The following is a 141388-nucleotide window of genomic DNA, read 5'->3' as shown; positions in this document are numbered from 1 at the left end:
CATTGCCTTCGCATCAGCAGAGCTCAGGGAGGATTCAGACCTGCTTATCAATTCTATCAGAGTCGGGAGGCAGGAGTGAAATTTGATAAGCGTGTGCGTTGCCTGATTAAGATGGAGAGAAGAGCAGCCTCCAGTTTAACTCCCATCTGACCTTTCGAGAGGGAGGCAGCACATTGAAAAATGCCATTTGGAGCTCTTAGAGGTTTTATGCCCCTGCACAGCTCAGAACTGTTTAAGAAGAATGATATTCAGCTTGCTCAGGTCCTGCCAACTCTTCCTTTCACTCCCAGCAGCAGCCGCTGCCTCGGTGGGAGGCTGAGAAGGATTTAGGAAAGGTCAATATTCGAATGTGCAAAACTTACTAAGTCTAACAGGGAGGAGGGAGAGAGGTCCTGGTTGAGCCAGCACTCAACCTAGGCACCCACCTGGGTGGCACGGCAGGCAGAGGAGCCCTGCACTGCCCAACATGGGCTCCAATGAGCCATGCATGTGCAGCTCCATAAATACTTGTCCTCGGCTGGCAGCAAACTGCAGGGAACGGCTGAAACAGGATCCTTGCACGCTGTCCTCAAGATCCTCGCAACTGCGCTCCCTTTCCTGAGGGCCCACAGCTGTCCAGGGTAAGCAGGTTTTACCAGGTGCTCGTGCCAGTCTGAGCAGCCTTAGGAGGGAACAGGAGGTTCCCAGCATGACGGAAATGGGGAAGGATTCCCATCATCTCCAGCTGGGAAGCCATTCCTGGTGCCAATTGCTCATCCTGGCCAGGTGACCTTAGAAGGGCCTCTCCCACCCTGCAGCCCAAGCAAACAAACGTTCTTCAGCAAACTCAGCTCTTAGTCTGAATGTCAGGAAACACCAGCACACATTTGCAGGGCAGCAGCATCTGCAGCTTTTATGGATTTCACAGAAAGAGAAAGAAATTTCATTGGAGCAGAGGAAGGAACCCAGAGCAGAGGAGCTGGTGCAGCCATTGACTTCTGGTGCAAAGCCAGTATGAATATTTCATATCATACAGCATGGAAAGTTTACGCTTTTCTCTCAGGCTTGGTACTGAGGTGATGGATAACTGAGGGGTAGTGTGCTGCAGCAGGAACATATGATACAAATTTGTTCCAGGATTCCTAGCTGTAACTTGATTCACATTCAGAAATCTGACAAGCTGCCGTGGAGGAGAGAAAGTAAGAAAAGCTTCCCATTCCTTGGAACCAGCCAGATGCCGGGATGCTTCCCAGCACAGATGGGTCCTGGTGCCATGTCAGGATGCATGTGCCAGGACAGGAGGGTCACAACCCGGCCAGGCAGGAGGGTCTGCAGGTTGGGCGGGATGAGCCGCTTCTGATCCCACCATAGGCAGCTTGGTCCTGTTCTGGAGCCCCCAAATAAAGCGCAAATGGGCTTTGTATCTGGGTTTCAGTAGGGGCTGAGGCCACACGGGAGATACTCCAGCAAATATGGGAGGAGAAGGTGCGGCCGCAGGCTCCCCGGAGGCTGGGAAGCCCATCCGCATGGATGCAGGGGATGCCCTGCTACTTCCACCGCCCGGAAATATCAGTGGACTCCTCACTCTCTATATACCTTTCAAGAGCTGAAGCGTCATTAAGTTTCCCATTTTGCCGCCGCTTACAATTAGTTTACCTCATTAAGCAAAGCGCTGCCGGGGAAGCCCCGCAGAGGCTGTGGAGGAGCAGGGAGCACTCAGGGCTGCGATCACGGGCCGGGCACCCGGTCCCCACGCACCGTCCCACTGGCCACGAGGGACCGGGGTACCTTGGCTGCTGTTTTAATTAACACCTGCATAATCAGAGTCTGTAAAACAAAACAATGCACTTTAAATAACATAAGTAAAGGCAGCAAAAGTGGAGAAAAAAAAAAAAAAGGTATTTTTGCCTGAATCCTTTGTAGCATAAGTCTAATCTCATCATGAGACCGTATTTCAAGAGAAGGGTCTCTGATTGCTGGGCATGTATGAAGCTCTTATTGCTCCCAGCAATCCAGGCTCTGTTCTCATATCCAACCTCTTTTTCTTTCCTTGCTGCCTGCAATTTACTGTGCATAGCTATGGCAGAACAAAAGACAGTGTCTCCCATTCTCCAGCCTGTGTGCCTGAGGACAGTGTTTAAACCCAGGACAGGCTTCTGGTGCAACTGCCTAATATAACTTCAGCAACTGCAGTTCTCATTTAATCTGATGTAGCCCTTTTCTCTGGAAACCAAGGCACTGTATTTAAATTTGGAAAAAAAAAAATTAATATTAAATATCTAAAATGGAGTAATTTGAACAGTATTAACCCAAGCAAAACTTGCACATTGCCTACGGCAACAGGAAGAGTTAAAACAAGTGGGAGACCTGCACCTCTGCCTCCTGAGGGCTGCTGTACATTAGCACACTAATTTCTTCATTTCCATCAGTGATGCTGGGAATAGGTTCCTGGCTGTGGTACGCTGCCATCTCAGGCTTTAAATCCAGACACCAAGGGGAATAATCCAGAAAAGCCACCAAAGTTGCCAATGTCAGGCTTCAAATCCGGGCACAAAGGGAACACTCAGAAAGAGTTGCTGCAGCATCCGGTGACATTGTTACGCCGTGTCATCCACTAAATCCATGCACCAGCAGAGGATATTTGGGCTTCTAATTGTTTTGATAAGTGCAGGGCATCTCGCCAAGGAGTCAATTGAACAAAACTGCAATAATTAGCTAAGTCCCCTCTGCAGAATTGTGCTCCTTAAGCTTTATTCAGACGTACAAATGGCTGCAGCAAGGATGTATGTGCTAATCCCCTCACACACATGGGTGGGCACATCCTGCCCCGGCTCAGCAGCACCCTGCAGAAGTGCTCCGTGCATCCCAAACACTCTACACTCTTGAAGGCTTTGGAGCAGGAAGCCCTGGAGCCACGGGGTGATGTGGAGCTCAGAGCAGCAGGGCACGGCCCTGAACGTCCCCTCTGCTCTGGGCTCTGCAGCTAATGAAAGGCTCGACTTCACCCCTGTGCCATGACCCCAAGGGCCTGACTCAAACTCCACTGAAGTCCTCAGAAAGAACCTCCTTGTTCTCAGGCTGCTGGTCCAAGGAGCCTCCTGCGAACTGAGGTTAAATATAGGACATTTGGAAGGCCAGGGTTTTTGAAATGCAGGCAGAGCGCTTTATGGCTCTCCAGAGCCTGCACAAGCGACAGTATTGGCTGTTTAAATACATTTCTTCTGCTTTTATCTCTAAACTGAAGGGAAGAGAGCAGCACTGCTTCATGCTCTGGTCAATGCCAGACAGACAGTGCCCTTGCTGGGCAAGGGAGGAGGCTGCAGGGGAGCAAAGGAAGAATTTCAAGTGAAACTGCCTGAAACATCAGGAACGGGCAGATTAGGTTAGCGAGAACATTTGAACTCCTGAAGCCTTCTCCAGAGAGAGAAAGGAGAAATACCAGGCACAAAAATAAACAAAATTAATACAGAACAGAAACAACTAAAGACAGGAGAAACAGCATCCTTGGAGCCTGACAGAGTCCAAGGCTCTTCTCCCCAAAGTAACTGGAAGAGGGAACTCTCCAAATAACACAAATAACTTTTTTAAAGAAAATCAGTGACAGGCAGGCCTATGAAACCCTGGAGAGAGATTCCTAGAGAGCCCCTTCACTACAGCAGCAATGAAGCCCTAGTGCTGAGGTGGAGCTAACACCTGCTTTATGCTACATCCCAGCCTCCCTTTGCTAACAACCAGCCACCCCACAAAACCCCCAGATCCAAACCCAGCACTCAGGCCTAAACTGGCAGCTTTTATCCCATGTTTAATCACCAGCTAATTACACAGGTGCTGCTGATGCCACTTCCTGAGACACAGGTGCTTTGGAAATCAGCATTCCTTGTGCTTAAATACTTGCACTCCTCCCCTCTTATTTCTTTTCTTTGTCTTTTAGTAGGTTTATTTTGCTGCAAATTTTATCTTTTTCCTTGCAAAGTAGGGGATAAGCCTATTCTGATTTACAGTTTTGATTTTTAAATTCTGTTCTTTTCTGAGTCTCCATCGTCTCATTCTCAGCAGTTCTGCAGCAGAAGTGTTTGGCCCTGGAGGAGGCAGCACAGCGATGCGCAGCTCACTTGCAGGTACTGCTACACCCCAGCTCACAATTCTCCTGATGGGAACCTGGGTTTCTGGAGAGCTCTCTTGCACGTGGGTATCTGCAGCTATGCTCTGTAGTCTTTGATTTGAGGAGCTCTGCACTTGTTGGCCATTAAAGTTTATGACTTACATGTCAATAAAACAAAAAGGAGCAAGCAATCTTGGGATGGGAAATGCAGCCTGTGGAGTGTGGCAGGTTGCTTCCCCCTAACACGAAGGGACAGTTAGTCAATGAACAGCGAGTTATACTGAGGAGCTGCATAGAGGGCAGAGCCTGTTTCCCCCTTGGGAGCCAGCTTCCCTGTTGCTCTTTGGGATGGGGTCTGTGGGTTGCATGTGCAGGGAGGGCTGGGGTGGCCGCAGGGCCATTTGGCTCCTACCTGTGTGTTTCTGCTCCTGGAATCACAGAATGCTTCAGGCTGGCAGGGACCAATGGTTCTCCCATGTGCAGACAAGGGAAAGGAAGGATTGTAGCTGCAGCAAAGGGGTGCTCCCATTCCATGCATAATGGGGTCGTTCTCAGGGTGGAATTTTCAACCTCATCTCTTTATTATGAGAAATATGTTCAGAGTCATCTCTTCCCTCCTGATAGTGCATGGTTTGGTAATAAAAACAGGCTCAGTTCTCTTATTCAGAATCTCTCTCCTCTATCTTTGTGTGTGAAGCTCTTCCTACAGTCAAAACACATTTATAGAAAAATTGAAATCAAGATACTGATTCTTCTAATTTATTGTCTCTGCCTTTCTGTAGAAAGATGCTTTGTTTCTTCCAAGGGTAGCTCTGATTATTAGAGATCTGTCTATGTTAATTTTAATGGTGTTCTTACATGGTCTCTAGTGTGACCAAATTATTGATGAATGGTCTGATAGAAAATCGATGTGAGACTGCTGCATTCAAGAGCTGAGATTAATGAATGGGAATTACAGGCGGCATCCCCGCACCTGCTCTGCTTCTGCAGACTCCCCATCCAGCCATTTCACTAACCTTGAACCTAGGGAAACGTGTTAGCTCACCCGTAAAGCCTGGTCTTTGCAAATGCCAGGGAATGAATGTCTTGTTGGCAACTGCTTTCTGTTGGCCAGCAAGGCAGCAGGAACCTTGCTGGCAGGGACCTGCCTGGTGCTCAGGTGCTGTATGAGAGGAACTGCCTTCCCTACAGGAAGGGGGAATGATCAATGGGCAAATAATAATAAATAATAAAATAATAGGTTGTTGATGCATCTGCTGTGGATGTGGGCGCTTATGGAGTATTGATGTCTCTGTTTGTTGGGGCACCATCAGGCTGCGTGAACCCTGTGTGTGTGAGAGGGCAAGATCGGGGTCTGCAGGCTGCTGTGGTCACAGCAGCATTCGGGTGGGCTGTGAAAACTCCTGGGGACAGGGACAGCCCCATTGCCAGGCAGGTGGCATGAGAGGGTTTAGGATTGACTCCGTGGGGCTGAGCTAAGTATGGGCAGTGTCTTGGCACGTCTTTGCCCCAGAATTTGGCTGTGAAGTGCAGATCACTAAAGGTCTAGCAGGCAGAGCAAGACAGCTGGGGCAAGCTGTGGCACTTCATCTGTAATTTTAATGCAACTTGGGGATGCGAGCAGAGCCCTCTATTTACTAATTCACTTGACTGGCAGGCATGTGTTAGCTGGAAAACCGCCGTTTCAATAACCTGTCTGGCTCCGTCATGCAGATGCTTGAAATGGAAACAATTGTGCCTGTCACAGGGCTGTGATAACCTCCAGCGGCAGCGTGTCCCTCTGCGGGAGATAAGGCCACTCTTGATACGCAATACGGAGGGCCACTTGAGCCAGCCCGAGGATTGTCTCTTGTTTGGCTAATTAAGTTTATCACCCTTGTCATCTTCTGCTCAAACCTAGGCAATCCTAAGCCTTGTAGAATTGATTTTAGGGCAGAAGAGGGTTGTATGGTTCTTATAAACCATCTTCAGATACAAATGTGAAGCTCTTGCTCTCTGCTTACTCGCATCACTGTGCTCTAAAATAGGACACGGCGCTTTGACAATTTCTATTTTGGTAGCTCACAATGTATTTTTATTTTCCCTCTCCACTCCCCAGCCTCTTTTTTTCTTTTATCAGAGACAAACAACAGCTGTGCTATTGGCATGGTGCTGAGGATGGAAGCTGGAGGTTAGCAGTGGTGTAAAGATAAGCAATCCCGTGTAAATCACATCCTCCACAACGCTGAGATTAGAAATGGTTGCTTGTCTGCAAATAAATGATGCTTTCTTGCTCTCCCTTTATACCAAAAATGCATTTTTCTTTGGTTTGCTTCATGGTGCACCTATGTTGGGTGCTGGCTGGTGAGCAACCCCGTTACTGTGTTGGGTGACTGGTCAGACCCGCAGGGCTTGGGTGCTGCTGCTGCCGCCAGGCTCAGGCTGCTGCCTGCACCTGCGAGGCCAGGACGACATTTAGGCAGAAAAGCCTGAGTTAAGCAGGCTTAACTGCCCCGCTGCAGGGCCCAGGGCTGCAGCAGGGGCTGGGCTGGAGGTTCCCATCGCATGGAGCGCTGGGCAGTGACCACATGCCCAGCTTCTGGGAAGGCAGAAGGATGATCGATAGCTGATTAATCTAGTGAAGAAATTAATGTATTAAAAGCAGTGACTGATGTCAAATACACTATCTTGCTCATCGATTTTCTTATTTTTAACCTGTGTGTGCCAAAGTTATGAAGCTCAATTCCAGTGTGCAGCTGGTACATTCATCTATTTAATTTCACATGGATATAATTTACTAAGCAATGCATTTGATTGAATAAATGTGGTGCTATTGATTTTGTGGCAGAATTATCTGATTTGATTGGCACTGTGTCCCATTTAATAGAGAAGGCAACCAGTCCAATAAGTAATGCCAGTAATTGGCTAGTTGCTTTTTAAAGAAAGATTACTTCAGTTTAAAGAATTAATGTTTCTCAGTTGCAGTGCAAACTGGATAGATTTCTACGGCAGATGAACGTGAGAACATTCATCCAGCGCAGGAGCAAAACGCTGGTTCCGTAATGCAGCACTTAGTGCTCCTGGCCAGCAGAGCAGGTTCGTCATGGGCATATTAGTGCAAAGCTCAAGCATCAGGTTTGCTAATTCTCCCTCTGAGCAGCTGGAGAAAGGCCCTGTGTGCCGGTGGGTGGAGGAAGAGGCAGCGCAGGCTGCCTGGCACCCCACTGAGTCCCCCGTTCTCTGCACCATCCCACGGTGCCGGCCCCACGGCACCCTGTGCTCTGCAGCGCCCGTTTACCCTCTGGGTCACTCCTGTACTCGCTGCTGCCCACAGGATTAGAGAGAATATTGCAACAGGCACTCGAGTTCTAGATGCTCCGATAGAGCTTCTGGACTCTTAAATCCAGGATAGGTAAGTTTTCTCTTTCCCTGCATTGTACACACGATTGCAATGCCCTGCACGACACAACGGAGCTAGCACGGGCTGACGGCAGCCGTGTCTGGCTGCAGATCGATGGTCTCCCCTAACAGGGCAGGGGCAGCCTTCACCAGCGTGGCTCTGCGCAATTAAGGACCAATTCCTTCCTGTAACGAGGTCTTTCCCAGCCCGAATCCAAGGCAAGTAATTTTATCCAGAGTGACATTTGATACTGGTAAGAGGAAGGATATTTAATTAAATGTTCTACTCAAGGAGCTTGATACCAACAATCATCTGTCAAGTTCATGTATAACTGATAGTAATAGAGGTAGAACAACACATCTACTGACTTTTTTCTTGCCAATGCTTTACTGCTTTGCAATGAGAAGCTAGCATGCATTGCCTGAATGCCATACTTATATGCTGCAAAATACAATCTAGTCATAATGCTGCTGTGACAGCCAAAAGGAGCTCAGATATTAGCAGAAGAAAGTGATTTTTTTATTATTCCATTCTATCACTGGATGGAAATTTCAGGACTTAAATTTACCATCACATCTGAACCTGAATATGGAGGAGGTCATTTACTCCGGTGCACAATAGAAGGGAGTCAGACAAGGTAATGCATAATGGAAATCAAAGCTGAGCTTCCATTTTCAGTGGTGCTGCACATAACGCTACCAGCTGCACTGTCTAAATTACGGGGAGATGCGACTGATGAAGGCAGAACATAATGAGCAGGGAGGACAGACCCTGCTGGAGGGCCTGTGCCACTCAGAGGTGTTTATCAAAAATGTGATACGCTTCTGTGCCTTAACGTTATTTTTCTCACAGGTTGTTGTAGGCCCTGATAAGCGGGACCTGTTAATTTACCTCATGGCAATTACAGCCATGAGCAGAGCTCATTATTCACAAAGACTCTCCCCACTGAAAAGGTTCCACTTAACATTTTAGGGTTTTGTTTCTAGAAGTTTAGAACTTCAAAACCATTTTCAAATGCAGGAGTATTCTGCATTTTCTATTTTACAGGCCTATGGTGCAGCTTTCAAATCATTAACTTAGGGAGCAAAAGTTCCAGGCTGCAGAGTATTTTGCTTTCCTGGATGTGCCTGGGGAGGAGGTCCCTGCTCTGACTGGGGTTCCTCACATGCCATCTGTTCATTCCGTGGGGCTCTTGCACTCGCTGACGCTGCTGGGTTATTGGCATCTTCCTTTCATGTGCTGGAGATACCAAGCTAGAAGGGTTGCTCTTCCCATGCTGAGCAGTGGGGAAAAGAGGAGCTTTGTGTCAGGCTTTGTCAGCCTTTCCCAGCACAGATCCAGCATATGGACTCTTCCGAGCCCACGCTGTGTGAGAACTGGCATTGCAAAAGGCAAAGACGCTGCTTTTTGCTTAATTTGTTGAAATTCTCACCTGCACTGGGGAGACTGGTTTGTGGAGCTCTGTGAAACACAAAGTGCATGAATGGCGGTAATTATCAGTCACAGGATTTTGGTAATACCAGAATTTGTCACTTTTCATCAGCAATTAGAGCAAAACAAACAAATCAGTGCAGTTAATTTAAATAAATTGCCACTAGGAGGGTGATTTACTGAAAACTTTTCTTGCAAATTACCTATCTGCTGTTGCTGCATATCAGAGCAATGATTTTTGTTTCTTGCAAGTAACCGCATTTCTTGCGGATGGCAAGTTCCCCTTGCTGCTCTTGGGCAGGAGCAGGGCCGTTGTTAACGACATGCAAGGCACAAGTTGCTTGGAGTCCTGGTGCTTAAATCAAAGTGAGCTGTTGAGAATAATAAATGAAGGTATGTGAGACATTCAGATTGGAGGCATCTGTTGGAGATCAAGAAGACACATGGTTGTCTAAGTGATTGGCAGAGGTGGATGGGCTGTAAGACTCCAGAAAGGGCAGTTCCCACCTTATCCTGCCCAGGAGGATCAGGAATTCCTCCGGGGGCCTATGAAATGAATCAGTTGTCCCAGTTTGCAGCCTGTGGAAGCCATATGAGCTGCTCTCCCAATGAACAAAATAATCTGGATCGGCACAATTTATAGAGCAAGGAAAGCTGGGGAGACTTTAAAACATATTTGCTCTACCCTGAAGGAATAAATTCTAGTAACTGGGATACCTGCCATATGGTTCCAGCAGATGCACTAGATCTGTGATAGCCCCATGGTATCTTCCTCCGAGTTTGACCTCGCTGAACATCAGAGAGAAGCAGGGTCAAATCTGAAGGACTGGAAAAAGATCCAAGTCTTTACCGTGTTAACCTGCTCTTACTGTTTCGTGGGCAAATCCGCAGCTTCTTAGAGTGACAGGTTTTCCTAGCACGGTGCATGTGCTGAGGCTATAAAAGTAGCAGCAACGTGTATGAAAAGCAGGATCTTTGTTTACCAGATGTCAGCTAATAATAAGAGGTATTATGCCAGCACTGAGACCCATTGTGAAAACCATGTACAAGCTTTTGAGCTCTGCAGGCTGATTTACTGACTGCTTCATACCCACATTGCATGAGCTGGTTTGAATGTAATCTACTAAAAACACCCCAAAGGGACCCATAAACTTTATATAAGGAGCCTTAATTCAAACAGTAAGAGACTCTGAGGACCCATGGAGAATGGCTCAAATGCTGCAGAGGATGGATTCTTTTTTTAATGCATTCTGTTTTCTATTTTGTAATCACAGGAGCTGTCTTCTGTTTATTTTGCAAAACAAAAGCAGTCACCAAACCTCTTCCCAAGACAGCTCTGCCAGGAGCACAGGCCAGGCTGGCCCCATGTCATCCATCCAGTGCTGCAGGCTGCACGGGAATGCACCTGGGCGGCTCTTCCCGGCATCCCCCTCCATCGGGAATTTGCAACGGGAATGGCCAAAGTTAACTGACAGGGAATTTGCTCTCTTGTTGTAGTGGCTGCTTTGTAGGAGCGTGTAAGTAAAATTCCATAGTGGGGAAAAAAAAAAAAAAAAAGCTGCTTGCTGCAATGAAAGCCTTCCTGCTGGGAAGGGCTGCCCTGCTCCGACTGCGGGCACAGGCAGGAGCAGGGCTGGAGCTGGGCGGCCTCGGGGGCTGCAGGGGCCCTGGGGATGGCTCCTCGGCTGCCGGGGAGCGGAGCGGGCAGGGGTGGCACCGCTGTGTGACAGAAGCTGCCCCGGTGGGGACACAGAGGTGGCCCTGGGGCGATGCTCAGCGCGGAGCTGTCCCGCTCCGAGCCCCGTTCCCATCCCGCTCGGAGCCCTGTCCCAGTGTGCCAGCTCCTTGGCGGGAGGCTGTTTGCAGTTGGCCGCCGGGCAGGTGGCGACTTGCACTGCAGGTTATTGAGCTGAGCAGCGGGAACCAAAGCAAAATTATCGCCTTACTCCCGCACGCTAACGAGAAGTGCGTCACCCAGTTGTTTCGGCACAGGAGGAGCTTGGCTTGTGCTTTCTTTGGCTTGGGCAACTATTGCAAGAAATAAAACAGAGAACATGGGCGAGTGATCTCTGTTCTGTCAAATGCTTTCTACCTACATCTTCCTCTCCCTCCTTGCTCCTGTTTGCAGAGGGAGCTTGGCAGCAATTAGAAAATTAAATTTGCTTTATTATCGTGGTCAAGTCCCTCAGGTCACTGCCTGAGCTCTTGGGTACCTCTCCTTCTGAACCCATTGCCTCAGATCTGCCCAGTTTGGAAGGAGCAAAATCTCTGGTCTGCTTTCTCCTCCTTTCTCTTCTCTTGAAAGCAATAATGAGGTATCGATCCACCTTGTTGAGACAATGATGCGTCTGTAATTAGTTCATTAGTTCTTAACTCTTCAAGACTTGGAAGAACGCTCTATTGAATCCTGCTTAATCATGGGAGCTGCTCGCTTCTCAAGAGATTTGCGGGAGGGGAGGGCTGGAGGTGATCCGAGTCCTTGGCCGGGCTGAAATGTGCTGGACTCGGGGTCTATGTGTTCTCCTTGCGCCCCTTGGGGCAGGCACGGCACTGCTGGCAGTCCGAAGGGGCCGGCGAGTGCATCCTTGCTGTGCCTGAGGTCCCAGCTGGGGTGCAGCAGGGCAGGCTGAGCGGAGGGGACGGGCAGGGATTTAGTGCAAGAGGCTCCTTGGAGCGCAGGGCTCCAGACAGGCACATAGTGGAGCAGGACCCAGCCGCCAGCCTGGGGAGGCACCGGGTGCCCACCCGAGCCGGGGCTGCCCCCGCTCCGGTCCCACCTTCACTGCCGCTTCCTCCCGCAGGAACGGATCCTTAATAAACAGTGTCATCTGAAATGTCCTCACCGTGGAGAGTAACTGGAAATGCATTATCACCCCGAATCTGATTTAAATCAGGGCTTGGCTGTCTGTTGACGCTTTGAGATAATTGTTTCAAAGAATCCGACGGTAGAAAATACTTTAAAACAACTTTAAAATCAATAGCTATTTTAATTTGCAACTCACAGCTCGCTTTCTGACAAATAACCCAAAAGGTAGGTGAATAATCCAGCTTCAATTATATTTCTGTACAATATTTATCTTATTTTGTGTTGTGTGCTGCTGAACTAATTCAATTTTCTGCTACCAGCCCATGCTTGTTTTCTTTTCACTTGTAATATATAACTTTATGAAGAGGGACTAAATCTTCTTGCGTGAACAGCACTTTATCCCTGAATGTGAATGCATCTGGAAAAGAAAACAACAACAATACTCTTTGTAAGGCTAAGAATAAAAACCATGTAGCTGGGCAATTTTTCAGTACTGACAAATGATGCACAATGGAGCTAACTAGGAAGGAGTTTGGAAAGAAGAATCCAAATCTCCAGAGCTGGAAAGGGGACCTGCTCCCCTTTGAGCACAGAGCTCCCTCTGGCCCCTTGGCATTCCTGGTGTTCCTCGATATTCCCTCAGCTTTCCCAGATGGACAATTTCTCCAGTTTTTAGTCTGATGCTCAAATACTGAAGTTTCTTTGCTTTTTTGTTCTGAAACTCGTTCTCCTAAGTTGCTGCTGAAACTTCTTATGGTCCTACCGCAATGTTTAATTCCTTCTTCTCCCAGTTGCTGCCTCCGCGGAGATGTAAAGCCAAGCCATGAGCACTAGTTTCAGGCGCCAAAGCAAAATGTCAGTCAGCCCCAGGCTGTGTGGGCACCTGTACTGGTGCCAGTGATCTTAAATTACAAGTGCAACCAGAAAGGCTGGAGAGAAAAGGAGTGTGTGTGGGGGAAGTGAGGGAGAGAGGAGGCTGTTCAAGTAAAGAAGGCTGGGAATTGTTTGCAGCAAACTGGCAGATGTTCATGGTTCATAAGTGCATTCCCAAAAGGACAATGTCAGATGCTTGAAAAAATGAAACGAAGGAAAGATGGAAGAAATGACTCAACATCTGTGTTTTTCTTGGAAACATTTTTCTCTTAGGAACATTAGGGAATTTGACATTTTCACAAGACAGGAGAAGTGGCATTTGTGGCTAACGCCGTCCCAGTGGTGTGGCACAAGGCTGGGGATGCAAAGTTTCTTTTCAGGAATGGACAGAGTTCCTCATCAGAGCAAGAGCCTCGTTGGTGGTGCCTGCATGGATGGCTCTCCGTGAGGGCACTGTGGGCACAGTGATGGCCAGGGCCGTCTGCTAGAGGCTCTGGGCTCCACTGCTGTGCACAGCATCCTCGTGGACGGGGCATCCAACAGGGCTCCGGGTGCTCCAGGTACAGGGGTCCAGGCACGCATTCCCACCATGTCCCAGAGAAATGGTCCATAGGCTGCAGACTCCCCTTTGTAGCGTCTTCACCCCCTGCAATACTTGAGCAAAACACACAGGCTCGTTGCAGCTTCGATCTCTTGGCTCGCTTCATTCATTGCTTGAAAACCAATGGCTTCCCAGTGTCACCTTCACACTGCTGTCCTGAGCAGGGTCCCTGTCTTGCAGACGGCGGCGCAAGGACGTCACCGCTCCAGCAATGCCAGGTTGGGAGAGAAATCGGCGGGCGCATCCAGCCGCCCCCCTTGGCGCGCTCTGCCCTGCGATCTGCTGCCAGCCCTGCTGCTTTGAAGGCTCCCGGGCAAACAGTTTGAGTTAAAGTGTCTGCTGCTTTTTCAGTTTTCCACCAAGCTGCTGCTGCGCTGGTGCAAATGTCAGGTAACAGGCGCCGTGGCAGCTGAGAGCGGAGCAGCAGCGAGGCCGCCGCCTCGCTCACGCTTTGCGCTCGGGAGAGCTGCATCACACTTTCTGCTTTCCCAGCCTGCTTGATGCTAATTTTAGCACCTAAACCTTCTATTTTAGAGCAGAAACACTACTGCTGACGCGTGGTGAGCAACTGTTGCTGCGGGCACCCTCGCAGGCACCCTGCGCACGGTGCCCTCGGGTGTCCCGGCCTCCACAGCCTCCTGGGAAGGGGCAGCAGCTCCTGAAGCTGCAGCTGCCGTTGCCCCCAAGCTGGGTCCAGCTCACACTGCTGCGTGCATGGGGGCTGGGGGAGTTGCACCGATAGCATCAGCTGCGCCTGCTGCATGAGGCTGCTCCCTGCCTCCTGGACCTGATGGATGGAGGCTGCTCCCTGCCTCCAGGATCATGGGCACTGCCAGCCCCACAAGCAGCTGCAGGAGGAAGGGGTCGGGGGCAGCTCCATGCCATGGGTTAGCAGAGGGCAGAGTCAGCTCCTCCAGGAAGATACAAAGTGAGACTTTTTTCATTTTATTTTCAAAGTGATAAACTCTGTAATTAACTGTAGCTTAAAAATCATCAATCTTGTTGTGCAAAAAAAAGGATAATGAACTAATTAACAGGGATTCCTTCTCTCAGTGTGGACAATCAATGTCTTATCTTAATGTAGAGATATCTCTGGAGAGGAAGGAGCAAGGCTGGAAACAATTAAAGAAGGGAAGTAATGAGAAGGAGAGAGTGCTTGTTTCCTTTCCCCCTGAAAGGGCAGGGATGAAGAGGCAGAAACAAACTCTTGTGTTTGAAACTCAATACCTTTGTTTCCCCGTTTTTTATTTCCTAGGAAACATGCAAGCTAGGAGCTACAGTGCCTTAGTGTTCTGCAAGTAACTGCTTGAGACACAACTGAGACAAGGAGGGTGACAAATCCCCTTTGACCACTCCCCCCTGCCCCCCAAGTTGTAAAGAAATGTAAATCTGCCGTTACAGTCTCAACGCCTGGGATAAAAGAGGGAGTTTGCATTTCTGTAAGATTTGAGAATATGTCCTAATCTGTCTCTCACGGATGTATTTACTGCAGTGATTCCCTTTATTTTCTTGTCAGCCTAAATTCAAGCCATTTTTACCCTAAAAGCAAGTCTTCCCTTGTATGTTTAAAATTCAGCTTGAACCTTTCCCAGCTCAATAAGGAGTCACTTGGGTTGTAAGCGGCTGCTCAAGTGATTGCTGCTGGTCCCCTCAAGAATATTAGTGTCTGTTGCTCCCGACGAAGATATCAAGAGTGTTAATATTGTTGTCGTGGTGACTGATGGCTGCTGCGAATGTGGCTGGTCCAAAGCTAAATGACTGCACTTTGGGAATGCTGCAAGGCTTTGAATGGGCTGGGGTGATGCATCCTCCGGGGAGATGGGGGTTTGAGGCATCCACAAATTCCATCACAAGAGAGATCAGGACACTGCAGAGCCGCTGTGTCCCGGATGAGACTGCTAACAGACAATGTCTTTTATCCCACCTGCTGCGCGAAGACCCTGGCAGCGGCCAAGAGGGGGCGAGAGGAGCCTCCTGTCGCTCCTGTAGGACTCTGAGGGTGGTGGGCGATGGCCGGGCAGCACAGGAGGGCCTCTCCTCTCGGCGACCAGTGCTCTGGGACGGAACAAGAGATGTCCGCGCTCCACATCCACACTGGTGGTGTGGACGGGTTCAGGCAGGCTGCTGCTCCAGCTGCCTCCTGGAGACAACAAGCCCAGGTAGGATCCTTTACGTATCGCGTCTAGGCCTGGTCCCTCACCACGGCATCCAGCAGGGCTCATGGAAGCAGCGGGAATAAGCTCTATAAATGCACGTGCCAAGGGCTGGACACGATCTTGGCTTGGGTCTCTCCTGGTGTCTCCGCGGGCTCGTAAGCTGCGTCACACAACGAGAGCCACGAGGGAGCGAGGGGAAGAACTAAATCCAACAGGCGGGAGAATAGGATTGGAGCCTGGGCCAAGAAAGGCCAGTTGCAAACCATATTTTTAATTAAATTGTGCAAGTTTTTAACTGATAAAAACATCTTTACTTGGATTTAATGACATTTAGCTGCTTTAATTGGGATGTCTATATTTGGACTTTGCAGACAGAAACAGATAATAAGGCGACAAAAACAGATCACAGGGGCTTAAAATCCTGGCATTTGCATAACCCAATTGTTCACATTATGAAATAGAAACCCTGTTATCAGCTTGCATAAAACAGCTTGTTTGGGTAGATTGCAAATACAGTGTTTAATTAACCAAGCTTCAGGGACAGTGAATCTTATTGTTATAAGATATGACTCTGTGGAAATAAAGGCATTTTCATTTAAATAAAACAAAAGGGGATGTTTATCGGGATGTTACTTAATTGTCAGCATTGCTAAGGAGTTTTGTTTCTGCTATAATTTATGAACTGGAATTGATCAGCAAGGCAGGGAAGCAGGAGCTTTTGTCCTGTACAATTAAAGTTCTGTCATCTTAAATCCTGTCATTAATGATGCCAGCAGCTAGCAGCGAAGCAGAAAGTCTATCCCGTGAGCAGCCTGGAAATCCTGGGTTATGAATGAAATCCAGTTTTACCCAATTAGCCCCTCAAAGCATCTCTGTCCTGATAACATCTACTCTGGCGCTTCCAGAAAGCCCATTACTATATTATCAAAGTGCTGTGCATTCCCCGGCACAGAGAGCAGACGAGGATAAAGCTGGGCCAGCCCAAGGTTATATGCCATTAATCCATTCTTTGACACCTTCCCTCAGCATTCAAGCAGGAGATCTTTATCTGAAAAGCCAGGAATTGTCCGCAGAGTAAGCTAGATAGAAAATAACCCAGCAGCTGGGTAGGATATGATTAGTTTTTTCTTTCTTTCAGAAAACAGTGCAGGGAATGGAAAACATTTTCTCTTTGGCTGTCTCAGACACAATGAAAACTAAGAGTTTCTGTTTCTAGATGTATTTTGCTGGCGCTTCCAGTGTGCCAAACAACCTTATTTTTCATCGGGGGGAAAGGTCAAGTCCGGCGCGAGCTGCTGGCGGCGGCTCGGGGGCAGCAGGGGTGACTGGGAGCGTCCCCCACGCCCTGCCACCCCGTGCTGTAGGGACAGGGGGCAGAAGGTGAAACCCGGGCAGGCCTCTCCCGCTCGGCTCCCCGCTGCCCGGCCCGGCTCCGGAGCCCTGCTCCTGCTTTCTCGGCACATGCAGCCACGTCCCGCCCTGTGCCCGTGAGCCCAGTGCCCTGTCCCAGCACACAGAGCACGGAGGCCAGCAGTGCTCCGGGTGGCCACTCTGCACAGTTGCTCTGCACGGCTGCCAGCTCCTCGTCCCATGCGAGCTGAGCCCTGCAAAGAGCCCGGAGGTGCCCGAGCCCCGGGCAGCGCTGAGGCTCAGCGCCAGGACCGGCCTGGTGCTGCCGGGCCCTGCCGGGAAACCTCCCCCTGTGCTTGGAGAAGGTGAACCTGCTGCTCCGAGGCACCAAATCCTTTAATCCCTGCAGCCACTTTAACCCTTGGCCTTCTGAGCCTTGCGGAAGGATCTGAAAGCTCCCTGAAATCCCAAAGTATCATAAGGATCATTGTACATCCTTAAATAAACCCCCTTTCTTTTCCTCCCTGCCTTTGTGGGGATTTATGCTCTGTGAAAGGCACAGTTGCTCCTAAGAAAATGGCTTGAGGTTCAAAAACTCCTGGCAGGTTTTTCTGCCTTGTCTCTCGAGGGTTAACAATCCTCCGGCGGGAGCAGAGCAGCCTGTCTATCCACTTCGGTAATTGAAATCAATTTCTCTGCCTTATCTTTAGGAAACCTATATAGTCGAGACACTAATCTGCTGGCTCTGGCATCTTTTAAATGAAAACCTATCTGAAAAAAAAAAAAAAAAAAGAAAAAGGAAGAAAAAAGCCCTTTCTGCTGAGCCCCGGATGAGATACGGCGGCGGGTTCCAGGGCCGTGAATCCCTTCCCAGAGGCTGCGCCCGGAATGGTGGGAACAACTGAGCTCTGCTCCCCTGTTCCGGGACATGGCCGCCCGGGCAGGACAGTGCCCCAGCCTGGCAGGGGACACCACCAAGCCCACAGGCCTGGGCGCCCGCGCAGTGTCCTTCCTCCTCCTCGTCCTCCTCCTCGTCCTCCTCCTCCTCCTCCTCCTCCTCCTCCTCCTCGTAGGCGCCCATAGAGCACCCTCTGCTCGCCGGGTGCTGCCCAGAGGAAGCCATAGGGCGGTTGCGGCACTGTGCGCCCTGTGCAAAGCCCAGCAGCTCTGCCCTGCCCTGTGCAAGGCGCAGCCTCTGCAAACCTCTCCTGCCAAGCAGCGACCAGGAATGAAGTCCGCTGGACTGGAAAAAGGCAACCCGAGCAATGTTCCTGCCTCGTCCTGTTCATTAAGGGCCCAGCCGAGCCAATAGATTTCTAATTTGAAGTCAATCAGGCTTGAAATCCCTGTAGTTTTGGTGGCAATTGTACAGCTGGAGTCATCAATACGGAGCCATCCTTGCCCGAGCTGGGGCAGGGGCTGGGGTGACGCTCGCGCCGCATCCCTTGGGTGGCTGGAGTGGTGGCGCTGACAAAGGAATCACAGCACACTAGAAAGGGAAGAAAAAACCCAGCATGTTCCTCTAGCTGAAAATTGCCCTCACCAAGAGTTCACGATTTGTAGTTTCTTTCAAACTCAGCGCACTTCTTGAGCAAGACAATATAATTAAATGAGGCACGTTAATACCGTGAGATAAGCATCACTGACCACGTTTATGACAGTGTAGAAGGAATGGGCGGGGGAAAAAACTTATCATCTATAAATCAAAGCATTTTTGTGCATAACATTTGGAAACACAAATCTATGAATTGTAATAGAGTGTGACGAAGTCTCATCAACAGAAGTAAATATTAAACCTCCAGTGACAAATAGACACCACGCATCCCATCTGAATGTTTTCTCAACACACCAAATTTAGAGCACTCCCCTGATTCTTATTCTCTTAATAGGGGTAATTTGTTTTAAGCGTTCCTTGCAGCTAAGAAATGACAATTTCTCTTTTAATATTCTGATAGGATGAACAGCAGGTTGTTTTTCATCTGATGGTGCTAATCACCTCCCCTCTGCAGGCAGAGCTCCCTTCGGGTGGGCGAGAAGGCCTGAAGAGATGAGTATGTGCAGCAAAAAGTGCAATGGGTGACAGTGATTTGCCTGGGTGGAGGCAGGGAAGGGAACGGCTACTGCAGTGGTCTGGCTTCCCATCCAGCTACTCATTATGTTGAATTATCATTATATCCCTCTCTGCTCCCTGAGAAGTCAATATAACATGATGAAGTTATCATGGGATGAAGTTTGCTGAATTCATTTGGAGATGGTATTCAAAAATGGGCCTGGGTGAAGCCTGGGAAGACAGCTTTGAGGAAAAGAAGGCTGAGGGTACTTGGCATTATTCATGACAGAGTGGGGAGTTCCTTCCATCATCCCTTGCCCTTCCGGACTGACAAGAAGGTTTTAAATCCTTGGATTGTTAAAAATGTCAAAAAAAAAAAAAAAAAAAAAAAGTTGCAATACTCAATGTCATGGTAATGGGATTCAGAAAGGTTAATACAAAAATAGGCTGCTCTTGTCTCAGACCACTCAGTGCTGTTGAACAGAGAAGCCTGATTCATTCCTCCAGCAGTACAGCACTTCATTAAAGTTTTTAAGGGAAGTCTGACACAGAGACCTTCTTTTTATCAGCAGATGCAATTCCAAAGGAGCAGGAATGCTGTACCTATCGTCAACAAATTACTCTTCTGGAGTACATCTCACCTTGCTTGTCCCAAACACCGTTGACAAACGATGTGTGTCAGAGGGTACCAGGAAACAAGCAGATGCAGTGCCTGTCGTGCAGCAATTGCTCAGCACTTATAGCCCGCGATAACTTGGAAATCTACCTAGACACATCTCCCTAAACGTGTGCAATGTTGCAAACTCCCTTAGTTCTCCATTGCAAAGTCCATTTTGAATGCAGAGCACGTTTCCTGGCTTCACGGCAAACTGCAACCACAAATATATTCCAGGTATGGGTTTCCCCACGTGGGCAGCCTCCTCCTGCTCGCTCCTATGTGTGGAGCCAGACACGACCTCCAGGATCACTGAAATGCCAACCCAGGTGCCTGTTCCAAGAAACTTGGCCACTACCTCAAAAATTATCAACCCATTCATTCGCAGCAACACCATTTGGTAGTAGCTTATCAGCAAGCTTTGAGAAGAACAAAGGGTAGCTTGGAGCTGCACTAATCCATTAGCTCATTCTGCTCATCCTAGGAAAGTCTACCCTGTCACCGGTTCTCTGAGCTACAATTGTTTCTCTATCAATCTCAAGCTATCAAGGGGAGCCCGCATTGCCACAGGGAATAATGGCGAAGGGTGCAGGGAGCAGCAAGGACCACGGGCAGCAATGCCCCCAGCTATTAGTCACTTTGCATTAAAATGCACTGCACTAATTGCTCACCCGAGGAGCAGGCTACAAAATACAAAGGAATTGACATTGGATACAGAGGTGCAGAGACAGAAAGAAGCAGCCAGAAGCAGCTGAGCGTTATTTCATGGCAGTGTGAGTAGAGCAGCAATGCTGTGTCACGGTGGGGGTCTTCCTGCTACCTGCGATTTGGGTGACTGTGCCCTGATCCTTCCGAATGAAGGAAGGTGAACAGGGTTGCCCGGAATTCTTCCTCCGAAGCATCTGCTCTTTTCCTTGCTCATGTCCCATGTCATCTCAGTCATTATCCCTTTCAAATTCCAGGCGCAGCCTTTCCCTTCTGGCCTCCTCGGCAATCTTTATCACTGTCACCCGTCTCAGCTTCTGCAGTGTGAAGAAAGCAGAACCGAACACACCACCCTCGTGACAGCATCATGCCAGTTCTCACGGATGCACAGATTTTAGAGCTAGTGAGGGCAACCAGAGTGTGAGTCTGGCCCCATACCCAGCATGTGTGAAGGATTCACAAGTGTTTAGCTCCTTGTTGAAGCTCAGAAACGCTTCCTCCAGATTTTAGCAGTATTTTCTGCCCGTTCATTGTTTTTGCTCATGGAGCAAAGCTGGGCTCATCTGTGGCTATGTGGTGGTTTTGGTCACGGAGTAAAGCTGGGCTCATCTGTAGCTATGCCGTGGTTTTACCTGTGTCTCAACCCTCCCTGGATGGGAGTTGGCTCCAAACGAATGACCAAGCGCTGGGCGGGCGGAGGGATGAAGGGGGATGAGAGCACAGCTCTTCCTTCAGCATTTCTACCCCTCAGCATTTCAACGGGCCATGTCTAATTACTGGACCTGCAGATATTCCCCCTCATACCAGGGTATTATCAGACCATAACATGTGTGTCAGTCTGCGGAATTAGCAGCTATAATTGGACCTCTTAACAACGTACACAACACATTTTAAATTAAATTGCATTCCATAAATCAGGTTAACCTTTTCAACATTGCTCTAAGAAAATTAATTACTCATATCGAAGCACACGACCTTTTCACAGTGCTTGGGATTAGCTTCCAGGTTTCTTTTATTTTCTCTTCTCTCTGCTCCTCCCTCTTCTCTCCCCCAACCCAGCCTTCTGCTTTTATTTAAAACCAAGCAGTATCAGGACTAAATGCCTTGCTCCAGCTTTCACTCATGGCTTCAACTAAGTGCAACTAATTGCTGCTCGCTTTTCCAACTTCCCTCTTCCGATAAAACCACCTCTTCCCCGCTCCCTCTCTTCCTGGCAGGTGAAACTGAGGCTGCCTCGGTGCCAAGTCTCACTTTTGTAATCTGACTCTGGGCTTGGATTGGTATTGATCGGGAGCACCTGTGAGATGCTGATCCGGGAGGATCTCACCATGTATCACCCCAGCTGGCAGTACTGCCGGCCCGAGCATCACAGGAACGCGACCCAGAGCATCCTTAAAGCTCAGCAAAGAAAGAGGGGGAAAAGCTTGATAGGTGTTTTTAAAAACTCCCGGCACTGTGTAGGGTAGTTGCGAGGGCTCTGTGGAAGGACAGGTCACTAACACTGACACAAAGGGGACAGGTCACACCAGGAGCACCCGGAGAAGTGCATTCCTACTGAAGTTAGGGTTCAGATGGGAAAAACAACTGCAGCAAGCTCTGCAGGGCCCCTTAAAACACCTTCTGGAGAACAGACCCCTGTATTCAATCATGGGGACGAGGGGGGATAAAGCCAAGAGCTTAAAAAAAATCAGGTGCGAGACACAAAACCGACGCAAGCTCCTTATCTCTGCCACCTGATCCCACTTGCTGGTTCTGTCCTTGGAGTTTTATGAGCTTTCTTGCGCCTTCCATCGCAAGTTCAAAAACTGGATTAACAACATCTACAAATAACATAAACTCCAATTCTAACCATGGGAATTAGAGCAGAAAAGGCTTTGTTGCTCCTTTCTATGGGAGGAAAATAAGCCTTGGCGGGATCAGTGTCTGTGTGAGAGCATTTCCATGGCGGTGGCAGCACCCCAAGCCACGTCTGGTGCAGGTGCAGAGCACCTCATGCACATGTTGGCGGCAGCTCCCCATCCCCAGGCGCTCTGGGGCCCCCGGGGATGCGGTGGCCGGGGGTTTCAGCCCGCTTTGGTCAAACCAGGCTTGCAAACACCCCCCTCACCCTTGCAAAGACTGCACAGCCTTGGTTAGGTGGGACAGGACCAAGCTACACAAAGGGGAACATAAAGGCACAAGGCACAAACCTGAGGCACAAGAACCTTGTTTATGACCCACAGCCCCAACCAGGTTGCACCAGAGCCGCAGGCCAGACCAGCAGCCTCATGAGCAGCACCTGGGAGACCCCATGAGCGGCCTCACGAGCAGCACCTGGTCCTGCCCGCAGATGCTATAAGAGCCCTGCCTGCAGCCTAGGGCTCTCTCAATCTGGAGTGGTGTGGGTGCTGTGAGGTGTCTGGTGCAGGGTGAGGGACATGGATCAGGAGTCAGGACTGGGCTGTCCTGAGCAGAGCTGCCTGGAGGGCTGCAGTGAGGAGACTGTGTGCAGGGCTGCCCCTGTCCTGAGGCATGCAGGGGTGTTAATGGCCATGTGCCTGCCGTAGGGTTGCCCTGGCCATGAGGACATGGACCATCTGGACGGCGTGCAGTGTGCCCTGAGGAGAGGACTTCCCAAGGTAGGGCCTTGCGCTGTGCGTGCTTCGTGCTGAGGGGTGGTGGCGTGTGGAACTTGTGGGATATGTGCCTGAAGCCTGTTGGGTTTGGTCATCATGAGCTTGTCCATGAGGTGGTGCCCTGCTTGTGATTGGGGGGTGCCGAGTTTGTGATGCCTGTCCTTGGGGGCCGGGTGCTGTTGGGTTGGTGTCTCTGTTGTGGGTGCCAAGGGTGTGGGTGCTGCAGAGCGGTGTGCGGTGCGGGGCTCCCCGTGGTGAGGGGTGCCCTGCTGCTGTGGCAGGGGTGCCCTCATGGGGCTCCCAGTGGTGGGCGTGGGAATGTGATCTGATCCATGTGCGGAGTAGGGCACCCGGAGCAGCATGCGGTGTCCTGTGGGCTGCTCCTTGGGAAGCGCCGCAGCTGTGTGGGTGAACCCAGTTGTTCCCTTGTGGCTGTACCCCGGTGGGGCAGGGTGTGGGGGTAACTGCTGGCCAAGCCATGCCATGTGTCTGATGTGGGGTGTTGCAGCGAGCCAAACGTGGGAACGTGTGGGCAGTGTGTGCTCACGTCAATGGAAGGTGATGCTGGGTTGGCAAAGCTCATCCCAGTACTGCTTCCCAAGGAACCAGTGCCCCCTTGGTGCAGCTGGATATTGGTGCCATTGGGCCCTGTATGGATTGCGCGGTCTGTGAAACCCTTCTTGGAAGTCAAGAACGTCTGTTCTGCTGTTCCTCCTCAAATAGGATCGTCTATGTAGCTTTACTACGGATTGTATTTCCCAGCTCTCTTCATTTTCTTAAATTAAACTACAAGTTGCTGAAGTCATCATAAGAAACACTGGAGTCAGCTAGATTTTAAAAACAGTTAAAATGATATAAGACCATTTTCTTTCAGAAAACCTTTTAAAATTTAATTATTCTTTTTCTTTTCACTATTTCTGTCCTCTTTCTTTTGATGATGGCATTGTTGAAACCTTCCATTAAACATCCCATAAAACTAACACAGACAAAGAAATCAAGCTTTGAGCAGGATGGGATGGTTTTTCTGACAATATGAGGCATCTTGCTGCCAAGCTGTTGTCCTCCTGAAGTGAGAAATGAATGAAAGAAGGGGTTGCTTGGGGTGGCCCCTCTGCTTTATGGTCAGGCTAATGCCTCATAACTAGCATTGCAGAATGATACCTACTCCTTAAACTGATTCCTAGCGCTTTTGTGGTGGAATATAAAAATCTTAATAATAGTTATTTTAATAGTGCTTAGGTTACAGGCTGTCAGGCCCGAACATGGACTCGAAGGTGAGGGCAGCGGGCACAGGGTGTGTGCAGGCCAGACTGGTACTGACAGACCAGAATCTGCAGCTGGGCGAGGAATTGCCTCCCGTTTTCTAAATGTGCCAAGTGCCTCCCCTCTGCTTCAGATCTTTGTGGTGCTGAACTTCAGATGCTGAAGGCAAAACTAGCTAAAATAAATGTGAAGGATCCTATTGTAAAATTTTCTGGTATTGAACTTAAGCTATATGTTTGCTTTTATTGCTGTGTATGAATGTGCACATTAAAGCAATTGATGATAGTGTGGTAATTGGTTACATAATCCTTGATGAAGATGGCTGTTATCTCCTCAGGATTGCTGCCTGCAGTAAGGGACATTAAAGCAGATTTGTGCTCTTGGTGTTGGGGTAGGAGCTGTGCGGATGTAGTTGGTGCCTTGCCACCCCAGCCTCCTGCCCGTGTGTCAGGAGCCCGGCAGCTCTTCAAAGGCACCTTTCACCAGCCGAAATGCAGGCAAAATTAAAATTTAACTCATTTAATTCAAGCGCAGTGTCTTGCAGCAGTGATCAGAGGATCATCTGGATGCTTTTGCGGAGCACTTACAGGGTGCAGCGTTGTTTGTTTTAGCCTGTTTTCTTTGTGTGCTCTGCTGGGTTTGGTCTTGCCAGGAGACTCCTGTGCTCTGCTGCACGTATGGTTTTACAGAATGGATTTTGGAGGGCGAATACATATGCTCACTGCCTATTTCTTGGCAGCTTGCAGTTTTTGGAAGCTGGTGCCTGATTCTGGTGGTTTTCTGTGCTGATTCTATGAAAACACTTAAGATTTCAGTTATTTTAAAGGCCTTGTATGATCTGCTGTTGGTTCCCTTTTCTGACAAAGCCTTAGTGGAAGCTGATCATCAGCTACCCTGTTTTTCCCGTCTCTTATGGTTATGATGGCTTTTATTCAAACGGGTTTTGACTCTGTCCATCCTTGCCTTGCAGTTGCACCTCTTTGGTACAAGTGAATTTCAAAGATACAGGAAAAATACTTCTAATGTGTTGGATTTGCAAATATGATGCATGCGTGGGTTCGTTCAGGACCGTGATTCCTCTGGCTTGCTCCAAGGACAGCATCAGATGCTTCGATTGCGAGTGGCAGAGCTGTGAAATGCTCTGGTGTCCCAAACTGCAGGGCCCTTCTAGCTGGCGGCTAATGCATAAACCAAACCAGAACCCCCTTTGTCTCCTCGTGGCAGAAGGTGGTGCAGATGACTGAGCAAAGTGTCACCTTAAAAGATAAAATGGTATCAAAAAAGTGCAGATTTGTTTCAAACAGACTTATTTTGCTTTAAAGTTTCATTTGTCTCATTTTGCTTATTCCAGATGTTGCTCCTGTGCCTCATTCATTACAGCAAATCAAATAAACAAATGAAAAATTAAAGCTATTGTTACCCAGCTCTTCCATCAGGGTTTTTTCTGTAGTTCTTTGCATATTTATAATGTTTCTTCAGGCAGCATGTCCAATTAGAACAGATGGCTGATAGGTTACATTGACTTACCTACTCCAGGAAATTGGGCAAGTGTCCATGTCTCCAGCAAATGAACCAACATATAGCAAACTTGGAAAGAAAAATACATCCGAGTCATTGAAAGTTATTTTCAGTTTCTTATGGTGTTTTTCTTCTGGCCTTTTCTCCTGTGCTGTTCATTATCTGTTCTGGAATTCAAATGGCATATTTTAGGTATTAGAAATAACTCTGCTTGCTAGATAGAATTGATGCTTTTTCCTCTATATGCATGAATATTGAGATACAGACAGATCTGAATGGAATTCATTCCTGAAATATTCTGAATGCTAGAATATTTCTTTACCCCCTTTATTTAATTTTTCTGTTTAGAATGAAAGGAGCACATTTAAATAATAAAATGAACCACAATGTGTGTTCTGCTCTATTCACAGAATTTTTCTAATTTCAGTTCTTTCTACAGAGGTTCTATAAATACCTTTACATGAAAATGCCAGAGAAATAGGTCATAGCAAGAATTGCAGTATGTACATTTGATAGAAGTTCTTCCAAAGTTCTGCTTTCTTTCAGATTGCTTCACAAAGCAAATTATGTGGTGCCTAGGCTGGTATTTTCAAATGCACCTGTTTGAGATCTGAAGGAAAAACATGAGTAGGACCTCCCCACACAGCCATAAGTTGAGAACTGATTATTTTTAAGACTTGGGAGTTCAAATTTCTTTTCAAACCTTTTGTTGAGCCTTTAGGTCTCAGCCTCTAGCAGTCTTGGCCAGCACTGGAGGTGCAAATCTCTAAGAGCCAAAATTGCAGGTATTTAACTCTTGCAGGATTTTAACTCCTGGGCAGTCGCAGAGGTGTCTGGGCGGTGGGGGAGCAGCGGAGGCCGGGAGCTGTTGTCAGGCAGCTCAGTGACTGAGACGAGCCACAGAGAGGCTCTCACAGTTCACTGCAGATGTTCCGGCCTTGCTGCAGCCCATCCAGCGAGACAAGGGGCACCCACAGCAAAGTGTCATTCCTGGCAACGAACAAACGAAACTTTGAATGTGCAGTGCTGCAAAGAGGCTGCTGCCTGGCACTGACTTCATTCAGCAGTTAAATTTGGTCATTTGGAGGGTCCTGTGTAGAAGGTGTTGAGATCTCCTTGAGTCTCTGCGTGCAGCCATGGCTGAAGCCTTTTCATTTATGGAAAATCCACTCAAATCTCTCCTTAATAATACTTTGCTCTGTGTATAAATCCCCTTGATGTTGGTGTAAAACAGTGAAAGAAGCTTGCAGGTGGCAGTGTTAATCAGGAGAGGCAGGGGCTGCCGGCTGTGCTGGGCACCTGGGCGCTGCGGAGGCTGCTCCGGTGCTGCTCCGGCTACTCCATGTTCGAGCTGGCCGGCGTGCTCGGGCTGAGATGCACTGGGCTGCTGCCAGCCTTATCTCTGCGTTAGAGGCCCTCAGCTCTGACATGCGAGGGTGGCCAAGGCAGGCTGGGTGCATCACATGCTCAGCAGCACGTGGTACCTTCCCCCAAGGGCTCCTCGTCAGCTGCATGCAATGTGCTGCAGCTCTTAAACACTTGAGAGGCTTTCTGAAGAAATACGTGTGCTGGAAACAACAGGTTTTTTGTAAGAGAAAAGCATTTAAATTCTGCTAAATGTGTGACAAAAAATAAAATTCTAAACTGGCTTTGGCAACAAGCTATGTGGAATTTTTTTTCTGGCTGTGACGCTGAGATTTTTGGATTGCTGTGAACACAGTTGCACTAGAACTCCTGAGGTGGGTAGCATGCACTCATGTGAATCAAAGCACAATTTGTCTGACTATTTCTGCAGAAAGCTCTGGGCTTTTAAAGCTCTTCCAGAACCAGGTGGAACTGGATCTTTCAAGAGACAGGATGTACCAGTACAATTCCAAATTTGATTTTCTTCCCAAAGTGAGTTGGAGAGACTTCAGGTAATCATCTGAGTATGTGGATGCTTGAGTTGAACAGAACTTTCAGCCATGAAGAGCTGCTCAGAAAAGCTCCTTCTGGAAATAGAGTAATACTAAAAGACAATAAAAATAATACACTTCTGAGAACTACCTGGTCAGCTAGCCTTGTCTCTGGAAAAGAAAGAAGGTGTGGATTAGGGCACTTGTAAATGCGAGATCGATTCCTGCAAGGCATCAAATGTTCATCATTGTTAAAGAATAAATCTGGATACAGGCTCAAGTATCTTTCACCTCCTGCAGTCAGTAAGAACTTGATTTCTTGAACGGATAGTTTGCTCCCATTTTAGTTGGAGTGAAGATTCCGGACAGTACCTAAAGGGGGGGGTGAGAGGAATTACTTGCGTTTACTTCATGCAAGGGAAAATGCTGAGCAGTTTGTGTGCAGTGATGCAGAGGGTTGGGGGCAGAGCTGTAATCGGCATTGGGAAGGAGCTGCTCAAGTGCAATCAATATTGCAGGTGCTTTCAGCAGGCTGGGTGACTGGAGTGTGGCTTCTCTGAAGGTGGAACTGGCTACCCTGCTTTGGCTTCTTGGAAAACTTCAGTTTGTTTGCTCATGTATTTTATCTTAAATAAGGGAGTCATGACTATCATACTGATACTTAAGACAAAAGTCCTTGAGTACTTCCATTTAGAGTAAACTATACCGACTCAGGCTAAAGCAGAAATGTCAGCAGTGCAAGCCCTCTTTTCCTCACTCTTGAGATATTAAAGCCTGCAGGGTGGCACTAGCCTGAAACAGAAAACAGATTCGATCCCGGGTGAAGCTCTGTTTTTTCTGGTACACTGGTCTGCAGGAAGAAGTGCTTCCCTTACAGGAGAACAGAATTAGCAGAGCTGCAGGGCAGCCCCAAATGTCTCTGCTCCAGGTGGGCTCTTCACTGAGGAAAAGGCTTTTTGCAAGCAGCAGCAGAGCTGCCCACGGTAGCTGGACAGCCACACTGTGCAGGGGAAGAGGAGGCATTTTGGAGAGTGAACGTGTTCTTCCAACCTGGTAGTCTCCGTGGACCTGGAGAACAGAGCAGTCTCATTGTAAAATATTCATAGGCAGCTGCTCTATAGCATTTATCCCAGTGTTGTTTAAATCTTGAGCTAGTCTATAATTAAAGCATTTATGTTTCAGATGCTTAACAGGGTGTTTTAAATGTTTAGGTCTTGTAAATGATGTTTATTTATGGTTAGCTAATTAAGCTAGAAGAGTTGAATTTGGTCTCAAATATAGACCAAAATGACGATGACGTTCCTTGCAACTTTGGAAGAGGCCAATGCAAGATGAGACCCTCCCTTCCCCTGGGGCAGCTTGGGGCACAGCAGCCATGCAGCAGCTGCCGCCTGGGTGTTCTGGTTGGATCCTTTTGGATGCAAAATGTTGTTGGGAAGTGACATGGCAATTAAAAGCTGCCTATCCCAGGGTCACAGGTGCTACCTTTGGGCTGCTCTGGGTCTTGAGGTGGGGTGGAAATAGCTTTGAGGACTGGGGAGGGAACCTGGTGCAGACTCTCTCTGGGATGTTGCTCAGTTGGAGCTTATTTTCCATGTATGAGCTATCATATTCTTTTGGTAAAAAACAATTATTATCTTGCTGATTTAAGTGTCAACTCCAAGGCTTGGAGTCACTTCCATTTACAAAAACCCTGGCACAACATGCCCACTTGTGCAGCCCCTAGCGCTGTTGTGGTGTAAATATCCCCACTGCAAAGGAGGATCCAGCTGAAAGCTACTGGTACCACCTCTGAGCTGCATTTCATGCTTTTCAATAATGTTTGACTTCATAACACAGTATTTATGTGGATATATTTCTTGTGAGGACGGTGTGACCATCCTGTGCTGGCCTGAGGGAGGCAGGGGCTGCGGTGGGGCTGGGCCCCATGGTGGATATGGGGCTGGGGCTGCTGGAGCTGCTGCAGGTGGGAGCAGCCGTGCAGGCTGAGGGGGCAGGCACGGAGGAGGCTGCTGGGCCTCCTCATGGTGTCTTTTACTGTTTGGAGAGAGATGGGGATGGTTTTGGCGGAAGGAAGTATTTCCTAATTAGTCTTCATTGGCTGAAAAAGCCTGTTTCAGCCATAGCTGTGATTAATGGCCTATAAGGGATTTTTCACATTTGCAATCTGTGGATACAGGCTGGTGGTTGCAGAGGTAAAACTAACATGAACAGTGATTCAGGGCTCTGGTTATTGCTGGGGGAGGGTCTCAACTCATCTCTTGCCATGAAGGTTATATGGCTAATGCAGGAAAAGCCGTGTGCTGGAGGTAGCAAGAGCTGAATGTGTTTGAGATGTGTTCTACCAGTATCTGTTTCTTTTTCTCCTGTTGCTATGTTGCCCCTGAGGAATTAAAACCCTTGCTCGGAGCAGAGCTTTGCTGCCTGGGCAGCTCTTAGGCCCTGTCCCTGTGTTCCCCAGCGCTGCCTCCAGTGCATCTGTACTCGCTGCCCTGACATCACAGGAGACCTGAGGCTGTGGAGACAGCTTGATGTGCTCAGTAGGAATGAGGAGATTTCGGGCTGTGCTGCTTGCATCTCAGTGACGAGCTCTGAGACCATGGGAGGCGTCTCCGAGCTGCTGCTTTCTGCTCTGTCTCATCCCGTTCCACTTGAAGGGGCTGCGCCTTGCTGGTCGTCTGTGTCCGGCAGGACCGCGGGCACCGTCGCCAGCACTCCGGGCTCAGTCCCTGCAGGCGGAACACGAGCACTGCATCGTGGCACTGATGGTTCAGTGCACCTTCTGTGGAAATCCGCTCTCTGTGTGCAAAAGGCTTTTAGAAATCGCACATGGAACTTTATTTTACTGTCTACTGGGCAATTGACAGTAACTTTTGCAATGCAAAACCCTCCAATTAATCAGATTTTGTGATGACTTGTCCCAGAAGAAAAAAAAAAAATGATCAAAGTGTAATTCAATGAACACTTTTCCCAGTAAGGGTCTGTGATGCCCTGTATACATTTTACAGGGGCCAGATGGTTTGTGTGTTTGCCAAATGTCACATTTAAATTCATGGCATCTATGACTGCCTCTAACCAGTACATTTTAGTTAATGTAAATCAAAACACAATCCTAAATTACTTGAACATTTTTTTAAAAAAAAATCAACACTTTAATGTAAATGTTCTCAGTCCGGCTCAAGTAGGGCTTGCTTTTGTTCGCTTTTGGGAGCCATCTGTGCTTTTAAAGCATGACTTTGAAGTAATAAAAATAGCTGCCCAAAGCAGTGGGGCGGGCGAAGCGCTGTGGCTGCGGCGCAAGGGCAGCGTCACCACGGGGACCTGCTGAGTCCCTCCTTCGGCGCCGGGCACTGCCCCGCGGCGGTGGCTCCTCGGGTCAATGTGCGGGGATGTGCAGGGGAACCGTGCCCAGAATGGTGTGGATCCTGGGAAAACCGTCCCTGATGCTGAAATGCGGGGGCTGACTTGCTTCTCGGAGGGAGTCCTTGCCACGGAGCAAGCGCCCCTCTCCAAAGGGATCATCCCCAGCTCTGATGTTCCCGAGGGTGGAAATGGCCAGTAGTGTTGCCTGGGATAAAGGAGTCCCTGTGGGGGATGCTGAGGGGAGTCAGGGTGCCGCTTGGCTCCTGCAGTTCCTGAAACACCATGTTCAAATCTGAACAATTTCATCTGGATCTATGCAAATTTATGGCATAATAGGACATGGAAATATATGTAAATGTTGTCAATTATTATAAAGCAAAGAAGCACATGGATGGAATATTCCATTAAATGTTTTATACAGCATTTTTGAAGTTTCAAAAAAAAAAATCTTAAATACCAGTGAACTGGAATTGAGCTTGGCTGTTCCAAGCCCATTACAGTGGGACATTTCTTTTAAACTGCTTATTAATCTAACCTTACTATATAGATTTCCAAGAGAATACTCTTCACTGTAACATTATACCTTCACAAATCAGGGAAATGTCAACTCTTGATTTACTGACAAAGCAGACAACTGACATAATTTATCTCACTTGAGATCAGTTCATCAAACTTGGGAACATCTCAGCTGCTGTAAAATTCAGGCATTTGATACAATCATGTCTGCTTAAAATGCAAAGGATAACCTACATTTTTAAAATGCTGTAAAAAAGAACAAGAAGTGATGCCAAGATGAAAATTTATGAGGCACGGAGCTGGGATTTGAATTTAGCATTTGCTGCGTAGTGGAGTGTTGTTACTATCTTGTTTGCACAGTTGAAAACTAGTTTTAATAGAAAGATACAGCGGGAGGGATAAGCTTTTAGTATTCAAGCCCAACGCCTGCTCTGACCTGATGTTATATAGGAATTTTTTATGTGCACCCTTGATTTAAAATAACATTGGTTGGTACTTGTGGTCCCTTGTTAGGGAGCCTCTGATTAGAGCTCCACATGTTTCTGCAATTTAAGTGCTTGTTGCATTCCAATGTGGACTTAAACCTGCAAAAATACAGATGAAAGCAAAGTATATAATCTTAAACACCAGCTAGTCTGATAATGCTAAAATGGAACTAGCTCTGCATCTATGTCACTGTGACTAGTATACCCAGGCTATAAATTCTTTTGGTTTAAGGCTTGCCCGTTGTTGGTGCTGACAGAGGCTGGCACAGCGGGTGTTGTGCATGGCTACAGAGAGCTGTGGCAACCACATAACAGAGTAGATAAAATGCAGTGCCCTGGCAGTGCGACCTGCAGGGACTATGTCCTGCAGTTTTATGTTTCTGCAGCATCAGAGATGAGACTTCTAAAATACATTTAAATATGAAGTCTTAGATTTTAAAAACTAATATGCTCTGATTACCTCTAGGTAGCTAGAAAATGGCCAGCTTGGAATGTGGTTTCTCTTTTCCAGCTGAAGGGCTTTGTGTGAGAGCTGAATAACTACAGTGTGAAATGAGTGATTATTTACCGTGGGACCCAACTTTGGGTGCTTTAGTTGTCACAAATGTTCAGGGCAGAATTCTCAGGATGGATGAGGGAAATCATGTTGACATAAAACCTGTTTCAGGGTAACACATTTGAAAAATCCCAACTTGTGGCTCAGTCATTCCCCAGAATATTGTAACAAGAACAAATTAGATGTTTCTTATTTTTTTCTTCAGTTTGTGCCTTGCCTGAAGAGAGCAAGATGGGAATATTTTCTTCTATATGTTTTTGCAGTTCCAATGTCTACTTAATGTGTGCATAGGTTACTCAAAGGACCTAACCTTAACTGAGTAGTGCTTTTTCTCTAACGTGTAGACCCTTGTCTTTAGTCATTCTTGTTTGCAGAACTAAAGCTTTATGATAAATAGCAGGAGTAAAAAAAAATCATGCTCCAGCTGAACCTCAATTATATTTTCAAAAAATATTTATCAGATCTCTTAATGTGTGCTGCAATTTTGTGCTGTCAGCCAAGAGCAGCAGGGCTGGGTGGGAATTTTCCTCTGGGAGAAGGAGGGTGCAATATCAAGGCAGAGCTGCTGGCTTTGGGGGGACCTGCTGCTTCCAGTGCATCTGGCTTGAGGACAGATCAGTGTGTGCAGCAACCTCGCTGCCGTGGCTTTTATTGCCGAAATGGGGGAAGTTGGTAGGAAATTAAGAACTGTTTTCTCTTAAACTGCAGCTTCACTTCCCTAGTTCTAGGTAGGAAAAAAATGAATGCCTCTAATTTCATGAGTCTCTGAATTTATTTTGCTTAATCTTTTTTCTACAGCTATTTACCACATTTATTTAGTCAAAAATCCAACAACTGAATGCATGCAGAATTAAGTTAGATCCTTACGTGCACATTAAGTAAAGATTGAAGGTTCAAATTAAGAATAAATCAACACTTGCAATTGCATTGTAGAATTGTTGATATATAGAAATCCATATGTTTCTAGTTCCCAAAAGTTTGCTCATGTGTAATACTACATATAAGGCTAACATTTATTATTAGAAAAATAAAGCTCTTGAGCTGAGTGGGAATAAAGCATGTGCTAAAGACTGCAGGTGTGAGTGCTTTGAACAGATTCTTTACCAGGTTTTCAAGGGAAATTTAGTTTGATGGTAACTGACAGTTTGCATGTCTGCCTTGTTCTCAAATTATTAAATACTTAAGAGGAGCTTCTGGGTCTGGTGCCTCCCATAGGAGAAGGGGGATTCCACTCTAATCCATCAAATACTGAGGCCTCCAGTTGTTTCTTCTGACATCATTTGTACTTCTGCTATTGACCTAAAATCTGTCTGGGCTGTTTATTGTAAGCATACTGTTTGCTCCTATGCTGATGAAGCAACTGAATATGTATTTCAGTACTTTGCAGAAGGAATTTTGTCAGCTGTAACTTTCTTGTGGTCTGAGTAAATCTCACTGTCTTGGCCTCAGTTTTTCTGTGTGTTTGTGAGCAGAAGCTATAGCACGCTGAAGGGATGAATGATAGGATGCTGCTGAAGGGCTGAGGACAGGCAGGGCACTTTCTTGGATGTGCTCTTCAAAAAAGGTGCCTTTTACAGAAAAGGAGGGACTAAGACAAGTGCTGGAAAAACAAATGGTACCCAGAGAGCAGATTCCCATTTCAGATACATATATAAAGAAGGAAACCATAGCAGTATCATTCAAATGTGACAGCAGTCACTCCAACCTTTGCTATTACGGCACAAAATTACATGTTTTTGCCAGAGAAATAGGAAGGACTGATAAGGAAGACAGCTGGGATTTGCTTTCTTATCTATATTTTACACATGCTCTTTCATTTCCCTCCTGCTCCCCCATTTCCAGGATCCAAGTTGGCTTTTCAGTGTTGGCTCTTAATTTGCATACAATGGGGAGCTTTGTGCTGCACTTCCTAAGCCCCATGGACACCGATGGAAAATGAAATTGTTTAATTCAGCTGCTCCCAAACAGGCGGCATTAAAGATGATCCAGCCTGCGGAGGGTCGTTCCTCATGGAAGTGTGAGCAGAGGGTCCTTGTGTTGACCAGAGGAGCTCTGGTGGGAGGCGGCTTTGGAGCACTCCATGTACTCCATGTACTGCAGTGCTCGTTTTGCTGCAGTAATTGCTCTATCTGCACTTAAAGATCAGGCTCTGGGCAGTTGCGCGCACAGACTGCACATAGATTCCTGCAGTTGTTTCAGCAGCTGGAAGGGAACCAGGCGCTTTGAGTTGGGCCTTGAGACTGCACTGAGAGCTCCAGCCGTGCTTGGCACCCAGCCGCTCTGGCCTCTGGAGCAGCTTGGCACCCTGACCGTAGGAAACCTTCATCCCCAAGCACCCGGTGGGAGCTGCGTGTGGCCCTGCAGCCCGTGGTGCCACCGGGTACTGGCTCCCACGGTGCCGGTGACACTTGTGCTGCGCTGGCCATGTCTGCTCGGGGGCTAATGCTGCGCATGCACTTGTGCCTTGGTCCTAACGAGCACTGTGAAACCCTCCGTGTGCTCCACTGGCAGGAGTTGTGTGCAGCTGTGTGTGCTTGTGAATGAGCAATGCATAATGCATGCTATTACAACAGCGAGGAATTCATCAGCAGTTACGAACAGAAGCACAATCCTGCTCATTACGAGGTAATTGGAAGGACAGGCATGAAGGGCCAGGGGGGACTGAGGTGTTTTGACTTGCAGCCTGGTGTCCTGTTAAATATTTGGCTCTGTGTTAACAGCACTAAGGTGCAGATGTTCCTGCTTCTGTTTGCGTGTTGGGAGGCTCAGGAGCAGGGGGAAAAACAGAGCTGAAAATAGGGAGAGAATGGCCTCTAAGCTTGCGTGACCTCTATCTATAGTTAATGGCAGCTATTTAACTGTTAATCCAAACCCAAAGGATGTGAAAATTAGGTGTATTTTTTTTCTCATGTATGCTCCAGATCTTGGTATTTGCTAAAAGAAAGCAGAACTGGCTCTAGAAGGGTCTTGCAGGTAGCTCCAGTTGAGAAACCGTAGTGAATTTGACTTCTGGCAGCTGCTGAAGCCAGGTAGGGCTAAGCCAAGGCTAGACCTGGTAAAGGAAAGGGCTGCTCGGCCAGTCTCATGGGCCTGGGAGTGCAGGGGCTCCTGTGTGTGCCCTGCGTCCTGCTCTGCTGCTGCCTCCGTGGCTGCTGGGGACGATGCTCTGGCTGCTGTGGAAGCAGCAACATGGTGGCCTCTGCAGGTGGAGACATACCTATCTGCGCAATTTTTAAAACATTTATTATTTATTGTAATGTAATAGATGAAGGAGCAGCCATCGCCAGCCACAGAAATGTTGTTGTGTGGTTCTTCCAAATAGGAATATTGTGCTTGGGTATTGCCCTCAATAGGCTACTTAGAGGGTTGAAAGCAGAATCCTCTAAATGTGTTTTGAAAGTTAGTCCTGTGCAGGTTTGTATGGGTGCTCGGGGACAAGAGCTGGGCTATTGAGGCTGGATGAAATCTTTGGATCACAGTGTACATGAGACACTCAATGAGATTAATTTTTTAAGCTGATTAGAGAATTGTGCTGACTGATAATTGCACATGTGTTATGTGGAGAAAGCTGAGCACCTGTTTGAGCTTGCCCTGCCATCTGCGCTGCCTGTGTCCTGCAGAAAGCACCTAGTGTTTGTGTGACTGTCCCTGAAACAGGGCTCTGGTACAGAGGTCACTTCCAGTGCCCTGACTCTGCAGTTTTCAGGCATTGCAGAGCACTAGCAGACACACATGTGCAGCCGTCAGCTGTTTGTCCTTGCTCCAAGCCTCTCGTGTAAAAGCTCTGGAAATAGCTGACAAGCAAGGATATTAGTGGCCTTGGCCTGCGGAGGCACCTTGCAGGTGCCTCCATATGGAGGGGCTGAAATGTAGGCTGTGTTCATGTGTGCTCATGTGCCCTTTGCATGGTCTGTTCCTGTGTTCTGCACCTGGAACCAAAGGAGCGTTTGACCTGCTCTAAGCAGCTCTTCCCAGTCCTCTGCAATGCGCAAAACAGCTGGCAGAGTGAACAGGAATCAGGACTCCCTGGCCTGGGCTCCAGCAAAACTTTCATGCAGGGGCACTATGTATTTTTTTTAGCAACTTGATTGTATTTCTTCTCAATCAATAATGGGCCATTGCAGTGGAACCCTATATAGCGGGTTGTTTTCTTATTGCTGTTTTTAAGACCAGCTGCTTGAAATTAAAATAGCTCTTAGGCAGAGCTTATATAGAAACAATTAAAAGCCTGGTGTTTGGGAAGGCTTTGCAATTATGAACCCATCATGTTCTGCCACCACAAAGATTTGTGCCTCTGGCATCAGTAGGCAGAGCTGTGTGTGAAGATAAGTACAGGAAAAATATCTTTGATTGTGGTCTGAATTCTAACTTTGATTTGCTGTTTTTTTTATTTGCTATCATTAATTTTGTGTGTTTTGCCCTCTGTGGAGTGGTTTTCAGCTCCCTGAGCTGGGTGCAGGTTAGAGCAGTGCAAGCGAGGGCTGCCTGCTGCTCTGCAGGCAAGTCCTTAACCTCCCTTGGCAGGAGTTTCCAAAGCATTATTGCTATGGGTGAAAATCTTCCTGCATTTTGAGGTAAATCTGCTCAAATTTCCATTAAATGTAGCTTTTTCTCTGCAGACATTACCTTTCAAAATGACAGGACCTGAGCGTAATGAGCTGTGGAGGTCTAGGGGAGTTGGAGCTAAGACATGATATCCAGGTGCAACCCACACCATCCTTCTCAGAAGGGAATTTCAGGCATGGTAAGACCCTGTCCTTACTTGGAAACTTATTTAGTGTTTTTTGAATTGGCTTTTAAGATAAAGTCTCTGGGATATAGAAGCCTCTTGGCCTCCTAAGTAGAGGACTTCTAATAGAGCTCTAGGCAGGAAGTGTGACCACTGATTCTTGGCAAGTTCGTGGCATTCTTGACCTGATGTTCAGCTTTTACCCTTTTGGTAATATTTGCAGAGCAGAGTTTTCAAAGACTATTTCCATTCCAGATCCATCAACTCCAAGACATGTAGGTATTGTAAACGTATATGTGCATGCACATTCTCTAAAAAAGGAACATTTTCTGTATGCTGAAGAAAGCACCCAGTGAAGTGTGCCCCATACAGTGTCAGAACTGCAGCAGTGATATAATTAATGTGTCTTCCCTTCCTCTTATTTAAGAGTGCCACTGCCAAGGTGCACATGCCAAGTGCTTGATTCCATGTGCCTTGCTGGAAGGTTCTGACCCTTGTGCCTGAGGGTGCTATTACTGCTCAATTTGACGGAACACATGCTATTTCACTGAAGAAGCAAAACCATTAAACTTGACAGCACCTTAATTTATTCTATTTTTTCATTTAGCAGAAATTATTTCCTATTTTATTTGCATTTTTATTAGGAGAAGCACAGTGATGGAGTTGCCTAGTCTCTTTAGGCTGCTGTTCATCTGTTCAGACTGTGATGTGTGAATAGCAGCAGGACTATGAATATGCACTGCTTTGTTCATGCCAGAAACTTTAGTGTAAGCTGTTTAATAAATAGAGGCTTCTTGGTGTTAGTGACCTGGACAGGAGCTTGTTAAATCAAGTGTCTTGAAGTGGAACACCCATCCATATATACACCCTGGAAATGACTGCTATATTTTTAAGTTCTTGCCTGGAATATAATATTGTCTGATTCAGAGCATATGTTAGGTGAAGAGGTCATAGGTTGTAGTGAAATGGGATGTTGGGATCACTTGGAAGGTGCTGTATCCTTGAAAAGCAGCAAGCTGTGGCATTGCACAGCTGCATGATCCTGGTGCTTTCAGCAAGCACATGAATTTTTATTTCTACTTCTTGAAGATAGCTTACCTAAAGTTTTCTCTGATGCCTTCTAGTTCCTAATTAGGGTCTCCATTATGAGAAAATGCAGTTCCTTAACCCAGAGTGCTTATCCACATGCACAGGTCAAACTGGGTTTGTTCAGTCCAGAAAAGACTGAAAATGCAGGAAATCTCAAAATGCTTGAAACGTGGGAAGGGGCATACCCCCTGAGAAGCACCTTGGGGAAGGGCTGGGTCTCTGGGGTCTGGCTCCAGGCAGGAGGCTCTTAGGGAAGCTCCACTTGGCTGCGTGCAGGCTGGGCTGTGCTGGGTGCCCTGGTTGAGGGGTGCAGTGCCTGCCGTATGTGGCATGCAAGGGAAGGGGCTGCTCTTCTTTGGCCCTGAGCCCTGTGATCCTGTGAACCATCCAATTTGTTGCCATCGGAGCAGTGCTGTGGAGAATCTGCTCCTTCCCATGCCCAGGGGATGCCTGGACAGCCTCAGACCTGGGGTCTCTGCTGCAATTTATATTCTTTTAGAAAATGCTAAGTGCTTGAAGTATTTTGTCTAAAATGGTAATAACCCCCTCAACAACAATGCAGAATACTTTTTGATAAGATCATTTTAAAAGGTAACTCCTTATAATAATACAATTTATTCTTTATGGCTTGGGGGCAAGCTAAGATCTAAATGAAGCATGTCTTCCATTAGAACCCTACGGAAACAAACTAATAGGCTGAAAAGAAAACCATTTGTAATGTTACTATAATTCACATGATTCATTAAACAGAAATGGAAAATGATAGCACTTTCCCCTGGAAGAAAAAAATCCTTATGGAATTACATGCTGAGATCACTTAGTTGAACTATTTTATTGACTAAGCATCTTGTTGTGCTGATGTGTAGATTATATGTGCCTGCAGCCATTTATTTTTTCATTTGCTAAAATTAGAACTGTTGTTTATTATGGGAATGGTACCATGTATTTTCCCCTCCAGCTGTAGCTGCAGCCGTGGCAGGGGCTCTCTAAGAGATGCTCTGACAATGGGCATTGCTGGAGCAGTCGGATGTATCCCTGGTTTCTGTTTCCCAGGTCACTGTTTGAGGGGAAAAATTGGAGCGGGACTGCAGGGCTATGAGTCAGTAAAAGCACAGAAGTGATGGCTTTTAGCAGCTAAAAATAAATGTATGTGTTTAGCCAAAAGGCAGCGTGCTCCTCCAGCGGCTGGAACTGGGAGGGCTGCTGGAGAGCCAGGAACTCTTGTCTACGTGAGCGCAGGAGCTTTGAGCAGTGCCAGGGTTAGGGAGGGAATGCAGACACCGAGGGCTGTTTCCTTGGTGCTGCGAGGCTCTAGGTGCCCACTTGGTGTCTGGACCTGGCTGCGGGTGCTGGGGCAAGTGGAAGCGACCGAGTGGGAATGAATGGAGTTCAGGGTGCTCTCTATGCTGGAGCGTGCATCCTGTCTTCCCAGAAACCAAGGCTGTGGCTAATTCCTTTCCAAAGCTTTGTCCTTGCCCCCTCCGTGCCATAGTGGAGGGACAGCAGTGCTGAGTACAGCACCCGCAGCCACTGCTGCTTGACGTGGAGAGGGGGACCAGTCCCCAAGGACAGGAGTGCCAAGTGTTTGGGATTGCTGTAAAGTCCAGGTGGAGACCAAGGGCTGTGCCGGCTGTGGGACCTGCCCGGGGGCAGGATTTGGAGCAGGGAGGCCTCTCCAGTGTGCGGTGGAGGCCGGGTAGAGGCTGCCCCGTGGGATGGCTGTGGGCTGCACAGAGGTATCCCTGGGGACAAGGTGCTGGTGCTGCCCTTGAGGCTGTTGGTGTCTCTGTTTTTGAGAAGTTTCTCTTGCCGTGCGTGCTCAGCCTGCTGTGCCAGCCCTGATTAATGTCACAAGGCAGAGAGCACCATTTAAAGGATTTTGGGGAAAACAGCACATGGAGCAAGTTTTAATGCTGATTTTGACAGCCCTCATGTTTGTGGCCTTGACATGCTGCAGGGTAGACTCCCTCTTCCAGTGGCCATTCATCAGAGGCATCTCAGGGCAGAGGAAGATATTAAAAGGCATTTTAAATGAGTTGGGGATGACCTCAGGAGTGATGAATGCGCTTGGGAGCACTAACTCATCTGACAATCCCACATTCATCAGTGCAAAATCAATCTGAAAGATGCAGTGGGCTGCAGCTGCGCTAATGTTGATGGAGGAGGCTGGAATTGACAGAGTATCTTGGCACTTACTATCCTAGCGCAGGGAAACAAAACACTTGGTTTGTAAACATACACATGCATATATTTTCCTTTTATTTCCTGTTTTGTGACATGCTATACAGCAAGAAAAATAGCAGACTGGGGGAGCTAGGTATTTTGCGACAGTCTTATACATCTCTTCATCTGGTAATTCCAGTGGAGCATTTCTTTCCATGCCATGCAGGAGGAAGCTAAACTACAGCAATGAATTGTAACTTTCCTGCCAGTGTCATTTACATTTTGTTTTATTAGACAAAAGTCAAGCAATTAATCAGTTGATTGCTTAATTCAAAATTCAGTCAATTGCAATTTAGGCTTCATCACTAGGCTTTCCACATGATGAAATGTTTGATAAATTTGATTCTTTAGGTTGCTTTGCTTTGGCGGAGGAGGGGGGAAATGGGATAAAAATGAGCCAGAACATCAGCCTTTCTGAAACGGAGTGTGAGCAAAGTTCCCCAGGGCTTGGGACTGCCTAAGCAGGGTTTAGGGAATGTCCCTAGGGCTGAGTGAGCACCCTGAGCTCAGGGCACTTGCATTTCTGCAGAGTTTTAGGTAGATTTAACTCCTAAAAATCAGGTACTTAATTTCCAAATGGCAAAATCCTTCTGGTGCAGGTAACAGGCACAAGCTATAAAATACATTGGAGACCTTCAGCCCTGCAGTAAAAATACAGCTCTTTTGAAAGCCCCTAATCAGAGCACTTCTCTGTGAATTGGAGTGTAAAGGCAGCATCACCAAATCTGTGCTTGCTTTGCACCAGGATGCCGACTTTGCAGTGGAGAATTCTTGCTCAGTGCTCTCCTTAACACAAACCAGTACATCTGCAGTCGCTCCTGCCTTTTCCACTGGAAACCATCAAGGAAACTGTCACTCCTATGGCCCAAACAATCTGCAGCAGCCTTGAAGAGGGTGTCCAAGCTCCTTGGGCATCTCACCTTGGTCACAACCTGCGGCTCTCACTGGGGCAGATGCTCTAAGTGCCCAAGTCCCCTTGGGCACCTATGGAAGGTGCCTGCCCATTGCCCCTGAAATCAGGGCCAGGTGATGCTATGGAGATGGGATCCTGCTCTTGCTTCACAGCATCCTCTGCTAGTGGGAAGCAGGAGAAAAAATGCTGCTTTTACCAGCTAATATTTTATTATTAGTTTGTATTACTTTAAGAAATTCTCTGCAGTGGAATTGCAATCTGGTAAACCTGAAGCCCATGAAATGAGATTTTCAGTTCTGTGAGCTAGCAATAGGTGTGATACATTAAAGCAGATTTACTCCCCACATAAGGGAGATTTTGATGGGAACTCGGATAAATTAACCACAGGCAATCCCGGTGTGGAGCAGGGCACTGTGCGCCTCCTGACCCGGCTGTCCTCGTGCAGTGAGAGGACCCATGTCCTCTCATCTTCTTGTAGTGTTCGAATGACTGCCCCCCAAATGAAGTTATCTGCAGTTTCCTGCTGGGAAGGGGGCAGGGAGGGTCTTGGAGAAGGCTGCGCGAGGCTGGCAGGGTGAAGTGATGGGTATGGGTGCGAGTGGGAGCTGGGAACCAGCCCCGCACGTGGCCAGTGCAGGATGTGCAATGAGGGCCCCGATCACCGCGGGGACAGCGACCGCTCCAGCTCTTCGTGTTTCTGCTCACTGGACGGCGCTTGACTCCCGCTCCGCATATTTACTTCGGAGTTTTTAATGGGATGTAATTGGAAAAGACTTGTACCACATTTGCATATTGATTTGACATTTAAGTATATGATTAAGTAAAAGCTGCTGAGGTCATCACTTGACTAAATTGGCTTAATGAATGTTGATTACACTGTACATGTTAGTTTAGTGAGATGTCTCTATCTGCTGGGTCTGTTAGCACATTCTGTTCAATTATTATTGATTAGGCTGGGGGAAGATGCCAGGTTCCTGAGCCTTGGTGCGGGCAGGCAGGGTCAAGGACGTGTCCCGTGAGCATCCAGCCTGCTGTGACTTTGTCCCTTTCTTTTCTCCAATGGCCAGAATCATCCCCAGCACGAGATGGCTCCAGCTGCTGCTCAGCACCTTGGGGTCTGGTAGGAAGCCACCCAGATGTGTGTGCCTGTATGGAGAACATGAGGTGCTCACCAGGAACCTGGGCAGCTGGGGCAGTTACGGGTGTCCCAGGAGGCTTGGGGCTAATTTACCACCTAGGTCAGAATCAGAGCTGAATTCATGTCCCCTGTGCTCTGGACTAGTCCTCCTTGGGTTGCTTGTTTTGCAACCACTCAAAGCATTAACGTTCTCACCTGAAAACTTGTTTTCTCCTGGAAATGTAGAGTTGTCTTTTCTCAGCAGCTTTAAACCTTTAACTTGCTATATTTACATGAAAGGTGTAACTTCTTATCCCAGGTAGGCAGTGTGAAAGATGGGATATTTTCCTTCTCATTTGCTAATGAGAGTCCATTCATCAGCCCCAGGAATGAGTATTAGTCTTTGTGATGGCAGCAGAAGGGTGATCCAGCTTTCCTGCCTCCCCCTGCTTAGCGGAAGAGAAAGAAATGAGTGCACATTAGACCGAAGCACAATTGCTCATGAATTCACCACATAACTGATTTGAAAAAGTCAGATATTAGGAACCTTAATTAAATTTGACTTGATCTTGTAATTCCAAATGCAAACAGCTCAGGAAAGCAAGTCAGTTTTTGCCTCGCTTCTGTGAGCAGAGCCCGCAATTCCCTGGGATGCTACTGTACAAGATGACATGTGTGTCTAAGTGCTCCTGGATTCTGGGCTGCTGGATGAGACAGTGTAACTGGTGTGGGGAGCCATGGGAAGGCAGAGAAGCTCCAGGGAGCAACAGCAGCTTGTCCTGGGTGCTGAACATGCTGATGAGCTGCAGAAACACAGGGAGGGAAGGATGGAGCCTGGTGTTCGAGCCTGGGCCTCTGCAAGCATCAGCAGCTGGTGTGTGGCTCCAAATGCCCCTGCGTCTGTGCCGAGTGCTCCTGTGCAGCTCGAGGCTCTGGAAAGAGGGGTGACCCGGCCTGAAACCTGCTGAAAGGAGTGGTGTTTCCTCTACTGATTTCAACAGCTTCTGCAATTGGCCTGAATATTTTAAGCCTCCCCTTCAGAAGAGAGTTGAGGATGCTCTCAGCCCCCAGGCATATCAAGCACTTGCTTAGAGTTAAGCTTGTGCCCTTGTGTACTGTCAATCTAGGGCCTAAGTGGCAGATAAGATGCCCTCATGCTGAAGAGAATAATTTATCTACGTGTATTTTCTGCCAGCCTTTATGCAGTGCTTTGCTAAATACATTCGGGGTTGATGAGGCCAGAGCTTTGCTGCTGTCTGACCACGGCCCTTCAGGACTCTGCGTTTTTGGGGTTTGTGGTTGACAAGAGGGGGGGTTCCTCATGCCCACAGGCCCTGTGGTGGCAGAGGGCACCACGAGCCTGTGGGCGCTGCTGCAGAGCAGCTTGCATTGCTGCCTGCACTCAGCGCTGGGAGAGGTGCCATTGGGGAAGCTGCTGCAGAGGGAATTGCGCTTCCATATGGAACATGCTTCACTGGCATATGCCATTAATCCTGCACGCTGAATTATTCAGCAGTTGAGAGTAATGCATGGTGGAACAAAGGCTGGCGCGGTGCCGCTCTGCAGCGGGGTCCCGAGCAGCCCCATGCAGCAAGCGCTGCTGATATTGGCTGCCTGGGAGCCCTGCAGCTCGCGGTGCTGCTGCGCCAGCTCCGGGCTGTGGGAATCGCCTCTGAGGCCACTGCCTGTGCCTGTGTGAGCAGAGCCTTCCAGGAGCTGGCATGGGGGGTGTGAGTAGCTCAGGTGGTGCCCCGTGAGGACAGGAGTGACACCCATGGGACAACTTGAGCAGGGGAGAGGGAGGCCAGACAAGGCAGGGTCTCCTGACAGCCCTTCCTGAGCCCCTTTCAGCACTCAAACTTCCTCCCTGGCTTCTGCACCCAGTTTAAGATATCCGTGTCCTGGGGGTGGGAAGGGCCCTGAGGGGCAGCGGTTTGACAGACCAAGTGACATGTCCTGAGCACTGCCCACCGCAGCAGCAGTCCCAGTGTTAAACCCAGCTGCATTAACATTTAAATAGAGGGTTCCCTGGCAGCCCACTGACCAAACTGTGTGCACAGCTGGGTAATGTTATCCTAGATGGGTAAAAGCTGTAATTTGGATACCTTAGAGGAAAATTGCCATCCATTTATCCTCAAATCACACCCTGAAGAGGTCCTGCTGACAACTGTACCTTCTTAAAATTAGAAATGCTGACTACTTGTGCTGTGCATTTGTCCCTGTGTCCCTCTTTTGTGCTTCCCAACGTGCTTGGAAACGAGCTGCTGGTTTGCAGATGGAAGCTGCTGGGCAGAGCAGTGGTGCTGGTGTGCGATGCTGAGCGCTCGTGCCCATGGTGTGGAAGCACCTTTGCTTCTACCTTCTGTGTGCAGAGCAGCTCTGCCTTGTGTGTAAAGGCAGAGCTTTTACTTGTGTGTAGTGGGCAGCTGGCTCTTGGGCGAGTTCCTCATTTATCTGAGCATTGCAGGACTGAAACATAAGAGCAGGTGCCCTCAAATGAGCATGTTCCTGCCAAGGGTCTGTATTGGTGAAGGTGTCTCCTGCGTGGGGCTTTGCGGAGGTGCCACGTGTGCCCTGGCAGGTTTGCAGTGTGTGGGGCTTGTTCTGCTCATGTGCTGCCTGGCAGCAGCTGCTCCAGGCACCCGAGCGGAAAAGGCCGCTCATCCCTTGAGTTGGCTCCCACCTTCAGCCTGGCTACCACGAGCACCCGCTGTCCCCAGCTGCTCTGGAGACACATGAAGTCGAGCACAGTCAGTGCAGGATCCTGCAGGAGCAGCGGAGCTTTCTGGGGCACTTAAGTCCTGATGCAAAGAGTGTGTTTGAAAGGGTTTAAAGAACAACCCTCTTTACTGCTTTGGCTGCTTTGACATAACAGATCCTATCAGCCACCAACTTCCCTGGCCATCGAGTCATGTGTGCAAAATGGGTGAAAAACCCAGAGAATTTGGCTATGATTTATATCTCACAAAATGAGTTTAAGTCCCAGTGCAACCCATTTAATGAGCATATGAGGCAAAATACATTGCAGCTGAATTGCTGAGTGTGTCTGTTTTTCCCATAGAGCTCATTAAACCTTTTTATGTAACATTGCTGCAGCCACACTCCCCAGATGTGCATCTCAGCCAAGGCTTTCATGTATTTTAATATTTCCTCTTTTTTGTCCTTTCAGTTTTAAAAAAATAACTCTCATTGAACAACTGAAGTAGCTTAAGGGGCAAGTGAAATATCTTTCTTATTTGTTTTTAAGAGAGGATCTAGTGTTTTGCTTTAACAGTGTAAATTCATCCTGGAAAGAAAAGCTCCTGTTTGTTCCCAGCTTCAAGAATCTAAGAAATAGGGAGCATGGTCAAAAGCAAGGCCTGAAATTCCCTGTTGATGAGTAAAGGAGGCCCCAGCTGGTCTGCTGGAAGCAGTTCTGTTTTGGGGCCTGGGGAGCCCATGGTCATAGGTCTCTAAGAGCAGTTTAAGAAGAAATGGGTCAGGTCTCTAGAGGCAGTTTAAGAAGGCCTGGCCTTGGGAAGGGGCCTGCAGCGCTGGGTGCCAGAGCTCCCTCTTGCTCCTGGGTGTGCAGGGGGCTCCTGCTCCAGGGCAGCGCTGGGCACAGCTGGGGAAGCACACGCTGATGAATGATGCAGGTACTTCCATTAAGATAAGCTTGCTGCAGCCTGGGGAGGGAGCACACAGTAATTGACTTGAAACAAATTATTTAAAGCTCGAGAAAGGCACACCAAGTGTCTCTGGATTTTTCTGTCTGTTAAGGAGCCATGGGATTTGGATTTTGAATCTTTTTGCGAACCTTACAGCTATTAGAGGAACTGATTCTTCTGCTACTGATTCTACATATTGTGTTTTCCCTCTGTTCTAATTTTTTTTTCTAGTTCACTTTCTCATGTAAAATCTTTCCTAATGGCTCTCTTTGAATCCTGGAGCTGCTTCCACTGTGTGTGACCCAGAGTCTGTTGGTTATGAGCTTTTCTGCAGTCCCATTTTGCCTCGGTCCCATCACATGAACTTACACAGCAACTTCTTTAAAATCAGGTTTTTAGTTCTTACTACAAACTGATCTGTGTTTTTCTGCCTGGATTCCTGGGTCACCTACACCCTGCAGAGCAAAGCTGAGCTCAGCTCTGCTGTGTCCTGCACTGGACATGGTGAAACGCTGGCTGGAGGACAGCACAGGGGAATTAACAACAGCACAGGCAAGATCAGAGTGAGTTTGAAGAGAAGCCTGGGATCTGACCTGCCTTGTCTTGTTGAGCCAGACGCCAAACTACTGGAAGCCCTTGGTTCACTTGAAATGGGAAGGTCTCTTGGGCTTTGGCCAAGTAATTAGGTTCCAAACTTGAAGTGTCTGCCTTGAAATGAGAATTTAAATGAATTAGCAGGTGCTGAAGGGGCTATTGGAACTTAAAGGATAGGTATAATCCTGGCTTGGCACTTGCAGCTTAATTATGGTCAGCTTTGACAGTAAACAACAACATAAGGAGAGAGCAGAGCCTGGCCTATGCAGCTCGGGGTTTTAAGAATTCTTTTGGAAGAACTAGAAGGCTTCCTAATTAACTTCCCCGACCCGCTAGTGAGCTCGCTGCCTGAGCTGGGCTGCGCTCAAACTTGGGGCTGCTGCCGAGAGCTGGGGGGCCGCGCGGGGCTCCCTGCTCTGATGCCTCTCCCAGCCACATTCCTGGCGTGGGAGCTGCTGGAAGCTGGAGTGTCTCCTGCACCTCAAGGTGTTCGCACAGCGGGAAGGGGCTGAGAGCCTCCCATGTTCTGCAGAGACAAGGCGAGGGCTTAGCTGCTTGTCAAAGCCTTATCTTGTTAGTCAGCTAATTCTGCACCCCTTATTTATCAGCAGTCAAATCTCATTGTTGTATTTTGAGCACCGCACCATTAACTCTGTTATTTGTCCCATTAACGTAGTCCGTCATGTGCTGGGGTTTGCCCGTCGTGAGCACGGCGCTGGTGCGTGGCTTCGAGTGTGGACCGCGAGGGAAGACAGATGTGTCTCTTGCCTGGTTATAAGCTGGAGCTGGCAAAACGGAGTGATTTAATGAAGTTTTGATACAGTTCATCAAATACTGAAATGGGAAGATGCAATATTAATTTAGGAACTCATTATCATTTCAATTGTAGTAGTTTTGAAGAGTGTTAATAAGAGGAGCTTGTGGCAGTTTGGAAAGATGATGCATTATTCTAAAGGTGAAAATATTCTTCAAAATTATGTTTCATTTGATACCTAAACATTGAGCATATTCTTGGTATCACCATGTAATCATTTTTGCCATGTCTACCATGCTAAGAGGATGTCATCACTTCAGCTGTTCCCTATGCTGTGCTGCAGGCTTGTGAAGCGACCAAGCAAGAGGACTTGAGGACACTGGGTTGACAACTTTATTTTTAATCCTAAATTCTTCTGTGGAATCAAGTGACTTCAAACCCCATTAATGACAGCAGGACCTCTGCAATCAAAAGCAGGATGCAAATGTGTCATCTAAGCCGCGCTCCTGCGGTGTCAGGCTGACATTTAGTGCACGTGGTGCTGACCACCATTGCTCTGATGCCTTTAATCCCTCTGCACTGAACTTAGTGCACCTCGGGGAAAATGAATTGCTTCTTGTTCTGCTTAAATAGCAGCATGATTCTCAGCTAAGATCAGAGTCTGTTACAGATGACAGAAGACACAGGGATAATGTCTTGCTTTTGTACCCAGGTGCAATTTAATAGAATAATTGGCGTTTAGCTTCTGAATTGAACATATTTGGAGGCATTATTTGGAGAGCCATTTCTCCAGTACCTGTTGCTGTGTCCCAGACTGGGACCAACCAGTGCACTGAACATTCCTTGCCCAAACCTCAGCTTTTGTGGCCATTTCTAGACTCTGTCCAAAGTTGCTGTTTTCCCTCCTAGGAAGAGTCCAGCTCGGGTTCAGGGGCACTTTGTCCCTTGCTTCCATTTCAATTTTCTTGTGTATTTTCCTGCTCAGAACAGTGACATTGAAGCCTCTGAGTATGCTCTAATGGCCAATTATACAGCGTTCTGCCCTAGGACAAGGTGGCCTAAGGGACAGGCTGCATATTAGCTTTTGATATGTTCTCATTGAATAAAATCTGTAAAAATAAATCCTTGAATTAAACTGGTGGTTTCACAATCATTTAGATCAACAGAGCCCATAGCTGTGTCTCCAGTGCTCACCATGCTCTTGTGCAATGGGGGAAGATAAATAACAGGGTGATATTTTACTCTTCACGTTCTGCCATTGGCAAATGCTTCAGAATGTCCTGTGTGGATTTATGGTGCTGGTGGCTGCCTTCCACGGCAGCCCTGTTAATCATGCAGCCTAATGACTGCAAACAATTCATTGGTCTGATTAGCACCAGCTGAAGTGATTAGACCAATTAATCAGGTGCAGGGTCAGGCTGGGATTGAATGGGGGGTGGAAGCACTTGTATACCTGTTTGTAAACAGGCACTTTCCTCTCTGGACACCGAGTGGCTCCTCTCTGGTTTCCCTGGCTGTTTTTGTGGCTGTGGTGGTTCTTGGAATGCACCACGAAGGATTCAAATGCCTTCTTGAAAGAGGCTTTCTCCCTGGTTTGCTGCCTGTATTGGCTTTCAGCTGTGCCGTTTGTCTGGGAGGACTCCCCCACTGACAAATATTTCACATGGATCAATCTGCAGCAGCTCTAAACAGGCTGGTTGCAGCAGTCGTGTTGGGGTCAGGTTAGTGACCGGTGAGCACTGGAGCCCTGGTTGGTGCCTGCACCTATGGGTCCTCCTGTCCCTGCAGGTTGCAGCTTAAAGCTCTGTGTAGTCTCCCCTTCAAGATCTTAGTTTTTCACAGCTGCCTAGCACAGGAAACCTCTGCAAAGCGATGGCCTGCCAACACCTCCTGTCCCACTTGTCTGCATTTCTCGTGCTCAGGTGTTTATCCATTCCCATGGCCTGGCATCTCCTGCAGGGAAATGCTGTGGCATGCGTGGAAAGCCTGATTTCCCTTAAGTGATGTGTGCGGCTGGCTAAACAGCAAAGGAGCAAAGGGAGAGTGGTGTGAATTACTGAGAGCTGTAGGTCCTTTCCATCCTACGCCCTCCTTAGATGCTGTTTTTTAAATAACCCTCCAGACTGGCAACCTCCCTAGTTTTTCAGTGAGTCCAGATGACCTTGCATGCACCACTCTAGAAACACCCCATTGCACTTGGACAAGAAGAGCTGTGGGGCGCTCTGCCAGAAGCAAAAAGTTTTCTTGCTTCTGTAGTTGCTGCAGCCCCTGAACGGGGAGGCTGCGGCCACGGGGGACCTCAGGGCGAGGGGAGCCTCGTGTGTGTCCCCTGCGTGTGTCAGGCCTGTCAGTCCTGGGGTCCTCTTTTCCCCGAGCTGCAGCCCTGCATGGCTCTGATGGAGACACCCTGAACTGCAGCGTGTCAGAGTTGCGGGACACCAAATACCTGTCCTGTGTAGCTCGCGTTCATCCCATTCACCTGCTGCATTTGCCTGTTCGAGGGCAAGGGCCGCTGGTAATTAGGAGCCCCACGGTGGGCCTGGCAGACCTGGGAGCTTTCAAAGGTTACCGCTCACATGGCTGGTTCCTGCTCCCCTGGACTGGCTCTGCCAGTGGCTGAAAATGTGTGTGATGGGGCTGTGCCCTTTGGAAAAGGTTGAGGCTGCTGCAGGTTTATTGCCCTGCCGGTGTGTAGGGAGGGGACCTGGGGAAACTGGTGGGAAGCGGCGCTGAGTCCTGCTGCCGCCTCTGGAACATGGGGCCGTGCGGCCGGATGGGCCTGGGCCCTGCCCCGTAGCTGCAGAGGTTTGCTTCAGCTCACGCAGTCCCCTCGGGTGCTTGTGCAAAACCCTCCCTGTAGCGTGCTCCTCATAGAAGCTTTTCCCCTCTTACACCAACTTATCTCAGCCTAAACGTGCTTCCTGCTGCCCCAGCTGTGCTGGTGCTTGGCAGGGTTTGGGCAGCACGTGTAGATCTGTGCGACTTTGGTTCGTCCTCCAGATGCTGACGGGCACGCGGGACGTGACCCTTGGCTGTGCGGCTGGCAGGGTGGAGAGCTGGTGTTTTAGGGCGAGCAACTTGAGCGCCCGCATGCGTGCAGGGCTGGGGTGGCCCCGCTCCCCTTCGCGCATGGATGGCGAGTTCTGCACTTGTGGGGCTGCCGCTCTCATCCCTTCTGCGAGGCAGCGAGGTGCTGGGAGCCCGGGAAGCAGCTCAGCTTGAAGGGGCCAGACTGACAGTCTGCCGCCTCGTGCTGAGACAAAGGCTTATCTTGCGGCACGCTTCCACCATTGATATCTCCCTAATATTTTCACTTTTGCAAGTCCGGAGAGCCTCAGTGACGTGGGAGTTGTGAAAGGCTCGAAAGCCCTGACAAGTAGCGGCGAGTGCTGCTTGGCTGCTCTTTGTTCCCCTTTCGCGCGGTGAAGCTGCCGCTCGGCACCGCGCAGGGGAACGGAGCCGCTCGCTGGCAGCTGCTGCCAGAGAAGCTGAACACTGCTCGGATGCGGAGGCCTTTGAAAGGAAGGACGGGCTGGGCTCTGTCCCCCATGTTTGTGCCTCGGGGAGAGCTCCCTGTGCGCGGGAGATCCCGCAGGATCCGTGTGCGCGGCCGTGCTGCACGGCGGCGCTCGGCTCCATTAAATAGCACAGCTGCCCGCACAGCTAAATGAACAAGGCTAATGAACATGTGCGCGAGCTGATGGTTCAGGGGCTAAACTGCCTGTGAGCGAGTGAAACAATTAGGCAGGGAAAGAACCTGAGTGTTTTTTCAAGTGGTAAGGTTGTTGTGAATTACAGGAGGTATTAAAAATGTTGGAGATATATAGATCTAAATGGTTGCATTTGTTTCAGTTCAGTAAAGATGAAGGAACAAAAAGCTTAGTCAAATGTATCATACACTGAAGTTTCACTCTAATTTATCCAGATTGGGGCAAGAATAAATGCATCGGTTTGAGGGATTAGGAATTATTTCTTTTTGTTGGGGAGGAGCCCACCCAGAAGAACAAAGACCTGCAGCAGTTAATGGGGAAGCAAAATAAAGGATACAGCCCTGGCAGAGCAGGCTGGGCACTTGAGCGGAGGGAGAGGAGAGTGAGGCTGCTCGGCAGTATCTCTGGAAGATGGAGGTTCAGGAGCGGCTGCTGCAATTTGAAGCATTTTCCTGTGCATTAGCGCTCCCTCCCAAATGGGCTCGTGTCAGAAGTCCAGCTTTGAAGCTGCCTCTGGCTCGGCTTGAGTGCAGTTTGGGCACCGGTGCCTGTGCATGCGAGGGGAGACGGGAATGCGGGTCGTGGCTTTCTCTTTGCAATGTTTTCTTGGGTTTTAGACCAAAACTCCCATTGCAAGTTGTGTCCCCAGACTTCTCGCTCCAGGAAAAAGCCACATGTTGATTTAAACCTTTTGCCTTCTGGGGTGCTGATCAGGGCTCTCTAGGGTCGGGGACACTTCTCCTGGCACTGGAAGCTCTGGCAGGTGACAACAGCCCAGTTCCCAAAGCCCCCAGTGTCTCCTGGCAGTCCCATCCTGGTGACAAAATCTAAATGTGGCATTCCCAGAGCCACAGGTCTCTACACAAATCTGTCTGGTTTGTGCAACAGCCTCTTTAGTGCATTCCTTTCCATTCATGTCTCGGGATCACTGTGGCATTGATTGAACAGAAGATTCATGGTGGGAAATTAGGCCTCCAGAAGATACAATAATTTAAATAATTGGCAATTTTTGTGTGTATGTGAGAACATGAGAAATACAGCGTGTTCATGCACCGTAAATTCCTCCAGGACCATAGTAGCAGAAGCAGATGAATTCTTATGAAACAAAGATTCTATTTTCATGCAAATGTCCCTCAGTAATAAAGTACCAGGGGAATAAAAATGACAGGGAAATGTATGATGTACAAGCAGAATGGTTTCGGAAGCGGTGTGTTTTCCGTGGAGCCTCCTTTATGCTGCAGCGTGTTGTGCGAGGCAAGATCAGGGTGCACACAAGCAGTGTGATGGGGAAAGCAGCCGATTCTGCTGTTTGCACTGGTTTTAAATAGGATTTCTGCGTAGAAAGGTCTTCCGCAGGCGGGCATGAGACAAGGGAAAGCCTCCAGTGCAGGGGAGTGGGAGCAGCCCTTGTCACAAAGCTCTTTTTAGCTTAAAGCATCAGTGGGAGGAGAGAACAGCCCTGGGAGCGGTTGGAAGGAGGTGCGAAAGCCCCAATTCCGACTGTTTTCCCAGCCCAACCGCTCGCGCTTCCCTTGCGGCCCTGCTTCGTGCGGGAGGGCTGCGCGATCTGCAGCCCGAGGAGCTGCAGAGGCTGCTGCACCTTGCAGGCCCTGGCAAGCTCAGAGGTGCTTAGATCAGGGGCTGCTCTTGCTGCCCTCTGCACCCCAAAAACTCGGACTGCGCATTTGCAAACATCTACGGCCAGGAAGGGGAAAAAACAAGCATCATTTTCCAGGCTACCCGTATCCATGCCTGCCTCCAAAGCAGGATGAAAGTGTGGGGAAACGAGTGCAGAAAGCAGTGTGTCTTGTAAAGAGGAGAATATAGGAACAGCAAACTTGAGGGGTGTCTGGAAACCCTAAGTCTTTAGGCTGTCGTGGAAGTGGATGTGTGCACGCATGCAGATACAATTTGGAGGTACATGCAAAACAAAAAAGCCCATGAAATTACCTTTCAAAGCTGCCAAGTCATTTTGTTCCATTAATATATTTTTGAACCCGAATACTGCATGAAGAGGACATTATCTCAAAGGAAGAAGCAGCCTGTTAATGTATTCTGCCCATAATGTGGTCTCTCGTTCCCTATGCAAAATGCAGACTTTGAGAGGCAAAAAAAGGCAGGTGGACTTATTTAATAAGGGGTTTAAAAACCTGCAAATGAGATGGATTAATTATCTATGAGCTCTTTAAACTTGCACCTCGCTAATGTTATTTCTTTCCTTTCTTTCCAGCTAGTTGTGATAAGACTGTTCTTTTCTAAATGAATTTGTCTTGTCTCTTCAAAGCTGGCTGCTAACGATGCAGGATGCCGAGCGTTCCTCCCTTCCCCTAAACCTCTCCGAGTGGCTGATAAGTGTTTTTTGGAGTTATTTTTGAAAGAAATGGGCAAACCTGTTTTAAGACAGTTTCTCTCCTGTGTCTGAGGCCTTATACTCGTGGTTCTAAGCCTTAGATGAAGGTAAATTAGTCAATGTATAAATTAATTACCAAAAATGACTTAGCCTCTGAGGCTGAAGCAGGCATGGGTGAAGACAAACCTACATGCCAAAATTAAAACCTCAATTAAATTTTGCAAATAATGGATAATTACAGGGCTTTTTTCTTTTTTTTTAACACTCATATTAAATTGTAGGGAATTATTAGATATTTAGCTGACATTTATCCAGATAGCCCACAGCAAGTTAGGTAGCGGTTACATGGTGTAATAAATGTCACCATTTAAAAATTAATTGCTCTGCTATCTAGCTTGCTGTGGGCTGTCTCATTAAATATTAATGGGTGCCTAAAAATATGTTGTGAGATGAAAGGCGTATTTGGATACAGGGTGGCAGGTTATAAAGCACCTGCTGCCTGCGGGGGGAAAGCTGCGTCCGAGCATTGTTGTTCCCAGTCGCGCTGCCGCGGCTCCAGAAGCGCCTTGTGCCACTGTACAGGGCATGGGGAGGCCGGATCGAACCCCCACATGAGGGGTTGTCTTCAAATCCTGAGCGTGACGCTTATCCAGGGCCTTTTTTGAGAGAGAGCATAGGATTTGCTTAGTTAGTTTGGAGAAAATGCCCCTTCCTTTCCTCCAAAGAGGCGGAGAGGTAGAACGTGGCTCATCCGTGCGTGGTTCAAAGCGCCGCTCACCCCGCAAGGAGTGAGCAGATGCGCTGTGAGGTTCTGCTGTGCGCGTGTCCTGTGTCGTTAGCGTACGGGGGAGCTCCAAGCTGCGCAGGAAACATTTGTTTGTGTAAAAATAGGCTGTTGGCAGTTTAAATTGGAAGAAAACACTACTGCTATGAAGAATTTAATGAATTGTTGTGCAACTTTTATAAATATTATCATAGATGCAAAATTCTGTTAGGAAATAAAAACTAGGTTAGTAAATGCAACTGCATCCAGCCATGTGTTGGCACAATGACGTGCTGGGACGGGCGGGTTTCTATAGAGGCAAAGGGAAAAGCCCTTCCTGAGTTAGTTTGCACATTGTCACCAGCACCTGCCCCATCAAAAGACTTTCCCACTGGTCAGAAATGCAGATTAAATCTGGCATTTTACGTCCTGCCCTTCGTGCTTTGGTACCGAGCTAGCTGTGTGCAGCTCCTCGAAGCTCTGCTCCTTCCCTGGGGACTGGAAGGCTGTGCAATAATTACACTTAGTGCTCCCCAGGGAGCCTGCAAAGCTACAGGAATGCTTTCTTAAGAGACATAGCTTTAAACAGGCAAGTCTTACAGCAAATTAAATCAAGCTAGTACCTAATTGCATCTCCAATATATAGTATTTGCCAATGAAGTATCAATCAGCTGCAGTTAATAAAGCAAAGAGGTGATGATTTGCAGTTCCAAAGAGCCTTTTACTTGTGGTGCTCCTGTTAAACCCAGCCTGGGCCTGGTTCTTGCTACCTAAGTCTCTTTAATGCTCCCTGTTCTGCAGCGTGGTCTGAAAGAGCTTTAATCCACACGGTGTCAGGCCTGTCCTGTTTCCACTGAGCAGATGTCAACCCGAGTTTGAGAAAGCAGACCAGACCTCCGTTTTATTGACAGTGTTCCTGCAGCCTTGACTCGGGCATTGGCATGATTGTATTTGGAAAGCTCTCCCTTGATCCTCAGCGGGCTGCTCTGACAGGAAAATCCTCATTCACAGCTGTAATGAAAGCATGTTGTTGATGAAGAGCTGAATTAACGAGGCCTGTGCATTGATCCTTGTTTATAGATGCACATCTTGGGCCTGGGTTCTCTGCTGTCTAACGAGGCTTGAGCTCCCGCTCGCAGCCTCTCTCCTGCCTGCAGGACTCGGTGTCCCCTGCTCTGGCTCTCCAGTGTGTGAGCAAGGCTTAAGCAAGAGCCTAACCCATTGGCATTGTTGCCACTCTTCCAGTTCCCAGACCTCTGCCCCGTCCTGAGCTGTGCTGTGAGCTCGACATCGCTGAAACGGGTGGGTGACCTGAATCTGCAGGGCAAGGAGGGGAGGAAAAGGGGCTGGCACGGAGCGAAGGTGCCTCCTGCTCCGCTGAGGAGCCGGCCGAAGGGCTGGGATGAGCGGGGAGGAGGCCGCAGTGCCCTGGTGCAGGGCGAGGGGCTGCAGCCGCCTGGGCCTTGCTGCATGTCCAGGGGCTGCTCTGGGGCATCATCTGAGGGGACAGGAATGGGACCCATGCGCAGGATCCGTGTTCATCTCCCTCATGCCCATCTCCCTCATGCCCGTCAACAGGCAGGGGAGCGCACAGACCATCCGTACTGACTAATGTGCTGCCTCCGCTGGTGCTGCTGCCTCAAAAGCTTGTCTTATTTAGGGGAAGGATGTAAAGGGAATGATTTCCATTGGCTTCCATTCCATTCCCCACCGGCAGGATCTCATCGGCTCTTTCACACGATGTCCCTTAATCCAGTCACCGTAATTGCAGCATCAGTCAAAAGGGATGATTCTAGGCCTTTCTACCAGAAATAAATGTTTTTCATTCTCAGGATATGCAGCATGACCTTCAACTCTTAATACCCTAAAATAAAGTTCCTCTGAAGTTTCCTATTGATAAGTGAGACTGCAGCATAAAGTATGAGGTTTTCTTGTGATGTGAAGCTTGAGCTTCCTGGTTGTTTATCACCTGAGAAGTACAATCTCTGTTCCCTGATATGTCAGGATATAGACACTATTTATTTGTGTGATGGCTCAGCCTGACTTTTCAATGACTAAAATTTACATCATGGGCTTTCAGTCATACAGGCTCTTAGCTGAAATTCAGGTGCCTTTGATGCCCGTTCATGGGTTAACTGCTTTGAGGAGTCTCAAATTGTTGGTATTGTTAAACAGACAACAAATTTTTCTTTTGATTAGACACTAGGTTAGCACAACTGTCTGGATTCGAGAATTATCTAGGCAGCTTTTGGAGTGAGGCATTTACCCTTGAATATGACAGGTATAAACCATGTTTTCTGTGTCTGTGGGTATTTCAGTCGAGTGATTGATATACTGCTGAATTAGTGCAAGCTTCAGCTGTGTCACTGTGACACAGGGAGCTGGGCCCTGCCAGGGAGATGACCGAGTCCCAGATTTCCAAGGACACTCCTAGGATGGAGCTATCACCGCTAGAAACCTTTGCAATGTGCAGATAGGTGAATTTGGTTTCTAAAGCAAGAGGCATGTAATGTCTGTAGCAAACTCCTTGCAAGGAGAACAGCAGAGCTGAGGGGATGGGGGCGCGGTTGCCTGACTTTGCTTTGGGCTGTGGAAGCAGTTGGCAGCAGGGCTCTGTCCTGCCTGGGCAAGCGTTTGGGCTGGGCTTTGTCAGCAGCTCTGGTGCCTCCCAGTCCCCCTGTACCAGGTGAGACTTGATCCACAGCTGATGGGTTGTGGAAAAGCCCCTACTCGGTCCTCCAGACGTGGAGAGCAAGCAGTGCCACTGCTGCCTGCTTAACATAACACTAATTAACCAAAATCCCCAAGGTTCATCAGCCCGAGGTGCGGAGCATCCGTCCTTGCGGGTGGCTGCCTCTGTTCGCCTCGCGCCGGTGGGCAAAGAGAAGCAAAAGACTCGATAGGAGTTGAACAATAGTCTTTGCACCTGCACAGTGAAAAAGGTAAATAGCAATTACAACTTAAAAAGGAGAGTTTTTATTGTGGCATTTGGAAATGATTTATTTGGAAATAAGACTTTAAAGAAGAAGAAAACTTAACCAAAAGAAATGTATGAAAGATGAGGCAGTGAGTCCACGCAGCGGCTGTAGAGGGGTGACTCAGACTTGAATGGCAGCTGTCAAATGTGCCCCTGAGCCCCAGCTCTTTAATTTGCCTCCAGAGATGAGAAATTCCTTGGTGACATTTAGCCGGGTCTCCCGGAGTGGGAGAGGTGAGGAGCTTCATGGGCCGCCTTTCTGAAGAGCTGTGGCAAGGGATTCAATTCCCCTCTCCCCCAGGGACTGAGGGATCTTCCCAAAATACCAAGGAAAGCAGAGAGCTGTAAGGAGGTCATTAGAAGAATTTAAGGAAGTGGCATTCAGCAGATGTGAGTGACTCGTGGCAGGTGAAATGCTCACCTGCATAAGGGTTTAGGCACACAGATCCCTAGGAAGGCTTTTAGAGAACCTCTTCCTGGAAAAGCGGTGGAGATGTTATCCTTTAACAATACAACACATTCCTCTTAAAATAAGGCCTCTGGAGGAAATAAAGCTTTGAAATTATAATAGGAATTGGAAACGAGTTGGTGCCTTCCGAATAATTGGCAGAAGTTCCCCTAGGGGAGCAACCTCTGGCAGGTTCGGCAGGGCTGGATTTTCTCTGTTCGTGGCTGTGGGACATGTCTAGGGCTGCAGAGCAGCAGGGTCTTCGTGAGGAGCTCTGCTCAGCGCTCTCCATAGGTGCCGTCTCCCAAAGCAGCGGGACTCACTAACCCAGAGGTGCCCATTGGGAGGGGGCGGCTGCATCCAATAGCACTGGGAGACCGAGGGCTAAGGAGCATCTGAGATGGGCACAGAGGGTCAGGATGCTCCCTGAGCGGCCGCAGGGTCTTCCTGCCTCTGCTCCCGCCTTCCCCAGGCCAAATGCGAAACTGGAGCTGTGCGGTGGCATGGGCCGGGGACACAATGGCACCTTCAGCACTCGGGAAGCGCCGGCGGCTGCTGGGAACCGTGAATTAAATTACTGCTAGGAAGCTTGTTTAACCTCGTCATGGGCATGTTTAATTATTTGACAGCTTTTGATAGATAAAGTGGAACATCTAAGTGTCTGTATATTCATAGTGTGTGGTTCAATGAAATGATCTTCAAGCCCTGTAAATGGCTTTGAATGCACTTCTAATAGGAGGCTATATTAGGCATAATAGGACAGGTATAGAGAAAGGGAGAATGCTTCAATTGGCAACTGAAAGGCCTCAGATTCTGCCTGGGCTGACAGTGTGAAAGGGCCTCTTAGAATAACCCATGGAAAATGCAAGAAATGAGTTAAATGTGAACCCGGAGGAAGGTCTTGGCGATTCTGCTTGCAGCAAAAATCTGATCAATCAGGAACACAGAGCGAAACGGCGGTAAAGCCCAACCGCTAAGTAGGTCACCAGCTAACGAGACGGTGACTCACACGGAGACGGGGGATTTAATTTTTAAACACCACATCCCCAGCTTATGTGAAATAAAATACATAGGTTTGGCAGTAGGTCAAATAAGATAAAATATTTTATTTATGGTCTTTCATTCTACTGTTTGCAGTTTTTATTATATTAGCCTATACTGCTATAAAAAGTTATACAACTTCTAATACTTAATCTGATTTTATGAAGCTGATAGATTAAAAACTTCAAGTTCTGTGTCCTCATACTTAAGCAGTGATATATTGTCAGAAAAAGCACAACTGCCATACTCATATATCCTTTAGATTGCATAAAGGGTGTAAGATATGTAACTCAGGTAAAATCCAGATCGATGTTCTCCTGTAAGTGCTATATAAATTGCATATGAACAGTCGATACTGTAATAAATAGCTTTTGCTCTAAGAAAAGTTCTGTATTCACTTGCTCTCCGGTTAAAATCTACCCATGGTTGCAATTAAGATTTCTTTCTTATTGATTAATGAAGAATTAAAACTTACCTTAAAATCAGTTAGAAATGGACTGGTTAATAATATTTTCTTTATAATATTTATAATAATGTCACAAAACTGATGGCACGCAAGGGATATATATGGCACATATAATAATGGCACAAGGGAAATTCATTGTGAATCCATCGAGTCCCGTAGTGCAGCTCGGCCGAGCAGCTGAGCTGCATGTGTGACATGCATGGACAAGCTTCATCCACCAGATCATCCCCTTCTGAAGGACACAACGTGTCCCCAGAATGTCATACACCTGCTGAAGGCAATGGGTCTCTTGGGGTGCTGAAAGGCAGAGTGCAACTCATGGCCAAGGGCGAGATTCCTGTGCTAGACCAGTTCAGCAGCAAGAGGAGCTAGGAGAACATTTTAAACAAAAGCAAAGCCATTCCAGTGAAATAGTGCCCAAAACTTGTGTGTGTGCAGCTCATTGTGCTGGCCTCTTGCAGGTGGAGCTGTCGGTCTGTATCTGCTCTCCATGGGCCGGTGCTCTGTGCAGCCACACAGAGTGGGGTGCAGGGGATAGGGGCCCGTGAGAAGGGTGTATGCAGGATGGGGGCCGTGAGCGTGCAGGAGATAGGGCCTGAGGAGGGTGCGCCGGGCACGGGGAGCTGCAGGTTGCTGTGCGTGCACTGCAGAGGCGGCTGAGCCTGTGTTCATTCCTGGAAGATGCTCTTGCAGCTAAATGCTGCTGTCTATTGATCTAAAATAATGAAATGCATGAGTATTTTTAGAGGTGATGTGAATTTTGGATTAATTAAGAATAAGATTTAGCCTCCTCCTTTAGATGTGAGCTCCTATTAATATGTAATAGTTTTTTATAAATATTAATACACTCATAACACAAGATATATGTGGCACTGTTGGTTTTAATAGATTTTTTTAAGAACATTATAACCGTGAGGATGTTCTCCTCTGTCCTTCTTTAAAAGTTTAAAAAGAAATAATATGGATTTATTCTCCCAGTGTTTATACAAGACTTGAAAAGGGGCCTCCTTTTTAATTACCTTGCCAGCCCATCAGTGAAGGGCTGCAGTGGGAGCACGTGGGAGAGCAGCTGGATGTGGCATCGGATTGAATCCAGTGTAGGGAGCAGCAGGACCCGGAGCAGGGCTGGATGCTGCTGGGACGAGTTCCATTTCCCATGGAGCTCCCAGAGGAGCCTCTCCAGTCCTCCCGGTTTGGCCGGAGATGAGGAATGAAGCAACCCAGGACAGGCTCGCTCTTCTCATATTCTGCGTGCGTTTTGGTCAGTGTTGGGTTAACCTTTGCCAAACTCTTTCATCTGTGGTAATTAGGATGTCCTGCTATTTTTAACATTCCTCATTTCAAAGTTAATCTTCTTCCAGAACAACCCAATTAGAGGCGTAGCACTTCTCACATAGCCCAGAATTGCATAATTGCCTTATTTGATCATTTTATATTTGTAAGGTAAATACCTTATTTTCTTTAAAGGGAGCTATCACGACCTCCCACCTAGTGCATCTCAAGATCTTTCTCATTCCGTGGCTGATTATTAGCAATAAAAGGTAATGTTATTGCGCGGTTGTTTGGAGTTATGTAACGTGCAGGAGCGGGGCCGGGAGCAGCCGTGATGGGCAGAGTGGCCTCGGGACAAGGAAGGGTTAAAATAACCACAAGTGAAGGGGGGGGAGGATGGGAAAGTGAAGCGCATTGGTAAAAATGCTAATGGTTGGCTGGTGGAAATGGCTAATGAACCAGCCCTGGCAGGAGCTGGATAAATGTGCTAAGATGCAGTCATGTAACATTAAAAATATCTATTGCTTTAAAACTTAGTACAGTGAAAAAAATACTGTGTTTTGAAACCTGTAGCAAATTTTCCTGGGAAAGAAAGAAGAACTTGCTTCTATTTTTAAGGAAAATGATTAATATGTGAGTTTGGTATTTACAACACCAGCACTTGAAGTTTTGGTTAATTTCTAATGGGAAGAATGCAGTAGCCAAATAGGTAATGGAAAAGCTTGGCCTTGTAGACAGTGCTCTCAAGCAGGATCCTGCCTAATAAGCGGGAGCAGGGAAAGAGATTGGTGCAAACTCAATCCTTATGGGCTAGAAATAAGATTGAGAAACCCCATCACCTCCATTAGTTATTATTTCATTATGAGGAATGTAATCTTGTCGTTGTAGAAACCTTGGTGCTGACTTGAGGCTAGTGCTGCTCCGTAGGCGGCTCCAGCCCTTCCTCTGGGATGAGCCCCACGCCAGGATGCGGTGCTGGGAGTCAGCACTGCAGGATTGTCCCATGCTCAGAAAACCCAGAGGTTTAAGCAGATTTAAGCGGCCCCCTGCTCTGCCCCGCGTCCTGCCCCACAGCTGCAAAGGGAAATCCTTCCTTCGGGGGCCAAGACGCAGCGCCAGGGACAAAGTGTCCCCTGCAGCGAAGTGTGGAGCAGGGGGCACGGAGGGGCAGCCTGAGCCCAGGGTCCAGCAGGGGCTCGTGCTGCTGCGGGTCCTCGCTCTGCTCCCTGCCCCACGGGACCGCGCGTGCTCCGTGCAGCGATGGGGGCTGCTGCCCACCCATCGCTCCCAACAGCCCCATTCCAACTGAGGCACTGGCAGGTGATGAAGAGCCTGGCAGGTGATGAAGAGCCGGGCAGGGCAGCCTGCCATGGGGAAACTCTGGTGATAGCTGATAACACAGGACGAGCCCACTGGTGCGGGTGGGCGGCTGGCGCTGCCCGAGGGGCCGCCCGGCCGTGAATGTGCGTGGTGGGGACGGCCCCAAGAACATCCATCTCGCAGAGCCGCGAGAGGGTGCAGCGGGGCAGTCACCAGTGAGTTATCCCGGCGCGCCCGACAAATGAAGATGAATTGTGTGACACTGGCTGTTTGTTTATATGCTTTGCACAGCATGCATACGGGTGCGAGCTGGAGGAACGGCGTTAGAGATGACAAACGGAGCTGTGCGTTTTGAGGGGCCTTTCCATAGCGGAGCTTTGGGTGGATGTTGCTGCACGTGGCCAAGGGAATGAGCAAGTGCAGGAAGCTTTGGGTGGAGAATTGGCTGGGCTGGGAGGGCGGCCGGGGCAAACCTGGCCCGAAGCAAGAGCCCGGAGGACAGTGCAGTAACGAGGGTGCTAAATTATGTAGTTCAGATCGGAAAGGAGCAAGTAGGTCTGTGCTCGCTGGCGGAGAGGAAGCCTGGAAAAGCCTCCCAAAGAAGGAGGAGTTTGAAATTAATTGGTGATACTTAAGCGCATTTCCAGCTGGTCACAAGTGGGATGACATGACAGGTCTGTTGCTTTCTAGGGATTGGTGTTTCTTTGCCCTGAATCCACAGCAGTGAGGACTGAAACCGTAACGGGAAGAAATCTGCATTCTCGGAACAAAGCTCTTGCCCTGCCCAAGCCTTTTGTGGGGCCTGCAGCATGTGTCTAATGGAATCGCAAGAGCGGAGGCAGTGTGGGCTGGGGAACATTGTGCATTTGCATTATGTATCTTCAGAGATGCAAATTTATTTTCAAATTAACCCTCAGCTTAGTTGAGTCCCACTGATCTTTTAACAAAGGCATAACCTACTAATCCAAGTCCCACACCGGACTAGCTGCTGTTTGAACAGCTACCTAGATTAGTTTACGTGTTTAAAAGGAAATTTGTATTTATTTGCATCAGGAGTGCAGTTTAAATTGGGGCTGACTTTCTGCCACGTTTGAGAGGTTTCCAGCGAGGGCTAGCGTGAAATCTTAATTCCAAACATGAGCGTCTGGTGCCGCATGTCCATGTGCTCCCGGCTGTGGATCACAGCTGGCAGCTGCCGGGGCGAGGAGTCCTGCGGCTGTCCGGGCACGGAGCGCGACGGGATCACAGGGGATGGGCACGGCCCAGGACGCCGAGAGGCTGCGCCGGATGGCTTCTGTTATCTGCCATCTCTGCGGTGATAAACGCTTATCGCTAAGTAATCCGCAGGCTAATAGGAGCTTTGCGTAGGCGGGTGTGCAATCCGTGACTGTCTGTCAAACCATTTGGCTAATGGAAAGAAAAACCCGGTTATCTCTATTTGGGTTGGATCCCTTTATCTGCCTGTTACTTTAACTCCTTCTCATGGAATCGGGCTAATACAAAATGTCAAAAAAAAAAAAATCAAAAAAAGACGCCCAAACTGAGGGAGCTGGAAAAGCTTCTATTGGCCTCCCTTGGCCTCGTTAAGGAACATGTCTGAATTAGCTGAAAGGTTTTTGTTGGGTGATAGATCCCATGAGCTGGTTCCTTTTGCTTAAAACCCAGAACTGTTTGTTTTGCAATAAGTGCTGTGCACCAGTTCACATGAAGCACAGCACAGAGAAAAACGCATATCATGATTAATGCAGTAGCTTCCCTTGACCCTTTATCTTTCCCCAAACACATGGCAGAACTGCCTTATAATTTCCTATTGTTTTATTTATTAAAATTTTGCTGCTCTTCCCAGCAGTCTTTCCTGTCAAAGAAAGGAACTTGTGTGATCCAAGCAATCCAGCCAAAAACCAGGCCGTTTGCAAATGGCTTCGAGCAGAAGCGTTTGGGGAAGCGTGGCTGGCGGTTATTTACCTGGTGCCCCTTGTTTACCCGGAGCCCCTTATTTACTCAAGCAATGCCAAGGGTCTCCAAGGATGAGCAGCGTTCCCAGGTCCCACGGAAGGGGTTGTTCCGCTTGCTGCTCCCCAAGCACCTTTTCTGGCCGCTTTTGTGGCACAAAGTGGGGCCGTGAGTGTGTTGCTGCTGTCCCCAAGCTGTCACCCACACGGCTGCTGGGCTGTCACTGCTGTAACCAGCCGTGCGCTCCCCCTTCCTGCAGATATTAATTTTTTGTTTATAGAAAAATCAATAAGGTTTGAGTTATCAAAAGCGGTGTGCGCTACTGGGAAAGGCACAAAATCGATGCTGAAATATTGCCTTATTTAATGGCTGCTGTAAATAGCTCTGTTATTCTTTAGTAGAGGTAAATGACAGGAGCGCCCGGGAGGTCAGTGGAGCCGCTCGCAGCCCCGGCCGCCCAGGAGGCCTCGGGGACCTCCCAGCTTGGGACGCGCTGCCGCCCAGGAGGGATTCCCAGCACCGCTGGGACCCGCCGGGCCCTGCGGCTCCTGCTCCCTGCACGGGCTTCCTCCGGCAGCACTCGGAGCAAGCGCCTCTCCTCTTTGCTATGGCTTTAATATTCATGACACATGTAAATTAGGAAAAGGTAATTGCCCCAATTAACACTGAATAGGTTTTTCTCGCACATCTGTGGTAATTTGATGCTTCTGCTTATCGCATAAAAAGTTTCCTGGTGGAGCTGCCTCGCGCGCCGCACGCGGCCTGCCGAGCTGCTGTAATTAAGCTGTGATTAGCCAGCTATAAATATGCCGAATGCGGCCCCGCACACACAGGGCACAGGTAGCCGGCGGTGTGTGGTGGGTCTGGCTGCCAGCAAACCCGGCCTGCCTTTGGTCCCGGTGCTCCGGGGGCCGGCTCCTCCGGTGCTGCCGGGTCTCCAGGGCTGGATTCCCAGGCCGCGCGTTGTGGCTGCTCGGCCACATGGCATCGCGCCCTGGCTGGTGGCTCTGCCTGTGGCGGCTGTTAGCAGTGCCGGGAAGCAGCTCCGGGGCCCTGCAGCCACGTTTCATCCCGTGCATCACGGGCTATAGATTAACATAGAGGCGGAGGGCTGGATGGGTGTGGGTGCCAAGCTGACACTGATGGTTCTTATCGCCTTGGTGCCCTTCCCTCTGGTGCCGCACGGAGCCAGCCTGGAGCGCCTACCTGCCCGGAAGCTCCATCGGGTCCCTGCTCCATCAGATCCCCGCTCCTTAGCCGCTTGCACTGCTGCCTTCCTCCCCTTGCTTCTCCGACGCCGTTTGGGAACATCCCCGTGGGCTCTTGGGCAAGGAGCAGATCCTCCCGCAGCCTCTTCCTTTCCCTCCCGGCTCTGTCCTTGTCCTTTCCGGAGCCCTGGCAGGTTCAAGCTTGGGTTTGGGCTGCTGGGGAGCCACGTGGCAGAGCTGGGGCCGCGGCTGCTGCCCCACGTGGGGTCTCCACGCTGTTGGCTCACATGGGAGCTCCTGGGAGGAGGGCGCCCAGGCTCTCGTGGTGAATGCGACGCCTTAGTCGCTTCCGATGGGGCTTGTGTGGCAATCCTATTTTGTTCCTGTCTGTTCTGCCAGCGCAGCTGAGACCTGCTGCTCCTCTTTGTGCCTCTGCTGTTCCCGGCCAACCCCGCACGGAGAAGTATTGCTTCCAATTTAAAACCAAACTATCTTCATTTGTAGCTGTAAGCAGGCCCATTAGCCGGTCGGGGGAAAGCGGAGAGCAGTTGGCAGATAATTGGAACTGGATCCGCGTGCGGGTCCTGCTGTCACCTGCAGGCTGCGAATCCGCCAGAGGCTCCTCGGCCCCTACCCCAATGGTGAAGGCTCCGCTCGGTGATCCCTGCATGGGGACAGTGCTGGATCCTTGAAACGTTGCTGCTGCGGGCACCACCTGAGCCTGCTGTGCCGTGCTGGGCCATCTGAGCGCCCCTTTCGATAGCGACTCATTAGGCTGTGCGGAGAGGAGGCCGGGGATGGCACCCAGCTGCTTCCCTGTGCCAAGGATGGCATTTTCCAGCCACATCTGCAAAGGGGGACATGTAATTGCATGGTTGTTGTCCTCGGTTGCAGCGAAAAATGTCATTTCCAGTAGGATTTTCTTTGAAAAATGAATGCACCTTTGGATGAGAGGGGATAATTCTAGTGAAAGAACACGATGCATAAAAACCGAAACGTCTCTCTGTGGCTCTGCCAAAATCCTGCTTGTTTTTAGCCCTGTGCAGTTGCTCGACCACCTCCTGCCCACCCTGCTTGGTGGCCCCTTGCTCTGGGCCCTGCTTGGTGGCACTCGCTGCTTGCGGACGCTGCCCGACCGGTGGTTCCCACACAGGCAGATTTGTTTGGCGGATCATCATCTGTTCCCTCTGTGTGCCACTTAAACCGCCTGTTGTTATGCAAATCCGGTAATGTAGTTATGAGTGCTCTCCAGAGATTTCAAATGGCATCTAATCTGGTTAGCGCGTCCGTTCTGCAAGAGACCCGTGTAGCATATTCAGACAAAGATGAAATATTGATGTTTCGTACGTTAGACTAGAGAGAAGCTGCTTTATCCCATTCACCAAATGCTGCAACACTTTTACATGGGTTTCAGGTCAGCAGTTGCGGGGAAGAAGAGCAAACGTGTAAGTGGATAAACGGGAATAAGCACATACGAGGTATTTACGGCTTTTGACAGTACCTGCAACAGAGCTGCTGCAAGCTGCAGGCTCTCCAGCCTGTTGCGGCTGCAAGCTGCCCGTTCTGCAGCTTTGCACGGCCTCGGTCATGGCTCTGCCTTTCCTTGGATGCCGATCAAGGCAATCGGGCACCGTTGCAGCTGCTGCTTTATGGCCCTCCCGCCCGTCGCTGCCGCCCCGTTTGCTGTGCCCTGCTGCCGCTCTACCCTGAGGTCTGCTCAGAGGGCTGCGTTTTGGTGCTCGTTTGCAAATGCAGTTATTTTCTTGTAAACAACTGTTTTCTGGCACTGGCTAAGCTGAAGATAAAAATCCTCTAGGAATGTGCTACTGAGAAAGCCATTTCCTGCTGAAATGAAAAATTACAGAAAAGCCTTTCTGATCAAATGGTGCATTCATTTTGTTAGTTGAAACAAATGTTTCTGACGTTGATAATGCTGCATTAGAATTAGACTAAGGGAAATTAGCTCAAAGTATCTTATTGAAATAGAAAATTTCATTAAAAAGCTGCTATGTTTTGACTCTTTAAAAATAAATTTAAAAGGCAAATGCCTTCAACAAAGAGACGTGAGATTTTCAGTACTTTTCATATAGATGAAATGTTTTTATCAAATTAACCTTTCAACTGAAGACTATAAATACAGTGCAATTCATGGTAATGTGCATATCTGGATTTTCTCTTGCCGTGCAGAGCTCTGGTGCTCCTGGAGGGACAGGACAGGGACAGTAAGGCCTAAGCAGTGGACACCAGGGCTTCCTCAGAGCCCTTTCCAGCTTCTCCGGCCTCCAGCCATGTCCCTCCTTCCCTGCCCGCCTGCCCTTGTGATGCTCCTTGGCAGATGATGGATTTCGGGAGAACATTAGCAATTAGGAGCTGCACTCTCATCAAGGAAAAATAATTAGTGGGAATGCATGCAGTTTACAAAAGCAGTTCAATTAAAGAGAATAACAAGCTTTTTACGGCAACAAAGGAAGGACTAAGTAGACCTCAGTGAGTAAATAAAGCTGTAATCAGGGGGATTAATTTAAAATTGTGGGAAGGCAGGAATTGGATTGATATTCTGGAAGTCTAATGCGCCTTGCGAGGCCAGGAAAGAAAGCTCTGTTTTGAAGGGATGAGGAAGGCTGGTGCACGGCTCCTCTGGGGGTTCCTGTCCTGCCCGGCCGCGTTCGCGGCAGAGCTGGTGCCTGTTCCCCTCCCTGTTGGCTCCAGGCACGCACCGCCAACGGCTTGGGAATTAATTCCAGACTGGACTTTTTTGGCACTTGGATCCTTTTCTCCGGCAGGATTATTAATGATTTTCCTAATTTGAACATACTGTTGACATGAGCCCCATCTGTGAACTCCAGAGTAACTTGCACTCTCGCGCGAAGGCCAGCGAGAAAATAACCGTCCCCAAATAGCAGCGCGCTCCGAGCAGTGCCTGCGGCACGGGTGACGGACCGCAGCGATGGGGCTGTTTCAGCAGGGTCAGAGTCCAACCAGCCACCTTGCAGCAGGGCCAAGTGCTCTATCGCTGCCCTGCGTCCTGCTCGCTCGTGCTGGAGAGAGAACAGTGTTTGCATCAAGGTCCCCAAAGTTTAGATAACCTCCTTCTCCCAAGGGGGTTTTGGGGCAGGATAATGTATAGCCGGTTGCCGGTGTTTGGAATTCCATTTCCTAGAGATGAGGGTTTTATTGCCAGAGCAGCGTTTAAAGACTGCTCTCTATTTTCTTAGCTGGCTGGGAATTTACAGCTTCGAGAAAGAAAAAGAAAAGGATTTTTTTTGATAAGCAATGGGCATGATTTTTATTTATTCGTTTTGATGGAAATGCATACTGTATGAATTAGTCTCACTGGTTATAAGAAATTAGGTACTGGAAATGCCCTGCTTTTTCCTGCAGAGGTGGTTTAGCTGGAGCCTGCCCAGTGTGGCTGCAGGCCGGACTCATGTTCAACTTTTCTTTGCAAACCTGAGGGCAAAAGCATCTTTTTGGCCTCAGGTAGCATCTGTGCAGCTGTAGCACCCGGCGGGCGCGGGAGCCATCCCGGCCGCATGCGCGACACGGCAGCGCTCGGCACCGACTGGACACAGGCACGCATTGCTTTGGTTTGATTTTTTCCTAGAAATTATTTTATTTAAAATTTAAAACCATATTACTTCATACAGCAAACTGTGCACTTTGATATATCACAGTGTCTTAAAAAGGAAAATAATCAGAATTTTTTTCTTTTGTTTTTTTTTGGAAATTTTATTTACATCAGCCTAGAATGATCCGCAAGTAACACAGTTACTATGAAACCAAAATTGTTACAAAATGTTTACAAAAAACTATATTCATAGAAATTCTGCATCTCCACAAAGGAAAATCCCCTGAATGTCACGGAGACCAGTATTTTTCCTTTCTTTCCCATTCTTTTTCTTTTTTTTTTTGGATTTTTTTGTATGTTTTTTTGAGAAACCCGTCAGGAAAGGTGCAGCCAGGCCAGGGTGCTCAGCTGCGCCCCAGCTCCTCAGCACGGCCTCGGCTCCGCTCTCGTGCCCAGTGCTACCTCCTGGAGCTCCTTGGAGGGCAGAGCAGCCCTGGGGTCCCAGCTCTGCTCAGGGACACCTGACGGGACCCATGGGATTGGGGAGTAAAGGGGCTGCCCAGAGAAGCGGCAGCAGCTCTGGCACCCCCGGATAGCCATGAGCTGCTGGGCCTCGTGCCCTGCTCCTTTCGGATGGCACGGACGGCACGCGGGAGGCTTGTAATATCGGCACTCCGGGCCGTGCCGATGCCGGCACTCTGGGCTGTGCTGATACTGGCGCTCGCGGCGTCGATGCCGCGCTCCGAGCCATGCCAATGCTCCAGGCTGTGCCAGTGCTGCTCCGGGCTGCCCGCAGCAGCGCAGGGAGCTCCAGGAGCTGCCATAGGGCACAGAGTGCAGCCGGACCCTCCAGCAACCTCCTGCCCCGGCAGCCGCAGCCTGGCAACGATCGGGGTCTGCGACGAACGTCCCTAGCAGGGTCCCTAGCAGGGCCGCGGGGGTGGCCGGGACTTCGTGGCTGGTCGGCGGGCCGTGCAGGGAGGACGGGCCGCACGCGGGGCCGCTCCTGCCGGCTGGCAGCGGCTCCAGGCCTGGCAGAAAGGGAGCCATGGGACTTGTGCTGTTAATGGTGTTTGTGTAAAAACAAGAAAATTCTACCAAGAAGCGAAATGAATGCGACCTCCCCTGGTATTTTCCTCCCATGCCATTTAAAGCCATTTTGGGGCTTTGTTTGTATCTTTGCCTTGATTGTAAAAATCTGTTTTTACAAGCTTTGAAATTTGTAAGGAAACCCTAAGGTCTGCTCCCCTGGCACTCGCAGGAGATGCTTGGGGGAGCATCAGGGAGCGGGTCCGGCTTTTCCGTTTCGTGCTCTGCATGGGGACCCGTGTCCTGAGCGGCTCTGGATTCCCATGCCTGCTGCGCGGAGCAGCGCGAGCGCAGGAAGCACCGAGGCTGCGTTGCTGCTGTTAGGAATTCCAGGGTTCTGCCAGTCAGGAGCGGGACCGGGAGCCTGAAACTGGAGCTCAGCTTCTCGTTTCCCATTGCAGGAATCTGTAGAAAGGCTCTGTCCTCCACCTGTGCCACTTAAAACCTGTGTGAAAGCTGCAGGGGATATAAGCGAGCTTTATTTTTTCTCAGCAAATTATTAGGAATGTGACGCCCATTGAATTGGCAGCTTTCACCTCTCATTTTTCATGGCTTGTATGAAAAAAGGGCAAATGCCGCATCCTTTCCTTGCATATCATTGCTGGAGTCGGTGTAGGACAAACCCGCTGCTGTGTTTCAGATGGCTGCGTGGCTGCTTGTCGTTATGGAGAGACAAAATAAGGACAAACGGGGCTCCCTGATGGAAGCTCTCTCCCCTTGAGCTAATTTGCTACTTCAGGGAAAGAAACAGGTGGGGAAAGAAAATGTTACCTAGCTGTGAACAGGTTTGTCCCTTTGGGCAAAGGCAGCCGAGGGGAGGCAAACGGGGTCAGCGGCGGGGATGGGGGCGGCCCCGGCTCCGTTGCACCCTGCTCCGCGCGGGGTCTTTGGTAGCTCCTCTGCCGTGCCAGGCCTGTGCGGGGTCCCTGCGCTCCCGCAGGGGGCTGCCTGTGGTGCTGGTTCCCCAGGGCGTTCGGTCCCGCAGGGCCCCATGGCAGCTGCTCGGGGGACGTGCAGCGACGGTGGGCAAACCGCGCGGCCCTGCTTCTCTGCGGACAGGGCGCTTCTCCATCGCTGTGCGGCAGATCCTTGCTCACGTGGACATCCCTTGCTCTGTGCAGGCAATCCTTGCTCCACGCGGGTGATCCTTGCTCTGCACGGCCGATCCTGCCACCCGCGCAGGCATTCTGCCTCGGGGTCTCGTTGCCTCCGCCTGTTTCCAGGATGTAAACCTCAGGCTCGTGCTGCGGGTACGCTTAGACTCCATGAGGCTTATAGGATCAAAGCTTAAAAAAAAACAAAACAAAACAAAAAATAACCCAAAAGCCCCAAGACCCATGTTGCAGTCTATGCTTTGAAGTTCTTGCTTCAATGCCGGTGAATGATGCAGTTGTTTTAAAGGCCTTGTTCTTGAAGTGAACCAAACCAGGCTTGTTTTTCCCTTTTTTTTTTTTTTTTCTGTTTTTTTCTTTAGTTTTCAATCCGTTCTCCCCCGACGCGGAGCGCGGGCAGCAGCGGTTCCTTCCCCAGCGCCCGGCGTGGCTCCCTAGGGGAAGACGGGCGCGAGGCCGGTACCGCAGGCCATGCTGTCCTTGCCGGGCAGGCGGCGGTCGTTGAACGTGTGCATGTTGATGACGGCGTCGGCCTTCACCATGACGGGCGCCGGGGGCTTGTGCTTGACGCGCCGCTGGCAGGTGAGCGCCAGGCGCAGCTCCGAGGCCACGGCGCTGCAGAAGGAGCGCTGCGGGAGAGGAGCCGGCCGCTGCTGCGGGAGCCGTCCTGCCCGCTGGGCACCGCGCTGAGACGGCCTCCGCACAGCGTGCCCCGAGGTGCCGCCTCCCCACAGCTCCCACTGCTTCCCAACAGCCCCGGTCACCTCCCAGCTGCTCCAGTTACCTCCCAGCAGCTCCCACCACCTACCAACAGCTCTGGTCATCTCCCAGCAGCTCCCATCACCTCCTGTTGCCTCCCAGCAGCTCCCACTGCTTCCCAAGAGCTCAGACCTCCCCTAGCAGCTCCCACCACCTTCCCGCAGCTCCCACCGCCTCCCAGCATCTCCCTGCCCTCTGGACTCCCAACAGGGAGCTCGGGAAGCCCGGGCTGGCAGCGCTGCAGGGTGCGCAGGCAGCCGGTACCTGCTCCCGCTCGGCCGTCTTGCGCAGCTTGTAGATGAATTCGACCATGGCCACGAGGACAGAGAGCACGAGGCCTGCGGCCAGCACGATGAAAATGCCGCCGATATTCTGGATGCCCAGGGCACTGGCCTCCTTGCTCTCATCCTCAGGGCAGCCGTTGCCGCGCCACCACTTCTCCTTCATCACGTGCAGCTTGTCCTCCTCCTGCAGCTGCAGGATGGCGATGGTGATCTTGTCCCTGTAGGGCGACCCTGCGGAGACCAGCGCAAGGGTCACCCCAAAGGGTCACCACGGGAAGCGCCCTCGGGAGGGGATGATGGATCGTGTCCCCGTGCCCTGCTCACCCATGGGAGTGCCGATCCCATAGCCCTTGGTGTCGATGAGCCCCCCGATCTGCGTCAGGTTGCAGTTCCTCTGCGTGATGTATTCGATGGTGGTGGACTCCATGAGCAGCGCGTAGTCGGCCGTCAGCGTGCGCTGGATTCCTTCCTCGTTATTTTTCACGAGTGCCGTGGGTTTGCTGCTCATGAAAGCCCACATTTTTTCAAAGGTGGAAATTTTGGATTTCTAGAAAAACAATAACCCCACACCCAAAATAAGAATTAATCTTCTTATTGCTGCAAGAAGCCCAACACCTAATATCTTTGTAGTAAATAAGAAATGTCTGTTTGAGAATAGTTCTCGCGTACAATGAAACTATTACCACTTTGACTGTGGCTTAAATATCTCCCTGCTGGCCTGCCCAGTGCTGTTTGGCACCAGCCTGCCCTAACAGGAGCAGACGATCCCATGGCAGTTCATGTTGTGCCAACACCGAGCAAAAACACGGGACTGCTCCAGAGACCTCATAGTTTAAGCAAAAAATACATCTGCCTCCATAAGGTGCAGCAAGACCCTGCCTTGATGCCCTGCAGAACTTGCTGGAGTGACAGTCCATCCGTAAATCTGCTTCAACTTATTAGTTTCCTACTCAGGCTTTTGTTTATCCTGTGGTGCTTCTGCACAATGAAAGAAGACAGAGAACATTTCGCAGGGCATGTTTTTCTTCTTTGCGCACCCTAGATTATATTTTTGTCTATCCTCCCAGCCTCACAAGGAAACATGTCTCCTCTGAGATATGTGCAACTGCCAAACAAATTTAACATATCCACGTAAACAGAGGCATGGAAATGTTCGAGAAGATTTTGTTACCGCTAAAAATAACCCTGGATATTCTTCCACTATCAGCAGTGTATTGGAAAGAGTGGAACATGTTTTCTGGGTTGCTATTAATATGAATGCTTTTTTCATTTTTCATTAGAAATGTTCATTTTTCATCAGGAAATTTCATTTTTCATTAGGAGTGCGTTGGGTGGGATGCTGCAGAGCCGCGCTGTTTCTTTCCATGATGTGTTGAATACCGAGCTCTGCGCGTGCCGGCCCGGAGATGCCACCCGCGTGGACTCTGGGAGGAACTGGCCCTGTAGCTCCCCAAATCCCGCTGCTTTCCCGACCGAGGGCGGCCCCTCTGCACGCGCTGGCATTGGTGGCAGTGCCAGCCCTGCCGCTCTTGCACATAAACCAAAAAGCAGCCGACCTCAGCTGCAGTTACATCTGCTGCCCTTTATTTGGGTATCGCCTGTACAATGCCATCAGAGTATCTTTATGATTAAAATCACTCTATAATGCATGCTAAATTAACTAAGAGATAGATATAAAATGTAAGATCCCTAATAGTATTTTGTATTTGAAATGCTTTGCCTGTCCTCCTCCGTTTTCTATGTGTTCAGTGGAAGGTGAGCCGCTTTTTGGCAGCTGCCAGGTAGCGATTTCGGTCTGTATTGTGCAGTAACAAGGGCTCTTTCTCTGTCTGTAACGCGGCCGGCTCCAGCTCCTGCCTCAGATATCCGTGGCCTTATTTCTTCTTGGTTGAAATTCACGCTTGCTCTAATCCGCTTGATGAACTTGCTGGGGTGGAGGTGCTGGAGCCAGCACCGTTCGGGAGGCCGGATAATCCCCCGCGCTTGAAAATCCGCCCCGGTGCCTGCGAGGTAGATTTGTGGCATCCATCAAACCTCAAAGAGCAGCAAGAAAAGTAGCCTCCAAAGGGATTATTAAATATCTGTACATTACGGTGGGTAATTGAAATGAGTAACGTACTGGACTTGCCGATAACGACTTGTTTAACATTTATATAGTTCACATGAGAGGCCGAGTTCAGCGGCTCTCCTGGCTCTCGGAGCTCCTTGGTGTTGACACAGAGCTCTTAAACAACATCAGCGTTCCCCCAGTTTAAAGCATACAGCAAAATAAACTGGCAAAAAATCGATAGGCTGCATTTAGTGAAGCTAATAGGACTTGCATGAGCTCTTCAGGCAGCTTGAATTACACGAGACAGGGCTCCTGGAAGGGAAAGGCATTTTTCTCTTCTTGAGTCGCGCTCCTGCCTGTCTGAGCGGGTGTTTGGGAGGCCGGGGTGCCCCGTGCCCGTGCGGCTCCCGCTGCCAGGGCTCTCACAGCACTCTGGGACCTGCTGCCTGCTCCCGGGGGTTTATTCCACTGAGTCTCGTGAGCCGGGATAGCAGCACTCTCGTTGCTTTGGCTGCTTGCTAAAGGTCTGATCGACCTTTACGGATCGGCGCCGTCCTGCGCCCCGTCCTGCCACGGCCCTGGCGCAAGCTAAGGAGCCGCTCGCTCCTGAGGAGCCCCTTGTCCCCGCAGCCTGCAAGTCTGAGCTCCCTTCCCACCTCTCGAGTGCTGCAGCTCCCGTCGCTCCGGGGCTGTTTATATGGGACACTCCAGGGGGGCTGGATGGTGCTGCCTTAGAACGTGCAACTGGATGGAGCAAAAACTTATTAGCCACTGAGATCTGCCCAGTGGAAATTAGTGGCAGAGTACGTGCGTAATGGGCGTTATTTTGCTTCATCTTCATCCTCTCTGATTTTATATGTTCAGTAACTTATGGATCCGGAGATGGCTGTGCCCGCTGCTCACAGCGCTGCGCGGGGTGCTGTGTCCCGCCCTGGAGCCGCTCGGCTCAGGGGACGCTGCCCGAGTTGGAGCTTGGAAGCTGCCTTTAAAACCCGGCATTTCAAGAGCACTCACCCAAATAAATTAATGGAATAGTTTAGAGGAGCCAATGGAAGGCACCTTGCCAAGACACATACGCTTTTTATCAGCAGAATTGGCAAGAAAGTAACTTATGGGCTGGCGGTTTTCAATTCCAGGCTCTGCGAGAAAATTGATTTTCACCAACTGAAGATACTTCCTTGCGAGGATTTAGCGTTTCTGTGTGAGTGGATATCTATGTGCACACATGCCCACACCCATGCTGCAAACTACGTGTTAAGCCTAGTCTTTGTTAGGGAGAGGCAGCATCCTTTGGAAGACCGGAAAGGTTTTTGGCCTGATCCATGATGGGGCTAGGTGCTCTTCTGAAATTAATCCATCTGCACTTGTTCTTGTAACCCAACCTGTGTTCCCGGGGAAAAAGCAGCTTCTCCTGCGCTCTTGTGATTCCCTTTACATGAAGGACAAATGAACAGAGCATCCCCAGGAGTGCACTCGCTGCTCCAGTAATTGAAACGCTTGTCAGGAGGGACATCCCTGGTAATTCATCTCTGGACAACAATAATAATAAAAAAAAAAAAAAAAAAAAAAAAAGGAAAATGCACTGCATAAATAAACTCTACCAAATGCCTCTTAGAAGCCTGAAGAATGGCTCTGATGGAGAATGACATGAAGCAATAAAGATACCGTGTCCTTGATGATGCAGAAAAAGAGATAGTTTTGTTTTAATCCATATAAAACTGTTGCTGGAAAGAGTAGTTAAATTGCGACAGGAACCGTCGGTCTCCCAGTAGCCGTTCTGGGCTGGTGCTGCTTTTGGAGGGTGATCCGGCTGCGCCTGCCCACACCAAGGATGGAATTGCATGTACCAGCTCCATTGTAAGAGCAAGCTAATCAGCGGCAGCCTGCTAGTCCATGCCGCATCTGCATTTCCCAGGATTAATTAAATCAAAACCAAACAAAATCTCCCATGTTTCCTTACCGATCTCTGTTACTGCCCATCAAAACAAGCCTGAGGATTTGGGAAGAGTAATGGCTCTATAGCCAAGTCACAGCCAAGAAAAGTTACAGATCTGCGGAAAAGCACCGCGCTCTTTCTTGTTGTCAGCACCCAGCACGTTGGCTCTTGTTAACGAGCCTTGTCAATTAAACTGTTGCCTGCCTAACGTGGCTCCAATTACAGTGCAACTGCTGACCCGTTGTGCTGCTGCAGCACCAGGCTGCTCTGCAGAGCGGGATGCTCCGTCCCACTGCGCCGGGGCGGCTGCGGCTGGCGCTTCCCGCGGCCCCTTCCAGGGCCTTGTGGAGGAAGGTTTCAAAATTCCAGTTTTGGATTTAGATTCCCCTCCAGGCCTCCTTTTTGCCACCATGGTTGTTCCTTAGATTAATCGCCCTCATTTCTATTCCTTCGTTCTCCTGCCCTTTTTTAACGGGTGTTTTTACAGCTCCGCTGTGGTTTCAAAGGTCTCGCCACGTCTCTCGGTTTCTCCTCCTGTTTGCAGCAATAGGGAGTGCGAAGCCCCCATCGAGTCCCGGGAGCAGGATCGGGTTTGGACCTGGCACCTCGTCCTGGCCTCTGCGATTCCCTGTGCCCCAACCCTCGTGTCCCTGGCACCCGTGTCCCCGGCACTGCCCTTCCCAGTGTGCTCCAGGCACACAGCGGGAAGCCACTCGCTCCTCCTCTCTTCTGCTCCACGTTCCAGTCTCTGCCATCTCTTTGGTTCTGAGTAACTCGGGTAGGTCTGTTCTCCGTTATGTTTGAACATAAGTAACTTTTCCCCTCAAATTATTTCTGCTAATTAAGCTCTAGTTTATAAGGGACGTAATTCTATGTACGTGTAATCCTAGTAGCAATACAAGATCATTCGTTTTAATTATCGGTGCTAACAAATGCCAGACAAGCCCCATATCAAAGGAGACAGATAATGACCAAAGAGTGAATAGAAACAATGGGGGAAAAAAGAATAAAACCGGCAGCCTCTCGGTGTGCAAGGCTTGCCTCTTCCCAGCAGCTCTGAGAGAACACCAGCGTGAGCAAAAAATAATCTGAGTGCCTCGTTGGCGCCTGCTGCTTTTTTAATCGGCGTTATCCAGCGTGGGTTTGGTTTCTTCTTTGAACAGTGCTGCTTAATAAAGCCCAGTGACATTACTGCAAATACCTGAAGGAAAAGAAGGGTATTTTCACCTGTAAAACAACCCCCCAGACCAAGCGCTGGCCGGGAGCGCATGCTGCGGCTGGGCTGGAGCTTGCGTTGCAGCCTGGGGTTGTCCCTGTCCATAGGTGCTGCTGTCCCCTGCATGGGGTGTTGCTGGCACCTGGGGCCCTGTACACGGTGCTGCGCTGTGCTCAGCTTAGCCGAGCCGGTGCTGGGTACAGCAGGCTGCAAACGCAGCACCACTGCAGAGGCTCCCGCCGGGACATGGGGAAGGACTCCGCATGGGAGCGGGGTGTAGGGAAGCGCCCCATGTTGGGCATGGATCCCAGGCTCGGCTCCTTGCCCTGCTTGGCCAGGGAGGCACAAAGCCCGTGCGGCCGCTCACCTTGAAGAAGGTCATGGTAGCTCCGTCCTTCACTGCTCCATACTCTATTTTTGTCTGCTTGGCCAAGTCATCTGCCGAGTCGATGGGGGACTCCATCCTCTCCACCGTCAGGAAGGCGGCGAGGTTGGCCGTGTAGGACGAGATGATAATTAGGGTGAAGAACCACCATATGCCACCAATGATCCGTGTAGATAGCGCCTTGGGCATCAGCTCCGAGCCTGCGGTGGGAGAGGGATGGAAAAGGAAACAGAAACGATCTATATTTTATGTGCATGTGTTCATTATATAGATACACATTCATATATAGAAATATATATTCAAGGACTAGGTTTCACTTTCAAGCTGTAACAGCTACACAGTTAAAGCCAACTGTTTTAGAGGGAAATTATCCAGACATCTTGCACGTAAGGAAATCAAGGTTTTTTTTTTTTTGTAGCATTTGTGGAAAAAGCTTCTCCCTTTATTGCCGACCTTGGGTACGGTGCACAATTTACAGGAAACGTTCAAACTGGAGTAATTAACTAGCTTGCTTTTATGAGATTTAAATAGCAAGCCATTTATGAACTTTTATGAGTGTTTTGTTCTGCCATTTAAAAAGTGCTTTGGTTTTTTATGGATTACTTTTCAAAGGAATGACTCTAGGGATTGTGTTCAAATACACAAGGTTTAAAACAGAAAATCAAACAGTGAGAGAAAGGAACTATCAGGGTCCAGTACTTTGAATAGCGGTTGGAAGCAGGAAAGCAGGAGATGTTGCAGCATAAAAGGTGTAACAGGTCTGGAATGACTTTTACTGAGCAGACATGAAGGGCTAAATGGGCTGTGCTATTTTTGTAATCACCCAAGATACTTTTTCAAGCCAAGAAAGTGCTTTGAGTTTGAAACAACTGCATTCAGAGTATATATCCAACCTGGAATTTGCAACGAAGATTGGTTTTGCAAAGCAATTTTAAACAGCATGGCATCAAAGCATAGCACGGAGTGGAGCTTTTCTCCGGTCCGAGCGCGATGAGGAGGCAGAGCAGCTGTGCTGGATTTGGAGATTTTTCTGTGCTCCTTTCCCATTCCGCCTCTTGCCCTTTGATGCACGGGAAGGTGGGACATCAGGCTGGCTTTGAAAGATTCCTCCTCTTACATGCAGAGGGGAGTTGCAAAGCGTGCAGCTCGTTTCATTTATCAGCATCTAATAAGGGGATGATTCATCCTGCCAAACCGCCTTGCTGGGCCCTGCCGCTGTCTGCGGGGACAGCTGAGGGCTGGGCAGGATGTTGGTGAATCTCCCGGCGGAGCCGGCCGGGAGAGGGGGCTGCCGAGCCTGCGCTCCCCTGTCTGCAGCCGCCGCTACAGGGTGGAATTAGCGTGACAAACGTTTGACATTTTCCGCTTATTGCTGCTCCTGAATTTTCTGTAATTAGATCACAGTTGAATTTATTCTGTGTTCAGAGTTGCTTGCTAGTTCACCCCCTGCTCCTTTCCCAGCAAATCTACTCCGTTCCCTTGGCGTGTCTGGTTCCTGCGCTTTCTATCGCTGGCGTGTCCTACAGCAGTGACCCTTGGGCGAGGGCTGCAGCCTGGCTCCTGGTGGAGCTTGTTTAACACGGAGCGAGCCAGGAAGGAGGCGTTGGGAAGTGTCCTTGGGCAGTGTCCTTGGGCCATGTCCCCAGGCTCCGGGGTGGCCGCGTCACGGTGGCACCTGCCCCATGTCCATGGGACACGCTGATCCCACTCGGTGCTTGATCCCTGACGCCGGGAAGGCACCAAGTAAAGGCAGGTGCCTCAGGAAGGCCGGAGGAGGCTCATTGCCCATTGCCTCGGCTGTCCAGGGCGACCGCAGGCTTTGCGGAGGGGCTTGCTCCCGGCCTCTCTCCGGGACGGAGGCTCTCGAACGAACTGTCAGGAACGAAACCTAGACCTGGAAAGCAACAAGGAAAGATGCGTGCGGGGCGAGGTGGGGAGGCAGGCACCGTACCTTGCTGCATCAGTGCTCCCATGCCGAACCAGAAGCTGTTGAGCAGGGTGAAGTTGTTCTCCACCACGTCAGAGCCCGGGTTGCAGGGGTGCGCGTCGTACCACTCGTAGGGGCTGAACCTGCAGCGGCACACGGACAGCGAGAGCCCGTCAGTCACAGCTGGTACCGTCCCTCGCCCCGGGACGCAACAGCACCGCGATGCAGGAAAACGGACCCTTTCCACTGACCAAGAAGGCATTGCAACCCTAGCTAAGCCAAAGCCCAGAATTTCTGGGCACTCTTCCATAGCGCACAGGGATCCATGCAAGATTCCGCTAGTGAGGAGCGGATATTTCCACCGCTACAGGCACCGTGCACAGCGTCCCGCACAGGCTAGTCCTGGCACCTGGGGTAGCTCTTTTCCCGAGCTCCCAGAGAGCTCTGGAGCTCCTGGGTCAGCCCGAGAGAGCTTTCTGTGATCATCTCTGCCATTGCTGCCCAAGGTAAGGAGGCCTCTAGTGCAGCTTGTTTTGCTGGGATCTGGGGCGGGTGCTTGACAGGAGAGAAGCTAATGGATTTAGAGCCATTTGTTTATGTTTTCTAGGAATCCTAATTTTTGCAGAGACTAAATTAAAAACCTAATTGTCATAATTGCTTTTGAACCAGGCATTAATTATCATCTCTACTTCCTTGTGAAATGCCTGTAGCTCCACAACAGCCCTCTTTTGAAGCCCAGCCCACAGCTGGCACTGGGAGGTGGTTCTCTCATTCTGTGCCAGGCTTCCTGCTATGGCAGGAGCTCTCGTGTCCTCCACATCGCGGGAGTCCTCAGGCAGGCAGATGCACTGGGGGAAAGAGCAGAGCCCCTCCTGCCTCCCGCTGCCTCTTACAGGGAGAAGAATCAGAAGGGGAAACCAAGGGGGAGGAAGAACTGGAGCTTCATGTCTGCCCACTCCTGGGTTTGTGCCGGAGCCGTGTGGAAGGTGGAATTGGGGAGACGAACCGAGCCTGACGTGGGGACACGCGGAGGGCTGCGAGTGAGGAGCTGCACGAGCTGCTGGGCAAGCCGCGGGCAGAGGCCGAGGCCTCGGGGCCCGGAAGGCTGGGCACAAGGCACTTCTGAGCCTGAAGTGCCTCTCCAGAGAAGGCCCTTATGGATGAACAAGGGCTTGTTGTGACCAAAATGCCTGTCAAGGCCGCCGGCGCCCCAGGCACCAGTGGCAGGCCGTGGTTTGAAGATGGAGCTGGGCCGGCAGGTGACGACGCCAGCAAAGCACAGGCTGTCCCGCAACACCCTCTTCATTTGCTGCTTTCCGGGGCTGCCGCAGTGGGGAGCGGAGCCCATCGACATGCAGGAAGGGGCGATCCAAGAGGAGACCATTCAGGATCATCCTTTGGCTGAAGGACAAGCCAAAGGTACAAGCTGAAACCCAGGCAGCTCCATCTCCACGTGAGGAAGAACTTCTGCCCTGTGAGGGTGCCCGAGCCCTGGCACAGGCTGCCCGGGGAGGCTGGGGAGGCTCCTTCCCTGGAGATCTTCAAACTCACCTGGATGTGCCCGGGTGCCCCGTGCTCCGGGTGTCCCTGCAGGAGCAGGTTGGGCTGGATGATCCCTAGAGGTCCCTTCCAACCTCAGCCATCCTGTAATTCTGTGCAATTCTGTGATTCTCCCCAGGTCTGAGCTGTGCCGGTCCTGCGGGAGTCATGAGCACGGGGTGTTTCCATCACGCTGAACGCTGTTAATATAACCTGTATTTTCCTGGGGAAATCTCTTGCTCAGTGGGTAAAGGATCGCTCTTGCACAGCCTTAATTACGCTGAATATTTAAGGGAATATGTGAAGGCAGGAGGAATGGCAGGAGCAAATCACAATAGTTAGAAAATGAAAGAAAAAGAAACTGTAATTGCATTTTTTCAGCAAAAATGTAGCCTGATAGGAAAAAGAAAACTTGCTCCATTACATTGCAACTGCCATGATGTAACTAGGACATCAATTTTGCCACAGAACAGCTCGTTTTATCAGCGTGCAAAAGAGTGAAAGAAGCTGACAACTGGGAGATGAATGCTAGGATAAAAATGGAGGCAGGAAGGAGTGGGCATCGGCATCCTGGTCGGGATGGAGCCGGAGAGGCGGAATTCGCCTCGGCACTTGGCTTCCTGCCGTGTGGCCCTGCCGGGGCTCAGGATGGATCCCCATGGGGATCCCGGGATCCCGTTGCCCATGTCCAGTCTCAGCTGCTCGGTGTCCATGGGCCCCTCTTTCCCCGGCTCTCCCCGGGTTGATCCTGGCGCTTCCTCTCGTGCCTCTGCTCTGCATTCCCTGTGGGACCCGTCATGTTTGGGTTTCAGCTGGTATTGGATCTGGGCTGGCTTCGGTCCTCCTAAGAGCTGGATAAAACGACCCCATAGCAGTGAGGCTGTGTCTGAGCAGCCCAGCACCTTACAGCCTTATGGCCACTGCATGTTGTGGCAGCGGATCCCATCCGACCATGTCCCGCTTGGTCTGGAAAGGACAACTAAAGGCGGAGGGCAGAGAAGCCGCTTGCTGAAGGGTTTCCATTGGAACACGACGTGTGTCCTGCAGAAGGACTGCAACGCCTCGTGCCAGCGGGAACCAAGTGCCTCGTTCTGCCTTTGTGAGGCTTGAGTGGCATCCTCAGAGTAGCCTGGACCCTGCGTCTCATCAAAGGCTTGATGAACTTAATAGCGCGTGCAAATGTATGCAAATGAGGCTACTTTTAAATATAGAGGTTTTAAACACGCTAATTAGATGCGTGTTAATTTCTGTAAACAGCCATGTTGTTAGGAGCACAGCAGTGAGTTCCCTTCCGATCCACAGGGAGCTTCACTTGGGCGGAATTGGGGCTGGGAGCCGGGAATGTGGAGGGTCGAGGAGAGCCGCGTGTCCCAGAGCCGGCCGGGAGCAGCAGGGAGCAAGCGGAGCGCCGACCATGGCGGACGATGCACGGCAGGACAGCGAGGGGCCCGCGACCCTTCACCACGCCAGGGAGGTGCCGGTGCATTGGAAAGGCAACAGACTTGCTGAAGCCATGGAAAGAAAAGCACTTTTCTAATTCCTTTTGCTGCTGAACCAACCCTTAATTTGTGGAAATGCAAAACTGCTCTCCAGCAAAGTAGGGCAAAGGCTCAGGCTAGCAGTGAAGAGCCCCCATTTCCCCCGTGCGTAGCCCACCTTTGGTTTTCACTACAGGGTTTCTTTCACCTCTGCAGCCGCTCTGCGATCTGGATCGTGTGCTCAGCAGCCTGCTGCCCTCTGGCAAAATCTATTTCAGAATCTTTGTTTCCATTTAAAAGGGAGGTGGTTGTGCCGAGGCCTTAAAATAACAGCCCTCGCGCAGAGCAAGCTCCGAGCACGGAGCCCTGTGCCGGAACTGCTGGCCCGGCCTAAGAAAGACCCTGTTCCCAGAGCGGAGCGTCCTGTGTGCGGAGCACGCAAGGGCACCTGGCCAGGCACCTTGTCCTGCCATCCTCATCATCCTCCCAGCAGCCTCCCCGTGAGCCCAGCCCGGAGCACAACCCACCGGGCGGGAGATGCACCCGGTCTCCGACCGCAAACCTGGACGATGCCTGGACGGTGCTCACAGTAGCCTCATTGATTTCAATGCCCGCTGTACAACCTGAGCACAGGAGGGTCTGAACGAGACCCGATTTAGCTCAATACTCGCAGAGCAACACCACGCTTGAGCAAAAAAAGCCATTTGCGCTCTCTGCAAATCACAAAAAGCCGCGAGAAGCTGCTTCACCCCTGGTTTTGATGGTGCCTCTGCAGGCAGGGAAGGAGCAGAGCAGGGGCTGGCAGCCGCGAGCCGCCCCACGCGAGCAGCCCTTGGGTAATGGACCAAGAATAATTTCATTAAGCGGCCGGTTGGAAGCGGCAGTTCCCGCTGGGCGTGAGGTGCCGGCAGCGCTGCGGCAGCCGGCGCCGGCCCCGCGCCCGGCCCTCACCTGGCTATAACGAAGAGCACGCAGCTGACGCCCAGGTAGGCCAGCAGGATGTACATCCAGATGTCGGGAGACAGGGGGTTGAGGAAGGAGAACACGCTGGGGTTGGTCCCGTTGGGCTTGCGGTAGAGAATGCTGACGCCCAGCGTCATGAAGGGCTTGGAGAAGTCGATGGCTTTCTCCCGAACGTGGGTAATGGTGAGCGGGGCGACAGCCAGATCCGCTTTCTGGGCAGCAGCACCGGGCAGGAGCCACGGGGAGAGAGAAGGAAAGAAGGAAAGAAGCAGTTAGGAGTGGGGCATTGGCAGTGACAGGAACCCTCTGCATCCTGTGGGGAGCTGCACCTCGCGCCTGGCACGGGAGCTCCAGGCGGAGTGTTCCCGAGGCAGGAGCCAGGGAACCGGGAGCCTTCCCGTGCAGGCCAGGCCGCTGGAGCAGCCCTGCCATCTGCCCCGGGCGCGTGGCCCATTCCCGCCTCTCACTGGACTCTTCCCCAGGCTTGGGGAGCATCCAAGTGCTGCATGCGCAGCCAGGCGCATACAGAGCGCGCGGCACCCGCAGAGCCGCCGCCAGCCGCACCACTGCCCTGCACCACCCGAGGAGGTCGATGCGTCAGGGCTGCGAGTGGCAGCTGCTCTGCCTGCGCCTCCCAGTCGCCCTTTTGCTGTCCCTGCCCTCTGAGCAAACGCGGGCTCAGAAATGATACTGCTGACGTTGAGCTGAGCTCCCCCGGCTGCAGGTGCTTCACAAACCCGTGCAAGATTTATTTAACATCTGGTTCTGAAAATTAAAATACTAAATTAACCATGGGAGATAATTACCTAGAGATATAGTGGATTTGTCTTTACTTGCAACCTTTAAATCAATATTAGCTGTCTTGCTAGAATATGCTTTACTCGAACAGAAATTAGAGGTTACTGTAGAAACTGGTGAAGATTTGTGGCCTGCGCTGGGGAGGAATGTCAGACTGACCATCTTTCTTTTGACATTAAAAATCTGTGAAGAAAGTCAGTGGAATACTTTTAAATAGAGGAATTTGATTGCCTTTTTTCTTTTCTTTCTTTTTTTTTTCTATAGCAAGAGCTTCTACAAGAGCTTTTATCCGTAGCATATAAAAATAATGGTTCTCTTCTCCTAATAACACAGTTTTAGAGGTCTTAAAGGGAAGAATTTCAAGAATATTCTAACAAGGGCAAAAATATGTATTTTCTTTTAATGTGGTTAAGTTGAGCTGTGGCTGCTTGAATGTTCCCAACCCTTTCTTTGTCACTCTCCAAATGAAAATAGAATTATATTTTTGCATCAGCTTGGTACAGAAAGTGCCCATTTGAATTGCTGGCATTTGTCACAACGTAGAGAAAATAGAAAGACGATTTTCCCAGCGAGATGGTTGGTGCCAGCTGCGGCAAGGGTGACCTTGGTGACGACCGAGGACACTTAGTGCTGACTGTCCGGCTCGAGACGGCGAGTCCTAGCTCGGGAGCAGAGCCTGCGTCTCCTCGTGTCTGTGGGGAGGCAGGGAGCAGCTGCCTGGGCAGCTCAGGCTCCGGGCAAGCTAGAGGAAACCTGGCAATTTTGGCTGGTGGGCGTTAAGGTTGCAGTGCAGAGGTGGCCAAAGGCGGGCAGGACCTGAGCGCCAGCTGATCTTCTCCCTGCCCACGTGTCCTGGCTCTGACTGGGGCCTCCATGAGGCTCCCAAGGGTCTGGCTGCTCGTTTTGCTGAAAAAGTAAATAAATGAACAGTTACGCGGCGGTAACCGCTTCTGTGAAAAATCCTGAGCCAAATGTGCTGCGATGATATAGAGAGCTAAATAACAGGTAGGAATGTATGCTTTAACACTGAAAGCGAAGAGAAAGATCTGCATGGATGCCCAAGGATCCAAATGCTTTTAGCACAGAGATAAAATTTTACCGTGTCATTTCAGGAGCTCCTGCGACGCGACGGCAGCCGCATCCTTGGCAGTAAACGTTGTGCCCGGCCAGGCGCTGCCTGCACTGGGGTGCCCGGGGCCCTATGCGCCACATCTGCCTAAGTGTCTGCTCTAGTGCAGAGATCACTGCTTATTAAAAAGGAGGAATTACAGCAAGTGCCAAGCGCTTTAAGGCTCAGCTCCCACAAAGCCACTGACCCCGGTCCCTGTGCTGGGCTGAGCAGGGCCGGAGCCACAGCGGCTGCAGCGGTGCCAGCACCACGGCGCAGCACGTGCAGCTCCAGCTCCATGCTAAATATTTAGCCAAGAAAACAAGCTGCCTAGGTGCTTATTTTGACAATCTGAGTTAGATATTTATATAAACTAATTACCTGTGTGTTGACTGCTAGGCAGGTAAATAGTGCATGTTTTATTTATGTAGCAGATTGTTTTTGCGTGCTGACGGCGCGGAGCGCTGAGCCTCGTGCCCCTGTGCCTGGCGCTCCTCTGTGTTCCTGCTCCCATGGCCGCATGTCTGGGTGGCACCGCGGCTGTCGGGGTCCTGGTGCCCGTGCGAGCTCCTTGGGGATGCTCCCTGTCTGTGGTGCTGTCAGGATGCGCCCGGCCGCGGTGCAGGCTCCGGGGTAGCGGCCGTGTTTTTGGAGACCTGTCCTGTCCTTGGCATGACCAGTGAGGGCAAAGGCAGAGCGGGCAGGTCCAAGGGGGCTGCGGGGACCAGGGGACCTCAGGCTCTGCTGCCATCCCTGTGTCACTGCGAGTGACAAGCTGGAATCCTGTTAAAGCTGCCAAGACAGAAGTGGAGGCACCTCCAGATGCCTCCCTGCTGTCCTGCCCTGCTGAGCTCCACCAGCCCCTGAGCTGTGGGACTTGTTCCTGCTGCATCCCAAGCTCCTGTTCTGGGCGCACTGGCTTCCAGCTGAATCCTGCACTCACAATAACCATGCCCCGGCACAGGAGCACTAATGGGGATGTGGCGGGGTGGTGCAATATGTAATTCTGCCAGAATTTACTGTCAATAAATGCCCATTTATTGTGAAAGCGTTAAATCAACTAGCATAAATCGTCCCTAAGGATAGATATTACATCTTCTCTATACTTACCAGTTGACAGGGATTTCCATTAGAACCCTATTATTTTTTCTGCCATTCTTCTTCCCACATGAAGTTTCAGACTGAATGGAAATTTGATGTGTCCTGTCTCAGCGCAAGGCAAGTTTTATTTGTGAACAAGTTTGTGCAGAATTTCCAGAACAACTCATTCTGCCGGTTTTATGGGATTCTGCCCACAAACAATAGCAGAGATTTGTGGGAGTTATTTTGCCAGACAGCTTGAATTTATAAATAAGAAGGGCTGGGCTGTAATGCACACAGCAGTTGTACCGGTACCAGGAGTAATTTCTGGGATAAGCAGCAGGAGCGGTTCAGGATCGATGAAGGGAAGAGATGCAGCAGGTGCCAGTTCTGTTTGCTACGGATTCACAGCACGGGAGCTTCCCGGCGTCACCCGTGTGCCCAAAGCTGCCCAAATGCCACAGGGCGGTCAGGGTCTGCTGGGGCCGGCTGTGATGATGAGGGAGGCCTTCCTCCGGTTGCCCCTCTGCCACGCGGACGGGCTGGCGCTGGGAGTTGCTGCTCCGGCTCCATGTTTGCAGGTGGCGATCAGGGCCGGGCCAGCCGCAGGGCTGGGAAGGAGGCTGCCCGACTGCAGGAGGAGCAGTGAGTGCTGCGGGGCTGAGCGGCCCGGGCGCTCCATGGGGCTGGGTAGCCCATGTGCTCCAAGGGACTGAGTGGGGCCGAGGAACCTGTGTGCTCTGTGGGGCTGGGCAACCCATGGGCTCCACCATACCTGCGGTCCTCGCCCAGGCGCACGGAGCTCCCAGGGACACTGCAGTCCCTGAGCCACCCGCTGCGTATGGCACCAGCTCCCACTCGGGACCTGCTCCGCAGTCCCGCTCGGCCTTTGTCCGTCGCCGCTTCCCTGCATCCCAGCTTGCATGGGTCTGTGCCTGGTGCTCCGCCGGCTCCAGCCCTCCTGGCTGGCACTGCCTTGGCCTCCGCTCCCACCGCAGGAAGGTGCTGTCCTGGTGCAGGGCTTGGGAGCAGCCTGCCCGCCGGGCTGTGAGCGCAGCAGCCCCGTCTGCAGCGGCGCAGCTCCAAGCGCTGTGCGCGCCGAGCGCCCAGGCTCTTGCCCGCGCGCCTTGCGGGGCCTCGCTGCTGCGGCTCCATCTGCTCCCAGTGCCGCCTTTTAATGCTTTATATAAACACTGCTATAAAAAGCAATGACAGGGGGATAAAAAAAAAAAAAGATGCCTTTGTGTGGGGTTTGGGCACTAGCTGTAAATCACCGGCAGGCCGGCTCTGAGCCTCACCTGCCGCCACGCTGCCTTCCGACTGCCTGCTGCCGCGAATCCTGCAGCGCCAGGGAGGACCGTGCAGTCCTGCCCGTTGTGTGCGTTCAGGAGCATTTTACCCCAGCCGGGAAATGCTTTAGTGCTGGCTGGCCCTGGATTTAGACTACTCTGTAGTCTCACAGAACGTGCGGTAGCTTTGGGGGTCTGTCTCCAAACAGAGTGTTTAGAGGAGTGAGGGGTCCGGCCGGCGACAGCGGTGCAGCTCCCGGCGAGCCGCAGCGCAGAGCGCGCGCAGCCCCAGTCTCGCTTACGTGCTCGATGAGCTCCTTGATCATGCCGTTCCACTGCCCCTTGTCGTCCTGCGCGCCGTATTTCCCATCCTCCACGAGGCGGATCTCGTAGCTGAAGCCCAAGATGATGGCCAGCTCCTTGAGCAGGTCGATGCAGTAGCCCTCGAAGCGGTCGTTGCCGAACAGGGCCGTGTCCGACTTGCGGAACATGACGAAGGGCTCCTCCTGCGTGGAAGCAGAGAGCCCGTTGCGGGCCGGGCGCCAGGCCACCGCGGAGCCAGGCGCCGGACGCAGGGAGCCCCGGCCTTGGCACCATGATGCGTGTAGAATGAATTAACTTTGCACGCTGCGGCAGCTAATTAGCAACCTTGTTTACCCCACAAAATTTAATTTGGTCTCTTCTGAGCAGCCAACTGTTTTCCATTTGGTAGGATTTCAGGGAGAAAAATAACCATTTCATGCTCTGGAAATGAGGAGTGCTGGGGACAGGAAGAGGGCCAGGCAGGGCAGTTCGGCGGCGCGGCTGCTGCCCGGTGCCAGTGCCGGTGCCGCAGCAGCGGGGAAGAGGCTGCTGGAATAGCAGGAGGAAGGAGCTGGCCTCGGGCCAGCCCAAGCGCGCCCTTGGATTGGGTCGTTCTTCTCTCTTCCCCCTCGAGCCGATGGACGTGAGAGCAGCCGGGGATGGGACAGGGACCCCGTGGCCCCAGGGAGAGGAGCTGAGCGCGCAGGTCGCTGCCACATCCGCCAGGCGCCCGCAGCCCGTGAGCGTCGCTGCCCTTCACGAGGCACTAGCACCGAGCGCAGCCACCCCGCAGCGAAGCCCGAGGGACAAAACATGGAGGGCACAGATGGAAATGGCCAAACGTGGCGGGCGGGCGCAGGGAGGCGGGGAGGCCGCGAGCGGCTCCGGAGGGCTCCGGGCAGCAGTGCCGGCGCCGCCGCATCCAGAGAGGCCGCAGCTTCGCGGCGCTCGCGGCTCAGCCCAGCCCGCTCCCCCTCGGCTCCGCCACGGAATTAGCGCTTCGCTTAGGGCCCGGCTGCATCTGCGGATCTTCATACAAACACCCGGCTCCAGAGCAGCCATAAAGCGCTATTAATTTTGGGAAGCGCAGTAGGGATTACATGCATATTTAACAGCTGAAGCGCTGAACATTAGGACGCCGCTCGCTTCGGTAATGTATCTGCAGGTCTCAGACATTTCCTAGGGGGTAATTCTGAACTCTGTGAACCACTTATTCACGGACTATTTCACAATTTATTACTGAAAATGGCCAGACATCCAATTCACAAGCTCTCTCGGTTTGCTAATCGATTTCTCAGTGAAGGTGCCCTCAATTTCATAACTTCACAGTTCCCATATTGCTTGGGGAGAGTGGCATTGGCTGCTGGGGCAATATTTCTCTTCCAACAAGTCACTGCAATATGTGCAAAAGGGGGGAAAATAACCTCTCAAGCATTTTTCTTAGAGGTTCCTCCTATGGCTTTTCTGCAATCATTTGCACCAATGCAAAGGCACAAGAGGAAGTTGCAAATGCAAATGAAGCTTAGGGTTGTGTATGAAAATGCAGTTATTGCAAAACTTGTGTCTAAGCACATTTCTCAGCCTTGCCGGCAGCAGAAGCACAGGACAGATGTGGTCTTTGTAGCAACCCCACTGCACACAATTAACAGGAGCTGATATCGCTGTTGCACGTTCTGTAATTCACACGTGCTCATAGGTAGGGCGTGAAAAGGCTGCCTGCAGGAAGCCTGTCGAGGGCAGCCGGCTGCCTCCTAGCTCCACCATTCTGCCAGGAACTCGCGTTGTTCTAAAGCGTGGCATTCCGGAGCACCCGCCTTGTTCCAGAGCACCCGCATTGTTCTGGAGCACTCACATTGTTCTGGAGCACCTATGTTGTTCCAGAGCACTCCAGAGCCCCTGTTCCAGAGCTCTGGCACCCTCACACCAAAGAAGCTCTTCCTCACAAGCAGAGGAGCAAGTGAGAAGCAGAGAGGATGGACGTCCCTGCCTTGCAATTCCTGCTGCCAAACCATGCTCTGAACAGAGACACGGCCTTCCAGGAGGTGCATGGTGAGGGTTGGCAGTGTGCCGGGCTGCCAGTTCCTTGCTCTCTCTGCCCTGAGGCTCCCTGCAAATACGCAGTGTAAAAGGGGCAGAAAGCTGACGTGGGCACAAGCACGTTGAGCGCCGGCCGCAAGCGCTGGTGCTGCTTCCCGTGGCCACGCCACAAGCCCGCGCTGCCTAGTGCAGCCATACACAAACTAATGCCACTCGTCATTTGTCATTAGGTTAGATAAGAATTCATTCTCATCTCATGTCTGCTATCAAATCCAATAGCGAGCGCGTGAACAAAACACAGAGTGACAGAGGGAAGCGGAGGGGACCGGCTAAGTAACCGCGGTCTGCTGGATAACAGCATTTCTGCTAGCTAGTTTATGAATTATGTGCCTAAGAGGAGAGAGAAACACAACTGTCACAGCCACACAAAGGGCTCCGGCTGCTTTCGGCAGGGCTGAGGATATTTCTGTGCGAGGGGGAGATGCTGGCGCATCCCACATCCCAGGGCAGAGCATCCCTGGAGCTCTGCGCCCACAGCCCTGCCAGCCTGTCACCAGTCCCGGGATTGGTACCAGCCTGTCACCAGTCCCGAGATTGGTACCGAGATGGAAGGAAAGGCCTGCAGTCTCCTACCAGGACAGTGGTGACGATCAGGGATCGGTTGCTCAGCGAGTCGGTGACGTTAGGCCCTCGTCCCTTGGAAATTTCCGTGATGTTCAAGCCATCTGATGGGCTCCACACTCCGACCTGGAACAAAGCAAGCAAATGAATCAATACCTGCCTCGCTATGAAGCCTCCTCGCTATGGAGCCACTCTCAGCATCCTGCTGCCCTGGGACAAAGGAGCTGTTTCCCTCATCTACAGGAAACAGAGGCAAATCTGGGATTGCCGCCTTGCATCGGCTGGGAGGAAGGTCTGCATTAGCCCTGCAGTTGCTGCTCGCTGCGCACGCATGCATGTACCAGCCAAGCCGTGTGCTCCCTCGGCAGGATACTGGTTGTGCGAGGAGAGCACAACAGCCATGGGCCGGGGCAGAACGAGCAGCTGGCAGGGGGGTTGCGGCGTGTGAGCGGCCAGAATGCGCTGAAAGGGCAACTCTGGGCAAGGGCAAAATAGCGTGGAAGGGGAGACCCCTGCAGCCCGACCCCCGGGGGCCACCGCTGTTTTATTCATGCCGATTTTTAAGATACTCCAACCAGGGAAGTTGGTTTTACTGCATCCCCAAAAAGAGACTTGGTAATGAGGAATGCTGCTTGGCAAAAAAAACCCTCATAAATTCTAAAAGAATTTCTATGAACTATGTGAAAGGCTCTAAATATTTCAGGTAAAACTCAGGCAATCCTCATGTCTCCCTTCCATCATGGAACAGCTGCAAAGTCAGAAGATTATTGCTGTGCATGGAGAAAGAGGAACAGGAATCCAAGAGATCTCTCAAGTGCAGCAGCTGCGTTTCTTTAGGAGAATGAAATACATGGAACATAAAACTGAATAAATCAGTTTTGAATAATGAAAGAAAAGGAAAAATGTGCATGGAGAGGAGTGTGCGAGTCAGATAGTTGGACTACATGTAATTATGTTTAGTTAATACTGTGGTAATCCCTGGAACATCCAGGAGGTAGAAGGATCAGGAGTTCAATCCTAAAGCTCAACAAACATAAGCTATTATACATAATGCAGCATCCGCCTGGGATTTGTTTGTAGTTTGGCATTTTGTTATTGTAGATTAACTATTGACAGCAGCCTGGCATCAACAGAGATTTGACATCGATGCTTTCAAATCCCTCTAGAGTTGACAGGGAGCTTATTTAAAAAATAATAGTGGGACCAGAGCAACCTGTGACCCGAGAGAGAGGCGGCGCCAAGGGGGATCGTGTCGGGGCTCGGCGGCTTCCCGGCCCGTGTGACCGCGCGAGGAGCAGACAGAGCCGGAGCCCACGTGCGGCTCGAGGGACGCGAGCGCCATGGGGAGCGGCACTGCGGTTGTACCAACACGTGGCGGGGTGCAAACCCTTGCACGCGCCCGGTTGTTCTACCCCGTGGCAGCCAAGCTGGCACAGGCACTTTGCTCTCTTCCTGCTCCTGCAGTAAAACCTAAGCAAGGACACCCACGGGTCCTGCCACAAAGTCTGGGCTGCGTTAGCCCATGCCCTTTCCAAAGCTCAGGCAGTTTTTATGGGAAGAATTCACCCCAGGATGGTGCTGGCAGGAGCCACTGCCTCCTTGGGAGATGCCTGTGTTTTGCCAAGCCCCGGGGAAACGGGACTGGGACTCGGGTGGGGATGGGTCTGTTCCCACCCTGGGCCTGCAGGTGCTGGTGGCTGCTCAGGGTCGTTTTGCCTCCGTTCTCCGTGTCCCAGCTAAGTGCCGCGGGCAGCGTCACAGCTGGAAGGAGCCCACGCGCCGTGCTTCAGGGCCCATGAGTCACGGCCCCGGCATGGAAACAGATCTGAGGAATCCCACAAAGGGAATTCGCCTCCGCGCAGCAGGCGCGGGAGCGGCGGGGCCGGCAGGCAGTGCCGAGCGGATCCGCCGCGCCGGGCTGGCGCCAGTGCCATGTGAGACACCAGCTTTGCCTACCTTTTCCAGCCCATCTTCTTTGAGGCTGACGATGTCCAGGTCAAAGTCCGTGCGCAAACCGCTGGTTTTGTTGAAGACGATCCTTCCTGTCAGCCCTTCCCACTGGGCCTGCGCGGGGGGGAAGGCGGCAGCGCTGTTATGGGGGGCACGAATCGCCCCTGCTCGCTACGGTGCAGTGCGCTCTCCCCAACTCCTGGCCCCCCACAAAGCAGCAGTAATGAACGTTCCCATCGCTGTAACGCTGCCCAGAGCAGGGACACCCGGCGCGCTTGTGCCACGAAGCTGTTTGCTAGCAGCACGGCCAGCATGAACGTGCCGGATCTGAGAGTGCCCGGGGCTACCCCTGCTGTGGGCACTGGGGCCAGCTCCCATCCACCCAGGGAGCGATTCCCGTGTGTGCCCACACAGGGAAAGGAGCTCGTCCCGCCTGGGGCTCTGTGGTGCCAGGCAGGGAAACGGTGGCGGGCACTGCAGTGCCAGCGGCACCACGTGCTGAAAAACGGCGGGTTGCCAGTCGTGCTCGTACCTCCTTTATGAAGTTCATGAAGCGGCCGCCGAACCTCCAGGCTTTGTGCCGGTGGCACTGCAGGGAGTTGACGGTCATCTGCGGGGCGCGCTGGTAGCACACGGAGACGATGTGAACGGCATCGTAGAGCAGGGCAGCATCTGTCTAAAATGAAGGGGATCCGCATTGGTGTGGAGGACGGCTCCCTGGCCGCGGGGCTCCGCACAGCAGGATGCAGCCCTGCCACGGGATGGCCCCCGTGCGGCACAGCCAGCCCGTGCCCCTCTGCTCTGTGCCTCTTTAGCCCAAAAGACTGTAATTGTCTTTTAAAAGCCAGCCTGCACAGGTGGCATGTGTGTGGGGTGGCTCTGCAGGGTGTTTCCAATGCATTTGGCAGGCCACGCGTGCAGCGGCTGGCCAGCCAGAGGCTCCCGCCTCCCCGCGCCTGGCAGAGCTGCTCGTACCATCATGACGCCGTCCAGCAGGCCCAGCTCCGCCTTGGGTGCTGCCTGGAGCCGCTCCATGGACCACTTCTCCACGATGGAGGCCACGTGCGGGTTCTCCACGTTGAGGATGCGGAAGCCGGTCAGGTTCACTCCGGAGTAGCGGTATGGCTCTAGGTCTAATGCATAAAGATCCTTCAAAGAGAGAAACCAGTTTCAACATTTTGCCTAGCTTGGCTTTGCCTTTGCTGTGTGTTTATGAGTTTGTGTGGGGCCGGGGCAGGGACGGTGCCTGACAGGGACACGGGGTGACTCCCCTTGCAGCCCTGAGGCGCTGCCTCCCATGCGGGCTGAGCAGCAGGAGCGGCGGCAGCACGGAGGCTGTGGCCAGAGCAGTGGTGCAGCTGTAACACTGAGAGCAGTGGTGCAGGTGTAACAGTGCAGGTGCAGGTGTAACAGTGAGAGTAATGGTGCGGGTGTAACAGCACAGTAAAACAGTGAGCGCAGTTGTACAGGTGTAGCAGTGAATGCAGTGGTGCAGATGTAACGATGAATGCAATGGTACAGGTTTAACGGTGAGTGCAATGGTACAGCTGTAATGGTGAGCGGAATGGCACAGTGTAGCAGTGAGCGCAGCGGCACGGCCACAGCGGCAGCAACGAAGCTGGCCTCGGAGGCCGTGCGTTGGCGCAGGGGGAGGCCCTGCAGCCCTTCTGCCCTGCGCCAGCTGGGGCAGCAGGCGCCAGGGACAGCCCTGGCTTTGCAGGGGCTCCGTCCTGCAGCCCCAGGAGCAGGGAGCCCAGCGGGGCTGTCGCTGCTCGGGCTCTGTCGGCCGCAGCAGCCGCATGCATCAGCCACGGGCAAGCAAGGGCTTCTCCTCTCGGTTGGAAGCTACAAGATAAGGCCTTTCATGTTGCAGGCGGCCTTGCTGCCGAGCAGTGTTGAAGCATTTCATGCCAAGTGTTGATGCACTGTACTCAGTATTGACTAGGGACCTTTTAGAAACATTCAGTATAACATAATAGACTAATTCATTAGCACCCCATGGGTCTAGTACTGTAGACGCTGAAGCACATGCATTGCAAGCTAGGAAAACATCGCCTTAAGGAATGACAGATTAAAATATCTTTCCCAAGATATAACTGTTATTTCAGGAAAGTGGCATTAATTGTGATTGCTTATCTATTAATTTATTATAATTCTTTTTTTTTTCCACCTCCAGGCTGTACCTACACATGAAATGTACTCTGGGCTCAGCTGGGGCTGATTAATAGGAGGTTATCTGGGAAATGCTTAAAGCTGCCTGGAATAGATAATGGCAGCAGGGGTAATTAAAATGTCTTTTGCATTTGAAAAATAAATGTTGCAGTTTTTAAGGGTTAGTTTAGTCTGTTTCTTTCCTGAAGGCAAAAAGATAAATTGGATTTTCAAAATCGCACAGAATTCAGCAGAATACTAGACAATAGCATCCCACATGGAAATAAAAGTGGCACGCCAAAGCCTCGCAACCAAAACACCTCCCAGAGTCGCGGCAGTCGTGGCCCATGTTAGACTGAGGTAGTTTCCAGCTGGGCTCTCCCCATGCAAGCCGGAGCGTGGTGCCCCCAGCAGAGGTGGGTTTCGGGCGACCCGCGTGCGCCAGCCCCGCGTGGAGACGGCCGGAGCCAGGCAGGGCGCCCCGTGTCCCCCCATGCCCCCGGCTCGGATACTCTACCAGCGTGGTGAAGATGAAGTGGTAGTACTCGGTCATCATCCCCATCGCCATGGCCTGCAGGAGACGGGGACAGGAGGTCAGCACAAGGGACCCCAGAGCAGGGCAGCACATCCCACATGGCCAGAGAGGAGCCCGTGGTGCCCGGCAGCGACTCGGGGCGCTCGGCAGCGCTCTAAGCACCTGCCTGGACCCAGCATCACCCGCAGGGCGGTTCCATTGCCCTCTGTGACGCTCCGGCATCGCCGTCGGACCCGCCGCTCTGCGGGAGGACGCACGGCTGCCTGCCTTCATGCTGGCCTAGGGAGCCAGGGAAAAGCTTTAACTGACAGGAAGAGAGCTCTAAGGGCCCTCTGGAAGGATCTGTTTCCCTTGGCTTTCTGTTTGGTTTTGCTGCAATTACTAGGTTCAGAATTGGCTTCGAGGAAGAAAGCGGCAGTTTGAAAAGAAACGGCATGGCAAAAAACATGGGAAAAAGAAAACATCCGGATGCTGTCACTGTAGTGCTACAGCATAGAGGGGTTTGTGGCCAGGAGTCCCCCCGGGCAGGGCTATCCGTGGATGTGGCAGCGCGGGGCCTCTCCGGACCAGCCCCGCGTGCGGGCGCCGCGGCCACGACTCGGGGTCCTGGCACGGGGCCGTGCACAGTGCAGAACCAGTCGCGAGAGGCAGAAGCACAAGCCTCTGATTCACGAGGTGCTGCTGATTCCAGAGCTGACTCATCTCTGGGCGCATAAAGGTCCAGTCTTGCTGTAAGGAGCAAACGCCAACTTCCCAGCCCTTGCAGCCTGCGCGTGGAATACATCTGGGTTTGCAGGGGGATAAATATAAATGATGAGGCTGTTGGATAAGCCCCGGGCAGGCTCTGGAGGAGAGGGGAACTCCGTAAAGCTGAGGCAGGCACAGCGGCACGGTGCAGAGAGCAGCAGGGCGCAGGAGCAGCTGTCGGAGGAAGAGGGGAGCCAGGAACTTGAGAACAGAGGGAAAACGTTAAAGACTGACAGGGAGTGAACGGGCTAGAGAAACCTGGATAATGTGGGAAGGTCTTCTGAGCAGGCCCAGCACTTCTGTAAGAGTTTGCTGAAGTGATTTATTTGTGCAGAAGGGTAAAGGAAGGAATTGTTTGGTACTGCAGTCACTCCGTGAAAGCTGGCCTTGCGGAATAGGTGACCCTGCCGCTTGCAGCCCTTCCTGCCCCAGGCCATGTCAGGGCTCGTGTGTCACGGACAAACACTAACCCAGATGCTCCTCGCGCCTTCGGTAGAGTGTTACATTAAATAACATTATTTTAGTGCAAAAAATAAATGACATTATTTTCCTGAGCAGAACTGCACCATCTAATGCTGCAGAACAGAAATCCGCATGCTGGGTCGTGCAGGAAGCCGTGCTCAGAGATGCAGCCCGAAGGGCTCAGGGAACTCTCTCTCCTCTCGTCCTGCTCTCCTCCATCCCCCCTGGTCTGTGTGCAGCCATGGGCAGAGCAGATGGTGCCAGAAACTGCAATAAACCGTGTGATGAGTGAAGATGAGAGGAATAACGGGCAAGGGTCGGTGCTGCCTCTGCCCGGCGCTTGGAGCTACCCCGAAGCCACTCTGTGGCCGCCTGCGGGTCCGGTCCGTATCCTGCTGAGTGTGCTGGCGTGGTCAGCATTCCCTGCGGGAGCCGCGTCCTCTGCATCCCGTCCTGCGTCCTGCCGATCTCCATGGCCCCGGGCACGGGGAGGCAGCCCCGTTGAGAAGGGCCGGCGGCAGAGCTAGGGCGGACGGGAAGAGGCCGATCCGTGGAAAATCACTGACATCTGGCTTAGAGTCCAAGAACTACACGCAGTGCTGGGGAGCGCTCACAGGACGCCCACGTGCGCTGCGCCCTTCCAGGCATCAGGGCACACGGGCACGGGAGGGAAAGGGATGCTCCAGATCACACGCAGGAAAAGCAGGAGGAGCCACAGGGTCCTGGGCACAGGGACTTCTTGCTACCTCCAGGTTACCGATGAGGGCTGTGTTTTCTGCACAAGTCCAGTAGCATCCTTAAAAAATGCAATTCAGTGACAAGTGCAGGGTTGGATGACAGCGGGTGGGCAGGCTTGGTGCCTACCTGCCTCCTAGCCATGTCGGTGCTCCAGCGGGCACTGCCAAAGCAGTAGGACACCAAGGCACCCGGGTTTGGTGCTTCTCCGTGGTGCTGTTGAGCTGTGCCCCTAATCCTCAGTGTGGTAATTTTTTAGTGCCTAGAGGTGCCACCGTCACCTTCTCCTAAGGTGGCCTCTTGTTTCCAGGTGCTGCCAGGTCTAAACCTGCAGTTACGTGCTGGGCATTTAGTGCAGCTGTGAAGGCCGACACCAAGCGGCAGGGCTGCCCTGTCCCCCTGGGTCCCCGGCTACCCCGGCATCTCCGTGTGTCCCCATGCCCGTCCCCATGCCCGTCCCGGCCACCTCACCTGCTTGAGGATCTGAGCCGCCATCACGTGGCTGCAGTCGAAGATGATGCGGAACTCGCGGCCCCGCTTCATCTCCTTGAGCAGCGGCCGTGCGTCGTCCGAGTCCAGCGGGAGCTGGCGGATCTTCAGGCGGATGTTGTAGCGAGACGGGGCCATGATGAGCTCCTGCAGCCGGATGAGGCCTGCAGGCAGAGACGAGGCCGCGGCGTTGCGGGCTCTGCCCTTGTGCCCTGCTTGCAGCTGCATCTTCCTCATGTTATTTATGGAATGCCGTGAGATTCCTCCCTCCCGCCAATGACCAGTCTTAAAGATATCAAAGCAAAGCTGTCATCTGTCAATCACTTTAAAAACCCAGCTATTTTGAGAGCAGCTTTCCTTAGGCAGAATGGCTTTTTCTGGCATTTCCCTTCTCCTCCACATCCAGCCAAAACAGACCACAGGTCCCCATGTGACTTAGAGCAGCCCTAATCTCTGACATCCCAGGAATCACGACACATTTTCTTAAGAAAATGCACTACAGGAAGGGACAGAGTGTGCTAACCAGCTGTACAATAAATTAAAATCCACGGTATTTGCCATGCACAAGAGCAAAAGAAAAGAAGCAAAATTTACTTTGAGCTGTGAACAGAATGGTCTGCAATGGCTGCTTAATCAGCACCCAGAAATGTCCTGCTCCCTTAGACCCAATTCCCGTGCAGAGGGTGCAGAGCTCTGCTGGATGCACCGAGTGGGAGCTGCTGGGATCTAGCGTTGTGGGAAGAAACCCAGCAGGAGCCTGGTGCAAGGAGGAGCGGGGACTGCAGCGTGTCCCTGGGCACCGCAGAAGAAACGCATTAGAATATGCCATGAAGGGAACATACTGTGACCCACATTAGCAGAACAGGAGTGTCAGGCTGCATTTTCATCAGCCCTCCCCTGAAGAAAGCGCTCGGTGCTGGGGAATGGGCTCGGACAGGGTCCCCAATGCGCCTTTTGTTAGGGGGCTGTTTTCGGTCTATGGCGCTGTGCAGTGCTCGGCTTCACTTCACTGTTAATGCCCTTTACGTGGAGGTCTCTGTCAGCTCCATTTTATTAGCCAGAATTTGCCACTATTAGCCAGAAAACAAGGGCATTCCCAAACGGCTTTTGCTTTTAGCTGGGAGAGCTGCAACCCGGGCGCAGGGCAGCGGCACCCACCTGTGCTGTCGTCGTAAACCACGGTGGCCGACCGCCATTTGAGATACTGCACCAGGTCCAGGATGGCGTGGCTCAGCGAGGCGTAGTCGGGGTACAGGTTCACGTAGAAGGTGTCCTTATTATCCAGGGGGTGGTGCTTCCATCGCAGCTGGATGTGGGGCACCTCCAGCGCGTTGCAGATGGACTGGACGGCGTTGGTGCAGGAGCCCTGCGAGGGCCCGAAGATGGCGACGACGCCGAGTGCCAGCTGGTCGCAGGCTGCGGAGCGGAGCAGGGCGGCCAGGCCGTCAGCGGGGAGGCCACGGGGCCGCGGCGGCGCCGCGCGCGATCACCTCTTACCTTTCTTGGTGGCCTCGAAGCTGTCATGGAAGTGAATCCTCTGGATGTCGTAGGTGAGCGTGGTGTTGGGCAGCAGCGTCCTGTTCCTGTTGATGATGTTGGCGGAGAACCGGAACGCTTGCTCCTCAGCGCTCATGAGCTGCGCGTTGGGGCCATCCGCGTACTCGAAGATGCCTCCTGAAAGACAGGGCCAGGATGGGCGGCATTAAGCCTTGCCGGGCTGCGTTAAGCCTGGCCGGGTTAAGCCTTGCCAGGCTACGCTTTGACACGTGCCGGCCGTGCCCGGCCCTCCCGGACCTTGTGGCATGCGCCGAGGCCGCTCGCCATCCCTAGTGCCGCTTCCAAAGACCTTCCTCAGGTTGTGTTACCCGAGCTCTGAATAAGCCCAGCACAGGCGCCTCAATTCGCCTCCCCTGCAGCCTCTTTGCTCAGGAACGCAGGTCGTCAGCGCCGTGGCACCTCGTGGGGCAGCGCGCTCGCATCACGTTGTGTCGCCATCCTTGGCTCCGTGTCTCTGAGTCGTGTCCTCTGTTCCCCATGGCGGCCTTGCTAATTGAAGTGACTCAGTGCATGCGTAAATTATGTAATTGTCTATTCTTGCTGTCGAGACGCGGGAACAATCTTGTGCTACTAGCAGAACCACGGGAAGACACGCACACCTTGTTTTGTCTTATTAGAAAGCAACCCCAAATTAATTGATGAGTGAGATAAGCAAGTGCAATTGGTAACAGATGGTCTCTGGGTTCATTAGCAGAAAGAAAATCTTCCTCTTCAATTTAAGGTAGCCCTAAAATGCTTTGTTATAGACACCAGATGTCTCGTCAGCGCTGCCGCGTTCAGGCAGCTGCAGGAACCAACCGCGTCGCTCTGCCCGCGTCCGCGACGGGCTCGGAGGGATCAGGGTGGGACAGGGCAGGGGATGTTCCCGCTTTCCGCTGCGGCTCCCGCACCCCGGCCAGTCTCTTCCCTCCTCTTGTCTTGCAAACTTTGTGCCTCGCCGGCCCCAGCCGCAAAGGGAGTGTGTCATTAATATACACCCATAAACATCCAAAGGAAAAACCCAGCCAAAATCCAAGTAAGCATTTGAATTATTCACGGCGTGTCTGCTAGAGAAAAGGTATTACTAGTGATAACATGGGTTAGATGGGGAGAGAAAGGCGCTGAATGCTCATTCTGCAGGTGCTGCTCAGTGCCTTGTCATCTTCCACAAATCACCTGTCACCAGGTTTTCACTCTAGAATGCTTAAAAAAGTAGGCAGGAGCCCAGCACAATTGTCCCAGTGCCTGGTCCTCCCTGGATTGTGCCCGAATGCTCAGTTATTGATCAGCACAAGGAAAATTATCCCTCATAAAGGTTGGCACCACAGTCTGAATGCCTTGGAGCAGGGAAAGTTCCCGTAGAAATTACGCCAGAAACCAGGAGCAGACACCAAATGTGCGTGAGCTTCGCCCTTGTCCTTGTGCTGCACAGGACACTTGGGAAAGGAGCTCTGTTCCCAGCAGCCTGCTGGAAAACCTGCGCTCAAGGCGCATGGATGTGTCCGGAACCGCTTGTGTCTCCGGTAGGAAGGACGGGATGAGCATTGGGGACAGGATGGGCATTGGGGACAGGATGGGGTTGGTGCCAAGCACGCTGCCATCGCAGCCCCTGTCCGGGCACAGCAGGTCTCTCTGGAGAGAGGAAGACTCTCCGTGAGGAAAAGGGCCGCGCGACGGCCCTCGGCAGCGCCGCCAGCCCCGCTCTTGGCGCGGCCGCGCTCCTTCAGCGCCTTTGTTGCCATCATTAGTTAAAGAGCCTAATAACTGGCTTGAAACAACTGATTAATGCATAATCTCCATCATGATTACATGCCATAGCTGGCATTAATTTGAAAAGCCGGCTAATTATGAAAATAATTGTTGCAGCTTTTCCATTTTAGCAAAATGGAGACTGTGGGCTGGGCCGTGGCGAGGAGGAGGGGGCGGCAGGTACCTGTCCAGGACAGGAGCGCAGGAGAGCAGCGGGAGCCATCGATGCACAGCGAGGGCCACGGCCAAAGGGGTTCCCACACTGGGAGAACCCACAGGCACCCACGAGCACCTGTGAGCACCCATGAGCATCCATGAGCACATGGCAGCACTGCGCGTACCCAGGAGCACCCACGAGCACTCATGAGCACCTAGAAGCACCCACTCACCTGTGAGCACCTGCGAGCACCCATGTACACCTGGGAGCACCCACACACCATCATGAGCACCCATGAGCACTCACACAGCCCTGGGAGCACCCGGAGCACCGGTCCCCAGCCCACCCCCGTTCCTCTTTGCCGAGCCTGGCTCTGCTGGCAACAACCTTACCAGCAGTTCGCTCTTATAAAAATATAGGAAGTCAATGGGCAATAAAAAGTCAACAGTGAAACGGTCCCTGCTTTTATATCCCGTCTATAAACAAGCTTTAACCGAGACACTAAAGCGTGGCCCTGGAGCCCAGGTGCTGGCGCGTGCTGCACGAGAGGCTGCAGGACAGGATCAGGATGGGGAGACGCTGCCGGCGCAGGCGGCAGGATGGGACACTAAGTCACCGAGTGTTAGCAGTCAAAAACAATGTTTCCTCAATTACTATGTTGCTTTAGAGCGAGCTAATTGCTCTCCAGAGAATGTCAATCAGCAAATGAGAGGAAAGCGCACTCACTGGAGCAGGCTCACATCTTACTATTTTATATTTTTATCATCATTGGAGCTGCTGTGGAAGTGGGGATTTTTCAAAATTCAAAATGCAAATCTAGAGCAAATCTGAAAGGACTCTGAGGTCTCAAATCAGAGAGGCGATAGCGGCCCCGGCGTGCGGTGGGAGGAAGGGGACGCGGGAGCCTCATGCCCTGCCAGAGCAGCCGTCAGGTCGGACGGGACCCAGCGAAGAGCAAAGGCGCCAGGCGGAGGAGAGCAGCCGCCTGCAGCCCGGGACAGCTCTGCTCCCTGGTGCTCAGGAAAGACCCGAGCGGGGCCGGCTCCTGGGCTCCGGTCCTGGCTGCGCTCCCAGCCCTGCTCCTCTCCCGTGCAATCCGCCCCTTTGCAGCTTTGCAGAGCGCTGAGTTAAGCCGCTCAAGGTATTTTAAATTTTGTTTTCTCCTCCCTTCCCCTGTTTAACAAAACAAACAGCTTCGTTCACGGGAGGAAATTTTCAGCAGCACTTGGGTTGTGATCTCCTGTCTTCTACTCCTTGCAAAATCACGGAGTTATTTAGCTTTGAAGAACAAACCATTTCTGATAACACTTTCCTCTCCCCCGCTGACAGTGTTGTTAACACATTTAGACAGCTTTCTGACAGTCACTTTCCATGTGACATCCTGGCAGAAGCGCTGGTTGTGAAATAGCTTGTTCAGAGGCTGGAGCCGGCCAGGGTTCCCCCGCGACTCCCGCGCCGGCCCCCTGGGCACCGGTGCCCAAAATTCCATGTCCTTTACGGATGGGTTTTATTGTTTGCTGGGACGGAAGGTTAAGCTGTAGGTTGATCCACTCCAGAGTGTGCGTTCCCAAGAGACAGTGTCTCTTCTTTTTCCATTTTGACATTAAATATGCAAAATCTTATTTCATTTGCACTGTATCAGGTACTTCATGTCACAAGGGGTGACACTCTTCTCTATGTGTAAGCTGTTTAACAGATGAGCAGTCAAGTGGCAAAGAAATACATTATTAATGTTTCTGGTTAAATTAACTGATTAAAAACACCGTAGGTAAAATGTCCGTATCAGCACTTTGCTCGCAGTAAATGAGAAATTAATGGAATAAGGCGGCTTGCTTTTTAATGAAAAGTAGATAGGGATGGTCTGAAAGGGCAGGGCGGCTTCACAGGAGAGTGCGACTGTGGCACATGTCGGGTTCAGCCGAGCATCCCACCTCCTCAGAGCAGGGATGGGGCAGGATACACCGGGAACTCCCCACGGGACCTGGGCCGGGCCCCGTGTCCGGCTGTCCCATGTGCGGCTGTGCCGAGTGCAGCTGTGCCGTGTCTGGCTGTGCCCTTGTCCGGCTGTGCTGTGTTCGGCTGTGCCGAGTGCGGCTGTGCCCTGTGCCCAGCTGTGCCGTGTTCGGCTGTGCCCATGTGCAGCTGTGCCCGTGTGCGGCTGTGCCCTTGTCCAGCTGTGCCGTGTTCGGCTGTGCCGAGTGTGGCTGTGCCCCGTGTCTGACTGTGCCGTGTTCGGCTGTGCCATGTCTCCGCACTCGCCCACCCGTCCGGGGCCGCTGGCAGCTCCTGGAGAGCTCAGCTCCGCACGGGGTCTCCGCGCTCCGGAGCAGCCGCTGCCATCCTGCCGGCCCCGGAGCCGAGCGGGAGCCGCGGCCGCCGCGCAGCCCCGACCGGGGAGCCCATCAAAGCGCTAAGCTGAGATCAAAGGCCGTCAGCACTGCTACAACAGAAATAAATTAAGTTAGCAACAGATTTGTTAATGATATTTACATTTCTAATTTGCATAATACATGATTAAAATGTAATGGGCATTTTTACTTTTTAAGCAGCCTCAATTAATTAAAAAAAAAGCCGCATCATAATCTCCTAGGAGCCGATTCCCATCAAGATAAGGGCGACGAAAATGCCAAGAAACTCGGTTTGCAAAGCAGCAGATCATTCTGCAGCTGGGCTCCCTGCAAGGCACCAGGGCACTGAGCCTTGGCCACTGGTGACGGACTGGGACACCCGAGGACAAACTGTGCCGGCAGGCCCGGTGGTGCCAGGGGCATCCGAGTCTGCCGCTGGTGCCGGGATGGCTCCCCTGGGCTCCCGCACAGCCTTTAAGGGGACTGGTTTCTCTGGGAAAAGCCACCCTGCAAACTTTGCTGTGTGCGCTGGGGTTGCTTTTAGAGGGAACTACCCCAATGCCGACCCTTCCTGTGATTAATTAGCAGGACAGGTCTCCTCTGGCCTGGTTGCCGCAGCAGGGCCGGCACGTGGGGTTGCCTCCTGCCTCTGCTTTAGGGCAGCTCCGCTCGGGCACAGAGCCACGTTTGCTGACGTTCCCGGCCTGGCCAGGCCGCTTCCGCGGTGCTCGGTGCCGCTTGGCCCTTCATCCCGCCAAGCGCCGGGGCGGGTGGCAGCCGCCGCGCCAAGCCCTGCTGCAGATTGTATCCTGGCTCTGGAAGCCCAGCAAGCTTGTCCCGGTTATCCCTGATAGCAGAATAAATGAGGCACGCTCGCATGTCGCTTTGAAAGTCATGGTTGGGGCTGTAAGCACATTTTCAGCTGTAACGCGTGGGAGAACAAACTGTTTGCAAGCTTAAAATTACTAAGGATCTATAATACAGGTTTTAGGCAACGCAGCTGTAAGTACTCCATTTTTCCATGGCGTTTCTTGGGCCTGCAGCATAATCTGGTGTCCATGATGTCCATCTGGCGCGTGCTGTAGGTGACCTGGGAGGCAGGGAAAGAAGGACCTGAGCGCCCCGGATCGGGGCAGCCTGGCCCGGCTCTCCTGCCCTTTCCATCGGTTCCATTCCCACGCGCCTGTTGCCTGCCATTTTGCAGGGAAAACCCACTGTAATTAGGCAAGAGAAGCTGTACTGAAATGAAGCCTCAAATAGAAAATCAACTCAAGTTAAATTAAAATTAGTGTGTGTTAATTAAATTCTACTTAATTATTCATTGCTAAGCCCCAGCTAATAAGTGTTGATATCCACCTGGCATACAGCATATAATACTAGACTTAAGAAATCTAAATTAAATCCTATCCTTCATTGACAATGTAACCAAATACCGGCAGCAACTGATTGTTTCTCATTCTTGTGTTGGTGCCTCCAAAAATCAGGACTCTAAGTGAGATGAGGCATTGAATAACAAATGCAATTCTGCAAATATTATGACATATTGTTTGTCATCTGCCCTAAATATTTAACAATTCTGTTTTATGAGATTCTTGTGCCACATGCTGTGAATTTGCTCCTGATAGATGCTGAATTTTCAAACTGGCTCTGTGCTGTGATTGACAAAATGGATTCCTTGACGGAGCTGGCAGTCCCAAAGCCTGTCAGGGTCCTGTCTGTTCGTGTCTGGTCTCCAATTTCCCCTCTTTTTCAGCAAAAAGCAAAGAGAGAAAGGAAAAATAAAATAAAAAAAACAAAACCCAGAGTCCTGTGGAAAATTAGTCTGTGCATTGGCCATGCGGTCCCCGCAGGAGCCCCAGGCAGGGGACAGGGACCTCCCTGTACTGACTGACACGTGCAGTGGTGGAAGGATGGGTCTGGCAAAGGTTTTTTAGGATCTTTCTGAGGATCAACATTTTTTATGAATGGTTATTTTCCCTTCCTTTATTTTGTACATTTCTTAATTGCCAGCTCTGGACATCCAGCGTAATTGCAGCTCAGAGATTTGGGGACCTAAAAGCAGCACTTTATTCTGGGAAGCAAAGAGAAAAAGGGGAAGATGAAAGGTGCTCTCAGATGCTCTGAGAAATGCTTTCATTTTCCTCCTGTCATCTCTGCTCCCCATTTACCAACAGCTACAGAGAGCACAGGGAGCGCGACGGGACGTGCTGGGAACTGCCCAGTGCCGGCCCTGAAAACATGGGCAGGATTTTTAAATTCCCCTAAATGATCAAATCCAGCTATTAAAATTCTTTTCCATTGCTTAGAAGATGATGATGCCCATGAACAGGCAGCTGCAAGCTGCATTTTTGGCAGTGGTTGCGGGGGACCCGGCCGCGGTGGCGGGTCTTGTGACCTCACGGCCTGCGGCTCCTGTCACTTCTGTCCCCTCCGCGTGAGTCAGGGGTGGCCGGTGGGAACCGCGACGGCCGCCGGGAGCCGCTGCCTTGCGCTGATCCAACTGCCACGTTGACAGAACTGAATCGGTCTGAGGATGAATTGAACCAAATCTGGGCTAATGGGGCTGAATATTCATTATTGTGACTAAACAGACTAAGTGAATCACGAATTAAAGTGGGTAAATTATCAGTTTGGTAGCTCAGAAAAAGGGGAAATTTCAAGAACATTCCAATTATAGAGGAGGTGGAATTGGAAAACTTCATTAATAGATTCAAATCCAATTAAAAGCGAGCGTTAGTCATTGTGTAGCACTTCACACCTTTATCCTAAGTGACGGATTTCACTGCACCGCTTTTGTGCTCGGCAATGACCTAAGCGCTTAATTGTCCCAAAGGAAGCTCTGATGTCTTGTGATAATCCCAGGTTTCTCCCAGTTTATTCGACACCAAGCGATACCCCCGTGCAGTGCTGTGGATGGTGCTCCCAGAGATGGGCACGGAGGCCCCTCACTCGGTGCCGCGGAGCCAGCGAGCAGGGCTCGGAGCTTGGGCTTGGTGGGAACTTCCTTGGTAGGAGACACAGGGAAGATCCGGCTCCTTCCAGCTCCAGCTGCTGCTCCTCTCCTACCCAGACTAGAGCTCCTAGGTAAATAACTGGGGAATCTTCCTCGCACATCCCGTCGCCCAGCCGTGACTCTCCCCTCCTGTGCTCCCTTCCAAGACATCTAACAGCCGTAATCCCCTCCACGCGGTAGTAATAGAGTGCTCACGTCTACAGTAAACACGAGTTAATTTGGGTGGATTCAAGCTCTGTGTTCAGATTTAGGGATTTGGGAGGTACTTCCTAGAGCGTTCACGTTGAACAAACACATTTTTATTAATGCTTTCAAATGGAGATGAAAATGATGCACAACCACAGCGAGCCGGCAGGCTCCAAGAAGCCCAAATCCCACCGGTCCAACCTCTGCCCCCTCTCTTTTCTGTGGCAGCGCCTTAATGCAATAATGATATTGCGCTCCCTCTCCAAGATGAGCATGGAAACCTTCACTGGATTAGCATGCTGACCTGCCTGCTCCTGCTGAGACTTGGAGCTCGCAGGAGCTCGTCTGAACTTAATTCATTAACACACCGCTAAAACAAGGCAGTAGGTGTGAGACGTAGCCCCGTTCTTTCCCTTTCCCAGGTTTTCTTTCTTACTGCCATTTTTTTAAGCAAAGCCCAAATGCCAATAGGAGAATCTTTCCACGTTTAATATCGGAGAACCTATGCCCAAAATTTCATTGGAAACAGCGGGGCCAATTAACTCCCAGTTTTCCTGTGACCTTTGAATCCTGCGCCGAGATACAGTTTGTAGAAGATGACTAAGCCAATATTGGAGGATGAAGGTGGTTTCTTCAGCTCAGCCGCCAGAAAGTCTTTCCTTGAGCAAACAGAGCAAATGCCTGCGGAAAGGTCAGCAATGCGCGGCCCACGCTAAGCGCTCCGGGTTGCGGAGCAGCGCGTGCCAAGGCCGCGCGCAGCCGGGACCGCGGCTGCACATCCCGCCTGGCATGGGACGTACTGGGAATCCGGGAGCCGGCAGCCTCGCTCCCTGCACAACCTGGCACCAAATTATGGTGCCTCAGGGACACTTGCCCCAGCTGTGAAGTGCAAGTGCAGTTGTTCTACAGAGGGATCCAAGATGAAGCCACGCAAGGCTGGAGGGAAGAAAAGAACATTATTGGGATGCACAGGAATAAGGATTTGAGGAAATTCACCTAGGAAAGGACTGGAAAAGACGCGGTATCTGTATAACCAGGAAGCAACTAAAAGTAGGCACCAAAGGGAAAACATAAAACTGGAAATTGGGTAATAAATTTATGCCCTCATCAAAGAAGAGACAGTTCTGTTGGAAATAAAAATAGCATCCTAAAACACAATAAAGTGGAATTTACAGTCCAATTAAGAATTCATGACTTGGTGGGGGGAAAAATCCCTCAACTGCTTTTCTCCCCTCAAGTAGAGAGCGATGGGGATGCAGCCATGGGGAGCCATCCAAGGTGTCCGGGGCGAAGACCCCGCAGCAGTGGCCGGGTCACAGGCTGGGCCAGCACCCTCCAAACGAGCCTTCCTTGGCCCCCCGCCGGAGCCCCGGACCCATGCCAGGCTCTCCGCATTGTTGGTGCAAAACCCAGGCCTGTTCTGCTGAAACAAAGCATTTCAGAGCGGGCTTTCGAGGCATCTCGTTGCAGACATCTCTTCCTGGAGCTCTTCAAAAGAAAAACCTCCTTTCTTGGTATCTCACTGAGGTCACTCGGCTGCATCATAGCCAGACTGCGTGGCTCCTAACAGCATCTTCAATTAACCCCAGCATCTAATGAGAATGCATAATCACTGGTAAGCACGTCCTGCCGACGCACGGGATTGACAGGAGATGCAGGCTTCAAATGCGGAGCCTTCGGAAAGCCGCCGATTTGCTGCCGCCTTGGCACCCGGCAGCAAAAGGCCGATATTTGGGAAACCGCAGCCGGAACATCCCACCCTTGAGAACCTGAGAAGCAAATTTCTGTTGCTATTATTGTTAATTTTTAATAGATTCTTTTGTTCATAGTCTGAATCCATACATCTGCCAATAATATATCAGTCTTTTCCCTGTCTGCAGCACCACAAATCTGTGCAGATCTGTGAGCACTGAGTCTGCTGGTTCCGAGAGGAAGGCTGGGGAACCACTGGGGAACCTGGCCCTTACTTCTCAGCTTGGCTCTCTATTTCCCCTTGTTTTTTTCTACATTAGTACATTTTTATGATTGCATTTATTATTCATTATTTTGAACTGTGCTTCAGACACTCAGAGGGGCAGGTTGCTAGACAAGGTCATGCCCTGCGCGGCGCTGAATCCACGATGCGAGTGCAGGGCAGCAAGCGAGGGGCACGGAAAGGCAGCGCGGGCGCACCAAGAAGCCTTGGGAACCTCCCTTGCATCCCAAGTTGTTCCAGGCCTTCCCATTACCTGTGCATGGAAGTAGTGCAGCATTAGTAAATGCAGGTATTTGGAAACCAATCTGGCAGGTCATTTGTTCTTATAGATGAGCAACACCAAAACACAGACAAAATGCGTTAAGAGCCGTGTGGCACCAAGACAGCTCTTTGATGTGTGTCTTTCTTAATACTTTAGGGGGAGAAGGCTCCTTTTCAATTAATCTGTCCTGATCTATTCCAGCCTCACCGAAGAGACCGGCGCCTCTCTGAGCAGAAAAGCCTTTTTGCTTTCAATACAGTGTGAAAGCTGCACTGTGCTCAGAGCAGCACCAGTAATGCTGTGGTAGGAGAAACACTCAGACGTTTAGCAGTGGCAAATTCTGAGGAGTAAATATATAAGTTTTCCAAGGGGAGAAATTGTTAAGTAATTTTTCTGCTTTCATTTTTTCACTGAAAAATAACAATCTCAAGCCTTTTTTTTTCTTTCTTTTTTTTTTTTTTGGAAAACATTTAGAACAGCAAAACTGTCTGTTGTTTGGGAAAGCGCTTGCTGCAAGCGTCGGGGGAGCTGGTGGGATCTTTATGTAATTCTGGTTTAAACTGAGAAGGCAGCACTCGGGGGGCAGCACGTGTGTAATTCTGCAAGGCGGTGGCTTCTCTAGGGAGGTCTCAGACTTGGACTCACTGAGACTTTTCCTGAGATTTGACCAGAATCCAAGAAATGCCGGGCTCCTCTGTGTGCCGCCAGGTCCCTGCAGCTCCACATCACCAAGCTCTGCGTCCACCCAGTCCCCTCGGATACTCCTTTCTGCCCGGGCTCCCCTTCACACTACAGTTAAAGCCCGACGCTGAGTAATAGGGAAGGCTGCGTCACACGGGTCCAGAATCTCATCAGGGAAGGAGTCGGCTTTATTTGACAACTGTTTTCAATAAAAACGCACTGACAGGCATTAAATTAGTACTATTTTAAATGCCTCATTAATTGACTCTTCTGGCAGCTCTGCCAAGCTTAAATGAACGGTTTGTCCCGCTTTCCTTTTTATAACACTGCTGCCTTCCAGCCTCCTGAACCTCCCTGCTGTTCCGCGTTTCGTTAGAAATTGGCCCTGATTAAGCAGAGCTCTCCCCCGCCTCGGCATCCAAGGGAAGCTCTTCCGGGGGCACTGGGATTTTGGGAGTCTCTCCTAGCAGCAGTGCAGGCTCCCCCTCAGTACCTGATGGCAAGAATTCACTTAGGGCACAAGAAGACGTCGTAGAGATCGCGTAGAGATCAGAGATGTCCATTAAACCTTTCTGAGCATTACTTTTGCATGGCTGATGAAAATTTATATCATATTCTAAATTTTCTACATTGCATAGCTTGTAATTTATCTTGGTTGTTGGCAATTTCTTAATTTTCCATTTCTTTATGTCTTTACTGTTTTGTTTCTGATTTTTAATTTACTGGCTTCAGCTCAGCAGCAATCCAGGACAGGCTCCTAGCCAAAGCTATCTTCTCCTCTGATTTGCCAAAGGAAATGTATTTCCATATTCTAGACGGTTCTCTGGAACTCTGAGTTTTGTGCACGCTTCTCCTTCTAAATTTTCCCTAAGGTCTGGGAGAAAAAGGATTGCTTTCTGAGCACTGGCTCCATGTGCCGCCTGTTGCAAACGTGCTCGTCCCACCCAGACGAGCGTGGTGAGGTCTGCGATAGCACCCGGAGCTGGGGAGGCACCTCGGGGTGTTGGGTGTTCCGTGCCAGATCTTGGAGCTGAGCCCGAATGCCAAGTGCTGCAGGGCAGGGAAGGGGCTCGCCCCTCCTCTGGGACAAGCTCAGAGTGAAAAGATGCTGCTTTGTTATACAGAAACAGTCGTTTCAGAGATTGCAAGTATGGTCGTGAATAGGTTTGCTTTGCTGCACAGAGAGGCGCGGGCTGAGCCCTGTGTTGCACGTTCACCCCAGTTGCAGCCCAGGGTGCTGGGATCGGTGCTCCAGGACTCCCAGACCCGGTCCCGGAGGCGGTTGGGGACCTTGTGCACTGGGAAGCGCCCCCGGAGACCCTGCAGAAGCCTCCACTTGCTCCATATTCCCAGCCTTCCAAGCTCCTCCACTGGTGTCTAGAGCATCTGCTGCTGTTGAGTGGGAGCCGTAGAAGCTGCTCAGCAGCCCTGGCAAACCCCAAGTCCTGGGATCCAAGGCAGCCGTCAGGGGCCCCGAGGTGCCTGTCTGAGCGAGGCTCCATTTGCTCCGCTCTCCACAAGCCTGCTCCGGCGGTGCTGTTCTCAATCACATGCCGCTTCCTGGAATCCGAGGCACAGGTTGAGATTGCAGTATTTTTAAGACATAATGAAAAAGGTAATTTTCCCAGCCTTTCTGCAATCTTCATCGTTGGGGAGGAATTTTGTGCAATTTTCGGTGCTAGCTGTAATCTTGCCTCCCAAGATGATAGCTCGCTGCCGTGCTGCTGGGGGGGCTTTTGGAGCCGCAGGGTCTCCAGCCCCCCACCAAGTGAAGCAAAGAGGCGGCTCCATCGGCGCCATCCCGCCGTGTGCGCCCGCATCCGCAAGCTGAGCGCGTAGAGCAAAGAGATCCGAGGCGAACGCATCTCAAATGCACACATACACGCAGCATATGTCCCGCGAAGGGGACGCTGGCAGTAGCGTCATCTGTCACTCTTCTGCCGAACCGTCACTTCAGGCGAGAACCCCCCGGCGATGGCAGTCGCCGTGTTCCTTTTGGCAGGATTAGCTGCTGTTGGGTGACAGGCAGTGCGCGGTGCCCGGTGCGTTGGCTGAGGAGATGAGGGGGTGCCTGGGGGCAGGGGGCTCCAGCCTGGGGCTGCTCTGCACCTGTGTTGGGGTTGGGGTGCCCGCCCGGCCCTGAGCGCTCACAGGCTTGGGGACCCACAAACACACTGTAAAACTGCATCAATGGTGCGAGGGGTGCGAGGAAAACAAATGAAAATGTCAAAGCTGCTAAGCCTTGGAGAGCTCTCGCCCAGCATGGGCAGAACGGACTCCAGGAGGCTGTTTAAAAATAGGAGCTGGAGGGAAATTGCTTTCGCGGTGGCGACATGCGGGTGTTGATGCCCTGCTGGAGCACTTTGCACTCTGCTTTTCATAGATGACAGAAGGAGGGGGAAATGCTCGTGTGATGCCTAATTATGAACCCGCTCATAAAGCTAGGGCTCAAAATGCAGCCCGCAGGGCACCTGGCCTGGCAAACCCAACGTTTGCAGGATGGAATCATGTTTTGAATCGCTTCGAAAACTCCTATTTCCCTCGTGCCGAAGCCCCAGAGAGGTGGATTCCTCAGCTCCTCTTGCCACAGAGCAATAGAGAAAGTCGTTGAGATGCAGAGACTGCAAAAGAGCTGAGGGCAGGGAGAGGGAGCGGGAAGCGGAGCACACGGATGGGTCCAGAGAGGTGGGAGAAGCCAACGAGAGAAAAAAAAGCTTGGATCATATAAAAAGTCATAACATTCACCTTATAAAACCCACAAACTCCGTGATTTAAAGGGGGGAAAACTACTATTTGTTTCCAAATTTACAGGCAATAATACTTGATTTAGAGTCCTGTCTGCCTCATGTATAGACTGCAGTATAATTTAAAGGACAATAAAGTCTGGGGCCATAATACCATCACCGCAATAAATCAAAGCAGCCACCACCACTCAGAACAGAAATTATTAATCTGTGTTCCAATGATATGCCTGCATATTGCTTATTTTAGCTGTTTATGCAGCAAGCTGAGATAGCACTTTCCCCTCCTATTATTTTATACTTTTGCAATGAAATGCTGTCTTCCCCACTAAGGGGGCATTTATTATCCCGTGTATGTGGGGCAGCCTGGTGCATTGTGCACACCGAGCATCTCGAATCACAACCACTGTCATGCAGTGCGTGCCCATCCGCTCCCTGCTCCGGTACCTGCCCCAGGGCGCCCGGCTTTGCTCGAGGTTCCTCGGCCCTTGCACCGTTTTATTGTCTTTCCTCGATGCTAGAATTGTAAAGACCCTTGTGGGAAAGCTGATGAACACAAGTTAGAGATGATATTGTACTGCGTTTATGTTATTTTTTTCCAAGTAGATGATTTATGTCCCCACTTTCCTCTACCAAATGCTCTGTGATGAATGCCGGGAACACAGGACACGGCATCTGGGTTTTGAGACCAGTAAATCAATGACAGCCCTCGCTAGGACTAGAAATATGGATCCTCCGCACATGCAGCTCTTGCTGGAGCTCAAGGAGAAGCCCCAGAGTGGAAAGCGCTTCCCTTGAGAACCAGTCCTTGATACCCAGATCCTAAACTGTGGCGGGGGCTTTTCCTTGTTTGCTGATCTGATGTTAATGTTTACAGCTTGCAGTTATACAGTTTGCAATTACAGGCCATCAGTAGTGTTGGCAAATTCAAATGAATTTGCAACACAGTAAGATGCAATTTAACTTTTTAAAATGCCATTTTCTAGGGATTTTTAACAATACAAGGGGAGAGGTGGCAGTTTGTCCGATTTTGAGGATGGAACGGACACATTTTTGGGTAAGAGCATACCCAAAGACGTGATGATCCTGGGACGTGTCTGCAGCAGCTCCTCAGCGGGCACCAGCCCCGCTGCTCTCTAGGGACCCCAGCTCCACAGGCACTGAGGAAACCGCCTGGGAGCAGGATTTGTCCCGCAGACAGATGCAATTGTCCCCGTGTGGCTGCTGCCGAACAGGCACATTATCATTTCTTGCTTATTATTTGACTGCTGATAATTTGAGCAATAGCATGATTCACCCCACGTAACAAAAGCAAGACTGAGACTTTTCAATTTTCCTCCCTTGGGACAGAAACTAATTAAGTTCAGTAGCGTGTGATCCCTGTCTGCGGGTGCATGGCGGCTCGCGTGCCCTGCTGCTCCTGAAAAGGTAGCGAGATTAACATGACCGCAAAGAGCTCCCTTCCTTTTTGTAAAGCCACGATTATCCCTGGGGTTTCCTCCTCCTCCAGGCTGCCCCGCTGAGCAGCAAAGGCTCTGCAGGAGTGGGGGGCGGCAGGGGAACCTCTCCCGTGCTGGGGTCCCGCTCCGGGCAGCGCCTGCTCCTTCCTCGGCTTGACCTCCTTCCCTCCCACGGTTGGGAATCTTGGGGCCAGCAGCTCTTAACAAACAGGCGGTTTTGAGCTTTCCGCATCATACACCGAAGGGCCAGGGTGGTTTTGAGCCAGGAGCTAGACTTGCAAAGACTGCCTTGAAAATCACTGGATTTTCAACTTTTAAAAAAATCTTTGTGGACTGTTCTTGCATCTTTACTGAGATTTGGCTATCTACAGTCTAGCTTTCTCTAATAATATGGTCATGGCACCACATATGGCTCTTGAGGGCTTTTCCTGCATTATCAAGGGATTAGCATCATTCTCATTTGCAGAAGTGCTGCTTTCATCTGGAGTGTAACATTAAGATGTTGACAGGAATTTGAACACGCTCCTCAGCACTATTTAAAAATCCATGTTTTTAATAAAGCCCAATTTATTATTAAACAAACAACAGAGGGTTTTTTTTTCACTTGCAGCCTCCCAATTTGTCTGCAAGCCTCATTCTGGCTAAAGCGAAAGGCTGGAAGTTACATTTGTACATAATGACATATTCAGCACTGAAATTGTCCCCAGGAATGTCCCCATCTGCTGCTAGATTTCTCTTTCAGGGTAATTATTAAATATATCCGAAGCTATCTAAATAATAGATGTGTTTTAAAGAAGCAGAAGCAGAATTCAGCACGTGCGCGGTGCTGCGGTGGGATGCACAGGGGTCCCTGCTTTTGCAGGAGGCCAAAGGGATTTGCTGGGTTGTGTGGCAAAATCTGCACCTTGGCTCACGTTGGCAAATGGCACCGAGCTTTGGAAGGGGGAGAAAGGATGGAAGAAGAGCAGTGTTACCCTGCAGCTCTATGAAATGGCTTTGTGGAGGAAGGAGCAAAAAATTATTTTATTTCCTCTGTGAGATCTTTATTGATGCACTTCTAGAAACATGGCCAGTTTTCAAAGATAAAGATTACAAACTCCTAAACTGGTGCTGAGACTAGAGGAAGGTGAAACTTTTGCCTGCAGGAGCAGCCATCATCCCTTCCCGTGCGCAGGAATTGTGCGTGCATCAGGTGAGCTCCTTAGCTCCGTGAGGCTTTGCCCTTAGCTGGGGCTTCCGGAGGCTGCAGTCCTGCAATTACAAAGTGCCAGGACGTGATTTCGCAGAGGAGGCTCCGTCACGCCAGCTAATCAACTCCCTGCTGGAAACGCGGTGTGTTACAACGGCACCAAAACATGTAAAGCTGACCCCATAATTACGCTCCATATTGTTAAATTTTATCTCTTATTACTGGAAGCAAATATATCCCTAATACTGTAAATTGCCACAGAAGTGTTAATGAAACACATTGTGGCTGCAAAGGAGGAAGAAATCCGTTCCTATAAATTGCATTTCCATTTCCTTATTAGCAATGAGAGCCAGAGAGCGGAGCTCACAGGGCGCGCAGCCGGGCTCCGGGCATCGCTGCTGGGTGTGTGTCTCTATTTTAGCAGGTGTCTGCTGCAGAGATGAATGGGAAGCACGTGGTAAGATGGGATCCTTTTGCAGGAAAGTCTCGTACATCTGATCCTCTCCCATTTGATTGCAGCAGAGATAAAAGCTTTGTCTTCTGCGTGCAGGAATATTTCATTCCTCTTCACATCTGTTTTGCCCGATTTATTCCAAATGACAATGGAATTAACATCCGTAATGGCAGGCTGAAATCTCACTTTAACTGCTCTCAAGCATTCCTTCCAAGAGATCCATCTCTGACCCTCTGGATCAGCCCTCCAGTTTCCTCCAAGTGAGTGGCCGAATCACGGCTGTGCTGGCGGCGTGAGCGGAGCGGGGCAAGGCTGGGGGTGCCCTTCTCCAGGGACATTCCGCATGCCAAGACACCGGAGCAGAGCCAGAGAGCACTCCGGAGCAAATGCAGTCGTGCCGAATTATCCCAATACAGATGGACGGAGCAGGGGGGGAACTCGGGAGCAGTGCGGGCTCCACAGGGATGTGCCAGCCAGGGGAGCCAACGGGTGCCCGGGAATCACTGGCACTCCATGCGGGACAGGGACCTCGGGGCTGCGTCTTTGTCATGCTAATGTCCTGGCAGCGCCATCTCAATGACACTCCCAGAAAAATTAAGTATGTTCATTGACACAGGGAAATGTTTTCACCCTCCATGTAACCTTCACAGTTTCTGTACAAAATCTATCAGTCAGTAAACTATTCATCTGCGAATGCTTACCAATTATTATGCTAATGCATTACAATACATTACAGTGAATTCCCTTTAAATGCCAGGAAATGCAGCTGTCTGGCAACCTACCTCGCCTGTTATTATGGAGCTATCAATAAGCAGCATAGCATTTGCAACTGGATTTTGACTGCATTGTCATAACTGTGCAAAAAAAAAAAAAAAAAGTTTTCATTTAATATTATGAAGAACTTCTGGAGCTGAAGGGGTGTGATGGGGTCCCTGTGCAGCGAGCTCCGGAGCAGCACCTGGATGCAAAGCATGGATTGCACAGGTCTGCAGCGCGGCGTGTGCAGGGCTGCACGCGGCCGCTTGCTAAGTCGCATCAGCTTCCTGGGACCGAGCGATACCGCCAGCAAACAGCGGCTGCAAACACAGATACTAGCTGGTATGCAAAATACCGAGTATTAATAGTTCACACTGAGATGATTCCTTTTGCAGATGGCAGGTACTGCTTCCAGATACCAAAAGGCACTATCTTTTTTGTTGCCTGATAGGGGAAATATTCAATATTAGTATGAATTTGGCTGTATTCTTAGTCACTGAAGAAGGATATGATAAAATTTGTTATTTATTATCTAGAATTAATATTTCTTTTTGAAAATAAGAAGTTGCTTAGCCTGGATATGCTGAATTTTGGCACATTTTTACCATGCTAACTATGCTGGGGTTTGCTCTTTGCAGACTGTATGAGTGCTGAGTTTGCTATCCATTGCCTGGGCATGTGTGCAGGCACAGAATGGCAAATTACAGCGTGTTTAGATCCCGCTATGTAGGCTCACCTAAATGAATGCACTTGGGGTTTTCAACATTCCCAATTGCATTACTACCCCAGCGAGCTCGTTTCTTCCTCTGAGCAGGGCACAGAGAGGAGCACGCGGCCGCACAGGGCACGACACAGAGCTTCACCGGGTGTCGCAGTCCCGCAGCCCTGGCCACGCACGGCCACAGTTTGGGGCTTTTTAGCTAGAAAAGCAGATGCAGCCAGAGACATCCATCAAGACTCGCCCAGTTCCCGTATTTGCCTTTTCTCAGAAGCTAATATCCATGAATTTGGTTAGCAGAGTCATAATGTTATAATTATTTCATTTAATACTCTAATTATCCCTCATGATTAATCCTGACCATAACAAAGTGTCTGTGAGTCCGGGAGGCACATTCCGATAGATTTTGCATTAGGAATGTTAATTGGAGTTAACGAGTGCAGTGGCTGGAGGAAGGGGATGCTGGCGAGGAGCACGCAAGCTCTGGCCCCCTGCCTGAGCACGGGATCCTTTCCCCCTGCCACCTCCTCAGAAGGGGGCCGGCGAGCGGGATGCCTGGCCGGGACAGCGTCCTGGGCCCCGCCGGAGCACCCGGAGCCTGCGCGGCTGCCCGGGAAGCTTCACGGGCAGCTGCAGTGGTGATGGCTGGGATAGCAAGCGCGAGAGGCCAGGGACACCAGCTGTGTCCGTGACACAGCTCGCTGCTCCTGCACCGCCTCCTTTGGGGTTGCAAACTCTGTTCTTTGAATGTTTCCCCATGTTCGCTCAGGAGCAGGTGGGGGTGACAACATGGGGCGTGTGACACCTCTCCGTCCCTGCTCCAGAGACAGGCTCTTACCGCTGCTCCGTAATCAGGATGTTTCCCTAAAGACTTCCTTAGAAAGCATTAAGGAAATAACCCCGTTAATACGCAATACGATGTGTCCCCAAAAGGCTCCTGAAGTGTCCCTTCTCCTGAAGCTCCCTTTTCTGCCACAAAGGAAAATCAAAGCGTGGAGCAACAGAAAATGTCCAAATCCTCCCCGTGGGCAATAATGAAATCATAAAGCCGAACTGTAAATTTAAATAATTTACCATAAATATCTAAAACTCTCAAATCATTCTCTACATTAACCGCCTAAGTTTAAAATGATCTTTGCATTCACCATGTCACAGATGGCAACATCAGACAAGAGAGTCCTTGACAAAATCTCGCTGTAATTATTCTTTCCACAGCTGCAGTTATTTTAATGCCTTTTCAGTTAAGCTGAAAGAGACGCACACATTTTATAAATAAGGGCTTTTAACCAGTTTGACAATGAAGCATTTGAAAACGTACAGTGCGAAAACACAAAAAACAAACCACCCCCAAAACTTTCGCTGCGTCCTGAGACCTGGAGGGCGACGAGCAGACCCAAAGCAGGAGGCATCTGGGCTCTCTGGAGCAAAGGTGCAGCAGAATTTTAGCGATTAAAGCCAAAACTACGCGGGCTGCGGTGGCAGGGACAGTCGGTGTCCCCAGGGCCACCGAGGCGAAGGCAGATCGGGGCTTCCCACCGACCTGCCGGGCGTTGCATTTGCAATGCGCCTCTGGAGACCGGGAGCAGGCGCCCGGACAGGGAACCTGCAGATGAGGCCGGGGCCTCCTCTGCCAACTGTTTCTCAGCCTAGGGACTAGTGCATCCGTCCCCACGCCAGGATGCGGTGGCTTCTCCGGTGCTTCCCACCCTGTCTCCGCAGACAGAAACCCTCCTGCTCCCGCTCCAGTCCCGGGACAGCCCTGTGCACAGAACTGCACCAGAAAGGGCCCTGCGGCCCAGGGTTAGCAGCTATTTCCCAAACCATTCCTCAGCAGCTGGGTCACAAAGGCCTTCCCTAGCACCGCATCTCGGCCTCGATGCCCTCATGCGCAGACTCCTTGGGAACAAGGTCTCCCTGGTCTCAAATCGAGGCAGGACGCAGATGCCTTGTTGTGCTGGGAGCCCCGCACGGGGCAGCTCCCCTTCAGTCCCGGCACTGTCCTTATGTGTGCTTGGAGCAGCCAGTGAGCTGGGACAGAGCAAAAAGCACAGCGAGGGGCTCCAGGAAAGCCTTGGGAAGCGGCGCACAGGAACGTGGCAGCGTGGCGCTGGAGCTGCTGGCCCTCGGCACCCTGCAGCGCCTGGCCGCGGGTCCCGCTGGCGGTGCCGTCGCTTTTGAAGCTCAGGACACGCAGCAGTTCTTTTGAGAGAGAAAAGGCACTGAGGCCTCTTTGAGTGAGGTTTCCATCTCCCATCAAGGTGCAGCTCCTTTCCCCTCCCCTCCTTTAAGCTGTCCATGAGTTTAAAAGAAATAGAAATTATAGCAAGTTGGAGCTAATGCTGGAGTGGTGCTGGTGGCGCTGGGAGGTCCTTTTCCCATGTAAGCCAAGCAAAGAAAAATGCAAGAAAGGAGGATCAGCAGGAGCTTTTCCAAAGCACAAAGGCAGCAGCCGCGGTGTCCCGCGCGCGGCTCCGAGCACAACGATTAATGGGTTATTGTGGGGCTCTCGTGTCCGCACTGAAAGGCCTCAGCCCTCCAAGTGCTCCCTGTTGCACAATAACAGCTTGTGGGCAGTTAGCCTCGGAAAACAAATGTGCCCTCTCTTGTACAGCGTCATCGGGCGTCCGTCACTCGTGGCGTGAAGTAACGCTGGGCGCTCGCGGGTGTAATGAGCAGGGCGAGGAATCTCCGTGTGGTCGTGAAGGGGTTGGGATGGGAAATGAAGGAGCGGGTGCACGTGCCACGCTCGCACGTTGCAGGTTTCGTTCTCACTCCGGTCACCTCCCCGGAGCCGCGTCCATCGCGTCCCTGCGTCCCGTCCCTGCTGCACCGAGGGGACGGTGCCGCCTCCTCAGCGCGTGCAGGACGGAGGCGCCTCCCCACCAGCATCCCCACTGAGCCTCTTGTTAGATTTGGCCTGCAAGTGAAATGCTTCTGTAGAGCTGAAATGGGGAAAACGGGATTTTTGTGAGACACACCATGCACTCTGTTAAGGGGCTGCTCATAAATCAGGACTTGCCTCAAATCCTCGGCAAAATCCAATAAGCTGTTGCGCCGCAGATGTGTCCCTCTTGATTTTATCTGCCTACCATGGCAAGCAGGAGCATCGATTCTCTCTAGGAGGAACCACATGGGTCTGCCCCGCCGCACACCAGCCCCGAGCGGCCACCCGAGTGGCCACCGCGGTCACGGAGGGCTCCGTGTCCCCACTGCGTCACCAGTGCAGCTCCCAAGCCATGGGGACCCCGCGTCCCTGGAGCGCTCCATGCGCCCGGGATCTCACAGGAGCACCTGTTTCCACAGGCATTCCAAGGCGCCCAGGAGCTCTGTGGCCGTGGAGGCTCCTCCAGTTGCTCTGTGCCTGTTTGGCAGCGTCAGCAAACGCCTAAGGGCCCTGTTTATAGACCTAAGCACCCGAACAGCTCACAGCCCGGGCGCCGACGTGGAGGCCAGCGATCGCGAGCTTGTTGGAGTCGTCTTCTCAATTAAGTGGCTCAAATAGGGATTTAATTGCGATGTAATAGCACATGCTATTGTTCATTAGTTAAATACCAAGGGATTATTCAGTGTGTTTTTAAGGCTTTACAGTCCCATATTGAGTAAATAGTTGTTAGATTCCAGTACGTAACTGTTAGAATGAACACTGAGCGCGCTCGGGGCTTGGGGAAGGCTTTGAGCTGACTCGGGAGCGAGCAGAGCTCAGCCTCCTTCTATGGGCACGAAACCAGGCACGGGAGAGTGAAGGTCTGTTCAGAGCTGTGCAGGGGGCTATTACTGAGGAGAACGGGAGCTTCAGAGCGAGCATTATTTTTCTAAAAATAGGGCAGTGAAAGCGTGTAAAGGAAGGGCAGCGCTAGCAAATCGCTGTGCTATTGTTCAGCAGCACAATTAGCGGGTTCAGCCAGCGGCACCGGTAACGAAGGCAGCGGCGAGGCAGAGCGCAGAGGCGAGGAGGGAGCCGAGGGCTCGGCAGGGACGAGCGCTGGCCCCGTGTCCCTGTGTCCCTGTGTCCCCACATCCCTGGCCCTCCCAGGAGGGTCTGCCCGATCCAGCTCGTGGGAAACAACAGGTGGAGGCGCCGGTAACCATGGCAATGAATAATTTAGGAATCATTTAACCTTCGTATTAGCCTGATCTGAGCTTCCTGCTGCTCTCTGCAACTCGCGGGTTATTACAGGGAATTAGCAGGGCACCCCGAGACGGAACGCGGGAAATTGCTGCTGCTCCCAAGCGCAAGTGGATCAGCGCTGGGAGAAGGGAGCGGGCACCGGGGCCAGAAGGGCCCTGCAGCAAAGCGGGCAGAGAAGCCACCGGAGGGGCTGTGCTCAAGGCGGGCAGAGCCACGAGGCTGAGCACAACTGTGCTCAGCTGGACGGGAAGACTAAAAACTCTCCAAAATGATGGCCGAAATGGAGTCGCCAGTGGCTCCATTTGGCTGATAAAGAAAACAAGAGATCAGTCACATTCCCTGTACTCTAATGAGAAACTCCTGAAGAGCAGGAGTAAAGGGCTCTGCATAAGCAGCAGCACTTGCAGCAATGCAAAGAAAAGCCGCGCGCAGGCACCTAACCGGGATCCTACGAAATCTGTTATCATCAATGTGTGGGACTTGTCAGCTGCAATGGGAGCGTGGTTAACCCTTTAACATGCCGCCTACTTAGGAAGAATCACGGCGATTATAAATCAGCTGGGATAGCCTCAGCTAGCCATAAAGATGTGTACATGGAAAAGCAAATCAAAGCAGCATGGCCGCGGAGGCAAAATCGTTAGTTCCTCAGTGGGTTTACAAGTAATTTGCTACCAATAAAAATGCAAAAACACATTTTGTTGGGTAATGATCATAAATAATCCTTGGGCAAGAATTCTTTGCAGGACTCCCAAGTCCACCCTCTTCATGGCAAGTTTTATTACCCTGGTTTCTCTGCGTTTCTTTTCAAAATGCAGCTGTCGTAACAATTTACGAATTACAGTCCCGTTGCCGCAAACTTCCATAATTCATATGGAAATAGGCTTTCCCACCAACCCTCGCAAAGCACAAAAAGCCGTGTAGCCACATAGAGTGACCTTAATAATGCAGTCAAAAAATATACATCAGATGCACAGGCCAGCACTAAATATAGCAGGTCACGTGGCGGGGGGAGCCCACGCAGTCGTGGGGAGCGTCGGGCCTGGAACATGCTGGGTGCTCCATTCCCAAGCAAAATTCCCATGCAGCTGCTGAGGAAGCCCGTGAACATGGTCTATTCCTAAAAAAAAATGGAATTATTGGAAAAGAGCTTGCCCAAAAGCTCCGTATCCACGCTGAGGAGAGTGTTAGGGGAGCCCTGCTGGAAGGGGACCTGTTTGATGGGGACCAGGTGACAGGTCCCACGTGCCAGGGTTGAGGGCTTAGCAGGAGTCGCAGGGTGTCTCGTGGTTCAGCTCCGCGCTGCGGTTGTTGCATCAGTCAAAGGGGGGAAGTGCCACATTCCAGGAGTAAGAGGAAAAAGGGGAAATTTAATTAGGCTAGAATTACCTCCAAAAAGTACTAAAATTAAATGTGAATTCATAATGTAAAGATAATGATATGCAAATCAGACTGGGTTTCGGGTTTTAGTGTGCCATTGCTCTTCTTCTAATTGGAAGAAATGGATCCAGCTACTGAAATTGCCACACTTAACATATAAAACCACACTGCAGAAAGGAAAATATTTCATGCGCCTCCTCAAACTTCAAATATCTACCACTGCATTAATGCACAAGAAAATGAAGTAAATAGGGAGATAACTAATTTTTACTGATCAGTTTATAAACAGATGTACATGTGTACAAACCCAGTCTACTGAAATGTCGCTGGGTTTGAAAGTAGCTTCTAAAAGAATGTGGGATTTTTTATATTTAACATTTGTATTGATAGCTTTAATCTTAAATGAAGTTGAGAGCTGTGTAAAGACAAGCTCTGCATCTTAAAAAACATTATTAGCTTCATCTAAGATCATGAAACATTTTCTGAGTAGCCCATTCCCCATGATGCAGATGAATGGGGAATGAAACTAAAGATACGATTCCCATTCAAATATTATGAGCTAAACCTAGATTCCGCCCTGGAGCTAAATGTCCATTTTGAATTTCTTCAAAGTAAAGACGACAAAAACTGATCTTGCAGAAGTAAAAATTTGTAAGAAGAAATGTGCATAAAATGAGGAAGAAAGTGGTTTTCTTTCCTGATAAAAGGCCAACTCGTCTTTAAGCATTTGTAGACCAGAAATTCAAACCAGGAGCCGCCTTTTGAACATCTGCCCGCGCATCGCTGCGAGCTCCCTCGCCTGCCCCCGCTTCCCGCCCCCTCGGAGTTCTCGGCTTCGGATGCGGTGGCTCCAGCGATGAAAATATTGTCTCTGTGCCAGGGTTAGAAAGGAGCAGAATGAAGGCAGGATCTTCTCCCGCAAGACAGAGCAGGGAACGTGTGGAGGCAGCCTGGGAAGTGGCGCGGGAGCCTTGGCACGGCCGCGTAGCGCAGGGTCTGGATGCAGCGCGCGGCACAAAAATGTCTTGACCCGCGGCACAGCCACTTCTTCTCCCCAGTTCAGCTCTAATTAGGCAAGCAGCGTCCTGGATATTCCAATTAGCGGAGGATTCTGCGGCTATTTTGAAATGCTAACAGCAGCGAGGCACTCCAGCATCTCCCTCAGCACGGCGTATGTCCCAGCGCTCCGGGCTGCGCGCCGGGTACGGAGATGCTCTCAGCTCACTCTCCTGGCGGGAAGGGCGTTTGGACCTGGCCTCTTCCTCAGCGGAGCCACCTGGGAGCAGCTGAGGATCCTGGAGCTTAGGAGCCTTGGGCTCTTGCCTCCTCTTGCGCCAGGCCGTGGCCAAGCCGTGGGCAAAGCCCTTGCAGAGCAAACCCCGTTGCACGCGAGGGAGCGCGCGCGCCGCCAAGCCTGTGGGCGCCTGATGAGCCCCAGTGTGGAGCGGGATCTGCTGCAAACGTCTTTCTCCCTGGAGCGACAACCTGGAACGATTATCCACCCAAGATTTATCTCTGCAGCGCCTTGTGTATCCTCTGTGCTTAAAAATGTCTCGCTGCCCTTTGTATTATTGCATTGCCCTTTACATTCATAGCGCATAAACCTCTCAAGTACCGTAAAACTTACAAGGTGTAATATAACATCATGATTTCCTCTTACACGCCATAAACAACCCTCGCTGAAGAAAGAGTGAGAAAGGGAGACTTTATTTAGCCTGACAATGATATGGTGTGATTCAGGATGAAAATATAAATACGAGTACACACACATACACTCCTACACACTTAAAATCACAAGCTGGATTGATTATCTGGCACTGATGGATCACTTTAATGTATTAGGGAGATAAGGAAATTGATTATTCAATACATCATTGTCTGCACTAAGAATCCAGTATTAAAAAAGGAGAAAATATGATAAATCTATCTCACGCCAGCAAAGAAAAGCTTATACTTTTAAGGTTAATCATATTGTGCCTCTTGCCACATGTCCAAAGAAAGAACAACACCCCAATTGCCGTAGTATTAAAGCACCGATTAAAGCACTGGGGGAGCGAAGCTCCCTGCGTCCAGCAGCCTGCGGGGGCCGGACTGGCACCAGCACCAGGGACATCCCAGCACAGCAGGACGTGTCCCATGTAAAACACACACCTCCACGTGGGCGCATGGGGAGCCCGGGGCAGGAGCCTCCCGCGAAGCCAAACACGGAGCTCCGGGACCCTGCAGCCTCAGCCCTTCTCGGGGTGGCGTGTCCAAGGTGAGATGTGAGCAAGGGCTTCACACTCAGCAGCACCTCGGTAGCTAAAGCTTCATTAACATGACAACGGGAGCAGCCCCGGTTCCGCAGACTCGGGACACTCGCATTATTTACTCCGCATGACGGCTGAAAAGCCCTGATTCCAAAGCCACCCTGTCCGTGGGCAGCGGGGACAGAGGGGATGCGTCCTCGGGCGAGCTCCGACCTCCCGGGAAGTGACTCCCCTGAGCCCATGAGGAACATGGGCCAACAGCGTCTGCTGCAGCCAGGATCACATGAGCCAGGTTTTGATGCCCGGCTTCGCCCGGAGCAGCCCATGTGAGCCCCAGGAGCCACTGTGAGCCAAGAGGCTCCTCTCCTGCAATCCGAGGGTGGAATTTAAAATCCCTGCAGGGACTTACTCTGAATCCACCTCAAAACTACGTAGCAAGTCTAACACTTCAGTCCCAATAGACAGTCATAATTCAGCTAAATTTGTGGGTTATAGCAGATTTTATTTACTGTTTCTTCCTGGGAGATAAGTAAGAGATGACAGCCATCTATTCATTAAAGCACGGGAAGCCGCCTACGGCTCGTGTGGCGCTGCCGCCGGGCGCCCGTTGGAGCGGCCTGCGCTCAGGTGCTCCTTGCAGAGCCCTGAGCTCCGGGCACCTCGGAGCACTGCTCTCCTTCCACGTCCTTGCTTCCCTCCGCAGAAGCTGCAGGGATCAACTCGTGCCAACGTAGCAAGGTGGCCGCTTCCCTTGTTGTTTGCCAACACTTGCAATCTGTCCTTAGCAACAGTGGGCGCCGATGTTTGCCGTCGTCCTGCGCTCATCCCGATCGGAGGCATCCCGATCGGAGGCAGCACATGGGGTCCCTTGAGGCGGCTGCCCTGCAGAGGCGCAGGCTGCAGCGGTGCCGTCCAGCACCGCAGGGCCGGCGCTCATGGGTGGCGCGGGCCGCCGGGGCGTTGGGAGCACCCGGCACGGCTGCTCTGGCGCTGGCGGCGCGGGGAGCACGAGCCGCCCAGCCCGGCAGCGCGGCGGGAGGAACAGTGCCCTCTGCTGAGCCCGGGCCCGGTGCGAGTGCCGCTGCGGCCGGGAGCGCTGCGGGCCAGGCCGGCACCGCCGGGCCCAGCTGTAGCCGCAGTTGTTGTTGGGGTTGTTCCACACACCGCTGGAACCCCACGGCGGACTTCCGTGCACGGGAGCACCCAGGCACGGGGAAGCTTGGTGCACAGCAGCAGCAGAGGGTTTGGAGCGCCCGTGTCGCAGGCATTGCTCCGGGGCCGAGCACCATGCCGGGCTGCTTTGCAGGAGCCTCCGCACACACGGGCCGTGCACAGAGTGTCCCACGGGAGTGTGCGGACCCCCACGGCGCATCCCACTGCCCCACTGCAGGCCTGCCCCACCGGCCCCGCTCCCTCCACCGCAACCAACCAGCACTGGCCTCTGTGTCTGCAGATTGCTCTGAATTTCCTGCATGAGGCTCTCAGGAGGCTGCTGAGATCAAATAATTAGAGTCCTCGGCAATAAAGAGGTAATGCTGTTATTCAAATGTATTCCAAACTCATTTAGCACCAAACGATTGACGCTGCCGTGCTCACGTCCTGCTGAACTGCTTGGAACGGGCTGCCCGATACACACAGCGTCTCCCGACAACCAGTAACTTTTATCAGCCCTCGTCACACAAAACACACACGGAGATGCAGAAAAAGCCACAGAGGCATCAGAGCGATTGGAAAGCAGGAGAACCGCCAGCCACAGAGGGCACGGGGCTGGCAGCAGCGCACCCCGTTTTGGGGTGATTCTGCCCCAAAGCTGCTGCCGCCCAGGCGGGCATGGGCAGCGACGGGGCCTGGCGCAGCCCTGCAGCAGGGGCCAGCGCGCACTGAGCGCCTCCGTGTCACCTGCCCCAGCGCCCCCGGCCCCTTCTGCATTCCTCGCAGCCGAGAAAATCACCTGTTTTGTGTTTTTCCAATAGAACTTAGTTTGTCGAATGCAGGAAGGTCATCTCAAAACAAAATCCAAGACGGACATAATAAGCCTCAGACAAGGCAGTCACACAAAGGAGGATAATTATCCACAGGATTTGTTTTCTGTGTCTTTATACCAAATAATCGAAGCTATTTTTTCCACCTCGTCTCCGCTCCAGGCTGCCTCCCTTGTTCGGTGAGATTTGCCGGCCGTGCAGCCAGACGATGCCCTGACCCCTTCCCTTGCAGGCACGGTTCGGAAAGGGCTGCAAGGAGGACAATCCGATAAGCTGCGCGCCAGCCTCTTTGCCGAAGCTTAGCGGGAGCCGATGCTGCGGCACCTGCCGGGGTGTGCGGCACAGCCGCTTCCCGGAATTCCCATATTTGCAGATATTTCACAGATTGCACAGTAATTAAACAGCTGTGGAATTAGTACAGGTACAAACCCCTCCTCAATTTAAAAAAAAAAAATCCAGCAAGGAGGCACAGGTTTTTTTAAACGTGTGTGCGTGGGGATTGTGCTCGTATGTGGAGATGAAATACTGCTATTCTACTTGGGAGAGAAGCAGCGCTTTTGGCTCTTTCTTCGCTATTCTAGATATCTCCCCTGGAGAAGTAAAGCCATGTTTCTGTTAACAGTTCCCCAGGAAATAAAAGGGTAGCTTAGAAAGTTACTTGTCGTCTGCCAGGCTTGGATTTCCGCGTAGGAGCAGCGCTTGTGTCCGTGCTCCGCAGCCCCATTTCCCCGGGCAGCCCCTCGGAGTCTGCGGCCGCACGGGACCCGCGTCCTCCTCCTGCTGCCTGTCACCAGGGGCTGCGGCACTGGCACCGGCACCGGCAGGACCTGGTTTTCACCGGACGGTGCTTGTGGATCTCCTGAGGTTGCGCTAGTTGCTCTGGGTTAGGGTTTGTACCTTGCAAGCAAAAGGGTGAACCCGTCCTTGCTGCTTTTCCTGGGCAAGCAGCAAATCCCTGGGAACATGTACCAAGAAGGGATGTAACAGCACAAGACTTGCTTTACGTGACGTGCTAAACACAAACATCTTTTTTAATTACCTAAAGAAAAATCACAGACTCCTTCCCAGTGCGTTTTCTGTGCAATTACTTTATGTAACATTATTAAAAATTAATTTGCCCCCAAACCTCAGCAGTCGCATGAAGCAGCCTGGGCTCCGGCTGCCGCGCAGCAGCCCTCGGCGCTGCCCATCCCAGTGCTGGCTCCGGAGCAGGTCCCTGCGGAACCTCTCATGTCCCGAGTCAGGGCAGCGCCGCTGCCCAGCACCTCATCCGTGGTCACCGGGGCACCGCAATCCCTGCTCCCGCACAGCATCCCTCCTGCTCCCATACAGCGTCCCCGCTGTATCCACACAGCATCCCCCTGTTCCCGCACAGCATCTCTCTTGCTCCGAGCACCGTGTCTCTGCTGTAGCGGTACTGTCTCCACATCCCCCTCGCACAGACACAACATCCCTCTCGTGTCCCTGTTGGCAGCCGTGCCACCCGGCTCTGGCACCTCTCCTGGTGCTGCTCGCACCGGCACCGTCCGTCTTACACCGACGCCGTCCTCTTGCACAGACACTCTCCCTTCTTGCACCAACAATGTCCCCCTTGCACCGACACATTCCCCCTCGCATGGACAACATCTCCTCTTGCACAGACACTGTCCCCCTCCTGCACAGACGCTGTCCCCCTCTTGCACAGACACTGTCCCCCTCTTGAAGAGACTGTCCCCCTTGCACCGACACTGTCCCCGTCGCACCGACACCATTCCCCTTGCGCGGACCCTGTCCCCTCACACAGACGCTGTCCCCTCTTGCTCCGTCGCTGTCCGGGGCGCAGGCACTCACCGATGCGGATGACATGCGGCATCCCATGCGAGCAGGGGCCCCAGAGGCCGCCGAGCAGGACCGCAGCCCAGTATTCCCAGAGCAGTCGGCGCGGCGCCGGCCAGAGTCGGGTCATCGCTGGCGAGGGCAGCGGCGGCTCTAGGGCCCCCGGGGCAGCCGGGCGGCGCGCAGCGGCCCGCGGGCTACGCGGAGCGGCCGGTCGGCGCCGAGGCCGGACCGCTCATGACACATCTTAGTGGGGGCGCAGCCCGCGCCGCGTCGGGGCGAGCGGAGCCGAGCGGAGCCGGGGCGATCCGGGCCGGGCCGGGCCGGGCCGGGCGATCCGAGCGGAGCGGAGCCGGGCGGCACCTGCGGAGCGCGGCTGCGGTGCTGCCCGCAGGAGCCGCTGTCCCCTCCTACCGCTGGTGCGCGCGGCTCGCGCAAAGCCCCGGAGTGGAGCCCTGCGCTCGCGCTCGCTCGCGCTCACTCGCACTCACACTCACACTCGCTCACTCGCACTCACACTCACACCGCCCCGCACCCAGGGGGGCCGGGGCAGGGCCGTCCCGCGCCGGCGGCCGCGCTCAGACCCGCGGCGGCTGCCGCCGCTGCCGCCGCCGGTCTCGGCGGGGCAGCGGGAGCAGCGCGCACGGGATCCCGGGGGGTCCCGGGCCGCGGCTACGGCGTGGGGGACCCCAAGGGTTCCCGGGCGGCGGCCGCGGTGCAGGGGGGTCCCAGGGCAGCGCGCAGGGGGTCGCAGGGTGGTTCTGCCCCTGCTCCGCAGCTCTGCGCCCCCCCCCAACCGCCTCCACACAGCCCCCGGTGCCCCGCCGCAGTCCCCATAGTAGCCTGGGGACCCTCTGCTCCCCACCATGAACAGGGCACCGCAGCCACCACTGCTACCCCTGGGAGCAGCCTGGGGGTGGAGGATGGCCAGGGACCAGGATCAGGACCAGAATCGGGACCAGGATCAGGGATGGGGACTGGCACCGCTGTTGTTTGTCCCACCAGGGATGGTGGGGCCAGGCGGGAGTACCACAGAGCCCAGGATCAGCTGCTCCGTCAGCTCTCCAGGCTAGGCCGGGGCGAACGCCCGTCTCCTCATTGAAATCATTTGATCTGTTCCCTCATTCCTGCTCTCTCCCATTTTCAAGCCGTCTGCTCGTCACATCGCCCGAAACAGCTCCAGAGCCGGGCTTTAATTTTCTGAAGACACTGCCCCTTGGACCTGCTGGCCCTTGGAGGTGCCCCGTGCTCCAGGACACCCAGCACCATGAAAAGTGTCCTGGGGAGATTGAGGACTTGCCCAGTGGCTGCAGAAACACCAGGCGTGTGCCCCATGCACAGCCCCGGTGAAAATGCTTCCAGGTCGTGATTCACAATGATTCCTGCTCCACAGCGTGTCTGGGGCAGGCAGCGCGATCTCAGGCAGCTCAGGTGGCAGTGATGGAGCCTCCTGGTTGCTCCCAGTTAATCGTCAGGCTCCCACACCGCGCTGCGGCTCGGAGCGGTGCCTGAGCACCGTGTGCTGCCCAGGCTGGGCCCGAGCTCTCGTGTGCATTTGGCATTTTACATGTATGTAAAAATCTCGCTTCTGCCATCCACAAAGTGGTGAATTTTAGTGCAAACCTTCCCAAGGACAAAGGGGGACTGCTTAAAAAAATTCCTAAGAAATGCTGAAGTTATTTCATTAATTTCTAGGGGGAAAGGCTGATTGTCCAGGGACAATTCTGAGCAAAATTCAGGTTTCAGAGAAGCAGATGAGGGATGACCCCACAGAGCAGACATGTCCTAAGCCTCCCTGCAGCTGCATTTCCAAGCCAATGCAGAAAAAGAGGCTTTTTTCTTAATGGTATCTAGATACCATTTTTTCTTAATGGTATCTAAACAGGTTTATTTGAATTAGCTGGCTCCACGTGGATTTTTCTTAGATTTATATGCCCCAAAAGCAGTGCAGGGCCATGGAGGTGAGCGGGGGGCCTGGGCTCACAGCACCCGCATCCTTGTGGCGTGGGAGCAGCGCTGGGCAGCGATTGCGGATTTCTGGGGCTCGGGTGCCCTCTACTGAGACGTCCCCGCTCTCCCTCGGGCTGCACGGCCGGCAGCCCCGCGATACTGCTCCATTAAATGGACTCCTGCAGTTTGCAGGCTCTTGGGAACACGCTCTTCATTCCCTGCCGTTCCCTTGGTCATGATCCCCACCCTTCCCGCAGCTCTGTTCAGGCCACAGCAGCTGTTTTTGGGCGCGGGGTCAAAAATATTTGAGCACTGGCTCCGGCAGTCGGCAGCGGCAGGAGACAGCGCTCATCTTGCCGGTCCCGTTGCCTTCCATTGGCTCCGCAACGGCTCAGAGCGGGGCTGCAGGCAAGGCTGTGCTGGGAAAGCCCTCAAAAGGCATGGGCATCGTGAGCAGCACCCGGAGCCGCTCGCTGGGCTCTGCCGCCCGGGCTGCAGCTCCAGAGCAGGGACGACGCTTGGCTGGGATGGCGCCGCGCGGCCCCTCCTGCGCATCCCCGCGCAGCTCCAGGGCCTCAGCGGCACCGGGGCAGGACGGGCCCTCCCGGGTGCCCACTGAGCTGCCACAACTACCTCTGTCTCATCCCCCAGACAGGGCGATGGGGAACAAAGGAATAAGTGGGACCCGTCCAAATTACTGTCTTCATTGCAAGCATGTTTGTTACCTGGCAAGATGAAGCTGCAGCCATGCGCCTGATCCCCGGCTGCAGCATAAGCGTTTGAACCGGGCTGGGTGGAAATGCACACTCGTATCAAAGAGCCCTTGCATGTATTTTTCATCTTCTTTCTGTAGAGGTAGGAAATCATCTTTTTTTTTCCCTTAGGGAAAAAAATAAAGAAGAAAAAAACCCTCTATCTTTAGGCTTGGTAGGAGAAGCCATTTGCAACTGACGGGTGTAAATTATGCCTGCTTAGTCAGACAAGAAAATTAGAGACTGCAGAATTAGCCTCTGTTGCAATTATCTTTACATGGAACCGGTTTACCAGTCCTATTTGGTACGCTCCTTGGCTTCCTGATGTGCTTTATCGGCAACCTGGTGCCTTCAGAGCGCTCCGGATGGATGCCCGACAAGGAGGGCCCTTTTCCCCTGCGGGAGCCGGAGCAGGAGGTTGGGCAGTGCCTGCTGCAGAGCACAGGGCACCTCACTGCCCACGCGTCTCTGTGCCCCGGCGAGGATTTGGAACTCCAATATTGGAGCCTCAGAACCTTTTCTTTTTTCTTTCTCTCCCTACATGCAAAGGGCAAGAGGAGAGCATGTTATTTCAAATGCTTGGTAGAATCTGACTTGGCCGAAATTATACTGGGGATTAATTTGGGCAGCTGCGTCCCATCTTTTTTTCCAATCCTCTTGCAAACTCAGGCCTATTTCCAACTCATGGTAAATCCCTCCTCTGTTCCAGCGCCCTCGGAGGAAGTTTGAATGCTTCGATACGGAAACTGCTGGCAGATCTGGCCTCAGCTATTTAAAAAGGAAGAAGGAAGGAGGGAAGGAGGGAAGGAGGGAAGGAAGGAAGGGCAGCACTTGCCTTGCAGCGCACACTGTGTGCGAGGAGCTGCCGCAGCGGGGATTTCAGACAGCCTTGTTTGAAGCCGAGACTGGAATCCTTCAAAACTGGTGCTAACAGTGCTAACGCAGACCGTTGCACCACTTAAATACTTGTTATTCATGCCTGCTGGTGCCTGGGCACGAGGTTAATTTGAGTGCTTTTCAGCTTAGCTAGCAATAAACAATTTCATGCTTTATCCCGCTGAAGGAGAATTGTACAGCCTGACGTATTCACGGGTTGAAGGCTGGAGTGTAGGAGGCTTCCTGGGCTGGGAGGAGAGAGCGGACACATTATTGTTTGCTTTTATCTGCTATTTATCTGCTATTGAAAAGGTGTTAAGAAAACAGAGAAAATGGATTTCAAAGGGTAGAAAACTAATTGGTTTGGGGAATCCCATCTGGAAGATCCTCTCTAGTTTTCCCAGTTCTCCAGAGCTGTTCCGGCGATGCTCAGACTGGCCAGGGTACCACAGTGGCTGTTCCCTGTGTCCTGACCTCTGCCCTTGTTTTTATTTTCTTCAAATGTGAAGGAAGAAACAAGAGCTATGTCCAGGAAACATTACAGATTAAAAATAAAATTTAGTTTCATATAGAAATACTTCACGTTAGGGCTTTTTCTAAGTGCAAAAAGAGAACACGGATTGTTTGGCAGAACTGTGTTTCTGGTTTAGAAGCGTTCACCCAGGGGAAAGTAACGTCTTCACAAAATTAGGCTTTCTGCATCATTTTTAATTGGGCCCAAATCTCATTTTCCCAACCCAGAGGCGCTGGGGTGCCGAGCAGGCTGTACCGCCGCTGTCGCTCCGGGCTCACTCTGTGCCGGGAGACGCAATTACCTTCCCCACGGAAGCTGTTTAAAGATCAAGCAAGGAGCAGTTTGAGTAGAGATTAAACACAAAGATGCTCATTTATGAATTAGAAAAAAGGAAAACCCCTCCGAGTAGATTAAAGTCTTACAGAGCTGAGTGATGGCCGAGGCACGGGGCACTTCAGTGGCGCCGCTTGGGTTGCTTGGAGAGCAGATCATCCCCGCGAACGTCCGCCTGTGCCAGCGCCTCCGGGCCCCGCTTTCCCACGGGATTTGGGCTCACTGGCCGGGGCCATGCGCTTGGTGCAAGGGGCAGTGCTGCCCAGGTCCCGCCAGGGCAGTGAGCGGTGTCGGGGACACAGGGGCCTTCAGCCATGTCATTGCTAATTGGCAGCCTTGGTGGGCGCTGTGCTCACCAAAGCGTCGCTTCCCGGGCATTTTTGCTGCTCCGCTGCGCTGGTCGATGTTACCGTGGTGGGAAGAGGGGGCTTAGGGAGCCAGGTGCAGCTCCCCACTCCATAGCAGGTGTCATTCATGTCAGCAGCTCCCTGCTGCTTTTATTGGCTGTACACTTCAATAACGGAGACCTGGGGAGTACAGTGGGATTAATTGCTGGCTTGGAGAATAAACTACTCTCGGAGAAGTCAAGGGTGATCAGCCTCAGCCAGACAGTCATTTCCCAGGGGATGCTGGATGCCAAGGCACCTCTTGCTATAAATTGCTTTGGAGATACTGTATGCCAAGGGTACTTCTTGCTATAAATTGCTTTGGATGTTTGAATATAGACCTCTTATCCATGAGCACGGCACGAGACACCTGTGTCCTCACACTGCCGTCATGCCCTCAATCACTGGGTGAACTTGTCATGGTCCTAGGAAAGACCTGTAGTAACTCAGAACTAAATGCAGGTTGACTACCGTAGTTTTCATCCATGTTTGTGCACCCCTTTTTGCCACTTTCCAGAAGGCTGCTGCCGTGCGGGGCACTCCGAGGTGCGACGTCCACTAGTGCGTCATCCTGAGCAGCACGAGGACACGGATCAGCTATTTCTGCTCTCCAAAACTGCTCAGTGACAAATAGCAGAGTGCTGAGTGCCCGCTGGCGAGGAAGGCACTCAGCTCCCAGTTAAAAGCAGCACAACAAGTCTAATCTCTGGATAGCAGGGAGGTTTGCACTGTCAGCATGGTTTGATCCAGGTTTTCAAGGCAAAATTGAAATCATTCTTCACTGGGCTCAACACATTGATCTCTAGCAAAAGAGCACTTGCAAATAACCTCCCCGAGCAAGTGTCACCCTCCTCCTCCTCCAAACCACCCTCATCCATGAGAGGAGCAATCCCCAAGGATGCTCAAAAAGCAAGAAGGAGCCGGAGCAAAAATGGCTTCAGGGAGTTTTTCTCTCTCGTTCCTGCTTGGCCAGCCCACCATCAAATGCGCACATCACATGCTCCAGATCACAAGCCATTAACGAGGAGAAGCACCGAGGCTCTCAGGTCTCAAAGGAAAAAAATACTAATAAAAAAGAGGTTTTCTTGCTTTTCTGGAACGGCTCATCTTCCCGGGATGCGAGGAAGTATCAGGCTGGGCAGGCTGTGCAGCCGGTGCTAGGGAGTGACCAGCTGTTCAGAGAGCGTCGAGGTCAGCGGGTGCCACAGAGCCACTGAGGAGCCCCCTGCGCTTGTGCAACTGCAGCTCCATCCTGCAAGGACTGCAGCGAACAGACCTAGCGGAAGGCAAGCGGCAGGTGAAAGAGAAGAACATGTGAATTGGAAATAAAATGGAATCATTTTAATGGAGGACTTCAAAAATAGCTGTGTCGTTTTTGCCTACAAAAGAAGTTATTGTGGTGAAATTGCATTATCATCTCGTGCTGGTTTTAAAAATCAAGCCATGCCTCCTAGAAAAAAGTGACTCCAAAAAGCCCTTTGTTTTCCCCTGAAAAAACAATGCTAGAAGGATGCATGTTTTTAATCAATGAGGACTCATAACTAATGGATCAGAAAAGTTTAGGAGCCAGCATCAAATGAAGGCATTAATAACTTGCGTTCAAGTCAATGGAATTGATCAGCAAATTCAGTTTATTTCTGAATGATCATTGTAGAAAAGTGGAAAGCAAACCAATATTTAAAGATGTACCTGCAAGCAATAATACATGATTGCAGGCTTTGGCTAGCTGGATAGCTGGAAAAGGGCTGGATGATATAACAGATCATTCATAATTGTCAACCAAATTGCATAGTTGGTATTGAGCTTCAAAAAATGAACCGTAAGAAGCATTTCTTATTGATTTTGTTTCGTTAGAAACAATATAAGGCTGCCTTAAAGAACTGGGAACAGGTTGCAATTGATTCTCCTTCCCTTTGAACAACTTCCAGTAGAATCCGAGATCTGATTTTAATTTAGGATTTATTAATGCCTTTTCTGCCTCTCCCACTCACCTGTGCCCGGAGCAGCGACTAGGGTGCAGAGGGGCCAGGCTGAGCCTGAGGACAGGTCATGCTGAGCAGGGACAGCTCCCGGAGCTGCCTCTTCCTCTCCTGGAGAGCAGAGGGAAGAAGACCTGGATCCCAGCCTGGAGCTCCGCTGCCCACAGCCGCGCTCCAAAGGCAGCAGCCTCGTGGCAGACAGAGCACGGAATGGGGTGACGGAGCGGGAAACGGGGTGACATTGCACGGAATGGGGTGACACTGTATGGAATAGAGTGGCACTGCATGGAACAAGGTGACACAACATGGAATAGGGCAACACTGCCTAGCGCCCGTGGGTGATTCCCGCTGGGAATCTGGGAAGCGGCCGCGCTGGGACCGCTCTCCAGGCGCTCCATGTGCTGCTGCGCCCAGTGTGTCTGGTTCATTTCCCAGACCTTTGCTCAGACAGATCCATTTGCTCTCGGTGCCTCTCCCACCAGATAACTAAGCCAGCGCCTCATCCATGGAGGAGGCATCACTATCCTTCCTCCCCTGCCACAGGCAAAGCCTCTAAGACCTAATGCTATTTAAGGTCCTTCTTACACGTGCGGGAGAGGTAATCACCCTTCACGGGTGAGGTATTCAGCAGGGATTCAGTTCACATTATTCTGCATTAAAGTGCTTGGGCTCGGGCACTCAGTGCCTGCTTCGGGAGGGAGAGGGCAGGAGGGGGCAGCGCTGCAGCCCACGGGACGTGCACCCATGGGGCCCTGCTCAGGCTTCCTCACTTGGAGCTTTCCTGAAATTATTTCTTCGAGGAAGCGTGAGGGAGCCCTGCAGAAATGCACAGTAATTTTGCAGAACTGATTTATGCAGGTGCTTGTAGAATCGTCCCAGGGACAAATGGCGGGAGCAGAGGGTGGCCGGGAGGCAAGCGGCGCCGCTCTGTGTCTCCGTGCGGCTCGAAGCAGCTTCACCTCGCCATCCCCTTCAGCACCCTCCTTCATTGAGCCCTTCCAAAAAACCCAAGGTCAAGGAATGAAGAATCTCTCCCACTTGGAAATCATGGAAGGTTTTCCGAAAAGTCTTGTTGTGTTTCCCGTTAGATGTTGTGAGGCGGACAGGGCCGACGCGGGCGCTGCTGCGAAGGGGTCACATCCACACAGGGCTCCACGCAGCCCTCGGTGTCACCGAGGTGGCAGGAGGACGAGGGCAGCGCGGAGCTGCCTGCGCTCCAGGCGCTCCCTCATCCTGGCTTTGTTATTCCCAGCCTTGCACTAAGGTAACAGTAAAGACTCAAAACTGCAGAATAATTGCAGGATCAGGATGATTCACAAACGTTTCAAGGCCTGGAGCTGCTGCAAGATGGTCAGATTTACATATATCATCTGGCTGAATAATTCAAGCTAAACAGATTAGCTTGTTATGCACCTGACAGAAATGATCCTTGAATATACGCGGCCTCGTGCCAGGGCAATTACGGGAGGGGAACATCCTCGTTTGCTGACAGTGACATTCAAGTGACAGTGAAAGCTGGAAAGCACCTGGAGGTGAAGCTTTATGGATATTAAAAACAGAAAAAAGGAAAGTCAAGTTGTCAGCCTCTCGTGTTGAGTCAAGGAAGGAAGAGCAAAGGCACTCGTGGCTGCCGCTGAAGAGCTGTTCACTTGTAGGCTCTAAGGCCACCCGACTGTGTCTGTGTTGGGCTAATATATAAATTACAATGCGTGCAGCTGAAGCCTGCATTTACCTTTGTTATTCAAAAAATAAGCAAATCACATCTTGTTGATTTTTCATGACTGTCACTTTGTTGGCATCACCTGTCACAAACGTGGCAGTTAAACACCTCTTTGTACATGCATAGATGTGGAATGGGGATAGATTTGATCTGTATGAAGCAGCTGGACAGGCAGAGGGGTGACACAGACCTCCCGGCAGCAGGAGAGGCCTCGGAGCTGCTGCCACTTGCACTGAGGGACGTGAGGCCACCGGGCCACCTTACTCTGCCCTTCCCAAGGGGACAAAGCGCTGGAGTTGGTGTCCCTGTGGGGCCACTGGGGAAGAAGGGGGTGCTGGGGCCTCCTGCACACAGCAGTATTGCGGGGGGCTCAGGGATAGCAAGGATAGGGCTCAGCATGGGACAGCACACAGATACGGCTTGCTGCAAAGAGGCTTCTGCTGCACTGTTCTCCTTCCAGCACCGTGACCTTAATGCATTTTATAGGGAGGTCTTTTATGTGTCAATAAAGAAAATGGTGCTGCTATTACCTCTGACTGGCAGGGAGAGTAGAACGAGGTGGATGCAGGAGAATGGGGTGGGCGAGCGGTGACGGCTGCGGTGTCTGCGCGGACGGTCCCTTGGCTGCTCTGGGCTGCACCGGCTGCGCTCGCCGCATCCCATGGAGCTGCCCGGGAGACACGAGAGCTCTCCTGCTTTTCCAGGTGCTCGTGCGATACTTCTGGTGTGGCTTGCACTGGTGCAAGCGGGATGGGTGCAGTGTGAGCGCTGCAGGCTGCTCCCGCTGCGCCCCGCTCCCGAGCACAGCACTGGTTTCATGGTCACTCGAATTAATATTCTCGTGGTTATCATGGCCATGGCATCTGGAGAGATGGGGAGATATACGCACAGCGCTAGTGCAGGAATGTGCCAGCATGAATTACCTATGGATTCACCTAAAGAGCCAAGTCCCAACTCCATGATTAAAAGTAGTAACAGAACTTCAAAGGGGCAATAGGCAGCGTGAATTATCTTTTAGATAATACAGATGCTTTCAAGTGCTCAAGGATCTTGCATATGCTGCTTCCTGAGTATTCTGCATTACATGCTGTGTCCAGCCAAGATCAGATAAAAGCACAAGCAGGATCTTCTCTTTCTTCCCTTTTCACCATTAACAGTTCTCGTCCTTGTGCTCCCCTGGAGCTTTGTGCAGAGCCGTGCTGCTGGCTTCGGGCTTCAGTTCCCGAAGGACCTTTTTGGTTTCTGTTGCTCCGAGCTGCTTGCAGCGAGTCTGCACGGTGGTTGTGGTGCAGTGTGGCACAGCCAGGGGCTTGGGGAGCTGCCCGGCGCCTCTGCACCTTGGCACTGGATCGCACGGGGTGCAGACAAGCCCACGCGCAGACCCGCTTGTGGCCACCGTTCTGCCCATGGCTCTCGGGTGACAATGCACTGGGTCAAACCCACACGCAGGTTTCACAGAACATCTTTTTATTCATCTTTATGCGCCTATGTGGCAGAAACAGCAGTGCAGCTGCCTCACGAGCGCGGGCTGGGCAGCCGGGCTCTCCCCGCACCGGGGATCGATGCTGCCCGTGTCAAGCCCAGACAACGGCCACGCGTTATCGCCGCGGTATTGACAGCTTGGCTGCTTTTCTCGTGTCTTCCACACTTCATTTGTGAAAAGTACTGTAATTATCCCCTAGCAGTCATCGCAGGGATGGCGAGCACCTTGAAAAGAAATGAAAATGGGTACACCTGATTGCAAAGAAAAATGCTTTAAATATTGAACAATTTTTCTAAAGGTCTAAATTTTCCATTTGCCTCAGCACTTAGCGCTTGTACAGCCATTTTGTACTGGCTCCAACAATGGGCGTTTTGCATGGGGAGTATTTATGGGAATGAAAGCGAAGAAGGGATCTTCCTGCCTCAGCCTTTCCAATTCTTCTGCATCCCTCCTTCCACGTGCAGTGAGGCAGTTAATAAAGCCCTCAGATCCAGGTCTCTCAGTCTAATTGTCAGATATCTTTCATTAAGCCAGCTGCAGACTTTTGATCTACTTCTTCGGGAGAGCTTTTGTGTTTGGTGTTTGAATGAACTAGTCCCCTGTTTACAAGATTTACATCAAAATAAGGTTTCTGGGAAAGAAAATCCAGCTTAGCAAAATAAAAAATTGTGCAAAGCCCCCAGAGAACTAATTCATATGCATTTCAGCAAAAATAACAATAAAAAAGATCACATAAGAGGGCGTAGCTCAGCTTAGCAGAGGTGCAGTAGGAACGTGGTGCTCTTCACCTGGTTGGTGCCAACTTCTTCCTGGTATCACCGCCAAATCCTTGGGATATGAGTGCACTTTAATATGGAAAGGGTTATCTCGCTTTGGTTGTCATTATGACAGGTGTCCACATCCTTGGTTGGTGGCTTGGGCCGGTGCTCCAGGCCTTGGGTCGGAGCAAGCAACCCAAGTGGGATGTGCCCAGCTCCAGCACAGGAAGGGCTCCCTGTTTCCCTCAGCTGCTCTCTGTTTTGTGCAAACACCCCATAGCTTAGAGAAAAAGTCATTTAGCAGCTGAAAACAGCTGAAGGAAACCGCAGCGATTAATTAATAGCCGGTGTCTGACGCGCGTGTCTCCCACCCAGGGCAAGTCGCAGCTAATTGGGAAGTCAATCCAGACCGCATCCTGCAGCATGCACCCCTGCTAATGGCAAGGGATTGCTGTGTTCTGGGCTGGGTTTTACTTAATTCCCTGCACTTCATTTGCTGGAGGGTAAAATGTGGCAGCAGTGTCACTGCAGCCTGTGCAGCAAGTGACGGGAGCAGAAGGGTGTCACTGAGCGAAGGTGGCCAAAGCTGCTGCCAAAGCTCCTTCAGGCGTCTCCCTGCTCTCTGCAGGGAGGGAGCTGCGCTCGGCCCGGCTCCAAGAGTCCATGGGAGCAGTTGGGAGGAAGAAGCGGGCTCTGTGAGCGGCACCGGGTGGCCGGGACGCCCAGCAGGGACGGCTCCATTGCTCGGACCGGGCTGGCAGAACCGCGGGAAGCAGCAAAGGGATGAGCAAGGGCAGCCCGGGAGGTGACGCTGCTCCCTGGGAAGCTGCTGAGGGATTTGAGTTTAAAGGTCCTGGTTCTGGACAGCATTAACCTGCTGTCACACAGGCGTAGCCTTTACCACTGGGACCCTTTGGTCTCTCCAGCTGTGGATGGACATGCCTTAATTTTAGGGTTAAGGCAGGAATAGCAGGTCAGGGAAGTGCTCTGCGGGTTAATAGTGCCTTCGTTTATGAACTGGCAGATCAAGTCCCAGAGGTCTGGAAAATCAATGAAGAATCTTCATTCCCTCTGTCTTTTCCTTGCAATTGTAAAACCTGTTTTGAATCGATTCTATGCAGTTGTGCAGCTTCCTCCGAGGATCGCTGTGCCATGAACCTACAACCGCACAAACCATTTCTGCATATCTTCCAAAAAATGAAAGAATATTTTTCTCTTCACACGCAATTTTTAAGAAGCAGAGCGCAAGAGCCATAAAGTTTCCTTTTATAGATGTAGAAGACAGCAGCAGAGTGTGCTAAAGTGAGCGAGGAAAACCCAAGGTGACATTTAATTTTAGCGATAATAAGCTATGGCAAAACTCCTCATATTAAAGACCTAAGGCAAAAATGTTCAGCTGGTAAGTGCTGGAGCGGTGACACTGCAAGGAGCAATGGGAGACAGGGAAGGCACCTTGAGGAGATCCAAAGAGTGAGGCATTAATTTTAGGGATGAGGAATTTGAGCACCACTGCTAAGCAATAAATGAACGATGCTGGGGATGGAGCTGCTTTGCTGCTCACGTTTGCACAGCGGAACCTTCCCCCTGGGCAGCAAGAAGTCGCTGCGAGGGCAGAGCCGGCGCCTGCCCCGACTCAGGGACACGGTGCCCAGCTGGGCTGCAGCCCCTGCTTTTCTGATTGCTCCCATGACTGAGCGTTTGCAAGGAGAGCAAGGTTTTTCCTAACAGGCCTCTTTGCAGACATCTGCTCTGGGCACAGCGACCTTTGCAGATAGTTGCACAATATCCATTTTGGCAGCATTTTCTACAAAACAATTAACTAAAATTAAATAAAACCAGGCACTCAGAAATTCCTGCAGTCTCCCTAGCTGCTGCCCAGCAGTGCAGGTTGTGCAGCAGGGTGCTGAGTCGTGCATCTGCCTTGTAGGGGCCAAGCATCCCCTCAGAGCGATGCAAACCGGAGCTCGAGGCTCCTGCTGCCAGGCGGCACCGAGCAGGGGCTCCTGCGGGACCGTGTCCCGGTTCCCAGATGAGCCCATGGAAGTCAGTGCTCCTTGGAACTGCCCCGGTGCTGCCGGGGCTGCCTTTGCTCCGACTCTACATCCAGACTTCCCTCCGCCAGCCTGAGGCTAGATATAAATAGGGATCAGAGCTGCGGTGCCGAGTGTGCAGTGCAACGAGCGGCTACGCTCACCCGCGCCAAAATTACCCCAAGACGAGGCAGATGCTGAATGGCATTTGCAGAATACTGCTAATGGCAGAAAATTGCTGCCCTGTTCAGCGCAGCCCCTGTCACAGCTGCATCACCTGTCCTGCAGCGGGGGGACTTGTTCCGGGAGGGCAGCTAATGGTGGCCCCCAGATGGCACTGGCCCCCA

General features: G+C 51.3%; 1 protein-coding gene and 1 long non-coding RNA gene across 2 annotated transcripts; one reads left to right on the top strand and one right to left on the bottom strand.

Moving 5' to 3' along the window:
* Positions 1–22640: 22640 nt before the first annotated feature.
* Positions 22641–48002, top strand: LOC112950733. Its single transcript, XR_003250071.1, has 2 exons — positions 22641–22705; positions 47287–48002. It is a non-coding gene; the product is annotated as an uncharacterized LOC112950733 (long non-coding RNA).
* Positions 48003–71017: 23015 nt separating this feature from the next.
* GRIK3 (glutamate ionotropic receptor kainate type subunit 3) lies at positions 71018–128390 on the bottom strand. The gene is made up of 16 exons (XM_026043360.1): positions 128276–128390; positions 98981–99157; positions 98642–98899; positions 97466–97647; positions 95033–95086; positions 93340–93513; positions 92897–93040; positions 92371–92478; positions 90427–90540; positions 87756–87959; positions 83167–83390; positions 79223–79341; positions 77254–77471; positions 72009–72231; positions 71665–71915; positions 71018–71270 (listed from the first exon to the last, which is right to left on the bottom strand). Exons 1-16 carry the CDS (start codon positions 128388–128390, stop codon positions 71076–71078), a joined length of 2760 nt encoding a protein of 919 aa, XP_025899145.1. The 3' UTR covers positions 71018–71075.
* Positions 128391–141388: the final 12998 nt, after the last annotated feature.

This window comes from Nothoprocta perdicaria, unplaced genomic scaffold (genome assembly GCF_003342845.1).
Source record: "Nothoprocta perdicaria isolate Ctin4 unplaced genomic scaffold, notPer1 scaffold_33, whole genome shotgun sequence".
NCBI lineage: Eukaryota > Metazoa > Chordata > Aves > Tinamiformes > Tinamidae > Nothoprocta > Nothoprocta perdicaria.
This window is presented reverse-complemented; position numbering and strand designations above follow the sequence as displayed.

What these genes read in the sequence shown, in the direction of transcription:
- GRIK3 (XM_026043360.1), bottom strand. Translation starts at nt 128,390, where the DNA reads ATGACCCGACTCTGGCCGGCGCCGCGCCGACTGCTCTGGGAATACTGG. An exon ending in GCCGCATGTCATCCGCATCG is followed by an intron (nt 99,158 to 128,275) that starts GTGAGTGCCTGC and finishes CCTGTCTTTCAG; the next exon opens with GAGGCATCTTCGAGTACGCG. An exon ending in TGGGATCGGCACTCCCATGG is followed by an intron (nt 71,916 to 72,008) that starts GTGAGCAGGGCA and finishes TGGTCTCCGCAG; the next exon opens with GGTCGCCCTACAGGGACAAG.